At 40.4% G+C, this 144179-nt stretch overlaps 5 protein-coding genes and 1 pseudogene across 7 annotated transcripts in view; 5 read left to right on the forward strand and 1 right to left on the reverse strand.

Moving 5' to 3' along the window:
* Window positions 1–7779, forward strand: part of LOC139447244 (paternally-expressed gene 3 protein-like) — a 39288-nt gene extending 31509 nt beyond the window's left edge. Inside the window, exons 21-23 of the mRNA XM_071228509.1 lie at window positions 5905–5928; window positions 7302–7511; window positions 7754–7779. Of these exons, the coding sequence (XP_071084610.1) occupies window positions 5905–5928; window positions 7302–7511; window positions 7754–7779 (260 nt within the window). The remainder of the gene's footprint in view (window positions 1–5904; window positions 5929–7301; window positions 7512–7753) is intronic.
* Window positions 7780–14265: 6486 nt separating this feature from the next.
* LOC139448918 (excitatory amino acid transporter 2-like) lies at window positions 14266–20516 on the forward strand. The gene is made up of 5 exons (XM_071230432.1): window positions 14266–14288; window positions 14462–14611; window positions 17338–17445; window positions 19167–19301; window positions 20375–20516. Exons 1-5 carry the CDS (start codon window positions 14266–14268, stop codon window positions 20514–20516), a joined length of 558 nt encoding a protein of 185 aa, XP_071086533.1.
* A 7602-nt stretch (window positions 20517–28118) lies between these two features.
* Window positions 28119–76948, forward strand: LOC139447245 (paternally-expressed gene 3 protein-like). Of its 2 annotated transcripts, XM_071228511.1 has the most exons (18): window positions 28119–28189; window positions 30510–30621; window positions 30800–30842; window positions 51228–51417; window positions 56394–56411; window positions 57463–57569; window positions 64068–64135; window positions 65060–65274; window positions 66291–68894; window positions 69085–69417; window positions 69583–69747; window positions 71032–71235; window positions 71481–71525; window positions 71944–71967; window positions 72551–72766; window positions 72984–73028; window positions 74875–75084; window positions 75320–76948. In XM_071228511.1, the coding sequence occupies exons 2-18, from the start codon at window positions 30566–30568 to the stop codon at window positions 75343–75345; spliced, it is 4569 nt and encodes a 1522-aa protein (XP_071084612.1). In that variant the 5' UTR covers window positions 28119–28189; window positions 30510–30565; the 3' UTR covers window positions 75346–76948. The 2 variants fall into 2 exon arrangements, with proteins under 2 accessions (XP_071084612.1, XP_071084611.1); XM_071228510.1 differs by lacking the exon at window positions 28119–28189 and having other exon boundaries at window positions 30443–30621.
* A 7467-nt stretch (window positions 76949–84415) lies between these two features.
* LOC139448177 (uncharacterized) lies at window positions 84416–92158 on the forward strand (annotated as a pseudogene).
* An 8894-nt stretch (window positions 92159–101052) lies between these two features.
* LOC139448176 (location of vulva defective 1-like) lies at window positions 101053–113140 on the forward strand. The gene is made up of 6 exons (XM_071229697.1): window positions 101053–101259; window positions 105626–105830; window positions 106472–107170; window positions 107695–108024; window positions 111108–111308; window positions 112516–113140. The coding sequence occupies exons 1-6, from the start codon at window positions 101068–101070 to the stop codon at window positions 112551–112553; spliced, it is 1665 nt and encodes a 554-aa protein (XP_071085798.1). The 5' UTR covers window positions 101053–101067; the 3' UTR covers window positions 112554–113140.
* Window positions 113141–116042: 2902 nt separating this feature from the next.
* Window positions 116043–144179, reverse strand: part of LOC139448446 (uncharacterized) — a 34010-nt gene continuing 5873 nt past the window's right edge. Inside the window, exons 2-9 of one of the 2 annotated variants that reach the window (XM_071229996.1) lie at window positions 127955–128156; window positions 127346–127527; window positions 126842–126973; window positions 126545–126630; window positions 126206–126326; window positions 124318–124398; window positions 122590–122711; window positions 116043–119990 (exon numbers count right to left, since the gene is read on the reverse strand). In XM_071229996.1, coding sequence (XP_071086097.1) covers window positions 119598–119990; window positions 122590–122711; window positions 124318–124398; window positions 126206–126326; window positions 126545–126630; window positions 126842–126973; window positions 127346–127527; window positions 127955–128156 — 1319 coding nt within the window. In that variant the 3' untranslated portion in view covers window positions 116043–119597. Of the gene's footprint in view, window positions 119991–122589; window positions 122712–124317; window positions 124399–125396; window positions 125478–126205; window positions 126327–126544; window positions 126631–126841; window positions 126974–127345; window positions 127528–127954; window positions 128157–144179 lie in introns of both variants that reach the window. The other variant, XM_071229995.1, reaches the window with a different exon arrangement.

The raw sequence follows: 144179 nt of genomic DNA on the forward strand, positions 1-144179 counted from the left end.
AATTGTGTAACACCCAATCATGTGCATGTTAATGAGTTCCATGTGGTGTAAACAGACGCATAAATCCATACATTTCACAACAACACCAGACAACAACTCAAAAGAATTCAGATTGATTGTAATTAGCGTTTGTGCACTTTTCTTATTATCAAATCATGGAAAACAACTTTAAGATGTGTTATGTGTTGTTTCATTGTCCAGTATTCCAAACTCCATATCCATGTTACCTTGATGTTTGCTGTAATCTGATCATAGTATACGTTTATAATAACCACAGTTATTGATCCATTCTTGATCCATTATGTTTGTCATTGAAATACATTCAATAGTAATTGTTTGCTGCAAGTTCCACTGATGCAAGAACTTAAACCGTAGTGGAGGATTGAGCGAGTTGCGTTTAACGCCGTTTTGAACCGTTTCCAGTCACATACTCGGTAGAGGACTTACTTACTTAAATTAGGAATTTAACGTGCGCTTTCCGACGTAATTCCAAAAAGGTGAGACATCCTAGGTGGGTTTTTTTAGGGTTGCTTACTTAGTTTGGAGAACAAATTTGGAGTTTTGAAATATGCTACTAGAAGCATTAAATCCACGAGTAGTTAAATCGAGAAGATCCGTTTGTATAAATGGTATGTATTTTGTATGGATCTTCAAACAGACATTCTGCGACATTTCACAACAATATTTATTTGAATATTAGACTCTGTGGAATCTGCTGCCATACTGAAGTAAAAGTAAAGGATTTGTGGCTGACATATAAAGGTGATCGATGTATACAGCAAGTCACTACATAGATGTAACTCTTTCACCAAGGTTCATTCTCCTGTGAAGGCAGAGCGACTGGCGACAACATACCTCGTGAATACACTTACCCAAGCCACTGCAAGGAATATTATTGGTGTGTAAACGGAGCTCCCACGAACAGAACATGTCAGGGAAGTTCCTATTTCATCGGGAATGCCACACCCACTTTGGACTGTACCGAGGATTACGCACTTTCATATTGCGCTCTGACAGGTAACCCTAATCCTTGAATTCTGGGTATGTATATCGTGTATTCTGCTCTATACCTTCTCATCATCACGATTTAGGTTTAATTTTATCTATGAATATTTGGTTTTAGTCGGATTATCTCTGAAACATTGTTTTGAATATATTCTGGTATTTCAGCTCTAAGTGAATGTGCCGTATTTTCAATAATCAAGACTGTACAAGGTCTATACCCTAAATGTGTCATACCCAACCTAAATTTGACTTTTCAGCTGCGAATGAAACTGTGAATGGAAATGAGACAGGAACGACCGTGGGTAAGAACCATGTTTCTTTTGATTTTGTTATTCCTCTAAACTTTATAATCCTATATTGCCGAAACGCCCAACACGTACAAGTTATTGTCTTCTTGACCTGATTATATTCAGTTTATTTTTCTTAGCAATGTTTTGGATGAGGTTGGAGGGGCAATGTGTATTCCTGGTTTACTCTTGTTTGTAATGTCGGTGTTGCAAAGTAATGTCTGACAGAATGAGTAAGACATTGCGTTACTGTATTTCTGTCCATATAGATATCAAAGATACGATCAGAATTTAATATGTTTTATTTTGCCAAAACATGTTTAACACGACGTTTACTTTGTTTGAATTAGCGCCAGCTGAAACCACTACGACAGGTAATATAAATGAAATCACATATTTGTTTAAATACAACAAATCTGAGAATGATTCAAGTTATTTCGATTATTTTTCTTAACATATGTATTCATTACTCTATTAATATTAGAGGTGGATTTCTAAGTCATGTCAAAACTAATCTGATCTCCTAATATGTGTCTATGCTTAAGAAATTAGCTACTACTAGGCACTATGAATCACAAACCCATGACGTCATCAACCTTGAGATTTACATATGTTTGTCAGTAAGGTGTCGTCAACTTGTTTCTGTTTTATATTTGTTGCAACCAAATCGATGCCATGTCTTCATGCGCCTCAACAAATATTATAGATATGAGAAACGTTATAAAATATAAGCATAGAAATGATACACAACGTCAATCACTCATTTGTGAACTGAAGGATATGTAAACTATATCGGACAGCAACAACATTGGCAATAGTGACAGTGTAGAATGTCATACAAATGAACCAATGTGTCAGTATCACGATTCACAGTCGTTTTGTTAACTAGGTAGATGTACCATGTCCTTGTTTGTTCCAGATCCCTTTTCCTGCCAAAGCAGAGCAACTGGCGACAACATACCTCGTGAATACACTCACCCAAGCCACTGCAAGGAGTATTATTGGTGTGTAAACGGAGCTCCCATTAACAGAACATGCCAGGGAAGTTCCCTTTTCATCGCTAATGCCACACCATCTTTGGCCTGTACCAGTAATTATGCCCTTTCATTTTGTGAACAGAAAAGAACCCCATCCTGTGAGTATGACTTTTATCATCGCGAAGTCTTGCACTTTTTGAGATCTCTTAATAACTCGAATTTGAGTGGTAAACGTACAATAAATATGTTTCATGCTTGTTTCCTGTTCGATTGCTGTTTCCAGAAAACAACGTACGCGTTTATCCTTTATATCTTTATATACACTACTCATAAACTACCGTTTGTATCTGTCCTTTCAGCTGGTGATGGTAATACAACTGGAAATGCAACAGCCACTACCAGGGGTAAGAATGACGTAGATATTTGTCTCAGATTCATTGAGGACGAAACTTGTTCAAGAACTGTGACACACAAGTCGGTAGCAATCTAGTGATATTGGCTGAACTATCCAAATATAAAATAGAATTAGAAAAAATTAATGAAGAAGTAACAAGAGGAATAAATATTAGAAATAGGATAAAATGGTATGATGAAGGTGAAAAACCAACAAGCTACTTTTGTACTTTGGAATCTAGAAATTATACAAGTAAACTCATAAACACTTTGATTGATAATAAAGGGGAAGAAATTACTGACGGGGACTTAATAATAAATGAACAAAGAAAATTTTATGAGAAGCTTTACTCATTACCAATAGAAAATGATAGTGAAAATGCTGAGACACTCAAAAATGTAAAAACACCTAGTCTAAATGAAGACTTAAGGGTTAATTTAGAAGAAAAAATCACTTTAGATGAAATATCAAAGGCAGTAAAACAAATGAAAAATAACAAAAGCCCAGGAGTAGATGGCTTTCCAATAGAATTCTTTAAGTTTTTTTGGAAAGACTTAAAAATATGGGTTTTTAGATACATAAACGAAACTTTTGAAAATAAGGAAATGACATATACAATGAAAAGGGGAGTCATTACGTGTATACCCAAGGGAAACAAAGACAGAAGATTTCTAAAAAACTGGCGTCCAATATCATTGCTGAATGCACTTTATAAAATAATTAGTACATGTATTGCAAATAGAATGAAAACAACTTTAGATCACCTAATTCATGATAATCAAACTGGCTTTATTCCTGGAAGATGTATTAGCGAAAACACAAGACTTTTGTATGACATTATGTTTGAATGTAAAAGACTAAATAGACCAGGAATGTTGCTGCTGATTGATTTTGAGAAAGCGTTTGACACAATATCAAGACAGTTTATTTCCAGGGCATTAGAAAAGTATGGTTTTGGGCCTTATATGATAAAATGGATACACCTACTAACTAATAATGCATCCTCTTGTGTAATACAAAACGGTCATATGTCTTCTTTCTTTATTAATGAAAGAGGTTGCAGACAAGGAGACCCAATATCACCATATCTTTTTCTTTTTGCTGTGGAAATCTTGGGCTGTATGATAAGAGACAATAAAAACATTATAGGAATTGTATTGAATGAGAAAGAGTACAAATTAGGTCAGTATGCAGACGACACACAATTATTCTTAAACGGAGAGGCTGACAGCCTGTATGCAGCAATAAATATACTTGATTGTTTCTTTAAAATGTCTGGACTTAAAATAAATATTGATAAAACAAAAGCCATATGGATCGGGTCGAAAGCAGGGAGCTCAACAAATATTTGTGAAGACTTAAAGTTAGACTGGCATGTAGGCAATTTTGAAGTGTTGGGAATTATTCTCAACCCCCATTTGCAAGATCTATGGGTTATCAATACCCGAAAAAGACTTGAAACAATAAATAGGTTATTGGCAAACTGGAGAAGAAGAAACTTGACTCTTATAGGTAAAATTACTGTTATCAAGTCATTGGCTCTCTCAACTCTTGTCCATATCTTTATGGCACTGCCAAACCCCCCAGAAGATTTTATTACAAATTTAAATAAAATTTTGTTTAGTTTTTTATGGAATAATAAACCAGATAAAATTAAAAGGCAAAATCTGAAAAAAAATTATGCTGATGGTGGGCTTAGAATGGTGGACATTAAAATATTTATAGAATCACTAAAATTATCTACTTTAAGAAAGTATTTAAAAAAGAGTACATGCGATAATCCCTCAGTTTTTTCTTTCACTGATATGATAAATTTAGGAGTCAGTGCTGATAAATATTTATGTGTGAAAAACCCTTTTTGGAGAGATGTTTTAAATGTTTGGGGAAATTACGGCAGAAAGTTTACAACAAATTCAGAAAGGATCTCCGAAATTCTATCTCAGCCCCTATGGCTAAATCACCAATTTAAAAATGAAAACTATATAATTAAAAATTGGTTTAAAAAGGGTATAGTGACAATTAAGGACTTATGTAATGAGAATGGATTTTTGCCATTTGAAATATTAAAAGTACGTTATGATATACAGGGTACAATATTAGATTATAATAAGGTTAAACTTAGTATACCTAAAGAATGGAGAGACACTGTCAACCATTATATTAAAATACCAATATATGACTTAAATTTTAGTCCACAATTGAGGGATATATTTATACCCGTTCAAGGATCTAGGTACTTTTATGATAGACTAATTACAATAACAAAACCACCCTTAGTAAATGGAAAATGGCAATCTCTTTTTGATAATGATATTCAATGGAAAGAAGTTTATTCAAATTTCAGAAAATGTACTAAAGATACTAAATTGATTGACTTTCAGTTTAAGTTTATCCACAGAATAATTTACACCAAAAAGGAATTATTAAGAATGAAACTAGTTGATAATGATATTTGCTCCTTTTGTGACTTAAATGGCGAAAACCTTATGCATGTATATTGGGAATGTGAATATGTTAAACACTTTTGGAGCAAACTGGAAACCTTTTTAAACCTTGACACAAATACTAGGATCTCACTTACCAAATACTCAGTTATTTTTGGATTCGACAAAAATAAACTTTTACTTAATCATATTATAATATCCAGTAAAAGATATATATATATATCAAGTATAAAGGGTGAGAAACCAATTTTTGATAATTTTAGAAAAATACTAAAAGAGACAGCGATGATTGAAAAATTCATTGCCACCAAAAACAATGGTCTATTACAATTTGAACGAAAATGGGGAAAAATCCTACACAAATTAATATAATAATCATGCCCTGTACAATAAGGCTATAGATCAGTTACGCCTCAAATATCAATACTACCATAATTGTTTTAGTTATATCTGACTATCGACACAACTTTTCATGCTCTACTTGAGGCATATCGTGTGTGTGTGTGTGGGTGTGTGTGTGCGTGTGCGTGTGCGTGTTTCAATTATGCATGCTATATTTATATCACAACAAATGTACATCTATGTAACGTATTATCACTACAATTGACTAAACCTACTGTGTAACCTCTGAACCTGATGTACAACTCTTCGAAAGGAATAAAAAATGTCAAAAAAAAAAAAAAAAAAAATCTAGTGATATGAAATGATAATATTCAGTTTTGACAAGTGTACACGTTGACATTGTTTTAGAAACACAGCAAACGTCGTTCAACATTGTTTTGTCTTTCGTTAAATAGATCCAGCAGACTTCACCACGTCAGGTATAGCATACCTTAAATAAGCTGTGCATTAATGTTTTAACACAATCGTAAATGAACATGTGTGTAATAATAATGTTTATTTTCTCATTGTGATGTGTATTGTTTAATACTAACATGTGCTCTGACGACACGTAGAAAATATTGTATGTATAAATGCATTGACTACTTAAAATTTATTTTCGAAATGTGACATATCATTAACGGTGCTAACCTCTTTATTAACTTTTTGTATGCGAGTAATTTGTAACAGTGTACGTGCAGTTTAAACTTATGCAAGTAATAACAAAATAGAAATAATTACCTCTAACAAGACCAGGCTGAGGAAAGGAGATGGCACCGCCACCCTCCAGCAAACTATGTTCATGATATTAATTGATGTAACTAAACCTGCATATAACTTTGGTTACATAACAACTTCTTAACGTTTTGAGGTTCGTCATTGAACGTTTTTATTATTAAACCTCTAAATATATATTACACCATGTGAACTACGTCATCATAATTATGCGTGTGTGTGTGTGTGTGAGAGAGAGAGAGAGAGACACAGAGAGACACAGAGAGAGACACAGAGAGAGTATTTCAAGGAAAACGGTGCATCCAACTGGAATGTCAAGATGAAACACACACCATAACTATTTTTGACCCGTGAAGATTCCGGGGTAGAATAGGTCTTCAGCAACCCTTGCATGCCGTAAAAGGCGACTATGCTTGTCGTAAAAGGCGACTAACGGGATCGGGTAGTCAGGCTCGCTGACTTGGTTGATGCATGTCATCCATCCCAAATGCGTTGGTCGATGCTCATGATATTAAACACTGGATTGTCTGGTCCAGACTCGATTATTTTACAGACCACCGTCATACAGCTGGAATATTGCTGAGTGCGGCGTTAAACAACAAACAAACAAACAAACATAACTATTTCTACGATTGTTTCGTATTGTATATAAAGTAGAAATAAATCTTTGCAGCTTGGACAAATGAATGTACATATATTTCTACAAAAGTATACACATTTGCCTGAAAGCGTATGGTACCTTGTATAGAAGGGGACCATGTAGACTAACATCTAGTCTCTGAAATGAACATATCGTACAGAAAAAAAACAGTTGTTCAATTATCTTAATAAAAATGTAATAAAAAGGAGCCAAGAGACTCTCTATGTTACTGCAATAATCTAGACTTGCCAAATCTTATAGACTGGCATGGGCTGTATTTGATATATTTGTATCAGGGTCTGTGAGGCAGACTAGGGACCATGGACTCTTTCCGAGTGGGCATCCTACGTCCATCCATAGTGAAGGTAGGGAAAAAGATGTGGTAAAATGGTGCAGAGCAACTGTTCCGTCATAGCAGCTTTCCTGGTGATTTTACAGCTCCTCCTTCCAAGTGTGACTGCAGCACTTACGCCTACATCGCCAGAGAGAGCACCTACCCTGGCAACTGCACTCAGTACTACTGGTGTGTAAATGGTGTGAAGACCCCTAGGGATTGTGGCAGTGGACAGCAGGTGTATTTCAACATTTCACAGGCCATCTTACCTTGCACAAACATACCCACAGACTACTACTGCAAACATGTAGAAGGTAAGCTGAACTAGCTACTGTCTGTTTCATAGTGATATCAACAGTGTCCATATTGCTGAATAGAGTGTAACGCGCTGTTTCTGTTCAACGAAAGACTCACGAGTTTTCGCATTTACGTAGTGAATAGCTGGACGATAGCTGAGGCATGGTCAAAATATTCACTCACAAGGTGTCATTTTTACCTGAACCCCTCAGCTGATCATATGTCAAAACAACTACCATTTATGTATGATATATTTCAGATGGTACACTCGAACCTTGCTCATGAAGACACATGCTCACAGATATGCGCGCTTGACGCAGGATGCACAGAGTGATGGCACTGATGGATGTTTAATGGACAGTGGACGGACATCAACACTCATCGGGACTTTTCTGCTTTCGTCTTAAGAGGCCCGATACATGGATAATGCAGGCATTTCCATTACCATAATGCGTAGGCACTGGTTCAACGCATTGGTGGGCGTGTTAGGACAAATGTACTTCTATAACTGTTATTACTAGGAACTACTACAGAAGTTGCTTTTATGTTTCCGGAAATTTGTATAGGTGTAATATTCATATTTGATGCACATGTTAACACCTACCTTATCATAATGCCATATCAGCACACCAAAGTATACGTCATCTGCTACCAGGAAGGTTCACTAGGGTATCCGTAAGCTATGTTCAATACATTTCGGGACTATCTCACAGTGACATGCTGCCCGCTTTACTGTCGTAATAATGAGTGATGCATGCATTTTATTTCGATCTTTGTCGTTTGACTTTTAAAGGTGTATGTGCAAGCAATGGGTCGATACGTTTGGGTCGATATGAGTAGAGTGGTAAGTGAAAAACAGTTTCTCTCACAAGAAGTTAGCGAAGAGAATTTCATGTTTCCAAAGAAATACCGTATATTTTACGTCTCGATAGAAAATAACAGAGCCATCTCTAAATGTACAAAATGCATTGCTCTATAGCGGCAGTGTAACTGTTGAAATAGCTGTATAAAGTGTCATGTTTAAATGTCATCTCACAAAAGACTACTGTGCAAATAAATTATCTTTTTATGTATTAATGACATGTTTTATTGTCGGAAATTATGTTTGGACAGAAATGATGATGATTAATATTAAACATACGTTTAACCTTGATAGAGTCTGATAACATTGTGTATGAGTTTAATCACGACGAGAGATTTCTAAAATATATATAAAAGGGTGGTTAAAAAACACGGAGGAATAAAATCACCACGTTATGGTAAGGAAGGAACTTATACAGTATAGGGGAAAATTGTCACGTTCTTGGCAGCTTAACGTCTATTTATATTGTTCCTGTTTTATTATTGTAATATGTATATTATTAATGTATGTGTATCTCATATTTATTCCGATATATGTTGTGTTTAAGTATGCAGTGATTACTCATCTAATGAACTGAAAAATAACGATAAAGGAGTATATAAATTAGGGTATTAAGACGGTAATGTGTTTCCAGAATACTGCGGTGCTAAAATGGTTCCATATAATTGAACACAGCTTGGTATACTCCCATAAGCTGGTGTTCTTTTACTGAGTAAAACAAAACCACACTGGTTGAGTTTACTCACCATTCTATACAACTAAAACGACCAGTGTGTATATATTTTATGAGCTATTGCTGCTAATGCTGACCTAATGTGCATGTTCAGTTTTAAAGAGTAATTGTTTATATCAAAGATGACTTTTTCAGTAATGTGTATATACATGTCATTACATTTTACTTATGATATAGATGACTGATGGATACAACGCACACTACATGGTGTTTATCTTCAAAGTAGATACAGAAGATGACTTATTTAAAAGCTTTTGTACTGGTACCAACTTATCACAAATCCATCCATACAGTAAATACACTTATAAAAACCTGAACGTACTTCTACCTTATTTGTGAAGAAACGTGGCCGAGTGCACGACAAATATGTAAATTAATGCCCTTGTCAAAGTGGATTGTGAAAACTTCACTTACCCATGCATATGCACACGCCCTTTTGCCCAGCTTTGGTATCGAACATTTGCTACATGATAACATTTTTTACCCCACAATTCCGATGCTAACTTTGACATTTTAACAAGAATGAAAATATAATGAAAAAGACCAATCTGGATACGAATCTTGTTTAAAGTTCCTACAGAGTGAAAATGGCAAAAGGCAAATCGAAGATATTATACAAAATGTACTTAATATTTTGCTTCACAGTTTGTTTCATTTCGTCACGGAAATATGTCGGTTCACAGTTAGAACCATCTGAAGAGCATTAGGGCAGGCCTCGAACATTATCTCAAACGTTACGAGTACACGGATTAACGTGCGAATGATCAAACTGAGGGACGTATTGTATTTCAATCCAACCACAAATCGTTCACAAAAGTAAAGTAAAGGTATCCTACGACAGTGGGCAGATTGAATTCTCTGAATCTGTACATAATACATGCAAACTGTTAAGGCGTACTATACCTCCTTCATAGTTAGGCTCAGAGGTTTTCAACAACCTAACCCTTCATTTACCGTGTTATTTATATACAATTCCAAGTTCTTAAGTAGACTGTTCGTTCTTTATATATGACGTCTTTTCTTTGGGGGTTATTCAATGGTATTTGTTTTGTATTTTGAGTTGAAACATTATTGCAGAAACACATTGTCACTGTCGTCTTGTCTTCACAAATCAAATAAAGTAAAGAGTGAACAAAGACCAAAGGCCGACTATACTCTCCCTCTGTATGCACGTGCGCGCGTGCGTGTGTGTGCGTGCGTGCGTGAGTCTGTGTGCATAAAAATATCACGGCGAGCAATGTATGTGAACGTTATTGATTCAATTATTTATCCGCATAGAGAGATAGGTGCTCTCAATTCGGATAAATCGATGGTTCTGATATCAAGCAAACAACAGACATAGCTGGGACTCGTCTCTATGGCTCCCTACGCCTTCAACTGGAAGATAACACGACTCGTCTTTCTGGCTCCCCACGCCTTAAACTGAAACATAAGACGACTCGTCTTTCTGGCTCCCCACGCCTTAAACTGAAACATGAAACCCCCATCATGGAGCATACCCACATCATGGCAGGTGACGATGGCCACCAGCTTCATCATCTTCTCCATGTCTATTCTAGTTGATGTGGCGCCAGACACCAGTTTCATCTTCATCTATGTCTGCTGCAGATGATAGGTGCTGTAGGCCACAGACACTGGTTTTATCACAGTCACTATATCTGCTGTTGTCAGTGTGTCCCTAAACACCAGTTTCGTCAGTGCCACTATGTCTTCTGCTGATTATATGTGCTGTAGGCCATAGACACTTGTTTCATCATGTCTCTAAACAAGTCTTGTATCATATTGAAGGATCTCACTGTTATAAGAAATATGCATAGCAATCGGAACAATCAAAGTATTACGCGGCTCTTTGACTGTCCTACCGGCACAAGGATGTTTATATCACCTTACATTAAATTACTAGCTTCTGATAGGTGAGGGAGTGGGCAATTATTTTCCATGTTGCCCGATCATGTATCCCGCTTTGAAATTAATCAGAACACACCTTAGGTAACTTGCTTATCTCAACCACGGATGTGTAGATCTAAGTCGCTGGATCAAAACAATTTTAGGTCGACAGACGAAGCAAACAGTTGTATAAATCTGAAAAACATCCTTGGTCACTAACTTAAAGAATATATTATTCCGACATGGTTCAGGATACTGTTAAATTTCCCAAAATGATAGAATTTTACTAGAAGTCCAAAGGATTGTTATCAATAGGAATGGCACAGAGACGTGTGTAGTTCACTAAAGTAACCAATTTATTGTCAATGTCATTAGTAAATACAGAACAACTATTCGTCTCGCTTTAAGTGTTAAGTTATAGTGTGGTAATTGAAAAATGGCACGGACGAAAAAACAGAGAAACAATTCAAGGTTGTGAAAATTTCTGAAAATATAGATAAAAGCGACCAAAATTGGTTCCTTGCTCATACGAATTCTCTGCTAAAAGCAGTGTCCATTGTATAATGAATCACTATCAAATAGGGATGGTGTTAAAAAAATATATCCATCATAGACACATGCACAGGCAAATTATTATTCGACTAATTTACACAAATACTTTTGTATTACAATTAAGAAGGCATACACGTATGGGCATGTTGCCTGTCCTAAAAAAATAAACAACTAAGTATTAAGATGCTTAAAAGGCGTGCCCCTCCAGCATGAAATGCCATGCTCATTATAACAATTAAGCTGGCACATTAATCAAATCGTCCCTTTATGAACTAACTTAAAGTCAAATTGTTGTCAACTGAAGCACAGGGGGAATATGTCGTTGAGACTGGAAAAGTTTATGCAGAGGCAACATAGCTAGTTGCTTGATTATTTAGTAATATCGAGACAAATGATTAAAATGAAATGCAATTCATATATTATAACAAAAATTCAATTTATTCTTCGTTGTCTTACATCGTTTAAGTTCCTTAACCAACAGACAAGGGCTTCGTGATGTGTTCACCATATCGACTGTTACCGCATGTTTGTGTTTGGGGACCTCGCAAACATATGAATATTTGATGTTCAAATAGTACTTTGATGCTGGATAAATATTTGAATTCACAATAGTATAAACCTATCACAAACAGTAATGACTTCAGTTCACTTGTATTAAGAGATCTCATTGATCTGTATATACAGTCATACAGTACACCTATCACACATGATAAACAACTTAAACAATAAGTCATAAAAGATTTTTTGCACCCAATGAGCAACAAATTTACACATTATTACTCATACAGCCATTTACAAACTTGTTAAATGAATTCTTTGTGTATGTAAATTGAAACCACGTGCAATGATGCTAACTGATCCAGTCATAAAAATTGCAAAGTAAACGATTCGCAAGATGATAAACAGATGCAGTCTTGGCAGGAGGCCAAAGGGCTTATGATCCCATGTTTATGTCTATGTGGAGTCAGTGAAAGTTTGCTGTAAACAGCTTTGGAAAAGATCTTCTTTTATGAAATGTATGTGATCCTACGTTACAATGTATGTGATGTTTAAGACATTACAGAAGTTGGCCGCCTTGTACACCATGGTACATTGGTGAAACATTTCCCAGTTGATTAAACATGGGACCTGGCAATGTATACACCACGATACATTGGTCAAACTTACCCCAAGTGATTCAAACATGGCAATGTCTGTCTAGGTCCGATTATTCCTTAGCCATCGTGATTGCTGGCTGTGGCATAAACAGCATTCGCACACTGATATTTGCACTTCCTTTATAACACCGAACGCACCCGCACATGTATCTTGACAGGCATTGTATGCAGGTCGTCACGGCACCTTCTTGGGGTAACTGTATCATGCCATCCCTCGAATATAACAAAACAGCTGTTGTAACTTCTATCATGGCCGATACACAGCGTATCCGTCGTCAGCTCAATCTGAAGTTCAATCTCCACTGTATGTGAAAAATAAGAAAATTTTCAAGAATGTATTAAGTTGCTTGTGCAGAACTGTAAAGTGCATGTGAAAATTGCTTATGAATTGACATATTGTCATTTCTGACTATTGTCCGACCTTCTGTTGCAGGAATATTGTGCCGGACAATTTGGTGAAAGCAACATTCAGACAGGTGTGCTGCCTTTCCAATAATCATACATTACTCCACTAACAGATAAGGCTTTAATATGGTAAGAAAACAACACGAACGTAAACTTGGCAAACGGATGTATCCGTCGCGAAAACGTGGATGTATTTCCAGGGAATATTAAAACGAATATTGTATTCAGCAATGTCAACCACGGATAACAACTGGCATAAGTTATGACTCATTCGAAATCACATGCACAAATGAATCAGTCAGTTATATAATATATATTCTCCACCGTTGTATTTTCCCGTTGGCAGTGACTATCAATCGGTGGATCTTTAACGGGTGTTATCATCAACCCTCCTGTGTTAAATGAACAAGCCTCGCTCTTTTTGTATGTATGTAAGAGTAAATACATAACAACTTTTGTTCTTTGACAGACTAAACTGAAATCGGTTGCAAAATCTGGCTGCGCATGAATATTGATATATGCCCAAATATGCGCATTGTTGACATTCCTATGCATACACATTACCAACATGTGCCTGCAGTTGTGTTTGCAAACATAACAGCACCGACCCTCAAGATCCTTTTGAAGAACTTCTTCGACTTATGAGAATACAAGTAAGTACGCAGGGCGCCTATAAGAAAATTTGAAAAGTCATTAGCGCCGCGCTTTCAATATCGGACCAACAGTCGGTCACAGTCGGTCACCAACAGTCAAAATGGTTCGGTTTCCTTGATCTATCAGCTGTATTTATATCATGTCCGTACAATTTTGGAAGAGGGAAATCAGAGTGTTCGCCAAAGACATTCATGTTTGCTGAACCACCCTTTACTGAAGACGTGAAAATCAACACGCTCAAGTCTGCTTGCATGTCAGTGACAGCTTCGAACGAAGAGCAAGGTCACCACCGGAATAAGAAAAGACGACAGTGATCTACTCAGCGTTTTACGCTAGAGACAGGGAATGTAATTGTTCACCTTTGGGATATTTTGGGCCACATAATCAGAAAAAAGGCACACTTCTACGGAGTTTTCAAATGATTTGTATCGGAAATGTTCACTTTGAGTGATCTGGCTGTGCAGTCGTAAACAAACAACTCCCGAAACAGTGCCGCAAAATACGCTTCAAAGAGAACATTGATGGCAAAGCCGGATGATCCCAAGTAAGTCTAGACATCTGTCCAGATAGTATAAACTGGCTTCATTTCAACACGCTTATCCTTTTACGTTTAATCAAATTGGAAGTTGCGAAAGGAGTCGGGTGCGTCACGCTCATTGGGACCCTCGATCTAATGAACGATGCCACCGTATTTATAGACGCTCTCCCTCTGTTCAGGGTAGCACCTCTGGGTATCGGGAGCCTCATCGCAGTGTCGGTGGCTGGGGTGAGCAACATCACGGGGACCTTCTCACAGCTGGGGATGTTTGTCGTCGCTGCTACAGTTGGCATTCTGTTTCATCCCTTCATCGTCATGCCCGCCATCTTGTTTGCACTGTCTCATCGGCTTCGCCTCCACGAGCACGTGTGTGTCGGTATGAGTTAAACACCCAGCGGGGATGCGGGGAGGCTGAGGTCCCTAGCATCCCACGCATGTAACGGTCATCTGTACAGGATTGGATGGCTAGACTTAGTGAGCTAGCTGTTGGCGTGTTGTTATGCTCCATTGATCGGTGCTCATATTTTAGTCAATAGTTGGACTGGACCAGGCTAGTTTAATTACAGTCCGCCGTGGTACACCTAGACTATCAACTATCGTTGACTGCTGCGTTCAACAACAACTTATTCACTCATGTCAAAATATATTATTGACAGTCATCTTCAGGTTTGAGGTTTTTCACACATGAGAATAAGGAGTTCCGCCTGAAAAGGGACAATGGGGTAGCCTAGAGGTTTAAGCGTTCGCTCGTCACGCCGAAGACCCGGGTTCGATTCCCGACATGGGTACAATGCGTAAACCCCATTTCTGGTGTCCCCCGACGGGTTATTGCTTGATTTTTGCTAAAAGCGGCCTAAAACCATACTTACTCACTCACTCAACCTGAAAAGAAACATATTTTCTGTAACTTAACTTACACTTCTGTCTGAACGGTAAACATCTAGCGTGTGACTATAACCATCATGCGGCAGCCTAGACCATGACATGGCCGTCCAAACAGTCTCCATGCTGTAACAAGTTGATCCAGAAACGTGAGAAGCCATCACGAGTAGCCTCCCTTACACTCTGTGGGGTTGCACCTCAGTCCCCGAACGCAACCATCTCGCTCATTGTTACTTGTGAGTTATACACGAACATCTTACATTCCATCAATAGCCAATCATCGCAAATCTATTGGGCTATTGGTCTTCACGTGCTGTTTTTCACCAAAGATTGTGTGCAGGTGTACCATGTATTCCTTTGCTTCCCGTGCACAGAGCAAGGGCCCGGGGACGTTACTTTTACTTGCATGTAGATAAGCTATATCCAAATATGTATCATAATGTGGGTCAACGAACACATGGACTTTAAGTTCACAATTAATGAACTGGCTACATCGGCAAGTCGAGCTTTTGGTGTTTTATGTACAAAAATAATTTGATGCTGGTGGTTTTACTTTTGCAATTTATACTAAATTGTACGAATCCTTGGTTCAGCCTATTATGCAATATGGTGCTTCCATCTGGGGGTTGTATGAACATAAAAAGTTAAACACTCTGCAAAACAAAGCAGGTCAATTTTTCCTCGGCCTCAGACGTAATGCCTCAAATTTCGCCGCCAAGGGAGACATGGTTTGGAAATCATGTGTCACAAAGCAGCGCATAGAAGTATTTCGTTTATTCTTCCGCCTTAACAGTATGGAAATTACAAGATTGCCCCGTGTCATTAATGTGAAAAGGAGGTTTACAAGCTAGCTAGAAACTTAAACGTCGTCGACTTGATCGATGTCCATTCGATGACACGTGGTCAGTTCACTCTCATTAGGCAAAAATATTTTCAATTGGATGAAACCGCTTGGTTTTCAGAGCTGTGGAATGATGCTAATAACCCTAATGGTAAGCTGAGGTCCTATAGATTGCTTGAGAAGGATCTAGTGGTTGAGCCTTATGTCTTATCAAATTATATCCATAGAAACACCAGAAAATATTTGACACTTTTACGCAGTGGCAGACTCCCCATTAATATTGAAAAAATGAGGTATAGTCGTCCCACTGGCCCCCTTCAGGATAGAACTTGCCCTTTTTGTTTTAATTCAAAAGGTCCACTTCTTAATTGATTGTAACATGTATGATGATTTATGGTATGATGTAATGAACGCTATGTGTGAATGTATGCCAAATTTCATAAACTTATCTTCAACCGAGAAATTTATAACATTACTCAGATGTGAACACGGGTGTTATACTCTTTGTGAGTTAATTGATCGAATCTTCCAAAGACGCTTGTCACTCATTTAATTCTGTGTGCGCTTTTCTGCATGTATGGTATTGTGCTTGCGAATAGTTATAATCTACTTATGATCAATGTTATACTTGTAATGTTTATGTTGAGTGTCGGTGAGGATAAATGCACCTCTGTGTTGGGTGTGTTGGGTGTGTGTGTGGGGGGGGGGGGGGGGGCGGGGGGGGGAGGTATAATGTACGTATGGTGTATGTGTGTGTGCGTGAGTGCGCGTGTGTGTGGAGTAATGTACGTATTGGTGTGTGTGTGCGTGCGAGTGTTTTTCTGTGCGTGTATTTGTGTGTGTGCGTGTGTGTGGTATGGTGTGTGGTGGGGACGCGTGTGTGTGTGGGTGTCTACGTGTTTGTGTATGATTGCGTGCGTGACTTTGTAAGTAAGTTGGCGTGGGTGTGTGCGTGTGAGCCTGTTCATAACCCAATCTTTAATTTAAACACTGTAATAAACAACCACAATTGCACCACTTCCCAACTTCTGTCTCCCTTACAAACTGTTATCTTTCATAAAACTTTCTACCAGTCTCTTGCTGTACACATACACATGTTATGTACAGGCGCTGAGTGATATATTCGGAAATATTTATAAGCTACGTTAATGTGTGTATGTGGGTCAAATTGTGAATGCTAGACCGTCATTGTTGGACGTCTTATACATGAAACCAGGTCTATGTATGCCTGCTGTTCTTCTTCTAGTGCGGTGTCTATTCCTGAGATGCTAGAATCCTGTGAAGTTGAAAACGGTTTGATTCTCGAGTAAGTCGCTTCGTGATTCCATTTAGCGTAACGCTGAACGCCGATGGCAGCGCCCTCTACATCACGTCAGCAGCGTTATTCATAGCCAAGCTTGATGGCGTGGAGGTCACAACAGGCGTCGTGGCTATTATAGGGTGAGTAAGTCTGTGCATGTCGTAGACAACATTCAAATGTTTTCTTGGAACTTCGATAATGAATACTAGGGAATTCATTTCAACCTGTACCCCACCTTAGTTTCTGAAGGAATACACTACTGTGTACCCGATGGCATTTCAATTAACATGTCTTCAGTAACCTCACTTTGAGTGTGATTTTGGAAATATTAGGAGTCATGCCTTGTGTTTTATGAAAGTGCTTTGCGGAACCTATTTGTTAGAAGCACCCAACAAACTCACAAACTAATTTAACCCTAAGCCCCTTTCCCCACTCCGGAGTTCTCTTCTATGTTTTAGTGTGATAACGTCTGTATTAGTCCCTCCCCAATGGATCAGTATGATAACGGCTGTATCAGTCCCTCTTCCATGTTTTAGTGTGATAACTGCTGTATTAGTCACTCCCCAATGGATTAGTATGATAACGGCTGTATCTGCCCCTCATCCATATGACAGTGTGACAACGGCTGTATCAGCCCTTCTCCAATGTTTCAGTGTGAAAACGGCTGTATCTGCCCCTCTTCAATGTTCGAGTGTGATACCGGTTGTGTCAGCTCCTCCTCTATGTGTCAATGTGATAAGTGCTATATCAGCCCCTCTCCCATGTTTCAAGGTGATAACTGCTGTATCAGTCCCTTTTCCATGTTTCAGTGCGATAACGGCGGTATCAGTCCCTCCTCCATGTTTCAGTGTGATAACTGCTGTATTGATCCCTCCTCCATGTTTCAATATGATAACGAATGTAGAAATCCCTTTCCCATTTTTCAGTGTCATAACTGCTGTATCAGTCCCTCTCCCATGTTTCAGTGTGATAAGTGCTGTATCAGTCCATTTTCAATGTTTCAGTGCGATAACTGCTGTATCAGTCCTTCCTCCATGTTTCAGTGTGATTACAAATGTATCAATCCCTCGTCCATGTTTCGGTGTAATACAGCTGTATCAGTCCCTCTCCCATGTTTCAGTGTGATAAGTGCTGTATCAGTCCCTCCCCCATGTTTCAGTGTGATATATGCAGCATCAGTCCTTCCTCCATGTTTCAGTGTGATAACGACTGTATCAATCCTTCTTCGATGTGTCAGTCTGATAAGTGCTGTATCAGTCCCTTTTCCATGTTTCAGTGTGATAACTGCTGTATCAGGTCCTCCTCCATGTTTCAGTATGATAACGACTGTATCAGTCCCTCCTCCACGTTTCAGTGTGATGACGGCTGTATCAATACCTCGTCCGTGTTTCAGTGTGATAAGTGCTGTATCAGTCCCTTTTCCATGTTTTAGTGCGATAACTGCTGTATCAGTCCCTCCTCCATGTTTCAGTGTGATAACTTCAGTATTGATCCCTCCTCCATGTTTCATCATGATAACGACTGTATCAATCCCTCTCCCATTTTTCAGTGTCATAACTGATGTATCAGTCCTTCCTCCATGTTTCAGTGTGATAACAAATGTATCAATCCCTCTTCCATGTTTCAGTGCGATAACTGCTGTATCAGTTCCTCCTCCATGTTTCAGTATGATAACGACTGTATCAGTCCCTCCTCCACGTTTCAGTGTGATGACGGCTGTATCAGTCCCTCCTCCACGTTTCAGCGTGATGGCGGCTGTATCAGTCCCTTTTCCGTGTGTCAGTATGATAACGGCTGTATCAGTCCCTCGCCCATGTTTCAGTGTGATAACGACTGTATCAGTCCCTCCTCCATATTTCAGAGTGTTAACGGCTGTAGCAGCAATGGCAATTCCATCCGTCCCTAGTTCCAGCATCGTCACATTGGTCATCATACTGACGTCCGCCAACATACCTGTTGACCACATCGCCCTTTTGTTTGCAGTCGAGTGGTTCTTGTATGTGTAACACTTTCGGGAACAAAACGAAACTATGCATCTCAAATTCCCAGTAACTGAAACAATCTAATAAAATGCAAGTACACAAATTATATACACAGTACATAAAAACGATGAGTGGACTGAATGGTAATACCATTCTGTTGACTGAAGACATCCGTCATCCGAGTTTAGACATTTTTATTTAGAGGGTTTCTTTTCTTCTTTTTCTCCGTTTGTTTTGGTTCCCTTGTTAATGGACGTAGTACATACCGTGTTCCGCGTAGTAGGATACTCACGAGTGTGTGAGCAGTTACTCAAGTACTGGTGTCTGTTTAGAACATTCACACGGCCAAACTGTGAAGGAGCGCTGTAATTCCCGACTGTACATGTCAGCTTAGCATCACAAACAGCTAATTGCCAAGCAATGGGTACCGTGACTGAGGTATCACGCTGCTAGGAACAGTATATCAGCTACATCAGGGTGTGACAGGATACAGCACGTGTCTGTGTTTCGCCAGTTTAGTTTTTCTTGCACATACAGTCAGAAGAAGTAGATGTCCGACTTTTCAGGTGATCACACCATAACATGAATCAAAGTGGATTGAGGTTAACGACACATTGAATATGAGTTTAATTATATCGCGGGGTATCAACTGTAGGACGCATGAACTTCATTGATTGTGGGCCTTTACAACTTAGGATAAAACCTCGGGCGCAGGTACAGTGCTGGCAAACATTGGGTCAGAAACCTGGTCATAATTTTTATGTAAACCAATAACATACAGATCCTGGAACACATAAGGGACGAAACTCCGCACATTTTTAGACTACTGGATCCCCAGTTCCCCCATTTAGCGACGTGCAGATCAGTTGTGTTGTGAATACCTGCTGTCATGTCATAGCTAATACCCGTAAGAAGGTATATGACTGTAAGTAATCCCCCTATTAGACGATGCAAACAAGGCGTTATCTAGTATGTGTATCATCCACCCCATTATGTATACATCATCCGATTACAACATCACACAATAGGTGTACATCTTAGGGACGCTGCGCTTGGATTCCGACATTTCTAAAGTTGTATTTTCTAGGGACCGCATTCGTACACCAACCAACATTGTTAGCCATACTTTCAACGCGGCTGTGACGTACCTGTTCTGTAAAGCCGACCTCCGAGCTCTGGATGAAGCGAGAACAAAAGAAGAGGAAGCAGAAATGACGTCCCCTGCCTGATGGAGTCACGGTGATAGGTTGCGCCGTGGTGGACAGGAGGCGTTGTTTTTCCAGACTTGTTAATACATTAACTCATTTCTGGAACTCATTCGCACCCAGATCTGGTTCAATGGGCGAACATAATGTTACTTCCTAGCCTGTTTGTGCACTGGCTTGGGTGGGCATAACATCAAGAGACCCTTGAAGATCCGGTTAAAATGGGTCTTCAGCAATCAATACTTGTCTTAAGAGGCGACTAACGGGATCGGATGGTCAGGCATACTGACTTGGCTGAGTATGTCATCGTGTCCCAGTTGTGTAGATCGATGCTCACTATGTCAATCATTGGATTGTCTGGTCCAGATCCGATTATTTACATACTGTCGTCATATAGCTGGAATATTGCTGATTGCGGGATTAAACAACAAACAAACTGCATGAATCAAGGTAAACAAAACTGTTGTATTTTATATCATTACACGCACTGAAGTCCGTTAGGGTCCAAAGCCCCATCACTGGAAAAAGTTGTTTAAGAAACTATGATGTTGTTTTGTGTACATGTTGACATCGATATCTTGAACGCAGGGGTGCACAACGGTAGGAGGAAAACCTTTGATGATACAACATATCAACCCTACTGGGGTCAGATCGCAGTGGTAACCGGGAAGTCGTAAGACGGCATGACCTTGACATTTGATGTAATTGTCAAGCATATATATACAGGGGCTCAGGTTTGTTAGATTTGATGATTTCATAGAGTTGTGTTTTTGTAGCTCTTTGGGGCTATTAGACGTCGGCGCCTTGCTCTCTGAATCCTGCATACTGTGATACGGTGCATTGTCCATGATAATAAGGGACCACATTAATTTTCGCACACTCCAGAAATACCCTGCCTTTCATTTCTGTGTGGTAGTCCCTGTCCTTGGCCTTGGCTCGAAAGACAAGGTCACAGCCTGTGAGAAAACCCTGACTAGCACAGCCAGCATGGAGAACGATAAGTATTTCACCTTTTCCCATTGGTAACCTTCTAACAGACTCCTTACAGTCCCCACTGGGTACCCACTGACTGCTGTCAGTGTTAGAGGCATTTGCCCTCGTCTCATCTAGGAAAACAGGCTCATGTCCTTTCCTCACGTTTCTGCTTGATGGTTCGATGATAATGAGACGAATGATGTCAGATCGTTCACATAACACAGCCCTATTTTCATCTGTATCCAAATCTGTATTCAAATGTATGCAAAAGTTGCCAGAGCTTGTATTTTGTAACAATTAAATCATGTTCAGGTTTCAGTGCTTTAGAAGCTCGTTTCAAGTATTTATTATGGCATAACATGTTTTTCCTCTTTCTGCTTTACAGTAAAAGCAACCATGCACCTTAAAAATCAACTGTTTCACCTCACCTGAGGAGCCAATCCTGTCAGTCAACAACGACGTATACTATGTACCACGTACAGCGCGTGTTTGGCTGTTCCTCCTACGGTTTTGTCGTGATAGTTTCTTAAAGAACTGTTTCCATTGATGGTAATTAAAATAACAAACAGCAGATATTGTTGGGTACAGGCTATTCATTGCCGTGTACTGTATTGACATTTGAAAGACTATTCCCGATTTTGCAATTCATTGTTCTCATTTGGAGCCAAACGGAGTGTAACTATTGTAGCCTTGGGATATGTTATAACTACTGACCTAGTGACCTAGATAGCTCCCTTCTTTGAACCACCCTAAGTTTACAATGTTTCGGTGATTGTTTTCTGCCTATTAACTTGTAAAAAGGTTTGTAATGTTTTGGTCACATCCAATTTCCAGTGTTTAGTTTCTGTTGCCCGTCAGTTTACTCAGTAGTCATGTCACTCGAATTGTGTGTCTCGTATTCTGGTGGCGTCGATGTCAAATGATAGCAAGTTACAATAGCGAATTAAACTTTCACCAAAATGAAAGAATGATTGGGTCTATATGTGTTTCATTGTTAACTAGATCATCATCACAAACGGAAACAGGCAGTGTTTGTGGTGACGGTATGACGAGGAATTACATGTCATTGTAAACCTGGTTCCCGCATTGGTGTTTGAGGGCGGCGGTTGTGTCGAACTATGTCCCCTGTCAAATCTAGTTCGACACAGCAATGGTCAGCTGTACATGATTACGTCATGTTGAACGGTAATGTGTTTTGTGTTATTTTATTTATTAGTTTGTATTCAGGTTCACCATTTAGTAATCCACACAAATCTTTGTACTAATCCAATCCATTTCAATTCATGAGTTTTTGTTTTAACGTCGCGACCAAGATTATAGCACTTATATAGCCACGTGCGTGTGGCTGCTTGTACTAGTCCGGATATAATGCTGATTTTATAACCCATTTAGATACCACGCAGCAGTATAACATGAATACCTTACTCAGACACAGTATACTGACTCCGAACCGAATAGTCCTTGTTTAAGCCCCTTAATGCCGAGGGCCAGGCAGGGTAAAAACAAATACCATATTTTAATGAGTTTTGGTTTGACGCGAACCCATGTCGAACCCATAACCTGCATCAACCATGTCAGCGAGCCTGACCATCCGATCCCGGTTGTCGCTTCTTACGACAAGCATAGTCGCCTTTTACAGCAAGCGTGAGTTGCTAAGGCCTATTCTACCCCGGATCTTCACGGGTGGCACTGCCTGGTAAATACATGTTATTAATACTATACTTAGTCAAGGTTGTTTTAAATCTATGCATTAACAGCACGCACTACCTATTGACACTGATATCTGTGTGTGTATCTATCCGTACCAGTGTATGTTTATAGTTTGCATATTCAAATGGAACATTGTGAGCTGAAGTGGTTGGACGTGTCAGGCGGCTTATATCGATCGAAACTGGGGCGATTGCTGGGACTATGGTCAACACACATATACATAACAGAAGATGTACTCGTAATTCACGACCAGCTCATAATATCTATGACATATGAAGCAGAACTTCCTCGTTCTCGTCTACACCAACAGTAATACTCCCTGTTCATGTTCAATAGAGTGTTCCCATTCCTCAGTGCGAAGGGTTAAACTGCTATAAATAATTTGTGTGTACATGGTCATGTTGTATATATATAATATATATATATATATACCCGATTATGATTTTTGGTTTCTCAGCACGATACCCGTGCTCCTTTGTTTCACCGCAGTGGAACAAGTCTAAGACCTCCATCGCTTCTGGCTTTGCTTCCACATCAATCTTTCAGTAAGAGAACAAGTATATTCATCTTGCATAATATCGGCACAGAATTATTTATATATGCATGTCATAATTATTGAGTCATCGCTTATTTCTATTAAAATGCATACCCATGTTTGTGTTCAGACGAGTGTGTTTAATGTGTGATATGGCTCATTGCTCCCCCACAACAGAAGGCTATGCTGTGATCTCAGTAATCACTTCGTTAGACACTGGGGGCTCTTATGTTATCTCTGAACCAGCTTGTCCTTTTCCCCCCGATACACGTACATTTCCCGGATACACGTACAGACGGTTGGATGTGGAAAGTAAACTGCTGTCCAAAACAAACGTTCCTCGGTGTGAAACTGTCTACCTATTCCATACACTGAAACATGTAACAGCACATTCGGAAGTCTGAAGTAGGGTTTCATCCCTTATCAGTCTCATTCTCTGCTTCTCTCTCCTTGTAAGGATCTACCGGCGGAAACCATATTCAAGATACTCAGTGGACTCGTTCACTCAGTCATCTATTCCACCACAAGGCTTTCTTTACCCTGCCAATATGATCAATATGTTACCTTTCAAGGAATTAAGACACAGTATGATAACATTAACATTAAATACGCACTGCATATTTCACCATATATAATTGTCTAAAACAGGTATCTTGTTATGTACAACATGAAATAACATTCAAATTACTGAACTACAATTTATTGCTTTAAGGAAATGCTTTCAATGTTCATATTTATGAAATGATGAAATGAGAAGTTGTAACATAATCAGTTATATATGTTCATAATGTATTAAACGAAAGCTGAATTTTGTGTGAGAGCCTGAAGATTAGCAACACTGTGTTGAACAACGGTTTTGAATGGGCTAAACCATACCTCAGGGTCAGTGGAGTGGAACTGGCCTCTGGCTGAGGACAAGAGATCTTACACGGACATTTTTTAACTCACAGAGATTTTAAAGTAATGAAATATGTTTCCCAGATACAAAACAGTAATTATGTATCAAGTAGCACAGAGTGTTCAAGTGAGTAATCACTTGAAATTAACACTCAGATCAAATAAGAGCATGAACACATTATTTTCACGCCATATAAATGTATTTAGTACTTACTCACAATGTTTCTTAAAAGTTTAGTTCACCGCGTACACTTTTTATCGCTGACGAAATGCAGATGAAGTTTTTAGACACCTGCTTTCCAGCGAGTCAAATGTCATGTTTAGCAGAAGAGAGCTGTCAACACGATAGGCTAACATTTCTACCCGTAAGGTATCGTATTTAAAGTTAAAAAGCATATGGGCGCGCTTTTATTTTCAAAGTAAGATGAAACTGTACACAAACAGGTACGATTGAGTAAATTGATATCTACGTGTTAAGAAAATACCTGTTATAAAATATGTTAAAAACAATGAATAAAGAACAATGAGCACATTTGGAAGTCGCGATGTGGGATGTATTTCATCCAACATGTACTCCGTCCGACACATCAATAGACGTTCTGGATGTATACACAATACAGGTATAAAATCATCAAAAAACTGCCTTCTACGGGAGATATCGCTTGGATTAGATCAAACAATATCTCATAGGAGATAACGCTGTAATTAAACTGCTTTGCAGACAATGGTGATATCATCGATTACCACGGACGCCACAATCAAATGACATCACTCACCTGTCTGCCACTGAAGCTGGTTAGCTTACTTTGTATGCTGGAGACTCTGGTTATTATTGTTTACAAACTGACAAAAGTTGGAAGAAAGATGTTGGATGACATGTAGAATCGCTATTTATATTCTTTATCCACTTATGCACCAACACCACCATCAAAAGAAACTGATTCTGGATACACAGGTGCTGGTGGTATGCACCCTAATCCTAAACCAGCAACAGCTTTGCTGTAAGAATGTGGCATGTGGCATATGTCAATATAGCCTGAGCAAATAAGGCGTATTTGATAGTTGACAACACTATTCACATAACAGGAACACCTCTGAAGTTACAATATAAGAGGGGTGGCAGAAAAGTTTGAGCCTAACTACATATTACTCAAACTCATACATTTAAATGTAATATGTCACATTGTGAGAATCTGTTGAAATAGCAAAAGTAAAAAATGGATGAAGGGCTATTTAATGAACAAAAGACCGTTGTAAATGTGCCTTACAATGCCAACAAACAAAATGTGACCGATGGTCAGTAAGATCACCTGTCAAAATGAGAGTATCTGACCAAAATTAAAACCTAAACACATCACGAAAACAAATTCACTGTTCAAAACAACCCCAGCACCGTGCATGGCACTGTCGTCTCATACTCCCAGTAAGTGTCTGGATGGTCGCCAAGGGAAAATGGTTCCATTCTTCAGAAATTGCCGAGTTCCTGTAGAGTTGCCGGAAGGACAGGGCGTTCGATAGGGTTGAGGGTCTTGTGACCAGTGAGTGAGTGTGGATTTACGCCGCTTTTAACAATATTCAAGCAATATCAAAGCGAGGGACAACATAAATGGGCTTCACACATTGTACCCATGTGGTCTGCAGCGTGACGAGCGAACGCTTTAATCACTAGGCTACCCCAACGCCCCTTGGCTAACGCCAAAGACGTTTTCAACTGACATTGTGGTGACCCAGTTTCAAGTATTGCCATGAATCTGCCTGTCTTTGACGCTACTTTGACGTCAATCCTCAGTAGCAAGGGTTGTAGTGCTCTCTGATAATGATGTGCAACGATTATGTCGAGACACATCCTAACACTGGTTTTCAAGCATCCCGTGCACATCCTGCAATGGCTGCATGCCTCTGTCCGTTCATCATGAAATTGAGGTTCTATAGGGGTTACCCAATCATTGTGTATCTTTATTTTTATATTAATATATAATCAAAACTTGATCCTTAGCACACTTTGAGTAGCATATGATGGACTGCATTTGATGGCGCTATTTTCAACATAATCCCCTCCAAGGTGCTCACACTTCTGGCAACGTTGCTGCACTGCTTGGGTCCCACTGGCGGAGAAGGCGTTCTTCCTCGTGTTTTAATACTCTTCCACAGCAGAAATGGCGCCATCATCATTTGCATTATTCTAACCAGAAGTTCAGGTTAGCAAGAGATGGAAATCTGACGGAGCCAAATCTGGTTAATATGGAGGCTTTGTAATGTGTTCAAAGCAACAGTCATGCCTTGCATAAATGGCGAATAACAGTTTTGTCCTGGTGGAACAACACACCTTTATTAACAATATTGACAATTAGTGGAAGGACTTTGCCTTTTCGTCACAAGACTGCTTTGACTGATGTTTTGTCTCTGGTGAACCCAACACTCAACAAAATCAGCTGGTCTGTCTGATTATTCTGACGAGAGATGATGAACCTGGAGCGTTTCTGATCAGTTGTCAGCTTGCTGAAACCTTTATCATGCCCAGTTCATTCCTCAGAATGTTCTCAGCTCTCTCATGAGAGATACCCACTGTATTGTTTATGTGACGTGTGGTAAGTCGTCGATCATCAATATTCATATCATGTATTTGACCCACATTTCTCTCCCTGATCTTGGATCTACTTCCACTCTTCCTCTTTCACAATGACAAATGAAGGAGCATCATCCCCTAATGTTGTCGGCATGGCTGGGTGTTGGGGGTTGAGCTCCCTCAGTTGAAGATATTTGATGACAGCGCGGTGGTCACCTTTGTTTGTTTTCATCAACAACCATCTTGACACTGTTATGGATGCAGAAATATGCTGCCTGATTGTGTAACTGGTTCAAATGGAGACCGTAAGCATGAAAAGAATTGTACTTAATACAGGCGAAGTGCTAAGGGTATACTTTATAGCCTTGTAGTGAGGCTCAGAGCTTTAGACTTTTTATCCTCCTTTCATATGTTTAAGTATAAACTCAACTGTTGCATGTCCTCCAGACGTTAGACACGTACACTTCTATATTGGAACAAGGTCAGAGAAACCGTCACAAGTACCAGAATCATATATACCTTATTGTAATTAACCAATAAATTAGGTTGATGATATTATATTGTAATTAACGAATAAATTACTTTGATTGTACATAAACTGTGAGTTAAATCCGTCCCTTTATCAAAGACAAATATCATTATACACTCAATTGACGAGCATACCAAAATCCACTTCGTGAGAGTGACCGACTAATACATATAATATATGCATGTTGATATTCATGTTTGTATTCATGTGTGCATTTAATTCAGACAGGCTAGACATTAAAGTTAGGCATCTACAGAATAGTAGAGTTACGCTATACATAGGAACTCTCCTAATCACCAGTCAGAGCTTATAACAGTAGCAAAACAGCATAGCGTTCCAGTTGATCGAACAGCCTGCAGAAAGAGAACTTTGTAGATTACTGACAGATAGAGCGTCCCCGTCGAGAGGCGTAGTCAACTACTATATGCATACACAACAAGACTAGTTATACAGACATGACAAGGGACAATACGTCACTGAAACAGGTACGTGTCTTTGTATATCCATGGAAACATGTCTTGTCATATACTGTCATAATTTCTAAAGGAGAATGATCTAGTATATTTGGCCACCAAAAGTCGTGAAGAACCCGCTTACAACAAGTAATACAGAACATTCCTCATTCACGTCATTGTGTTGCCCTGTACGCTGTGTACGATTCTGACATACCCACAGACAGAAATGATGAATTACCAATTTTCTTGTACCAGTTTTACATTAATATATCTACTCATCGTTATTTAGACATAGACACAAACTGTTTCATATGGCCACAATCTTGGGTAATCTAGACATAGGCAAAGCGGGTCTAAAACAACATAGTTCTAACTTATGAAACCCAATTTATACCATCCTGATCATCATGTGTTTGAAGCATAGTGTATCAAGCATGGGGATACCGTTTTGGGTGCATACGAATATTCCACATCAATAGCGTATACATTTAGCAAAATAGTGCGCACACAAATAATGCCTGCCAACATCTATCTCCCAGAACTACATTTGTGGATCAATATCTATTTCTTTTAAGAAATCTTTTTAAATATATACTTTGAACCTTTTCAATAGATTTTCTATAAGTGAATCTCCAAACTTCAAGACCGTAATACAAAACCGGTGTAATTCTCACAGGATATATTATCTAACTCTGCCATATGTTTTGAACAGATGGTGAAATTTCCTGTTTGAATGTTATCTATATGACGAAGTTTGAGTTAAATCTTCAAAAAGTATTTCAACAACAATTCAATCTGGGTGACGGTATCATGTTCGAATCGCATGTAACGTGATTGACTAATCAATTAAACGTACCCAAGAGACAACAATTCTACTCTCAAGAACTTTACAAGGGGAGGGGTGTTGGCTATCTCAGTTAGCCGCTGTCACTTCTACAAGGTTGAGTTCATGTACCCCCTTCCCTTGAAACATATTCTTCAGTCTGTACCCCCTTCCCTGGAAACACATTCTTCAGTTTGTACCCCCTTCACTGGAAACATATTCTTCAATTTGTACCCCCTTCCCTAGAAACATATTCTTCAGTCTGTACCCCTTTCCCTGGAAACAATTTCTTCAGTTTGTACCCCCTTCACTGGAAACATATTCTTCAGTTTGTACCCCTTTCCCTGGAAACACATTCTTCAGTCTGTACCCCCCTCCTTAGAAACATATTCTTCAGTTTTGTACCCCCTTCCCTGGAAACATATTCTTCAGTCTGTACCCCTTCCCTGGAAACATATTCTTCAGTTTGTACCCCCTTCTCTGGAAACATATTCTTCAGTATATACCCCCTCCCCTGGAAACATATTCTTCAGTATATATCCCCTCCCCCTGGAAACATATTCTTCAGCATATACCGCCTTCCCTGGAAACATATTCTTCAGCATATACCCCCTTCCCTGTAAACATATTCTTCAGCATATACCCCCTCCCTTGGAAACATATTCTTCAGCATATACCCCCTTCCCTGGGAACATATTCTTCAGTATATACCCCTCCCCTGGAAACATATTCTTCAGCATATACCCCCTCCCCAGAAACATATTCTTCTGCATATGACCCCTTCCCTGGAAACATATTGTTCAGTATATACCCCCTCCCCTGGAAACATATTGTTCAGTATATACCACCTCCCCTGGAAACATATTCTTCAGCATATATCCATCCCCTGGAAATATAATCTTCAGCATATACCCCATCCCCTGGAAACATATTCTTCAGCATATGACCCCTTCACTTCCCTAAATTTATGGGAGATGGCCTTCTCAGTTAAGATAACTTGCCCATTTATTTTTTTGAGACAACTATATATTTAAACTAAAACATACATACTCATTGGAGCCGAAGATATAACTTGGGTGTCATGTTTGCAGATTGCTCAGGGCAATCATTGATTTTTGTTCAAGCATATCATGTATATCAACGAGCATGGTTAGTCACAACGCCATGCGTGATTCATGTCAAAATCTTAGGCGCATCAGGGGCTCTGCCAATTTGAAAGAGTGTGCATGCAGCCTGTTAAGCAGGAAGTCACCTCGCCACCACACCCGATCCGCATGGCTTTACATACGTCAGTGGAAGATACCATGGTTCATACCATAAAGTGTCTCATGAGACATACTTTGCAGCTTGAACGCTTTATAAAGAGAAAAAATATATTCGCATGAATGATATTGCACAATAATTTGAATGGTTTAAAGAGCCTGTGTGTAACTGTTAGACGCTCAATGTCTCCTGTATGGAATATCTCCATTTCAGCATTAGCCAACTTCCTGGTCCGAGAGCACATTTCACGCCCATTGCTTGTAGAGTTACAGCGGCCGCCTAACCCACCACAAGACACTTGTTGACTGAATACCTTCACTATGGATGGACGTAGGAAGCCCACTCGGAAAGATTCCATGGACGCCTACTATACAAGGTACGTTAAACTTTCAGCTTTGTTCAATTTGAAGAAAAATATGAAAATTCATTTGTAAAAATTGTAAAGATCTATTTCTACTTTTTATACATTTCTGGTTGAATATCTTGATATTGTATTGTGCAATACGATACAATCCTGAAATAGTCACAATATGTGCTTCATCTTTGCATTTCAGTTGGCAGCACCGGTTTCCTTCTACCGATTATGTGTTTAATGGGGTAAGTCAATGACGTCTCTCATATTTCTTATGTATATAGGCCCATCCCCTGGAACATGTTTCTAATGTATATGTTACAGGGAATATGTATAATCAGGGAATATATATAATCCCTGAAATTTTCAGGGAATATATCTAATGTCTGATTCACTCAGGGAATATACATAATCCCTAAACTTTTCAGGTATTTTACATATTCCCTGATTTAACATCAAGTTTTTTAGACATATTCCCTGAAATTACTTTCGAGGATCTTAAATGGTCAAACTTGATACAAAAAAAAACAAAATTATTTACGGGAAGACAAATTTATTTGACATGATAACAAATACCTTTCAAAACAATGGATAGACGTACCAAACAAGAACAATTTAGTTTTATACCCTTCATCTGGAACATGTTTCTAATGTATATACCCCTCCATCTGGAACATGTTTCTAATGTATATACCCCTTCATCTGGAACATGTTTCTAATGTATATACCCCTTCATCTGGAACATGTTTCTAATGTATATACCCCTTCATCTGGAACATGTTTCTAATGTATATACCCTTTCATCTGGAAGATGTTTCTAATGTATATACCCCTTCATCTGGAACATGTTTCTAATGTATATCCCCTTCATCTGGAAGATGTTTCTAATGTATATACCCCTTCATCTGGAAGATGTTTCTAATGTATATACCCCTTCATCTGGAACATGTTTCTAATGTATATACCCCTTCATCTGGAAGATGTTTCTAATGTATATACCCCTTCATCTGGAACATGTTTCTAATGTATATACCCCTCCATCTGGAACATGTTTCTAATGTATATACCCCTTCATCTGGAACATGTTTCTAATGTATATACCCCTCCATCTGGAACATGTTTCTAATGTATATACCCCTCCATCTGGAACATGTTTCTAATGTATATACCCCTTCATCTGGAACATGTTTCTAATGTATATACCCCTCCATCTGGAACATGTTTCTAATGTATATACCCCTCCATCTGGAACATGTTTCTAATGTATATACCCCTCCATCTGGAACATGTTTCTAATGTATATACCCCTCCATCTGGAACATGTTTCTAATGTATATACCCCTTCATCTGGAACATGTTTCTAATGTATATACCCCTTCATCTGGAAGATGTTTCTAATGTATATACCCCTTCATCTGGAAGATGTTTCTAATGTATATACCCCTTCATCTGGAAGATGTTTCTAATGTATATACCCCTTCATCTGGAAGATGTTTCTAATGTATATACCCCTTCATCTGGAACATGTTTCTAACGTATATACCCCTCCATCTGGAAGATGTTTCTAATGTATATACCCCTCCATCTGGAACATGTTTCTAATGTATATACCCTTCCATCTGGAACATGTTTCTAATGTATATACCCCTTCATCTGGAACATATGTGTTGTTATATTCACAATAGGCAGACATGCTGTCATATAACTGGAATACCGTTCAAAGCCTCGATACACCAAACTCCTTTTACAATGGGCAGACACGATTTCATATAACTGGAATACCGTTCAAACCTGCGATATACCGAACCTCCTTTCACAATAGGCAAACACGATGTCAAATAACTGGAATACCGTTCAAATCCGCGATATACCGAACCTTCTTTCACAATAGGCAGATACGATGTCATATAACTGGAATACCGAACAAAGCCGCGATACACCGAACGCCTTTCACAATAGGCAATCACAATGTCATATAACTTGAATACCGTTCAAATCCGCGATATACCGAACCTTCTTTCACAATAGGCAAACACGATTCCATATAACTGGAATACCGTTCAAATTCGCGATATACCGAACTCCTTTCACAATAGGCAATCACGATGTCATATAATTGGAATATCGTTCAAATCCGCGATATACCGAACCTTCTTTCACAATAGGCAAACACGATTTCATATAACTGGAATACTTCAAATCCGCGATATACCGAACCTTCTTTCACAATAGGCCAAAAAGGTTGTCATATAACTGGAATACCGTTCAAATCCGCGATATACCGAACCTTCTTTCACAATAGGCAAACACGATGTCATATAACTGGAATATCGTTCAAATCCGCGATATACCGAACTCCTTTCACAATAGGCAAACACGATGTCATATAACTGGAATACCGTTCAAACCCGCGATATACCGAACCTTCTTTCACAATAGGCAAACAAGATGTCATATAACTGGAATACCGTTCAAATCCGCGATATACCGAACCTTCTTTCACAATAGGCAGACATGCTGTCATGTAACTGGAATATCGTTCAAAGCCGCGATATACCGAACTCCTTTCACAATAGGCAGACATGCTGTCATGTAACTGGAATATCGTTCAAATCCGCGATATGACGAACTCTTTTCACAATAGGCAATCACGATGTCATATAACTGGAATACCGTTTTAATGCCGCGGTACTCCGAACGCCTTTCACAATAGGCAAAAATGCTGTCATTTAATTGGAATGCCGTTCAAACCCGCGATACCCCAACACCTTTCACAATAGGCAAACACGATGTCATATAACTGGAATACCGTTTTAATGCCGCGGTACTCCGAACGCCTTTCACAATAGGCAAAAATGCTGTCATTTAATTGGAATGCCGTTCAAACCCGCGATACCCCAACACCTTTCACAATAGGCAAACACGATGTCATATAACTGGAATACCGTTTTAATGCCGCGGTACTCCGAACGCCTTTCACAATAGGCAAAAATGCTGTCATTTAATTGGAATGCCGTTCAAAGCCGCGATACCCCAACACCTTTCACAATAGGCAAACACGATGTCATATAACTGGAATACCGTTCAAATCCGCGATATACCGAACCTTCTTTCACAATAGGCAAACACGATGTCATATAATTGGAATATCGTTCAAACCCGCGATATACCGAACTCCTTTCACGATAGGCAAATACGATGTCATATAACTGGAATATCGTTCAAAGCCGCGATATACCGAACTCCTTTCACAATAGGCAGACATGCTGTCATGTAACTGGAATATCGTTCAAAGCCGCGATATGACGAACTCTTTTCACAATAGGCAATCACGATGTCATATAACTGGAATACCGTTTTAATGCCGCGGTACTCCGAACGCCTTTCACAATAGGCAAAAATGCTGTCATTTAATTGGAATGCCGTTCAAACCCGCGATACCCCAACACCTTTCACAATAGGCAAACACGATGTCATATAACTGGAATACCGTTTTAATGCCGCGGTACTCCGAACGCCTTTCACAATAGGCAAAAATGCTGTCATTTAATTGGAATGCCGTTCAAACCCGCGATACCCCAACACCTTTCACAATAGGCAAACACGATGTCATATAACTGGAATACCGTTTTAATGCCGCGGTACTCCGAACGCCTTTCACAATAGGCAAAAATGCTGTCATTTAATTGGAATGCCGTTCAAACCCGCGATACCCCAACACCTTTCACAATAGGCAAACACGATGTCATATAACTGGAATATCGTTCAAATCCGCGATATACCGAACCTTCTTTCACAATAGGCAAACACGATGTCATATAACTGGAATACCGTTCAAATCCGCGATATACCGAACTCCTTTCACAATAGGCAGACACGATGTCATAGAACTGGAATACTTCAAACCTGCAATATACCGAACCTTCTTTCACAATAGGCTAAAAAGGTTGTCATATAACTTGAATACCGTTCAAATCCGCGATATACCGAACCTTCTTTCACAATAGGCAGATACGATGTCATACAACAGGAATACCGCTCAAAGCCGCGATACACCGAACGCCTTTCACAATAGGCAAACACGATGTCATATAACTTGAATACCGTTCAAATCCGCGATATAACGATCCTTCTTTCACAATAGGCAAACACGATGTCATATAACTGGAATACCGTTCAAATCTGCGATATACCGAACTCCTTTCACAATAGGCAGACACGATGTCATATAACTCGAATACCGTTCAAATCCGCGATATACCGAACTCCTTTCACAATAGGCAAACACGATGTCATGTAATTGGAATACCGTTCAAATCCGCGATATACCGAACTCCTTTCACAATAGGCAAACACGATGTCATGTAATTGGAATACCGTTCAAATCCGCGATATACCGAACTCCTTTCACAATAGGCAAACACGATTTCATATAACTGGAATACCGTTCAAATCTGCGATATACCTAACCTTCTTTCACAATAGGCAGACACGATTTCAAATAACTGGAATACCGTTCAAATCTGCGATATACCGAACCTTCTTTCACAATAGGCAAACACGATGTCATATAACTGGAATACCGTTCAAATCCGCGATATACCGAACCTTCTTTCACAATAGGCAAACGCGATGTCATATAATTGGAATATCGTTCAAACCCGCGATATACCGAACTCCTTTCACAATAGGCAGACATGCTGTCATGTAACTGGAATATCGTTCAAAGCCGCGATATGACGAACTCTTTTCACAATAGGCAATCACGATGTCATATAACTGGAATACCGTTTTAATGCCGCGGTACTCCGAACGCCTTTCACAATAGGCAAAAAAGCTGTCATTTAATTGGAATGCCGTTCAAACCCGCGATACCCCAACACCTTTCACAATAGGCAAACACGATGTCATATAACTGGAATACCGTTTTAATGCCGCGGTACTCCGAACGCCTTTCACAATAGGCAAAAATGCTGTCATTTAATTGGAATGCCGTTCAAAGCCGCGATACCCCAACACCTTTCACAATAGGCAAACACGATGTCATATAACTGGAATACCGTTTTAATGCCGCGGTACTCCGAACGCCTTTCACAATAGGCAAAAATGCTGTCATTTAATTGGAATGCCGTTCAAACCCGCGATACCCCAACACCTTTCACAATAGGCAAACACGATGTCATATAACTGGAATACCGTTTTAATGCCGCGGTACTCCGAACGCCTTTCACAATAGGCAAAAATGCTGTCATTTAATTGGAATGCCGTTCAAAGCCGCGATACCCCAACACCTTTCACAATAGGCAAACACGATGTCATATAACTGGAATACTTCAAATCCGCGATATACCGAACCTTCTTTCACAATAGGCAAACACGATTTCATATAACTGGAATACCGTTCAAATCTGCGATATACCGAACTTTCTTTCACAATAGGCAAACACGATGTCATATAACTGGAATACCGTTCAAATCCGCGATGTACCGAACTCCTTTCACAGTAGGCAGACACGATGTCATATAACTCGAATACCGTTCAAATCCGCGATATACCGAACTCCTTTCACAATAGGCAAACACGATGTCATGTAATTGGAATACCGTTCAAATCTGCGATATACCGAACTCCTTTCACAATAGGCAAACACGATGTCATATAACTGGAATACCGTTCAAATCTGCGATATACCTAACCTTCTTTCACAATAGGCAGACACGATTTCATATAACTGGAATACCGTTCAAATCTGCGATATACCGAACCTTCTTTCACAATAGGCAAACACGACGTCATATAACTTGAATACCGTTCAAATCCGCGATATACCGAACCTACTTTCACAATAGGCAGAAACGATTTCATATAACTGGAATATCGTTCAAATCCGCGATATACCGAACTTCACAATAGGCAAACACGATTTAATATAACTGGAATACCGTTCAAATCTGCGATATACCGAACCTACTTTCACAATAGGCAGACACGATTTCATATAACTGGAATACCGTTTTAATGCCGCGGTACTCCGAACGCCTTTCACAATAGGCAAAAATGCTGTCATTTAATTGGAATGCCGTTCAAACCCGCGATACCCCAACACCTTTCACAATAGGCAAACACGATGTCATATAACTGGAATACCGTTTTAATGCCGCGGTACTCCGAACGCCTTTCACAATAGGCAAAAATGCTGTCATTTAATTGGAATGCCGTTCAAACCCGCGATACCCCAACACCTTTCACAATAGGCAAACACGATGTCATATAACTGGAATACCGTTCAAATCCGCGATATACCGAACCTTCTTTCACAATAGGCAAACACGATGTCATATAATTGGAATATCGTTCAAACCTGCGATATACCGAACTCCTTTCACAATAGGCAGACATGCTGTCATGTAACTGGAATATCGTTCAAAGCCGCGATATGACGAACTCTTTTCACAATAGGCAATCACGATGTCATATAACTGGAATACCGTTTTAATGCCGCGGTACTCCGAACGCCTTTCACAATAGGCAAAAATGCTGTCATTTAATTGGAATGCCGTTCAAACCCGCGATACCCCAACACCTTTCACAATAGGCAAACACGATGTCATATAACTGGAATACCGTTTTAATGCCGCGGTACTCCGAACGCCTTTCACAATAGGCAAAGATGCTGTCATTTAATTGGAATGCCGTTCAAAGCCGCGATACCCCAACACCTTTCACAATAGGCAAACACGATGTCATATAACTGGAATACCGTTTTAATGCCGCGGTACTCCGAACGCCTTTCACAATAGGCAAAAATGCTGTCATTTAATTGGAATGCCGTTCAAACCCGCGATACCCCAACACCTTTCACAATAGGCAAACACGATGTCATATAACTGGAATACCGTTTTAATGCCGCGGTACTCCGAACGCCTTTCACAATAGGCAAAAATGCTGTCATTTAATTGGAATGCCGTTCAAACCCGCGATACCCCAACACCTTTCACAATAGGCAAACACGATGTCATATAACTGGAATACCGTTTTAATGCCGCGGTACTCCGAACGCCTTTCACAATAGGCAAAAATGCTGTCATTTAATTGGAATGCCGTTCAAAGCCGCGATACCCCAACACCTTTCACAATAGGCAAACACGATGTCATATAACTGGAATACCGTTTTAATGCCGCGGTACTCCGAACGCCTTTCACAATAGGCAAAAATGCTGTCATTTAATTGGAATGCCGTTCAAAGCCGCGATACCCCAACACCTTTCACAATAGGCAAACACGATGTCATATAACTGGAATACTTCAAATCCGCGATATACCGAACCTTCTTTCACAATAGGCAAACACGATTTCATATAACTGGAATACCGTTCAAATCTGCGATATACCGAACTTTCTTTCACAATAGGCAAACACGATGTCATATAACTGGAATACCGTTCAAATCCGCGATGTACCGAACTCCTTTCACAGTAGGCAGACACGATGTCATATAACTCGAATACCGTTCAAATCCGCGATATACCGAACTCCTTTCACAATAGGCAAACACGATGTCATGTAATTGGAATACCGTTCAAATCCGCGATATACCGAACTCCTTTCACAATAGGCAAACACGATTTCATATAACTGGAATACCGTTCAAATCTGCGATATACCTAACCTTCTTTCACAATAGGCAGACACGATTTCATATAACTGGAATACCGTTCAAATCTGCGATATACCGAACCTTCTTTCACAATAGGCAAACACGACGTCATATAACTTGAATACCGTTCAAATCCGCGATATACCGAACCTACTTTCACAATAGGCAGAAACGATTTCATATAACTGGAATATCGTTCAAATCCGCGATATACCGAACTTCACAATAGGCAAACACGATTTAATATAACTGGAATACCGTTCAAATCTGCGATATACCGAACCTACTTTCACAATAGGCAGACACGATTTCATATAACTGGAATACCGTTTTAATGCCGCGGTACTCCGAACGCCTTTCACAATAGGCAAAAATGCTGTCATTTAATTGGAATGCCGTTCAAACCCGCGATACCCCAACACCTTTCACAATAGGCAAACACGATGTCATATAACTGGAATACCGTTTTAATGCCGCGGTACTCCGAACGCCTTTCACAATAGGCAAAAATGCTGTCATTTAATTGGAATGCCGTTCAAACCCGCGATACCCCAACACCTTTCACAATAGGCAAACACGATGTCATATAACTGGAATACCGTTCAAATCCGCGATATACCGAACCTTCTTTCACAATAGGCAAACACGATGTCATATAATTGGAATATCGTTCAAACCTGCGATATACCGAACTCCTTTCACAATAGGCAGACATGCTGTCATGTAACTGGAATATCGTTCAAAGCCGCGATATGACGAACTCTTTTCACAATAGGCAATCACGATGTCATATAACTGGAATACCGTTTTAATGCCGCGGTACTCCGAACGCCTTTCACAATAGGCAAAAATGCTGTCATTTAATTGGAATGCCGTTCAAACCCGCGATACCCCAACACCTTTCACAATAGGCAAACACGATGTCATATAACTGGAATACCGTTTTAATGCCGCGGTACTCCGAACGCCTTTCACAATAGGCAAAGATGCTGTCATTTAATTGGAATGCCGTTCAAAGCCGCGATACCCCAACACCTTTCACAATAGGCAAACACGATGTCATATAACTGGAATACCGTTTTAATGCCGCGGTACTCCGAACGCCTTTCACAATAGGCAAAAATGCTGTCATTTAATTGGAATGCCGTTCAAACCCGCGATACCCCAACACCTTTCACAATAGGCAAACACGATGTCATATAACTGGAATACCGTTTTAATGCCGCGGTACTCCGAACGCCTTTCACAATAGGCAAAAATGCTGTCATTTAATTGGAATGCCGTTCAAACCCGCGATACCCCAACGCCTTTCACAATAGGCAAACACGATGTCATATAACTTGAATACCGTTCAAATCCGCGATATACCGAACCTTCTTTCACAATAGGCAAACACGATGTCATATAACTGGAATACCGTTCAAATCTGCGATATACCGAACTTTCTTTCACAATAGGCAAACACGATGTCATATAACTGGAATACCGTCCAAATCCGCGATATACCGAATTCCTTTCACAATAGGCAGACACAATGTCATATAACTCGAATACCGTTCAAATCCGCGATATACCGAACTCCTTTCACAATAGGCAAACACGATGTCATGTAATTGGAATACCGTTCAAATCCGCGATATACCGAACTCCTTTCACAATAGGCAGACACGATTTCATATAACTGGAATACCGTTTTAATGCCGCGGTACTCCGAACGCCTTTCACAATAGGCAAAAATGCTGTCATTTAATTGGAATGCCGTTCAAAGCCGCGATACCCCAACACCTTTCACAATAGGCAAACACGATGTCATATAACTGGAATACCGTTTTAATGCCGCGGTACTCCGAACGCCTTTCACAATAGGCAAAAATGCTGTCATTTAATTGGAATGCCGTTCAAACCCGCGATACCCCAACACCTTTCACAATAGGCAAACACGATGTCATATAACTGGAATACCGTTCAAATCCGCGATATACCGAACCTTCTTTCACAATAGGCAAACACGATGTCATATAATTGGAATATCGTTCAAACCTGCGATATACCGAACTCCTTTCACAATAGTCAAAAATGCTGTCATGTAACTGGAATATCGTTCAAAGCCGCGATATGACGAACTCTTTTCACAATAGGCAATCACGATGTCATATAACTGGAATACCGTTTTAATGCCGCGGTACTCCGAACGCCTTTCACAATAGGCAAAAATGCTGTCATTTAATTGGAATGCCGTTCAAACCCGCGATACCCCAACACCTTTCACAATAGGCAAACACGATGTCATATAACTGGAATACCGTTTTAATGCCGCGGTACTCCGAACGCCTTTCACAATAGGCAAACACGATGTCATATAACTTGAATACCGTTCAAATCCGCGATATACCGAACCTTCTTTCACAATAGGCAAACACGATTTCATATAACTGGAATACCGTTCAAATCTGCGATATACCGAACTTTCTTTCACAATAGGCAAACACGATGTCATATAACTGGAATACCGTTCAAATCCGCGATATACCGAACTCCTTTCACAATAGGCAGACACGATGTCATATAACTCGAATACCGTTCAAATCCGCGATATACCGAACTCCTTTCACAATAGGCAAACACGATGTCATGTAATTGGAATACCGTTCAAATCCGCGATATACCGAACTCCTTTCACAATAGGCAAACACGATTTCATATAACTGGAATACCGTTCAAATCTGCGATATACCGAACCTTCTTTCACAATAGGCAAACACGATGTCATATAACTGGAATACCGTTCAAATCCGCGATATACCGAACCTACTTTCACAATAGGCAGAAACGATTTCATATAACTGGAATATCGTTCAAATCCGCGATATACCGAACTTCACAATAGGCAAACACGATTTAATATAACTGGAATACCGTTCAAATCTGCGATACACCGAACCTACTTTCACAATAGGCAGACACGATTTCATATAACTGGAATACCGTTTTAATGCCGCGGTACTCCGAACGCCTTTCACAATAGGCAAAAATGCTGTCATTTAATTGGAATGCCGTTCAAAGCCGCGATACCCCAACACCTTTCACAATAGGCAAACACGATGTCATATAACTAGAATACCGTTTTAATGCCGCGGTACTCCGAACGCCTTTCACAATAGGCAAAAATGCTGTCATTTAATTGGAATGCCGTTCAAACCCGCGATACCCCAACACCTTTCACAATAGGCAAACACGATGTCATATAACTGGAATACCGTTTTAATGCCGCGGTACTCCGAACGCCTTTCACAATAGGCAAAAATGCTGTCATTTAATTGGAATGCCGTTCAAACCCGCGATACCCCAACACCTTTCACAATAGGCAAACACGATGTCATATAACTGGAATACCGTTCAAATCCGCGATATACCGAACCTTCTTTCACAATAGGCAAACACGATGTCATATAATTGGAATATCGTTCAAACCCGCGATATACCGAACTCCTTTCACAATAGGCAGACATGCTGTCATGTAACTGGAATATCGTTCAAAGCCGCGATATGACGAACTCTTTTCACAATAGGCAATCACGATGTCATATAACTGGAATACCGTTTTAATGCCGCGGTACTCCGAACGCCTTTCACAATAGGCAAAAAAGCTGTCATTTAATTGGAATGCCGTTCAAACCCGCGATACCCCAACACCTTTCACAATAGGCAAACACGATGTCATATAACTGGAATACCGTTTTAATGCCGCGGTACTCCGAACGCCTTTCACAATAGGCAAAAATGCTGTCATTTAATTGGAATGCCGTTCAAAGCCGCGATACCCCAACACCTTTCACAATAGGCAAACACGATGTCATATAACTGGAATACCGTTTTAATGCCGCGGTACTCCGAACGCCTTTCACAATAGGCAAAAATGCTGTCATTTAATTGGAATGCCGTTCAAACCCGCGATACCCCAACGCCTTTCACAATAGGCAATCACGATGTCATATAACTGGAATACCGTTTTAATGCCGCGGTACTCCGAACGCCTTTCACAATAGGCAAAAATGCTGTCATTTAATTGGAATGCCGTTCAAACCCGCGATACCCCAACACCTTTCACAATAGGCAAACACGATGTCATATAACTGGAATACCGTTTTAATGCCGCGGTACTCCGAACGCCTTTCACAATAGGCAAACACGATGTCATATAACTTGAATACCGTTCAAATCCGCGATATACCGAACCTTCTTTCACAATAGGCAAACACGATTTCATATAACTGGAATACCGTTCAAATCTGCGATATACCGAACTTTCTTTCACAATAGGCAAACACGATGTCATATAACTGGAATACCGTTCAAATCCGCGATATACCGAACTCCTTTCACAATAGGCAGACACGATGTCATATAACTCGAATACCGTTCAAATCCGCGATATACCGAACTCCTTTCACAATAGGCAAACACGATGTCATGTAATTGGAATACCGTTCAAATCCGCGATATACCGAACTCCTTTCACAATAGGCAAACACGATTTCATATAACTGGAATACCGTTCAAATCTGCGATATACCGAACCTTCTTTCACAATAGGCAAACACGATGTCATATAACTGGAATACCGTTCAAATCCGCGATATACCGAACCTACTTTCACAATAGGCAGAAACGATTTCATATAACTGGAATATCGTTCAAATCCGCGATATACCGAACTTCACAATAGGCAAACACGATTTAATATAACTGGAATACCGTTCAAATCTGCGATACACCGAACCTACTTTCACAATAGGCAGACACGATTTCATATAACTGGAATACCGTTTTAATGCCGCGGTACTCCGAACGCCTTTCACAATAGGCAAAAATGCTGTCATTTAATTGGAATGCCGTTCAAAGCCGCGATACCCCAACACCTTTCACAATAGGCAAACACGATGTCATATAACTAGAATACCGTTTTAATGCCGCGGTACTCCGAACGCCTTTCACAATAGGCAAAAATGCTGTCATTTAATTGGAATGCCGTTCAAACCCGCGATACCCCAACACCTTTCACAATAGGCAAACACGATGTCATATAACTGGAATACCGTTTTAATGCCGCGGTACTCCGAACGCCTTTCACAATAGGCAAAAATGCTGTCATTTAATTGGAATGCCGTTCAAACCCGCGATACCCCAACACCTTTCACAATAGGCAAACACGATGTCATATAACTGGAATACCGTTCAAATCCGCGATATACCGAACCTTCTTTCACAATAGGCAAACACGATGTCATATAATTGGAATATCGTTCAAACCCGCGATATACCGAACTCCTTTCACAATAGGCAGACATGCTGTCATGTAACTGGAATATCGTTCAAAGCCGCGATATGACGAACTCTTTTCACAATAGGCAATCACGATGTCATATAACTGGAATACCGTTTTAATGCCGCGGTACTCCGAACGCCTTTCACAATAGGCAAAAAAGCTGTCATTTAATTGGAATGCCGTTCAAACCCGCGATACCCCAACACCTTTCACAATAGGCAAACACGATGTCATATAACTGGAATACCGTTTTAATGCCGCGGTACTCCGAACGCCTTTCACAATAGGCAAAAATGCTGTCATTTAATTGGAATGCCGTTCAAAGCCGCGATACCCCAACACCTTTCACAATAGGCAAACACGATGTCATATAACTGGAATACCGTTCAAATTCGCGATATACCGAACCTTCTTTCACAATAGGCAAACACGATGTCATATAATTGGAATATCGTTCAAAGCCGCAATATACCGATCATCTTTAACAACAGACAGACACGATGCCATATGACTTGAATACAGGTTAAAGCGTTGATAAATCGAACTCTTTTCGCATACAACAGACCGTAACGATAAATATGAGTGACTGGAATACTGTTAAACAAACCCATTAAATGCCACTTTCAACAGTATTCCAGTTTTCTTACACAGATGTGCTAAATCACAATTCACGGCGTTGTTTACTGTGTGTTTAGAAATCTAAATGTCGGATATTTACTCGAAAAATTAAAGTAGAAAAATAGTATATCAGTTATGACGGGTATAAAATCACTAATGATAATTCTGAAACGTCGCTGCTAGGCCTAGAATCGTTTAGAATGTTCTGGAAAATACGCACACATGAACGCTGACGTGTACGTTCCGCCATATTGGATTGTGTTTACAAAATGCCGGTTATGAGACGCCTATTCGATCAGGTATATTTCAAACTCAGCTGCTATACATGCATCCCTGAATTCCTCATACATTTTAGAAACAAATGAAAAATGGTGTTTGTCACCAATGCAAATTATCTAGATGAAATCATGCGAAATAGATTAGGTATGGAAACGAAAACTGTGCTCGGAAAACTGTACTTGCTGAAATGTAAACAAAGCAAAATTCAGATTTTACACTGTGTAAAAGGCACTTTCGTCTAATTGTTGCATACATTGGCTCGATCACGCGTTTGAGAATATATACCGTTCCTAATAATGGAATGCCACATATATACATTACAATGATGTGGTAAATTCCGAAGCCGTAAAAGTTTCCGTCCTGTGTGACGCCATGACTGACGCTAAAATCACGCACAACGACGACGGTAGTTATCTGCATTTCTGACTAATTCCCTTGGTTACATAGGAAACAAATAACAGTTCACAGATTGTCAGAATGTCTCTTATTACTTACGCGACACATTTATGTATCTACGTTCCCTCAATCAACGAAAAGCCACCTCTGGAAATCGCGCGTACTGTTGTCAGTGAACACGTACATATTTGTACATATTTGGTAATTTCTTTGAGGCGTAAACTTTTAACTCGGCACCCAGCGTGTTCTTTGTTTTTGTCTAGTTTGCATTATCATCATCGCCTTGATAATCCACATATATGGCGGAAACCTTTTTGTGTAGAGTCACATTATCTATGAGTAGTAAGCAGTACATAGAATGACGTCACTTATGACAGTGGTGTTATGTATTAATTCGCAACTACAATCATGAGAATAGACAAAATGCCTCGGTTCGATGCTAAAAAGGTGCGATTTTAGGGTGTGTAAGAAACAGATTACTGTACTCGTGCCTGTCAGATACCATTGATCTTACAACTCGTTGTTACAAAGCGTATCTAACTCGCTTTCGCTCGTTAGATACGTTTTGAAACAACTCGTTGTAAGATCAATGGTATCTGACAGACACTCATGTAGTAATCTGTATGCATGAAATACCGACGTATAATACCCAGCACAGACTGATAACCTGGATATTGTGTCACTGCATGATGTGTCCCATGATGGTGGTGGCAGGGGACCACCTGGGCTTTAACATCTCCTTGTATAAACCAGAACATTGTATTAACCAGAACATTGTATTAACCAGAACATTGTATAAACCAGAACAATGTATTAACCAGAACATTGTATTAACCAGAACATTCATCACGAACATGGATAAACACTCAATAAAACTTAACCTTGCATACATGTAAGAAACTCAGATTTTATTGGCGAGATGAATAGCTAGTGAAGCAACAGGCAAAACATACACACATACATTTAATCTACATACAGCGAGGAAAACAGTGAACTAAGTTTTGCGATTTAATAAGATAGTTGCTTGAACAGGTTTCATATAATCTTCATATGAATACAAATTGTGTTTATGCTTATAAATGTGTTTAAAGCCGTCATGACATTAAAGCACAAAATAACAGGTTCATTGTTGAAGCAATATGATATGGTGAAAGTCATTTCTATTAACATGTCATTAACACATCACTTCATACACGCAGATCCAACAATAGTATTAGCGGTGAGGGGCTTTGGCGCATACTTAGCATTCCTTGGCCTCACGAAACGAGGGGGCACGGGTGGCCCAGTCGTCTAAGGCGCCGCGATTCGCCGTGCAGAGTTGCGTCCCTTGGGCACGCCAGAAACCTATGATTGTGGGTTCGAATCCCGTTTCGCCACGATTATGTTTCTTGGTTTGTTGGCACCATACCCATGCACATGGGTTTCACCAAATTGGTAAACGTCTGAGACCTGCATCACTTCGGCCTTTCCTCGCCGCGATATATTGGAGACTGTTAAAAGCGGCGTTAAACCAAACTCACCCACTCACTCTTGAAACGTTATCGTGCCAGTAAAACAGCCTCGCGCTCCAATGACTATTTGCGTTGCGGTTCATGGCACGAGTCAAAAACAAATTCAAATCTCTAAAAGAAAGAAGATGTTGATTCAAATTGAAAACCTTTAATAAAATAAATACCGGTATTGCACCTTATAGGCGGCGATCCACGGTGATCTACGCGATCTGAAGGAGCGCCATAGATCGCCATATAATGAGGCGATATAGGGGTACTTGTGATCCGATTTCGATCAGATAGCGATCCAATGGCGATCCAATTGCAATCTATGTGATCCGATAGCGACTTGATGGCGCTTGATCGCTACCCAACCACCCCAAAATGTGGCGATCTTGCACGATCAGTTCCCGCTCCATTCGCGATCCGATGTGATCGGGATGCGCTCCAATGGCGCTCTATTGGCGATCCGATGGCGATCATTGTGATCTATGGCGCTCTTCTCTGATCCGATAGCGATCGAGTGCGATATATGAAGATCCATTAGAGCTCAAGTAGCGCTCTAGGCGATCCGATTGCGACCTGATCGACGCAAAGGGGCCCGATCCTATAAAAACCTGTGGCGTTCAGCCGCGTTCTTCAGTTCTGTGCTTTGCAGCAGACGGGTATCACCATGAACCACAGAGATGCTACCATATGACAAGTGATTTACAATCTCGTAAGACCCTGGAGACCCACAGGATGGCGCTCTAAATCGTGAACCAAACAGTGAAGCACAATCAGAGCGCCATCGGAGCGCAATCGGAGCGCCAATGCATCTCCGAGGAGCGCCATCAGATCGCCATGGAGCGCCGAAGATCGGTAGGCCAGCTTTTGTGGCGATCGGCGGCGCTCTATGGTGATCCGATAGCGCACCGATTGCGACCTTGGCGATAGAGTAGCGCTCCGATGGCGATTTAGGCGATCAATTAGCGATCTGATGGTGCTTTCGGCGGAGCGCCACGGATCTTTGGGCAGGGGAGTCAACCGGCGGCGACCTTGCCGATCATGGAGATCAGTAAGCGATCTGTTAGCGATCCGATAGCGCTTTTGGCGATCTTGGCGCTCTATATGGCGTTCTATGGCGCCCCCACGGAGCGCCGTGGATCGCCGCCCAGTGGAATGGGGGTTTTAATATCAGTTCAAGATTTATAAACAATCAAATGAAGGTCCCAAAGGTATGCAAACTCGTGTCTTCGAAATACGATTAAACTGTGGGACGCTCTTCCAGTGGACAATACTAACGCCTGCCCATTAAGAGATTTTAACTCTTTAATCAGCACTTCAAATAGAAATATGAGCTTTGGTCTGGATTCTGTCAAATTTTCCATTGTCACCCCATGCTCGGCTGCAGCGAATGAAAGGCTCATCAGTTCAATCGACATGTATCCAACAGTTCAGACAGCAAAAGTGGTTATCGTGCTTTACAGCTTCTATTTACATGCAGAAACTCTGCAAATATTAGAAACAATAAGGATTTATTTTTACACCCATGGATATAACCTGAAAACGGTTTTATACAACTCTCAATTTAGTGACTCAGTCAACATGGAAATTGTTAAATCAGTCCACGTTTCTATTGTTAAAAGCAACAGATTCGAATAACTGTAATAATATAAATCAATTTTTGGGGCTGCTTTTACTAGTCCGGACTGATGCATTTTTGTACAGTGCTAGCCCACTAAGATACCATGCCGCAGTTTAACATGAATAACCCACTCAGACACAGTATGGTGACCCTGAGCCTACCAGTCCTTGTTTTACTCCCTCAATGCCGAGCGCCAGGCAGGGTAAGACGCGGTCGGGGATCGAACCAGGGACCTTTCGCTCTCCGGGCGGACGCTCTACCACTAGACCACGGAGGCGGACACAAATTCATTGAGATACTGAAGGTTGTGCAGTTGGATGTTAATCGTCTGTTACATGTTTGCGAGATAACACGCGAAAAAGTAAAAAACACGTGCACCACGGACAACTGCAAATGCACGTGCGGGTAAGGGTATAAAACGATTGCAACGGCAAGTCAGACATCCACAGTGATAAAAAAACCACAAAAGAAATGCCACGACGTGAACAACATGAACGAGCCTTTGGTATGGTACAGACGGGAGCCACCCACGCCCATATTGCACGAACCTTCGGTTGCTCCTGTGTTGCCGTTACCAACTTGATGCAACGTTACAGACAGACAGGGCGTACCGCTGACAGGCAGGCCCATGATGACCGGTACTTGCGTACCTTGCACCTCCGAAATCGCTTCCTGACAGTGACGTCATCGGCGACAAATGCCTTAGGTCAGAGGGTTAGTCGACAAACAGTGGCCAGGAGACTCAGGGCTCATGGAATCAGGGCTTTTAGACGTCTAACATACAGAGGACAGCTATTGACAGCGCAACATCGTCGTCTACGATTGAGATGGGCCCAGACTGTACGACGTTGGCAACGACGTGACTGGCAAAGGGTTGTCTTCACTGACGAAAGTCGATTCTGTATGTTTAGGGCTGATGGAAGACAACGTGTTTACTGCCGATGGGGTGAACGAACGGCGGCGTGTGCGTGCAGGTTGTCGCACCATATGGTGGAGGGAATGTCATGGTGTGGGGAGGGATCTGTGGGCAGGAGAAGACACCGCTGGTCATAGTTGACGGAAACTTGACAGCTCAGCGTTACATGGATAACATTCTTCGTCCAGGTGTCCTACCATTTCTCCAACAGCAGCCACGTGGTGTCTTTAATCAGCATGACAACGCTAGAGCCCATACAGCCAGAATTGTCACTAACTTCCTCGCAGCCAACAACGTCAACGCCCTGCCGTGGCCTGCACGCTCACCCGACATGTCCCCTATAGAACACCTCTGGGACTTGATGGATCGTCGTGTTCGACAACGACCACACTCTCCAGCCAACCGACAAGAACTGATCTTGGCCCTCCAAGAAGAATGGCGTCAAATCCCATGTGACCTCATCAGACGACTGACTTATTCGGTTCGTCGAAGAGTTTTTGCGTGTATGGAGGCATTTGGTGGTCACACACGCTACTAATGACTTCTTATTGAATGTGAGCGATTGTTTATGTACTCTGCCTATTGTCTATGATTCTGAAAGCTCGAGTTTTGTACCACACCCAACTTTGGAGGGCTCTGACGTCATTCTCGGTCGTGGTATGATTGTCACTGATTGTTTCAGTGTTGATTATGTTGATATATTGATCTTCTCAATACACTTTACTTCATGCATGATTGTTTTGTTGTTTTTGAGCAAGAGTGATTTCAAACTCTGGTAAAGTTTCTTTTGGACGTCAGTTTATATACAAATAACATAAGAACACAAGTAACCCAGCACTCAATAAAGTACCATCGGCCATACAAGTACAGCTGACCATCATCAAGTTATTCCCCTTACCCACATTTGGACTGAACGGTTTCCACAGAGACAAGTATCAAATCGAAGCACAATGTGCTAATTTATAGAGAATATCTCGTATAAAGATTTTACTGGAAGCGATATCATTCCGCCATTGCCGTTTCACTAGAAACAATACTATTGCCTCACTTCAACAGGAGAGAAAATATGTTTACTTGCACAACGTTGCGACGTTTCGCTTAAAACGTTTACTTGGTTGCAGTTAATTTGCAAGCAGTGACGGGTGTCTAATTCTCATACAGACTTCTGTGACTGCTTTTAATTTCACTCGGACGGATACCCATAGTCCTACCGACTCCAGCTACCCCCTATGTTCCATCACGACCACCAATTGGAGGCTTTATAAGGGTGCCACGCGTGTCAAGTATGCGATAAAAATTTCAAGGGTTGCATGAGTGTTTCCACACAAGTTGGTTGGATGATGTTTATCATTCTGACACTGATGCAGCGGAGAAGAATAAACCCTTTACACACTTCCTGGTTCTACGCCCAGATATATGACTGCCGGGGTCAAGGTTATTGGTGGAATAATTTCATGCTGAGTACTGTTTTCAAAATCTATGAAGAGTGAAGAGCTGAAAGAGGCGTCTGTAGTCACGGATCGTCAGTGAGCTGACGGGTGATATTTCTTAAGAATAAGCTGGCGAATTTTGCTTGTTTATATCTCTTTAGACCGAAAAATGATTTATGCTCTGAACCATGTCATTGATTTCGTACTGTTCTCTACAGTGTCTTTGTGGTAATGAGCAGTCTAGGAAGTTATTATTGCTGATGTACTTATTGATAGAATTGACCTCAATATGTGTTTGCGTTTACGGAGGTATTTATAACATAAAAATCGGTGTGGACTTAGCGGTGTGAAAATAAAAGCGGCAAAACCCCTTCCATATTTAGAAAAACATATCTACTAAAAGTAGCGAGGCGCAGCACACAGTGTGTTGAAGTAGCTTCTTAAACAAAAATATGTACAGAGCAGTTTAAGAGTGAGAATGCTGTTTAAGCCGCTGTCTAGGTATACTGAATATTTGCACCTCTTTCACAGATGTCTTTATCTGATAATAGGCCAGGTAAATTAACGATTGACAGCCTGAGCAACGATCCATGTCATGAAGCTATTGATTGATCTTGTAGGAGTTGCATTGATATGACAAGGGTGTCTTCACTAACCTGTGTCCCAGGGTCCATCATATACATATTGCGTGTAAAGTAAATGAATAAAGCAGCAATCCTACACTGCCTCTAGGGAGATATGTGTGTGTTTATATTCTGGTATGTAGTCTTTTCTCGTGAAAATACCTTCGTGCAATTGCACCATGTTTAATGTTTTTTTTCCTTAACATTCTAATCAACCATGTGACCTCGAAATGTCGGCGGAAAAACAGATCATCTGTCTAATTTCAGCATGCAACCCGCTACACGTCCAAGGACATCGACCTTGACCCCAGCATGCAGGGGTCATACAGTGAGGCCACGTCAGAAGCACCGTCACGCTCTACACCTCGCACTGTCTACATTGTAATCTTCATCTTGGTCATCCTTCTTGTCGCTGGCGTCGTCGCTGCCATCGTCACCGCTGTCCTCTTGACCAATGGTAACGCATGCTTATTGTTGTCTATATTCCTATATGATAACTGCCACTATCTTTAGCCCGGTTCACATTTTGCTTCGAGGTCATATTTGAAGCCCGGTTGATAATACATGTACATTTATTTCAGGAGATTCTACATACTTTAGAAAGAAATAGCTGTGTTGAATGAAAACAAAAGGACTTATCAGTAAAACAAAAATTGACAAAAAAGGAGCCATTTACATAGATAATTCAGTTATATGTATATATTTATACTTCTCAATGATATACCTAGATTTGTGAGATCGACATCACCATACATGTAAGTATTATAACAATAAGCGATTTACATTGATATCGTGTGAATTGTTTCCTCATTATTTTGGCTTTCCTACATTTTAGGTGATATTTTCGAACATACGCGACATATAGCACAACATTAAGAGTATTGAAGAAGTAGGCAATTCCTATAAGTGATCAGTTTATTTATTCCAATGGTAGACAACGTACATGAACACAGACTACTTTGAGGATCATGTTAAATCTGGTAATTGAACCTATAGCAACATGTCAGTCCAACAAATTGACTGACAGATCAGAAAATTCTAGGTGAGAATCGTCCGTTTTATTTGAAACTATCAAACGAGTCTGATTGTTATCAAGGTGATAGATATTTTTAGGTCAACTTTCAGGACAGTGTTGTTTTTATTATATCTTTATATGGCGCAATTACCATCACATATAAATCTAAACATTTCAAGCGTGTATGTCAATACATGAAGGATAGAAGAAATTTTAACTGACTGGGTTAAAACATGTATCAAGAACTATGGATACACACACATGCAGGCAAACCACATTCGATATCGTCACTCGTGTGGAAAACACAAATATTTCGGTGAATGTAACGTGTCATTCCATTAGCAGTGTACAGGTTAAACACGTCAGAAGCTATTTCTAGCATGAAGATAAGGTCGTGGGTATCTCCTCTCTGGTGACAGGTGAATTGTAATGTAGTTTTAAAGGCGACGGTATGATAGGCACTAATACATAAAGTGCCCAAATAGCCCATGAAATAAATCTTGTCTGACAACATGGAAGCTACGTACGTATGGAAATGCATATGGGTGGGATAGATCCCCATATGGGACAGACCCAAGGTTGTAGTTGAAAATTGATCCCTGAAGAAGATTTTGCTATCGCCAGCTCATACTGGAAATGTCTCACGCAACCTGGGATTCAGTGATACAGAACACGACCAAGATCAATGCGACATGTACACGCGAATCTATTTGCAGAACCACTTCAGATTGAAGTTTTTTAACGGGACCAGTTGGACTTGCGCAATCCAACAGCAGTGTCTGTGCAGCTTAAATGAAAAGCGTTAAGATTATAAATACATGATGTAGATGCATTAGAAACCTTACATATACATTCTGCGTCACGAACATCTAGATTTCGTCACAAAAACACATACCTGTGATAAATGTAACACTGGTATATTAACATAATATATCAATCTACATATATATGCAGACTAATGTGAAAAGAATTTTAGATTATTCAAAGGTAATCTGTGTCGATCAAATGAGAATAACAACAGGGCAATGTCACAAACGTTCATGCATCGTGAAAAGAATTTACAGAATATATGAGTCCCTTCAAATCCCTGTCCCACGGCAACCATTGTGTTCAAGTGAACATGGCCACAAAGGACATACGTACATACCGATTTACATATCTCATGCTTTAGAGATAAACACAGCAGGGGTATTCACCACGACTATGAAACGTTACAGACGGCGGTGTGCATTGGGCCATCACGACATTACAGCTGTATTGTCCTGTAGGGAGGTGGCATGCTACTTTGTGCCGAAAGCCAGACAATATATATCTCATGTACTTGATGATTGTTAAATGGGGATGTTTACTTATATGTGGAAATGTGCTGCATACATGTATGTGGATTTCTATAACTTTAAAATGAATAAAAGGGAGTTGAAATACACACAATATTGAGCATTGATAGTGTCGCATTGTGACGTTGTCCTTCTCCATTAGTGGCGTTGTAACTGAATTATTCTACGCATGCGCAGACATGGTTATACTCCATATCAAATTCCAGTGGTTATATTTAGTTCCTTGATACTGAAGCAAAAATACGTATCCTCAGAAATTATTTCATGCATCTTTGTAGTCGGGGTCGTGTTTATAAAGTTAAGTGTTTTCACGGTGAAAAACAAACTCTTTGTACATTTACTTTTTATTTACATCCGGGATAGAATAGGTCTTCAGCAACCCATGCTTGCTGTAAAGGGCAACTATGCTTGTCGTAAAAGGCGACTTACGGTATCAGATGGTCAGGCTAGCTGACTTGGTTGGTGCATGTCATCGTATCTCAAATGCGTAGATCGATGCTCATGGTGTCAATCACTGGATTGTCTGGCCCAGGCTCGATCATTTACAGACCGCCGTTTTATAGCTGGAAAATGGTGTTAAACGACAAACAAACAGACAAATCATTTGTTTCCAGTTTCCAACAACTTTTCAATTCGCTGAGGGGGCACGGTTCACTCAGGCGTCTTAGGGGGCGCAGTTCGCTGTGTATAGTTGTGTTGCATGGGTGTGACAGAAACCTACCATCGCTGGTTCGAATCCCCGATTCGTCCTGACTATGCTACTAGGTTTATCGGCACCATTCTTGTGTTTGTGTGTTTCACCAAGTTAAGTTAAGTCTCAGATCTGCCTTATTTCGGACTTTCCGCAAACATTGACATTGTAACAATGCGACATATGATGAAATGTCGCATTGCCTCTCTTTGTTAAAGTACTGTAAGTGTGCAGTACCCAATATAAGCAGGACAATAAGACAATACTGGGGGAATGAAGGACAACATCAGCATCACTGTGCCGAAACGTCTAACATTACAAAGTTAAAACTCAACGATGAGCGGAGTTTCATGCTCAGCCATTGATGGGGAGGGGTGCTCCACCTCAATCTCCGGGCGTTTCTGGCGAACAGACTACAACTGACACGATCCTATATTACTATATGTATACAGTAGAAATGAATAAGGGCGTAGCGGATATTTTAAGGAAAATCTGTGTGTGTCACACTGTAACACTTTGTTAAAATACTGAAACATGCAGGAATTAATAGAAGCACCATATGGACACAATGTCCCATTTTGATGTCGTTGTGGAGTTTTGTAAACATTTGAAAAATGGTGAAATTGATACAAGTACGACAACGTGACGACAGGCAATTAAAGTAGTTTCTCTTGAATATGGTGCAAATATGATAGACAGGAGGTGACGTGGATTTATTCTCTTCTGGACTGAACAGTTTCTGGTTACACTTTTCCAAAAAATATCAATGCAGTTTTCATTAGATGTAGTCTTTTACCTTTTTGGGATGGGGCCAAGATTTGGGTCGAAATAAGTCAGGTTCAAGGACCCGCCATTCAAGAGTTTGTGCAGGAAGCCTACATCATTGTCATCGTCACACCCATAGTTACCTTAACAGGCATGCCGTTTAATATGTACATGTATCTTATACATCCTACCACCCCAAGGTCATCTTCGGGGTAATTGCGAAACATTGTTCTGTCATTTATTGCTTGTTACTGTTACTTACAGACACCGGAACTCCAAGAGTACATTCTCATCACATGCTCACGCTGTTCCTCCCACCTTTGTGCCCCCTCCGTTCAAGATGGCAACTTGTACATATAACAACTTGATAGTTTCTTAAACAACTTTTTCCAGTGATGGGAATAAAAACAAAAAAAATCAAATATTGTTAAGGTATTCTTTGTTGTGAACCATTTGACATTTTAAAGACTATCCCCGATTTTCAGTTATTTTGAAAATTCATTGATTTCATTCTGAGCTAAACCGCTTGTTATGTGTAGATTTATCAAATGGCACAGTCAGCATTAAAGCAATCACGAAACGCTCACGAAAGTAATCGCTATTGGAACTGTTTGTTATAATTTTCCAAGGTTTGGGGTGCATTTATACCGTATAACAGTATGTTTAAATGCAAGTATCATGGTTATATGCAACTTTGCATATATAGATCGTAACGTTGGTACTGCAAATATCGTATTCAAAACATCGAAAGCGGCACGTAAATAAGGTCTGTTTCTATTTTAGTTGACGGATATATAATGGTGGAGGTAATTCTCATCCCAAATTACACGCTTGATCGCTCAACAAGCCCCACCTGGCATTCATAACAAGTACTGATACCGTTCCAAAATAATCAATGACGATGTTTCTTTGTGTTGCATCGCTTAATCTCACACGGAACAAAGGCCTGAGTGAGCAATTATGTGATGACGTTTAGTTGTTTTCTCTGAATAAACTGGAATTATGAACAGGAAACGCAGATGCCATTTTTGATACGGCGACAATACGAGTATCGCTCATTAAATCGCCATTTTTGATACGGCGGCAATGCGACAACGAGACACATTTTGACTTTGAAAAACGTCTCCCCTTTTTCTCAAAACTCTAAAATGCGGCAATAAGTTAAAAAAAATTCGTTTTCGCACTTAGGGTAATTTTGACACATTTCGCTTGTTTTCATAAGGCCAACAACGTAACAGAGTCCCTTCCAGGGTTTCATAGTTATGCAACAGCAACACATAGTTAGCATGCATAAATACCCATCCTCCAAACATCACATAAACCTAGTCTAGCGCTTGTACATTCGTAAGGGTTTCAGTTATATATTTCTTGTTTTGCTCCTGACAGCACTATCCAGCAATATCACGACTCCATGTTAATAATCTCGTCCATAGTATGGTCAAACCATTATGGAGAACGTATGGATACGATGACCCGCAATCAGCCAAAAAGTCGCCTCTTACAAGAAGCAAAAAATCTGCAAGGAGCGTATTCTAACACGGGACACTGGTACATGTTATGAAAAGGTGCACGTTGGAAACTTTCTCTTGAATACTTATTAAGAAATTATTTGGTCAATATTTCAGGTGCCAAGTATCAGTACAGTAAGTAAATATTTCATGATAATAGTTTATATCAACGTTCTATCATAACATTCATTGAACTTGTCGATGAAATGCCTCGTCTATCATAACGCTCTATCCCGTGTATATGTTAATAAAATGCCCGATCTATTACAACGTTCACTGTACATGGAAATAACACACTATACATTCTCTATTCAGTGTACATGTGAAGAAAAATGCCTGGTCTATCATAACGCTATATCCCGTGTATATGTTAATGAAATACCTGGTCTCTCATAACGCTCTATCCCGTGTATATGTTAATAAAAATGCCTGGTCTATCATAACGCTCTATCCCGTGTATATGTTAATAAAATGCCTGGTCTATCATAACGCTCTATCCCGTGTATATGTTAATAAAAATGCCTGGTCTATCATAACGCTCTATCCCGTGTATATGTTAATAAAATGCCTGGTCTATCATAACGTTCACTGTACATGGAAATAATATACTATTGTTCACTATACAGTGTACATGTAAAGAAAAATGCCTTGTCTATCATAACGCTCTATCCCGTGTATATGTTAATAAAATGCCTCGTCTATCATAACGCTCTATCCCGTGTATATGTTAAGAACCTGCCTAGTCTATCATAACGCTCTATCCCGTGTATATGTTAAGAACCTGCCTAGTCTATCATAACGCTATATCCCGTGTCTATGTTAATAAAATGCCTGGTCTATCATAACTCTATATCCCATGCATATGTTAATAAAATGACTGGTCTATCATAACGCTATATCCCGTGTCTATGTTAATAAAATGCCTGATCTATCATAACGGTCACTGTACATGGAAATGATATACTATAGTTCACTATACAGTGTACATGTGAAGAAAAATGCCTGATCTGCCATAATGTTCTGTGCACACATAAATAATATACCAGGTCCATCACAACGAATAGTCCACACGTAAATACCTGGTCATTACAAACACGTGACTGTGAGGACAGAAGGATCTCAGGACTGTATATTCAGATACATAACATGCAGTGGTGATACATGTACATTTCTTCTATGATTGCAGCAAGAGCGGAGGTAAAGCTTCGCGTATTAAATGTCAACTACACCGAGGGACTGTCGGATCAAACGTCTCTCGAATTTACAGCACTTCAAAATAACTTCTGTTCAAATGTATGTGATATATAAGACAATTCAATAACTGTACTTGCTTTGAAAACAGAATAACACTAAGTGCAAATGTAATGATTTTGTAAGATTGTCTGAATAAAATGTTTATTCTCACCAATGTACAGTTTCCCATTCAATATTCTAATAAGCATGTTATCATAAACAAGACACTGTGGTAGTATGCCGTGACGGTAAAACAGGGCCTGTGTACGTTTAGAAGTGATGGACTTGACATGTCTTGTGAGAATGTAGTTGAGGAGTACCCATGGAGCTGACAAAGGTATGCGTGTAGCTGACAGGAGAGTGAATGTAGCTGACAGGAGTATGCATGAAGCTCAAAGAAGTATGCGTGTAGCTGACAGGAGTAGGCGTGTAACTGACAGAAGTATGTATGTAGCTGACAGGAGTATGCGTGTAGCTGACAGAAGTATGTATGTAGTTGACAGAAGTATGCATGTAGCTGACAGAAGTATGCATGTAGCTGACAAGAGTATGAATGTAGCTGACAGAACTCTGCATGTAGCTGACAGGAGCATGCATGAAGCTCAAAGAAGTATGCGTGTAGCTGACAGGAGTAGGCGTGTAACTGACAGAAGTATGTATGTAGCTGACAGGAGTATGCGTGTAGCTGACAGAAGTATGTATGTAGTTGACAGAAGTATGCATGTAGCTGACAGAAGTATGCATGTAGCTGACAGATGTCTGCATGTACCTGACAGAAGTACGCATGTGACTGGAAGGAGTGTGCATAAATCTGTCAGGGGTATGCATATACCTGACAGGATCATGCGTGTCATGAATAATGTAGAGCATACAGAAGTATGCCTGTTGCTGACAAAAGTATGCATGTAGCTAACAGGGCTATGCGTGTAGCTAACAGGGGTATGCATGTCACTGACACGAGTGTTCATGTAGCTGACAGAAGTATGAATGTAGCTGACAGGCGATTGCGTGTAGCTGACAGGAGTAGACGTTTAGCTGACATGGGTATGCATGTAGCTGACGTGGAGAATGCTTTCAGCTCACAAGCATGTGAGTGTAGCTTACATGGCTATACATGTAGCTTAACATATATGTATGCATGTAGCCTCCATGGCTATGCGTGTAGCTAACATGAGTTTGCGTGTAGTTAAGAGACGTATGAGTGTAGCTAACAGGGGTATGCATGAAGCTGAGAGGACTATGCGTGTAACTGACAGGAGTATGTGTGTAGCTGACAAAGGTATTTGCATACCTAACAGAAGTATGCATGTAGGAGACGGGAGTATGCACGTAGGTAACAGGGGTATGCATGTAGCTGACAGGAATGTGTGTTGCTGACAGAAGTATGCATTGTAGCTGACAGGAGTATGCGTGTAGCTGACAGAAGTATGCATGCAGCTAACAGGCGTGTGGGTGAAGTTGTCAGGGGTATGCATGAAGGTTAAAGGAGTATGCGTGTATCTGACAGGAGTAAACATGTAGCTGACATAAATATGTAGCTAACAGCGGTATTCGTCTAGCTGACAGGCATATGCATGTAGCTAATAGGAGAGTGCGTGTAGCTGAGAAGGTGTATCCGTGTAGCTGATGAGTAAGTATGTATGTAGCTGACAGAAGTATGAGTTAAACTAACAGGAGTGTGCATGTATCTAAAAGAAGTATGTATGTAGCTGAAAGGAGAATGCTTGTAGCTGATAGACAGGAGTATGAGTGTAGCTAATAAATGTAGGCGTATGCATATAGCTCAGGGGCATATGCATGTAGATTACAGAAGTACGATTGTAGATGAAAGGAGTATGCGCGTAGCTATATAAGTATTCGTGCAGCTGACAGGAGTATGCGTTTGGCTGACAGGAGTATGCATGTAGCTGACAGGAGCATCTGTGTAGGGGATAGGATCACGCGTGTAGCTGACAGAAGTATTCGTGAAGCTGACAGAAGTATGCGTGTTACTGATAGAAATATTTCTGTAGGTGACAGGAGTATGCGTTTAGCTTAAAGGAGTATGCATGTAGCTGACGGGAGCATGTGTGTAACTGATAGAAGTATTTCTGTAGGTGACAGGAGTATGCAAGTAGCCGACAGAGGTATACATGTTGCCGACAGGAGTACGTATGTAACGGGTAGGAGTATGCATGTAGCTGATATGAGTATGCGTTTAGCTAAAAGGAGAATACATGTAGCTGACAGAAGTATGTGTGTAGGTGACAGGATCATGCGTGTAACTGATAGAAGTATTTCTGTAGCTGACAGGAGTACGCAAGTAGCTGACAGAGGTATCTATGTAGCTGACAGGAGTATGCGTTTAGCTAAAAGGAGAATGCATGTAGCTGACAGGAGCATGTGTGTAGGTGATAGGATCATGCGTGTAACTGATAGAAGTATTTGTGTAGCTGACAGGGGTATGCAAGTAGCTGACAGGGGTATGCAAGTAGCTGACGTGAGTATGTATGCAACTGACAGGAGTACGCAAGTAGCTGACAGAGGTATCTATGTAGCTGACAGGGTGGGTGAGTTGGGTTTAACGCCGCTTTTAACAGTATTCCAGTTATATCACGGCGTGTCAGCTTAATGTGGGAGGAAAGCCCGAAGTGATGCAGGTCTCCGACGTTTACCACTTCGGTGAAACCCACGAGCACTGGTATGGTGCTGACGAACCTAGAAACATAATCGGGGCGAACCGGGATTCGATGTAGCTGACAGGAGTATGCGTTTAGCTAAAAGGAGAATGCATGTAGCTGACAGGAGCATGTGTGTAGGTGATAGGATCATGCATGTAGCTGACAGGAGTATGCATGTAGCTGACAGGGGTTTGCGTGTAGCTGACGGGAGTATGCATGACGGTTTAATTTTTGTACCTGACAGGAGGATGCATGTAACTGACAGGGGTAATCGTGTAGCTGACAGAAGTATGCATGTACCCGACAGGAGTATCCGTGTAGCTAATAAATAAACTAGTGTAGCTTACATGTAGCTGACGAGTGGAGTACGAGTGTAGCTCACACGTGTATGCATGTTACTGACAGAAGTATGCGTGTAGCTGAAAAAAGTATGCATGACAGTATGCATCTAGCTGACAGAAGTATGCAAGTAGCTGACAGAAGCATTTGTGTAGCTGAGAGGCATGTGAGTGTAGCTGACATTATTATGCATGTAGCTGACAGGAGTATGCATGTAGCTCAGAGTTATATGCATGTAGATGACAGAAGTATGTGTGTAGCTGACAGGAGGATGCATGTTGCGGATAGGGGTATGAATGTAGCTAACAGAAGTTTCCTTGTAGCTAACAGTAGTATGAATGTCGCACAAAGGAGAATGCCTGTAGCTGACAGATTTATGTATATAGCTGACAGAGATATGCATGTAGCTGACAGAAGTATGCATGTAGCTGACAGGAGTATGCATTTAGACAGGTGTATGCATGTAGCTGACAGAGGTATGCGTGCAGCTGACAGGAGTATGCGTGTAGCTGACAGAAGTAAACTTGTATCTAACAGGCGTGTGAGTGTAGCTGACAGGAATATACTTGTAACTGGCAGAAGTATTTTGAGTAGATAAGAGCCGTGTGAGTGAGTGAGTATGGTTTTACGCCGCTTTTAGCAATATCCCAGCAATATCACGGCGGGGGACACCAGAAATGAGCTTCACACAATGTAACCATGTCGGGAATCGAACCCGGGTCTTCGGCGTGACAAGCGAACGCTTTAACCACTAGGCTATCCGACCGCCCCTAAGAGCCGTGTGAGTATAGGTGACCGATGTATGTAGCTGACAGGGGCATGCATGTAGCTGACAGGAGTATGCGCGTAGCTGACAGGAGTATGTATGTAGCACAAAGGTATATGCGTGTAGCTGACAGAAGTATGCGTGCTGCAAAAGGAGTTTGCATGCAGCTGACAGGAGGATGCATGCAGCTGACAGGAGGAAGCATGTAGCTGGCAGGAGAATGCATGTAGCTGACAGGAGGAAGCAAGTAGCTGGTAGGAGTATGCAAGTAGCTGGCAGGATAATGCTTGTAGCTGACAGGAGAATGCTTGTAGCTGGCAGGAGTATGCATGTAGATGACAGAAATGTGCTTGTAGATGAAAGAAGTCTGCCTGAAGCTGAGAGGAGTTAGCTTATACCTGACAGGAGTATTCATCTTACTAACAAGAGTATGCGTGTTGCTGAGAGGCGTATGTGTGTATTTGACAGGATCATGCATGTAGCTGACAGAAGTAAGCAAGTAGATGACAGGAGTATGCAGGTAGCTGACAGGAGTATGAGTGCAGGTGACAGGAGAATGCTTGTAGCTGACAGTAGTATGCATGTAGCTGACAGAAGCATTTGTGTCACTGAGAGGCATGTGAGTGTAGCTGACAGGTGCATGCATGTAGCTGACAGAGGTATGCATCTAGCTTACAGGAGTATGCATGCAGCTGACAGGTGTATGCATGTAGCTGACAAGAGTATGCGTGTAGCTGACAGAAGTATGCATGTAACTGATAGGAGTAAGCGTGTAGCTGAGAGGATTATGTATGCAGTAAAGAGGGGTAGGTGTGAAGCTGACAGGAGTATGCGTGTAACTATAGAAGCATTCGTGCAGCTGAGAGGAGTATGTGTTTGGCTGACAGGAGTATGCATGTAGCTGACAGGAGTTTTCGTGTAGTATAGAAGTATTCGTGCAGCTGATAGGAGTATACGTTTGGCTGACAGCAGTATGCATGTAGCTTCAAGAATATGCATGAAGCTGACAGGATAATGCATGCATGCACAGCTGACAGAAATGTGCCTGAAGCTGACAGGAGTATGCTTATAGCTGACAAGGGTATGCATCTAGCTAAACGGAGTAATCGTGTGGTTGGCAGGAGTATGCATGTAGCACAAAGGAGTATAAGTGTAGCTGACAGAAGTATGCATTTAGACAGAAGTATCCGTGCAGCAAAAAGGAGTATGCATGCAGCTGACAGGAGTATGCAAGTAGCTGACATAGTATGCATCTAGCTGACAGAAGTATGCAAGTAGCTGACAGAAACATTTGTGTAGTTGTGAGGCATGTGAGTGTAGCTGACAGGTGTATGCATGTATGCGACAAGAGTATGCATGTAGCTGACAGGAGTATGCGTGTGGCTGACAGGGGTATACATGTGACTGACAGGAGTATGCGTGTGACTGACAGGAGTATGCAAGTAGCTGACAGGAGTATGCATGTAGCTGACAGGAGTATGCGTGTAGCTGGCGGAATTATTTGTGTAGCTAAGAGCCATGTGAGTAAAGGTGACCTATGTATGCATGTAGCTGACAGGGGAGTGCATGTAGCTGACAGGAGTATGCGCGTAGCTAGCAGGAGTGTGCATTTAGGCAGGAGTATGCATGTACCTGCCATAAGTATGCGTGCAGCAAAAGGGTGTAAGCATGCAGCTGACAGGAGTATGCATGTAGCTGACAGGAGTATGCGTGTAGCTGGCGGAATTATTTGTGTAGCTAAGAGCCATGTGAGTATAGGTGACCTATGTATGCATGTAGCTGACAGGGGAGTGCATGTAGCTGACAGGAGTATGCGCGTAGCTAGCAGGAGTATGCATTTAGGCAGGAGTATGCATGTACCTGCCATAAGTATGCGTGCAGCAAAAGGGTGTAAGCATGCAGCTGGCAGGAGTATGCATGTAGCTGACAGGAGTATGAGTGCAGGTGACAGGAGAATGCTTGTAGATGACAGGAGTATGCGTGTAACTATAGAAGTATTCGTGCAGCTGACAGGAGTATACGTTTGGCTGACAGGTGTATGCATGTAGCAATATGCATGAAGCTGACAGGATAATTCATGTACCTTACAGAAATGTGCCCGAAGCTGACAGGAGTATGCTTACAGCTGACAAGGGTATGCATCTAGCTAAAAGGAGTAATCGTGTAGTTGACAGGAGTATGTGTGTAGCTGACAGGAGTATGCATGTAGCACAAAGGAGTATAAGTGTAGCTGACAGAAGTATGCATTTAGACAGAAGTATGCGTGCACCAAAAAGGAGTATGCATGCAGTTGACAGAATTATGCAAGTAGATGACAGAGTATGCATCTAGCTGACAGAAGTATGCAAGTAGCTGACAGAAGCATTATTTAGCTTAAAGGCATGTGAGTGTAGCTGACAGGTGTATGCATGTAGCTGACAGAAGTATGCATGTAGCTGACAGGCGTATGCATGTAGCTGACAGGGGTATGAATGTGACTGACAGGAATATGCGTGTAGCTGACAGGAGTATGCAAGTAGCTGACAGGAGTATGCAAGTAGCTTACAGGAGTATGCGTGTAGCTGGCGGAAGTATTTGTGTAGCTATGAGCCGTGTGAGTATAGGTGACCGGTGTATGTATGTAGCTGACAGGGGCATGCATGTAGCTGACAGGAGTATGCGCGTTGATGATAGGAGTATGCACGTAGCTGACAGGAGTATGCATGTACCTGCCAGAAGTATGCGTGCAGCAAAAGGGTGTATGCATGCAGCTGACAGGAGTATGCGTATAGCTGATTTTTATTTGTTTTATAGGTGGGCAACGTTGTGGATAAAGACGAAACTACAACCGGGTACCAGGGATGTACAGTTAAAAGTGCCAGGTATCTGCTTGGTTGAATCTCTTGGTAACCTAAGTTTTACAGAAAGAACATCAAACGGAGGGAACAGGAGTAGTAGTAGTAGTAGTAGTAGTACTAGTAGTAGTAGTAGTAGTAGTAGTAGTAGTAGTAGTAGTATTTGTAGTAGTAGTGGTAGTAGTTGCTGTTGTTGTAGTAGCAGGGTTAGTAGTATTAGCAGGAGAGTAGTTGTAGCAGTAGTAGTAGTAGTAGTAGTAGTAGTACTAGAAATAGTAGTAGTAGTAGTAGTAGTAGTAGTAGTAGTAGTAGTAGTAGTAGTAGTAGTAGTAGGAGGAAGTAGTTGATTACGTTTACTGGAACGATCTGAGTAAACCTGGTCTAAGAGATGACTAAACTAATGTGTAATAATGGTAGAAGAAAACTCGATCACATTTGCTTATGATGATATATATTTTTCTTTTCATACTTCAATAAAAGTGTATTATTAGAACCAGATCATGGCAATTAACACCTATTCAAACTTCATGTGACCATATTTAACAATTCGGCTAATTTAAGAGATTAAGAAGAGAGACCAAGCATAAGAAAGAAACTATAGTGTGCCCAAATAAGACGGTAAACAAACATATATTCATTATAACTGTTATACAATTGTGACACTCCTAGTTGCTTCCCTTTGATTACATGATGTAATTACCAGTATTGAGTCTGTTCTTGTCCATTTGGCGTTACATGTGTCCGCTGCTAAGCGCTTATCCACAACGGTATATGACACAATAACGGTAAAGACCGGTACCATACCGAAACCAAACAACATATTTTTACAAATAGATTTCGTGCAAATGTTCTCTGGTAACAGGAAACATACAACACATGAATATCTCGGCATTGTTCAAAATGCGTGCTGTTGTACATACTGCCTTCACACTGACTTAATATGTATTGCAGAAACGGCTCTGTCGTCATCGTGGCTCTTTTCTACTTCACTGCCCAAAACTCAGCTCCTGTGCAGGTTGCAGTGACAAACATCTTCAAACCCCCCTCATCCACATCCTCATCCTCAACTACGAGAGTATCTATCTACGTCATCGCTTCAGAGTCTGTGACAGTTGTTGTTGCCACTGTAGACGAGACGAGTCAGGAAAACCCCGCAGTAAAGCTCGGTAAGACAGGTTGATGACAAAGCGTTCCCCTGACATGAATGCATAGAGAAGAAAGTTGACCCAAGCCTAGTGCTTAACAAGTTTTGATTTGTAAAAACTATTAATAATAATGATAATATATTCAGCTAAAATCGAATTTGGTCTCCTGGGGTCTGAGGTGAAATGGAGTTTAACATCGCTTTCAAGATTATTCCGCTTAAATAGCCACGTGCATTGACGTCTGTGTATCTGTTACATTGTAACAGTCCAAACTTATATCGGTTTTATAGTGCTCTTGCACTGTTATATCAAGCTGCAGTTTAACATGGATATCCCTCTCAGACATGCTATATACTGACTCCGAGCTGATCAGTTCTTACGCTATATCTTAATGCCGAGCGCCAGGCATAGTACAAGTACAAGTACAAATATTTAAAAGTATTTTAGAATGAAGAAGCCAGTTGATCGAACCACCGATCCGGGCAGACGCTTTGTAGATGATGTAGTATATGATGTTTCGAGAGACCTTAACTTCACTAATTTAGGATATCTTACGCTTACTAGTTTACACTTGGAGTATGACGTCTTAGTTTAAATCTGAATTAAATATAGTTTCGATAATGAAATCAGCATTGTCGTCACGGTGAGTCAAAATTATAATAGCGGGGCTATAAGTCAACTTAACCTATCTTTATATTACTGTGAATGCTACTGGACATTTACGCTTGGCAAATACTGTGATCCAGCAGGAATAGTACACTGTAGAATGTGCCAGGAGCACATGCAACCTATGTGGGAATACTGCTTCTGGCACATTCTACAGTGTACTGTTTACAGCAATTATCTTATCATCATCTGAACTATCATAACTGAAAAGGAGTTCAAAGCATATTAAGTTCAACTCAGTGTTCCGCAATTCTGCAAATGATCCTATTTATACTAGTCTTATTTTTTATACATGTTATATAAATCCAGAAGACCATTTCAACATTTGGTCGAACTCACATTAAGCACTGTTCAAATACGTTAATTTACAGTGGCCGAAAATACTCAAACTTCAAGCCCGGATTTAGAAGTCCAAACATCAAGCCCGGATCAAGAAATCAAAACATCAAGCCCGGATGTAGTTGTCCAAACATCAAGCCGGGATGTTGAAGTCCAAACATCAAACCCGGATGCAGTTCTCCAAACATCAAGCCCAGATGTAGTTGTCCAAACATCAAGCCCGGATGTAGTTCTCAAAACATCAAGCCCGGATTTTGAAGTCCAAACATCAAGCCCGGATGTAGTTGCCCAAACATCAAGCCCGGATGTTGAAGTCCAAACATCAAGCGAAGATGTAGTTTTCCAAACATCAAGCCCGGATGTAGTTGTCCAAACTTCAAGCCCGGATGTAGTTGTCCAAACATCAAGCCCGGATGTAGAAATCCAAACATCAAGCCCGGATGTAGTTGTACAAACATCAAGCCCGGATGTAGTTGTCCAAACATCAAGTCCGGATGTAGAAATTCAAACATCAAGCCCGGATGTAGTTGTCCAAGCATCAAGTCCGGATGTAGTTCTCCAAACATCAAGCCCGGATGTAGTTCTCCAAACTTCAAGCCCGGATGTAGAAATCCAAACATCAAGCCCAGATTTAGTTGTTCAAACATCAAGCCCGGATGTAGTTGTCCAAACATCAAGCCCGGATGTAGTTGTCCAAACATCAAGCCCGGATGTAGTTGTCCAAACATCAAGCCCGGATGTAGTTGTCCAAACATCAAGCCCGGATGTTGCTGTCCAAACATCAAGCCCGGATGTTGCTGTCCAAACATCAAGCCCGGATGTAGTTGTCCAAACATCAAGTCCGGATGTAGTTGTCCAAACATCAAGCCCGGATGTAGTTGTCCAAACATCAAGCCCGGATGAAGTTGTCCAAACATCAAGCCCGGATGTAGTTGTCCAAACATCAAGCCCAGGTGTAGTTGTCCAAACATCAAGCCCAGATGTAGTTCATGAAACATCAAGCCCAGATGTAGTTCTCCAAACATCAAGCCCGGATACAGTTGTCCAAACATCAAGCCCGGATGTAGTTGTCCAAACATCAAGCCCGGATGTAGTTGTCCAAACATCAAGCCCGGATGTTGCTGTCCAAACATCAAGCCCGGATGTAGTTGTCGAAACATCAAGTCCGGATGTACTTGTCCAAACATCAAGCCCGGATATAGTTGTCCAAACATCAAGCCTGGATGAAGTTGTCCAAACATCAAGCCCGAATGTAGTTGTCCAAACATCAAGCCCGGATGTAGTTGTCCAAACATCAAGCCCGGATGAAGTTGTCCAAACATCAAGCCCGGATGTAGTTGTCCAAACATCAAGCCCGGATGTAGTTGTCGAAACATCAAGCCCGGATGTAGTTGTCCAAACATCAAGCCCAGATGTAGTTGTCCAAACATCAAGCCCGGATGTAGTTGTCCAAACATCAAGCCCAGATGTAGTTCATGAAACATCAAGCCCAGATGTAGTTGTCCAAACATCAAGCCCGGATACAGTTGTCCAAACATCAAGCCCGGATGTAGTTGTCCAAACATCAAGCCCGGATGTAGTTGTCCAAACATCAAGCCCGGATGTTACTGTCCAAACATCAAGTCCAGATGTAGTTGTCCAAACATCAAGTCCAGATGTACTTGTCCAAACATCAAGCCCGGATGAAGTTGTCCAAACATCAAGCCCAGGTGTAGTTGTCCAAACATCAAGCCCGGATGTAGTTCCCCTAACATCAAGCCCGGATGTAGTTGTCCAAACATCAAGCCCGGATGTAGTTGTCCAAACATCAAGCCCGGATGTAGTTGTCCAAACATCAAGCCGGGATGTAGTTGTCCAAACATCAAGCCCGGATGTAGTTCATCAAACATCAAGCCCGGATGTAGTTCTCAAAACATCAAGCCCGGATGTAGTTGTCCAAACATCAAGCCCGGATGTAGTTTTCCAAACATCAAGCCCGGATGTACTTGTCCTAACATCAAGCCCGGATGTAGGAATCCAAACATCAAGCCCGGATGTAGTTGTCCAAACATCAAGCCCGGATGTAGTTGTCCAAACATCAAGCCCGGATATAGTTATCCAAACATCAAGCCCGGATGTAGTTGTCCAAACATCAAGTCCAGATGTAGTTCTCCAAACATCAAGCCCGGATATTGTTGTCCAAACATCAAGTTCTGTGGTCATTAGCACTGGTTCAGCTGTCGAATCAGCAAGCCTTGATGCATCAAACACAGATTTAAGTTTCATGACAAGTCCTGTTATGTCCGACTACACATCTGCGTCGATATATCCTTCCCCAACATCATACGACGCCTCATCCACCGTCCTTCCAACAACATCACTTCCTCCACCGACGTTGACCATGGACGATGTCAGTGTCCACCAAGAAGGCGGGGACGTGGTTCTGCTTTGTCATATGGATAGGAACTACACATTCAGCAGTGTGCACTTCCTCAAGAATAACGCTCTCCTGGGTCAGTCTCCAGACATCAGCGAGGACAGGACTGAGTTCACGTACATGATAAGTGACCCACGTTGCACAGACTCTGGGGAATATGAATGTCGTGTAGTGGGTGAAGAGGGGAATCTCACAACGCCGGCTAATTTAACAGTTCTTGGTAAGTAGTCAAAACTTGTCAGTTTTACCTCAATTACAGCAGTATGCAATAAACATATATTGGATATTAAAGAAGATGCCACTAAAACTCGATATATGTAACAGCAGTTATTATATAATTCTATTGTATGTACACACATGTTAAGTTGGTAGTGGCTCAATGAAACAACTTATGGCTTCTTTTATAAAAGTTCATTCAGGGAAGCCGACCTTGACCTTGCCGTTTGAGATCGTTGAGGCCAGATGGAAGGAGACGTCACTGTTTGTGTGCTCCTACAGACAGGGTATCCCTCCAGCTGACGTGTACTGGAGTGCTACACTGGCCAATGGTACGACACTAGACAGACTGAACTTCTTCACAGAGGAGTCTGTGGCCGAGAACCAGACTGACGTGTGTGCCCTGGAAGCAACCTCCCAGTTTTACTATGGCTTCAGCATGGCGTGGAATGCCTCCAGCGTCTGCTGTAACGTCAAAGAAGAAGCAAATGCTACAACAGCCTGTGGGGATGTTTATGTTATTCCATGTAAGTTGTTGAAAATTAATATTGACCAATTTAACATACTCGAATACATTATATAGACACTGTATTTCAATATTTATCTGCAACATTGCAATCATATTCTCAACTGTCAAAACGATTATGTGTGTTGTAAGTATAAATTATGTATTTATGAATTCGATTTTTCAGCGGACACGTGCGTGAACAAGACTGGAAAGTTTGAGCATCCCTACACTTGTCAACTCTGGATTGAATGTGTCTCTAATGTAGTGTACATCGGGAGATGCCCCAAGGGCCATTGCATTGATCTGCAGAACGATGTGTGTGTGTCAGGACCTAGTGAGGGCCCAACAGGTATAGAAGTCTTCACAACAGAACGTTATGACTCGCGAGTAAACAAAACATACCCGTTATACAAAAAAAACAAGGCACATAAGGTACAGAAGCTCATCTTTTTCAATGATATAAAACTTGAGAGATGAAGATATACTCATCTATTTACTTATCCTAAAAGCAATACTACTAAACACTTTATGGGGTATACAATGGGGATTCATTTTTAATTTTTCAAATTATCTGAATGCCACACCAACTTTGGACTGTACCGATGACTGTGCTCTGTGATACTGTGCACTAATAGGTAACACCAGTTCTGGAAAATAATGTTGATAAAGTCCAAGGTCATATTTCCATGATATGAATGATTAATAAAATCGTTAGCCACATTATGATTGTGTAACACTCATACATATGTATGTTAATGAGTTCCATGTGATGTGAACAGGCGCATTCCAATAGGTTATTGTAATAGCTATACCTCATATGTAACCTGTTTCATCAACGATATTCCAGAGTACTGACACTATATACATATTTCGAAACTGCATTATTTTATACTTTTCAAGACAACACCAGACAACAACTGAAAAGAATTCAGATCGATTGTTATGAACGTTTGTGCACACATATTCCATTATCAAATCATTGGAAACAACTTTAAAATGTGTTGTGTGTTGTTTCATTGTCCAGTATTCCAAACTCCATATCCCTGTTACCTTGAGGTTGCTGAAATCTGATCATAGTATACGTTTATGATAACCACACTTCATTCTTGATCGATTACGTTTCTTATTTAAATACATTCAATAGTAATTATTTGCTACGGGTTCCACTGAAGCAAGAACTTAAACCGTAGTGGAGGATTGAGCGAGTTGCGTTTAACGCCGTTTTGAACGCCGTTATATTAGGCGCCTATATTCGTGCTCTTGGGTGTAAACCCGACAAGTGGAACAATGTTGATTTCTATACAGAGGCACCGGTTCTGAGAGAAACAGGCTCTGGTATCAAGGATCGACGCTGACTGGCAATGAAAGTGTTAGTGTAATGGCTGTGTGTAATGACATGAATGTACTAGACGCAAACGATTAGTTACAACGGGAAGATCCGTTTGTATAAATTGTATGTAATTTTGTATCTTCAAAAATACATTCTGCGACATTTCACAACAATATTTATTTGCATATTAGACTCTGTGAAATCTGCTGCCATACCAAGTAAAAGTAAAAGATTTGTGGCTGACATATAAAGGTGATCGATGTATACAGCAAGTCACTACATAGATGTAACTCTTTCACCAAGGTTCATTCTCCTGTGAAGGCAGAGCAACTGGCGACAACATACCTCGTGAATACACTTACCCAATCCACTGCAAGGAGTATTATTGGTGTGTAAACGGAGCTCCCACGAACAGAACATGTCAGGGAAGTTCCTATTTCATCGGGAATGCCACACCCACTTTGGACTGTACCGAGGATTACGCACTTTCATATTGTGCTCTGAAAGGTAACCCTAATCCTTGAATTCTGGGTATGTATATCGTGTATTCTGCTCTATACCTTCTCATCATCACGATTTAGGTTTAATTTTATCTATGAATATTTGGTTTTAGTCGGATTATCTCTGAAACATTGTTTTGAATATATTCTGGTATTTCAGCTCTCAGTGAATGTGCCGTATTTTCAATAATCAAGACTGTACAAGGTCTATACCCTAAATGTGTCATACCCAACCTAAATTTGACTTTTCAGCTGCGAATGAAACTGTGAATGGAAATGAGACAGGAACGACAGTGGGTAAGAACCAGGTTTCTTTTGATTTTGTTATTCCTCTAAACTGTATAATCCAATATTCACCAAACGACCAACATGCACAAGCAATTGTCTTCTTAACCTGATTATATTCAGTTTACTTTTCTTAGCAATGTTTTGGATGACGTTGGAGGGGCGATGTGTTTTCCTGGTTCACTCTTGTTTGTAATGTCGGTGTTGCCAAGTAATGTCTGACACAGTGACCAAGACGTTATGTGTATACAATGTACTATAACGTCCGGCGATTAAAACTATAAAAGAGTAGAGCACTCAATCATCGAATACTTGTATACATTTTGTTAATGTAACTTTGTCCATATAGTTATCAAAGATACGATAAGAATTTAGTATGTTTTCTTTTGTCAAAACATGCTTATCACGACGTTTTCTTTGTTTGGATTAGCGCCAGCTGAAACCACTACGACAGGTAATATAAATGAAAACACATATTTGTTTCAATACAACCAATATAAGAATGATTCATGTTATTTCAATTATTTCTGTTAACATTTTTATTCATTACTCTATCAAATGTCTATCAAAGGTGGATTTCTTAGTCATGTCAAAACCTAATCTGATCTCCTAATATGTGTCTATGCTTAAGAAATTAGCTACTACTAGGCACTATGAATCACAACGCATCACAAAACATCACAAAGCCATGACGTCATCAACCTTGTGATTTTCATATGTTTGTCAGTAAGGTGTCGTCAACTTGTTTCTGTTTGAGTTTTTTTGCAACCAAATCGATTTAATGTTTTCATGCGCCTCAACAAATATTACAGATATGAGGAACGTTATAACATATATGCATAGACATGATACACAACGCCAATCACTCATTTGTGAACTGAGGGGTATGTAAACTATATCGGACAGCATCCACATTGGCAAAAGTGACAGTGTAGAATGTCATACAAATTAAACCAAATTTGTAAGTAGCATATTGAGCATGTTTCACGGTCGTTTTGTTAACTAGGTAGATGTACCATGTCAGTTGTTTGCTCCAGATCCATTCTCCTGCAACAGCAGAGCAACTGGCGACAACATACCTCGTGAATACACTCACCCAAGCCACTGCAAGGATTATTATTGGTGCGTAAACGGAGCTCCCATTAACAGAACATGTCCAGGAAGTTCCTATTTCATCGCTAATGCGACACAAGCTATGGCCTGTACCAGTGATTATGCCCTTTCATTTTGTGAACAGAAAAGAACCCCATCCTGTGAGTATGACTTTTATCATCCCGAAGTCTTGCATTTCTTAAAATATCTTAATAACTCGAATTTGAGTGGTAAACGTACAATAAATATCTTTCATGCTTGTTTCCTGTTCGATCGCGGGTTTCAGAACACAATGCTTTTTGCGTTGTCTTTATATACACTACTTATAAACTGCCGTTTAAATCACACCAATAATTTGGATTGTATCTGTCCTTTCAGCTGGTGATGGTAATACAACTGGAAATGCAACAGTCACTACCAGGGGTAAGAATGATGTTTATTTGTCTCAGTTTCATTGCGAAGAACTGTGACATACAAGTCAGTGGCAGTCTAGTGATCTGAAATGATAATATTCAGTTCTGATAAAACAAATATACATATATATATTAATTTAGAAACGCAGCTAACGTCGGTCAACATTGTTTTGTCTTTTCTTAAATAGATCCAGCAGAGTTCACCACGTCAGGTATAGCATGCCTTAATTGTGCTGTGCATTAATGTTTTAACACAAACCATCCGCGAACAAGTCATAAATGAACATATGTGTAATTGTGATGTATTTTTTCTCATTGCAACGTGTATTGTTACATACTAACATGTAATTTGACGACAGTTAGAAACTATTGTATGTATAAATGCAGTGACTAATTTAAGTTTCTTTTTCGAAATGTGACATACAATCGACGGTGCTAACCTGTCTCTATTAACTTTTTGTATGCGAGTAATTTGTTATAGAGTACGTGCAGTTTAAACTAAAATGCAAATGCAACAGTCACTACAAGGGGTAAGAATGACGTTTAGTTGTCTCAGTTTCATTGAAGTTGAAACTTGTTCAAGACCTGTGACACACATTCGGTAGCAATCTAGTGATATGAAATCATAATATTCAGTTCTCATAATACAAGTGTACACGTTAATATTGTTTAAGAACACAGCAAACGTCGTTCAACATAGAATTGTCTTTCGTTAAATAGATCCAGCAGACGTCACGACGTCAGGTATAGCTGTGCATTTATGTTTTAATACAAACCATCTGAAAATAAGTAAATGGACAAGTGTGCGATAATATTGTTTATTTTCTCATTTCTATGTGTATTGTTTAATACTAACATGTGCTTTGACGACACGTAGAAAATATTGTATGCAGTGACTAATTAAAATTTCTCTTTCGAAATGTGACATATCATTAACGGTGCTAACCTCTCTATATTATCATTTTGTATGCGAATAATTATGTACGTGCAGTTTAAACTAACACAAGTCATTACAAAGTGGAAATAATTACAACTAACAAGACCAGGCTGAGGAAAGGAGATGACACCGCTACCCTCCAACAAACTATGTTCATGTATTTAATTGATGTAGCTAAAACTGCATATATCTTTGGTTACATAACAACTCCTTAAAGTTTTGAGGAAAGTAGGTATAAATATGTGTCATGCTTGTTTCCTGTTCGATCGCGGGTTTCAGAACACAGCGTTTTTTGCGTTGTCTTTATATACACTTCTCAGAAACTGCCGTTTAAATCACACCAATAATTTTGATTGTATCTGTCATATTTTTCTTCAAAGTATACACGGGGCGGTCGGGTAGCTTAGTGGTTAAAGAGTTCGCTCGTCACGCCGAAGACCCGGGTTCGATTCCCGACATGGGTACAATGTGTGAAGCCCATTTCCGGTGTCCCCCGCCGTGATATTGCTGGAATATTGCTAAAAGCGGCGTACAACCATACTCACTCACTCACTCAAAGTATACACATTTGCCTGAAAGCGTATGGTACCTTGTATAGTAGGGGACCATGCAGACTAACATCTTGTCTCTGAAATGAACATATCGTACAGAAAAAACAGTTATTCAATTATCTTAATAAAAAATATAATAAAAAGAAACTCTCTATGATACTTCAGTAATCTAGGCTTGCCAAATTTTATAGACTTGCATCGGCTGTATTTGATATATTTGTATCAGGGTCTGTACGACAGGCTAGGGACCATGGAATCTTTCCGATTTGGCTTCCTACGTCCATCCATAGTGAAGGTAGGGAAATAGATGTGGTAAAAGGGTGTAGAGCAACTGTTCCGTCATGGCAGCTTTCCTGGTGATTTTACAGCTCCTCCTTCCAAGTGTGACTGCAGCACTTACGCCTACATCGCCAGAGAGAGCACCTACCCTGGCAACTGCACTCAGTACTACTGGTGTGTAAATGGTGTGAAGACCCCTGGTGATTGTGGCAGTGGACAGCAGGTGTATTTCAACATTTCACAGGCCATCTTACCTTGCACAAACATACCATCAGACTACTACTGCAAACATGTAGAAGGTAAGCTGCACTAGCTACTGTCTGTTTCATAGTGATATCAACAGTGTCCATATTGGTGACTAAAGTGTAACGCCCTGTTTTTGTTCAACGAAAGACTCACGAATTTTTGTATCTATGTAGTGAATAGCTGCACGATAGCTGAGGCATCGTCAACCTATTCACTCACTAGGTTTCATTTTTACTTGAACCCCGCAGCTGATCATATGTCATACCATTTATGTATGATATATTTCAGATGGTACAGTGGAACCTTGCTTATGAAGACACATGCTCACAGACATGCGCGCTTGACGCAGGATGCACAGACTGATGACAATGATGGATGTTTAATGGACAGTGGACGGACATCAACACGCATCGGGACTTTTCTGCTTTCGTCTTAAGAGGCCTGATACATGGATAATGCAGGCATTTCCATTACCATAACGCATAGGCACTGGTTCAACACATTGGTGGACGTGTCAGGACAAATGTACTTCTATAACTGTTATTATTAGGAACTACTACTGAAGTTGCTTTTATATTTCCGGAATTTTGTATAGGTGTAATATACATATTTCATGCACATGTTAACACCTCCCTTATCATAATGCCATATCAGCACACCAAAGTATACGTCATCTGCTATCATGAAGGTTCACTGGAGTATCCGTAAGCTATATCCAATACCTTTCGGAACTATCTCACAGTGACATGCTGCCCGCTTTACTGCCGTAATAATGAGTGATGCATACATTTCATATCGATCTTTGTCGTTTGACTTTTAAATGTGTATGTGCAAGCAATGGGTTGATACGTTTGGGTCGATATGGGCAGAATCGTAAGTGAAAAACAACATCTCTCACAAGAAGTTAGCGAAGAGAATTTCATGTTTCGAAAGAATTACCGTATATTTTACGTCTCGATAGAAAATAGCAGAGCCCTCTCTAAATGTACAAAATGCAGGGCGCTATAGCGGCAGTGTAGCTGTTGAAATAGGCCAAAGCTGTATAAAGTGTCATGTATAAATGTCATCTCACTAAAGACTACTGTGCAAATAAATTATCTTTTTATGTATTAATGACATGTTTCATTGTCGGAAATTATGTTTGGACAAAAATGATATGATAAATATTAAACCTACGTTTAACCTTGATAGAGACTGTTAGTATTGTGTATGAGTTTAATCACGACGAGAGATTTCTATAAAAGGGTGGTTAAAAAACACGGAGGAATAAAATCGCCACGTTATGGTAAGGAAGGAACTTATACAGTATAGGGGAAAATTGTCACGTTCTTGGCAGCTTTACGTCTATTTATATTGTTCCTGTTTTATGATTGTAATATGTATATTATTAATGTATGTGTATCTCATATTTATTCCGATATATGCTGTGTTTAAGTATGCAGTGATTACTCATCTAATGAACTGAAAAAATAACAATAAAGGAGTATATAAATTAGGGTATTAAGACGGTAATGTGTTTCCAGAATACTGCGGTGCTAAAATGGTTCCATATAATTGAACACAGCTTGGTATACTCCCATAAACTGGTGTTCTTTTACTGAGTTAAAAAAAAACCCAACGCAGATTGAGTTTACTCACCATTCTATACAACTAAAACGACCAGTGTGTATATATTTTATGAGCTATTGCTGCCAATGCTGACCTAATGTGCATGTTCAGTTTTAAAGAGTAATTGTTTATATCAAAGATGCCTTTTTCAGTAATGTGTATATACATATCATTACCTTTTACTTATGATATAGATTAAAGATTGACTGATTAATACAACGCACACTACATGGTGTTTATCTTCAAAGTAGATCCAGAAGATGACATATTAAATTTAAAAGCTTTTGTACTGGTACCGACATATCACCATTCAAGACATCCAGTAAATAAAGTTATAAAAACAAACTGAACGTATGTCTACCTTGTTTGTGAAGAAACATGGTTGAGTACACGACAAATATGCAAGCTAGTGCTCTTGGCAAAGTGGATGGTGAAAACTGCACTTACTCACGAATAATGATATGAATCTTTTTACAAGTTCCTACAGAGTGAAAATGGCAAAAGGCAAATTAAGTGCGTGAATGAGTTGGGTTTAACGCCGCTTTTAACATTATTCCAGTTATATCGCGGCGTGTCAGCTTAATGTGGGAGGAAAGCCCGGAGTGATGCAGGTCTCAGACGTTTACCACTTCGGTGAAACCCACGAGCACCGGTATGGTGCTGACAAACCTAGAAACATAATTGGGGCGAACCGGGATTCGAACCCACAATCATAGGTTTCTGGCGTGCCCAAGGGACGCAACTCTGCACAGCGAATCGCGGCGCCTCAGCTGACTTGGCCACTCGTGCCCCCAAAGGCAAATTGAAGAAATTATACAAAATGAACTAAATAATTTGCTTTACAGTTTGTTTCATTTCGTCACGTAAATGTCACAGTTCACAGTACGAACCATCTGAAGGGCATTAGGGCAGGCCTCGAACATTTTCTCAAACGTCACGAGTACACGGATTTACGTGCGAGTTGATCAAACCGAGGGAAGTATTGTACAACCTCAAATCGTTCACAAAAGTAAAGTAAGGGTATCCTACGACAGTGAACAGATCGAGTCCTCGGAATCTGTACATAATACACGCAAACTGTAAAGGCGTACTATACATCCTTTATAGTTAGGCTCAGGGGTTTTAAGCAACCGCTGGAAATTCATAAGGATCACGTAACCTTTCCTTGACCATGTTACTTATGTACAAATCTAAGTTCTTAAGTACACTGTTCGTTATTTACATAGGACGACTTTTCTTTGGCTATTTGTTTTGTATTTTGAGTTCATTGTTCGTGTGTAAATAAGTAACATTTGACTCTTATTGCCAACTTCTGTCCTTTATGTCAAGTTTGTATTTTTCAACAGAATGGCCGCCCATAGACAGCCTCAGTTTTCTGGAATCCCAAATGAATCCTACTCGTGAACTGCCCCCCGAAAGGTCAGACCATTAATGACCAATGTTATGCTGATCAGCTGCGTGAGAATATTAACGCTAAATGTCATGAAAAACTGACAAAAGGCACCTGCGCTGTTGCCATGGCTGTATTGCTTGACTTTGGCTTTGCTCTCATTGAAACCCCTACGTTTTCACCAGATTTGGCACAGTATTTGTTGAAACATTATACCCAAGCAAGGCCACCACGTCCATCATAGTTAAAGTTAGAACTTTTCAGCCACGCCTAACATTGTAAGGTGAAACATTATAGCAGAAACACATTACCAGTGTCGTCGGGTCTTCAAAAATCAAATGATGTGCAGTGTGAACATCGATCAAGACCAAAGGCTGACTATACTGTACCTCTGTGTGCACGTGCGTGTATGCGTGTGTGTATGCGTGTGTGTGTGTGTGTGTGTGTGTGTGTGTGTGTGTGTGTGTGTGTGTGTGTGTGTGTGTGTGTGTGTGTGTGTGTGTGCGCGCGTGTGCGTACGAATGTGTGTGCATAAGCAATGTATGTGAACGGTATTGATTCAATTATGTATCCTCATGAAGAGAAATGTGCTCTCTATTCGGATAAATCGATGGTTCTGATATCAAGCACACAACAGACATGGCTGGGAAAGACACCTTCCCAAACAATACTCAGAAGGAGGCTTTGTTACACACACAATCACCTACGTGTCCAACTGATCCTACCCCCACGCCTTCAACTGAAACACAACACGACTCGTCTCCCTGGCTCCCAACACCTTTAACTGAAACAAAACACCACTCGTCTCCCTGTCTCCCCACGCCTACAACTGAAACATAACACGACTCGTCTCTCTGGCTCCCCACGCTTACAACTCAAACATAACATGACTAGTCTTTTTGGCTCCCCACGCCTACAGCTGAAACATAACACGACTCGTCTCCCGTCTCCCCACGCCTACAACTGAAACATAACACCACTCGTCTCTCTGGCTCCCCACGCCTACAACTCAAACATAACACCACTCGTCTCTCTGGCTCCCCACGCCTACATCTGAAACATAACACGACTCGTCTTTCTGGCTCCCCACGGCTACAACTGAAACATAACACGACTCGTCTCTCTGGCTCCCCACGCCTACAACTCAAACATAACATGACTAGTTTATTTGGCTCCCCACACCTACAGCTGAAACATAACACGACTCGTCTCTCTGGCTCCCCACGCCTACAACTGAAGCATAACACGATTAGTCTACCTGGCACCCCACGCCTACAACTCAAACATAACATGGCTAGTCTATTTGGTTTCCCACGCCTACAACTCAAACATAACATGACTAGTCTATCTGGCTCCCCACACCTACTTTGTCTACTGTTGTCAGTGTGACCCTAAACACCAGTTTCGTCAGTGTCACTTTGTCTGTTGTAGTCAATGAGGCCCTTAACACCAGTTTCGTCAGTGTCACTTTGTCTGATGTTTTCAATGTGACCCTAAACACCAGTTTCTTCAGTGTCACTTTGTCTGTTGTTTTCAATGTGACCCTAAACACCAGTTTCGTCAGTGTCACTTTGTCTGCTGTTTTCAATGTGACCCTAAACACCAGTTTCGTCGTGTAACTTTGTCTGTTGTAGTCAATGTAGTCAATGTGACCCTAAACACAAGTAGATGATATGTGCTGTAGGCCATAGACACTAATTTCATCACCGTCTCTACAATCAGTTTATTCACATATAACTGTAAGGCCACAGGCCCATAGTACAGAATACATGGCAATGTGGAAGAGGTTAGGAATGTTACAAGGATTCATTTCTTAATAACATGGCATGATATATAAAGGGAGAGAGATTTTGTATAGCCGTTTTGCTCACATGTGAAATTAAAGAGATAAACTTGTATTTATTTGGATGTACATAGTATATTTTTTCCTTAAATTACCATATTTACAACATACAAGTAGAAAATGAAATTCATCTTCGACAACATTTAAAGAACATTGTTTACATAATCTTAAACATTTGGGTATTTTGTTGTGCCTGCCAACTTCAACCATTAACCTGTGTGAGCTGCATCTAAATTGCGTTAATGATATTCTGCATTTTCTTATATTTACATCAGTTAAATATTTTTCTGCGCATATTTGCATTTTAAAATATCTATAATATTCGCATTTGCCAGAAACATCTACAGTAGATCTCCATGTTTGAAAGTACATGTCAAAAAGCGTCTGCCTTATTTTCGATATGAACATGGCCTGATTCTCTAAGAAACATTGGTTTTCCCAGATGTAACCATACCCACATTTATACAGTAGACATTTAACATTGTACGCCCAATTTTGATCTCCATTCTTTTCATACAATAGCATCATATTATAACATTTTTTTGGCAATCTACTTACTGGCATTTTTAGTAATTTTAACCAGTATCTTATGATTTTTAAGTAGTGATATATATACAAGGGCATACGACCACATTCACCATAAACCATTACGTTAGACGTACTATGTTTAACACCAAGAAATCTTTTGCATGCGTATAAATGTACGGATTCAATTTCTTTAGCCTCTGCAAAACCCCATATTTCTGAACCATAGGAAAGAATAGGAGCTATTTTTGTGTCAAAGATTTTGAAGAAAGATTTATAAGCACACTCGCTAAAATGTTCAAACGTTTGTAAAATGCCGAATAGCATCTTTTTAGCTTGGATTGCTGCATTACATATATGTCGGTTCCATTATGATTTATTTGAAAATATTACACCAAGATATTTATATGAGGTTTCAGTTTGGAGTAATTGTCCCCGAAGGTACCACTTTTCGTTTTTTGACAGCGTATTTCCTTTGCTAAATAAAACAATGTTTGTCTTATCTAGATTAACATTAAGTTTCCACGTATCACAGTACAATTCTAGCTGTTTTGTCAAAGTTTGTAAACCTTTTACAGTACTCGAGAACATGATTATTTCATCTGCAAATAGTATCATAAAATATTTTTATAAGTTCAGGGTGTAATTGTATACCATCATCATAATTTCTTTTGATTTGGGCTGCAAGCTCATTAATAAAAAAAAACAGAACTAAAAAGGGCTTAATACATATCCTTGGCGTACACCAGTATGACATATAAAAGAATCTGAATACATGCCGTTTTGTTTAACACATGATTTAACTTCCTTATAAATACCAGATAACAATTTACCCATTTTATTACTGACACCATGTGAATTAAATAGATACCATAACTTATCTCTACAGACTGAATCGAATGCTTTCGAAAAATCTACAAATATAGCATACAATTTTCCACGTTTACGTTGAATATACCTATCTATAAGAGCGTGGAGAATAAACATATTATCAGTGGTTGATAATATATATATATTTTTTGTGAATTGGAACGATAGTTCCAAGTGTCCAACCTTTTGGAAAGTAAGAGGTTTCCATTATTGTATTGAATAATATTTCCAAATACGACAGGGTATTATCAAGAGAGTATTTAAAGAATTCTGTTATAAGTTTATCAAATCCCGGGCTTTTCAAGTTTTTCAGATTTTGAATAACAGATTTAATTTCTTCTTTTGAGATTGGGAAATCTAATATTTCCGTTGCAAAATTGGTTTCATCATTATCAAAAGAGTTCAACTGGAAGTTATTTGTGGAATCATCACCGCTGAAAAGATTTTTGAAGTAATTAAACCACTCATGCATTTCTATGTTACTTTTAGTTTCCTTCTTTTTGCTGATGTTTTTCGAGGTCGTCCGAAACTGTTTTGATGAGCTGATGCTTTCTTCTAGTTTTTCTCTGCTTCTATCCATGAAATTTTGTTTCTTTTTTCTGCAAATAGCTTTATACTTATTTTTCGAATCAGTGTACTTAGCAAGTGAGTCTTTATCCTTTAATTTTCTGAAATGGTTTAAAAGAGTGCATCTTTCCTTCTTTAACAAGTCTCTTCTTTTTCCGTCTCCAAACAAGTCTTGCATTATATTGAAGGATCTCACTATAATAAGAGATATATGCACAGGAATCGTCACAATCAAAGTATTACGCGGCTCTTTGACTGTCCTACTGGTACAAGGATGTTTATATCACCTTACATAAAAATACTAGCTCCTGATAGGTGTGGGAGTGGGCAATTATTTTCCATGTAGCCCGATCATGTATCCCGCTGAGAAATCAATCAGTTTCTGGATCAAAACAATCACTGACTTAAGGAATATTTTCTTCCAACATGGTTCAAGGTACTGTTAAATGTCACTAGATGTAGGTACTTAAGATATTTTTCATGATAGAATTTTACTAGAAGCCCAAAGGATCGTTATCAATAGGAATGGTATAGAGACATGAGTAGTTCACTAAAGTTACCAATCTATTGTCAGTGTCATTAGTGAATATAGAACAAATATTCATCTCGCTTTAAATGTTGAAGTCATAGTGTGGTAATTGAAAAATCCACGGACGAACATAGAGAAAAAAGGTTGTTTAACAACTTCGCAAAATCTATCAATCTTTCCTTTTAGGAAATGAGTTATTGTTTTACTCATTTATACAAATGCTTTTGTATTACAATTTAGAAAACATACAGGTATAGGCATGTTGCCTGTCTTCCTTAAATATACAAAAGCATGGTATGCCCTAACTTCTAAGTATTCAAATACTTAAATGCGTGTCCTTCCAGCATGAAATGTAATGCTCATTATAATAATTACGCAGGCACATTAATCAAATCGTCCCTTTATGAACTAGCTTAAAGTCAAATTGTTGTCAACTGAAGCACAGGGAGGGAATATGTCACTGAGACTGGAACAGTTTATGCAGAGGACTTATTAAAATCCTGTTAAAGGCAACATAGCTAGTTCTTGATTATTTAGTAATATTGTGACAAATGATGAAAATGAAATGCAATTCATATATTATACACGTTTTATAACAAATATTCAATCTATTCTTCGTTGTCTCTAACGTCCCTTAAGTTCCTTAACTAACAAACAAGGGCTTCGTGATGTGTTCACCATATCGACTGTTACCGCATATTTGTGTTTGGGGACCTCTCAAACATATCAATATTTGATTTCAAATAGTACATTGAAACTGGACAAATATTTGAATTGATAAATTCACAACAGTATAACCTATCACAAACAGTAATGACTTCAGTTCACTTGTATTAAGAGATCTCACAGATATGTATATACAGTCATACAATACAGCTATCACACATGATAGATAATTTATCAAAAAGTCATAAAAGAGTTTTTGCACCCAATGAGCAACGAACCCACACTTTATTACTCATACAGCCATTTACAAACTTGTTAAATGAATTCTTTGTGTTTGTAAATTGAAACCACGTGCAATGATGTTCACTGAGTAATAAAAATTGTAAAGTAAACGATTCGAAAGATAATAAACTGATGCACTCTTGGCAGGGGGCCAAAGTGCTTATTATCCTATGTTGATGTTTATGTGGAGTCAGTGAAAGTCTGCAGTAAATAGCTTTGGAAAAGATCTTTATTTATCCATGCGTTACAATGTAAGTGATGTGATGCGATTAAATTTACATATTACAGCGCTAATATAATAATAATCATCATCTAGAATATTCCATATTACGCTGTAATATTTAAATTTACAGTTTGTTGATCCCCTTGACATGGCAATTGACTTCTCTCTTGTTCTGCGCATGCCCAGTTTGCAACGTTGAGGTCTGTATCTGCGGCCCTTTCCATGTTTTCGGCAGCGTGGTCTCCGATTTACGATGCTCAGTCTTTGTTTGTTGTTACGTTCTCATTGTTTTCTGTTGGCGATTCCCTGTGTATTGCAGACATATGACATTTAGTGTTGCATCTGTCAGTTTTCATCGGTAGGTCGGTTCTCGAACCATTTAATTGTATTACAAGATATCTTATTACTGCAAAACCCACTCCTTTTATCTACGGTTCCAGCGCCTTACAATAGTGATGCTCGAAATAGAATGCTTACGTCAGCGGTTTACTAAACATTCTTCAGTTAATCATCGGACGAATAGGATTTAGACTAATTGTAGTTTCATTGTTCTCTTGTCTAGCCAATGGCATAGTAATACGTACTGCAAGCTCTATACGTTTTAGTACATTCTTGTCAAGACAAGTGCGTCGTATCCACCTACACGAGTACTTGCAGTAAACATCGACTAGTGACTTATATCATATATACAGAACGGATTATCTAACATGTAAAGTGTTGGTGATGATCTTCTGATGTTCCTTATGTTCTTGACAAATCGACAGCGAGCGGGAATTTTTTTGTGATTCAGGTTTCTTGAAATGTGTCAAATTATATTTCTCCCTCTGGAAAGCTACAAGAAAGCTACAAGAACGCCGTGAGCATACCGGAAACACTGTCGCCACAGGGAACACCTATACACATCCGTGAAAATGTCTTTCTTAAGGTATGAGTACATTTGAACATGTTACACACCAATTGATTGATTGCAACAACGCACACAAGTTAACTGAGTACTATGTATTTCATTTCGGCAAAACAGAGATTCGTGGAAGTGATCAAATGCTATACTACGATAAGACGGTTAAATGTTGCCCATGATGACTGACTAATCTAGGGCATAATGTGACTCAAATAAATATTATATCTTCACTAACTCGCGTAATAATTTCTTATGTAATGATATATTTGTTGAACACAAAATTGAAAGAAACAGGTAGGAATGTCAAGATGTGATTTTAAACAGTGGAGAGTTTACCTCATGGTCCTATTTCATAGAAATGTATGCAAATCTAGTTTTCCTTCCAGAAGGCTGCAAGAAGGTAGCGCAATTACGCACCAACACGCTGAACCCGCTTGCACACCAGTGGACATGCCAGTTTTTAGGTTTGGATTCATTTTAAATAGGTCTGCTCAATCACAACTAAAATAGCGGTACATGTTCAAAATATACGCGTAAAAAAGGACAATGTCCCTTCTAGGATTACAAAAATAGGAGATTCGTAACAGTGGTAAAAATAGCCGTCAGTTGATGAGTTACGATAGGATTGTTGCATTCTGCTGACTGGGAATATGATTACTCGACATAGTTGGATCGTAATATATATTGTGGAAAAGCCCATTTTGTGTTCCCCGCCGTGTTATTCCTCGAGTGTTGCTAAAAGCGGCATAAATCTTACAGACTCACTGGAAATAGCTTTTCTTGTTTATTTACCAATAACATGGTCATATGACGTTTTGAGGCACTGACTTCCCAATACGTTAAACCAAATCGTGCTTTGGAATTGGTTCTCCAACAGACAAATATAACCGTTAAAACAGTGTATCCTAAATATAGCGTTGCATTGACTATGGTTGACAGAGGTTGCCTAATCCTGATCAGTAAATGTGTAGTGGATCTGTTCCTGACTAACACAAAAACAGCAACTGTTACGTCTGAATAATGGACAAAGTATATAGTACAAGGACGATGCTGATATTTATTAAAATACAAACTTATAAACACATCAAAACAATAATCCCTAGTAGCTCGCTGCATATTAACTATTGTATGTTCATAAGTACACCAGCGGCAGTCAGTGAGTAGAGAACACCTTGAACATCCAGCCATGTCCTTGTGAAGCACACCCATCTATACATGCTCAGTCAGGGGATTGATTACATGAACAATGTGTCTAGTTACCCGGGACGCCTTCTGAAACACCCAAGTTACCAGTTACCATGAGTAATGAAGATAAATAAACAAACGAATCGAAAGAGAGTCAGTACGTAACACTCAAGTTTTCAAAACAGTAGTCAACATCTGTTTCTTCTCCAGAGGGTAAGACAACTGGAGGCACGTCGAATATGCGTGGTACGTACCATGTCGAGGAGCCTCCATACACAACAGTCGGAGTGCCCCTCTTTAGCTATGAATAAAAGTGAATGACGTACACACATAAAGGGTGACTAGACTCTTGGAAATTGGTTTTTCTAGCAAATTCGATTCGAGTCACCCAAAACCCTCCTTGTTTGTCTGTAAACTCATATTTATAAAGTATATAAACCAGATAGTGATTGCCCTGATTACTCTGTGTCTCAGTCTGACTCTTGTATATTGCACGATCTTGACCAGACCAGATCTTAATGGTTACCCATCTCAAACAGGCTGTAAAGTGTTATATGTTAGAAATGTGCAAATTCAGAAATTTGTAAAAGTGCCCCAAAAGTCATGGCAGGCATTATCCATAATCCTGTTTTGTAAAAGGAGCATGAGTAAGTCTATATAATCACATCTCGGTTCGACCCATGAAAATAGTTAAAGTCCATAGACAAACACGTTATGTAAATACGTAAATATACAAAGTCAGTGCAAGTCAACAACCAGAAAACATTCAATCTTCAATCTATTGGTTATGTTTTTGTTTTTTTCTGGTTAAGTCCAATCTTTGCGGTGTGTTCAACCATACTGAAAGTCAGGTAAAATGCCAGATAAATGCCAGAACAGTTAACAATCAAATGGACTGCTTATATAGAGTTTGCACAATACTGAGTGGCATTGGCTATTCGATTCAATGACACATTCATAATTAGCGCCACCAAGAGCCTGCAACACGAACTAGTTTGGATTTATAATTAGTTAAAGTATCGTGTAAAAGTGCAAAACATGCACTCGTGTTACTTAGTCTCAGTATGGCCAGAAGTCCATATGTCATGGCTTCAGTTTCATTTATTCCTACAGAGAGCTACGAGAAGGCAGGGATGCAAGTGACACCGGACCTAGACGGTGAGTTCAACACAGAATGACTTCTAAACACTAACTTACTTCAGCTTGTTTTTCGAATAAAGAATACTATCGCGAGAAAGGAATTCGCCTTTCTTTGTCTTGACATCCATACATGACTCCATATGTTTTAATGGGTTCATGTTTTCCTCTAGAGAGCTGCAGGGAGGCAGGGAAGCAAGTGACACCGGACCTAGACGGTGAGTTCAACACAGGATGACTAGTTTTGAGTTTTATGTTTTGACATGACATGTGCGACAAAGATACCAAATAGTGTAAACTTTTCGGCATAATAAATTCGTTATGGTGTCTTTAGTTGCCATATACGGTGTCATTTTAGGTTAGCAGAAAAATATTGGGCTCAGCTGACGCCTTTCCCAATATTTTTTTCTGCTAACCCTGACGTCTTTCCCAATATTTTTCTGCTAACCTGAGATGACACCGTATACGGCAACTAGAGACGCCATAATTAATAGTATATGTTTTAGTGGGTTCATGTTTTCCTCTAGAGAGCTACAGGAAGGCAGGGATGCAAGTGACACCGGACCTAGACGGTGAGTTCAACACAGGATGACTTCTAAACACTAACTTACTTTAGCTTGCTTATCGAAAAATACAATACTATCGCGAGAAAGGAATTCGCCTTTCTTTGTCTTGATATCCATACATGACTGTATATGTTTTAATGAGATCATGTTTTCCTCTAGAGAGCTACAGGAAGGCAGGGATGCAAGTGACACCGGACCTAGACGGTGAGTTCAACACAGGACGACTTCTAAACACTAACTTACTTCAGCTTGCTTATCGAAAAAAACAATACTATCGCGAGAAAGAAATTCGCCTTTCTTTGTCTTGATATCCATACATGACTGTATATGTTTTGACGAGATCATGTTTTCCTCTAGAGAGCTACAGGAAGGCAGGGATGCAAGTGACACCAGACCTAGACGGTGAGTTAACACAGGACGACTTCTAAATACTAACTTACCTTAGCTTGCTGATCGAAAAAAACAATACTATCGCGAGAAAGAAATTCGCCTTTCTTTGTCTTGACATCCGTACAGCCATCTTGGATTTTCCAACACAGACCTCACATATTTTACATGAAAATTTTGGTACAGAAATTCGTTATTCGACACTGTTTTGTGTTTTGATATAATTAATTTGGATGTGCAAGGACGTTCATGTTTTTTTGATCTCGTTCGTGACTTTAATAGGATTATATAAAGTTAAAATTATCAACAAGGTTTCGCCTCTGAGGTTTGAAGAGTAGTCTCCCTTTGACCCCTATCGTATTAGGTTGTAAGTGTTTAGTTTTGAGTTTTATGTTTATGTTTTCCTCTAGAGAGCTGCAGGAAGGCAGGGATGCAAGTGACACCGGACCTAGACGGTGAGTTCAACACAGGATGACTTCTAAACACTAACTTACTTTAGCTTGCTTATCGAAAAAAAACAATATTATTGTAAGAAAGGAATTCGCCTTTCTTTGTCTTGATATCCATTTATGACTGTATATGTTTTAATGGGATCAATGGGATGCTCTAGAACGCTACAGGAAGGCAGGGATGCAAGTGACACTATACCTAGGCGATGAGTTCCATTCAGAGCGCCCTTTAATAACTAACTTACTTCAGCTTGTTCTTCGAAAAAAATGACATTTTTGGCTTCATATTCATCGGCGTTATACAACGGCTGGAACGTTGCATTTGATAATGCTTGTGATACTTATTACATACAAACTTAGTTGTTAATAAATGGCAGTATTCATTTCATACCCAATACCCCGGGCTGCTATCGATCGTCCATTGAAAATGCATTGACAAGCCATATCAGACCAGCAGGAGGTGTAATACAGGTCTAGTTATTACACCTCCCGTGACATGACCGTCTCCATGTTGGCTCTATTGCACATGCGTAATGCCTGTTGGAGTGTTGGAGACTAGATATGTTTTTGTAATTAAAGCTATGAGCTATAATTTGAAAAAAAGAATAATCTGTGTTTGTTCTCTTAGGGAGCAGCAAGCACGTGATGAGGCTTCTGACAGAACAGCAAGGCGGTGAGTGGTACTGGGAGATAGACATAGTCGCGAAGCCTCAGTGGCATCCTTCTTCAGCTTTCCTAAAGAAAAGAATATTATATCTCAGGAAAGTTTAAAGGACTGTAGATTACGTGATTGCTATCTGTGGCTTCATATCCATCAATCATGTGTCCAACTGTATTTCTTACTCTAGAATGTTTGAAGAACGAAGGAAGATTGCCGAAAGCAAAGCCAGGAGGCGATTACGCACACAGCGGACGTCACGGGAAATAACTCCCCTTCTTTTGAAACACAAACGTGTCATTGTTGGTACTGCCGTTGCAGTCGGTGCTGTTGTTGCACTGGCTGCCGTCGTAGGTATTCTAGCCAGTAGAAACACTGAACCGTTAATAGCAACAACGACAACGACACCAACAACGACAACGTTTCTGCTTCCATCTCTGTCAATGCAAAATGTGACCTTCTTTGAGGGAGAAGAGGATCTGTATCTCCTGTGCACGATATCTGGTGACGAAGAAATATCCGAGGTCTTATTTTTTAAAGATGACGCTCAGCTGAAGGATGGGTATAGTATTGACGTCAATGGGAGGCAATATGCCCTGACAAAGAAAGGAGCCACGTGCTCGGACTCGGGAAAGTATATGTGTCGGGCGACTGGGGAGTTTGGAACCATCTACACAGCATCCACGGTAAATATATCTGGTAAGCACGCATTGGACAAGCCCGGGATTACGATCTTTTACTGTCTTGAAGTTGAATGCTCATTAAATTAAGGCAATTAATTAAATATCATGTGCAACATATTATGCATACGATTGAAGTACTATACACCACAGGCCATTCGGTTTCCTTTCATTTCCTGAATTAGATATTAGAATTAAAAATCAATTTAATGGCGTTATCTCCTGACGCTTGCCGATCAAGTTTCCTATTCAGATATATGTCAACTCCAAAATGTTCTAGCAAAAAAATATTGCTCATGTTCTCTGCATCAATGGTGGGCATGTTACATTTATGAAAAAAAAAAAAAAAAAATATTGTTGGTCGCTATTAGTCTCTATTTTTTTATGTAATAAATGTGGCCTTAAATATTTCTAATGCCTGTCCTAGTCATTGGTCATACGAATAGCATCAAACAAGTTCATTTAAATGCTTCTCTTACAGCAAAGCCATGTAAGCCTACGCTAAAAGATGCATGGCAGATCATTTTGAACAACATTTCAAGTAATCCAAACAGTATGAATCAACAGAGATTTGAGGTGCCACAAGCGTGTAATGGAACTTTGATCGACGCTGAGAGATGCTGTTACCTCATAGACAATGGGGGGATAACTCTGCATCTGAAAGGATGTGAGAACTTCACCTTCACGGCAGGTAAATATTGCAGAGTACAGAGACTGACCACAATTCAAAACACCAGTAGATGCGCAAAACAGTGAGGTTTACGTTTAAGTTTTTGTTTGTTTGTGTGTTTGTTGTTTAACGCCGCACGCTAAGTCCTCAACTGCAATGATATCACAGCCACCTCGAAGTATAAACAGGACGTAGTCCAAACTTGATCACTGAAGGCCGCCGTCAAGTTATGATGACGCAGAGAATCAGCCATTACTCTTACACTGAAGCCTGTATAGTCACCCAATCTTCTCGCCTCTTACAACCAGCATGTAGTCACTGGAACGAGTTCCAGTCTTTGATTACCAAATAAATAAACGTCCGGGAAAATTATTGTGGCCTGGAACGTCTAAGGTACCTGCAATTGTGTAGTCTGACAAAATCCGTCACGTCCTACAACCGTACTTGATTTTTTATAACTTTTAACAAGTGTTTTCTCAACCATTATTCAGTGGGGGAGGTGGGGTAAAGAAGGTTAAAGCGTTCGCTCGTCACGCCGAGCTCTATTCCCGGATACATTGTGCGAAGACCATTTCTGGTGTCCCTCGACGTGATATCGGCGTGCTGGAATATTGCTAAAAGCGACGTAAAACCATAGTCATTCACTCACTCAATCTTTATTCAGTGAGCATATTATTCGTACCCACATATATGTATTTACCCCACACTTCGCTGTTTTGCTTGTTTAACAGTACATTTAGCAATAATCCAGCTATATGACGGCGGTTTGTAAATTATCTATCTGGACCCAACAATCCAGTGATTGATATCATGAGCATTGGGATACGATAACACGCATGAACTAAGTCAGAGACTTGGTTACGACAATAACAGTCGCTTTCACGGATAGCATGGGTCCCTGAAGACCTATTCTACCCCGGATACTTACGGGTACTTACTTGGTAATGTCAGTACAACACTTAACATAACAGTATCGTAACAATATCTATTGATGCACTTTTAAATGGTAATATATTCGTATTCTGAATCTTGTCAATAACCTTTCATGAAATATTCACTTTGTTATAGCTGTTGACTAATGTTTTGGGGTAAGTATCGACGGCACCAGTTAAAAAATAGTTATATTTGTGTATACGACAAGATAAATTAACAAAGCCCTGCTGGTTGTAATAATTACAGACGTGTCTCCCTGTGACTGTACGGCTGACCGTGTGGCAGTCCCCAGACCCACCACATACCCCGACAACTGTAACCTGTACTACACGTGCAGTGGAGGTGTCAAACAGGACGCCACGTGTACCGGAAGTGACTTCACTGCCGACCCCAGCAAGCAGGCGTGTACCGCCAATCCAGATGACAGCTATTGTGCCAAGGTCAAAGGTGTGCAAAGCTTTAAACGTTATCACATAATAAGGATATCATAAATAATACCACCGAGTCATCATCATTATATATTTTATAAGTGGTGTATTGATGAAAACGAATTACAACAAGGATCAATGATAAAAAGTAATTCTCAAATGTGAAAGAGTGAGTGAGTGAGTGAATATGGTTTTATGCCGCTTTTAGCAATATTCCAGGAATATCACGGCGGGGGACACCAGAAATGGAAGTGACTACTTCAGTGCCGACCCCAACAAGCAGGCGTGTACCGCCAATCCATATGACTCCTATAGTGTCAAGGTCCAAGGTGTGCAGAGGTTTAACGACATCATACTCTAACGTTATCGTATATACTCAGAGTTCCTGTTATTATTGAATTAGATTTATTGATTAACAATGAATTACAATCGGGTCAATACATCATAGAGAACAGAAACAATGGTTGAAAGCCAGCGATTCAAGGTTTGTATGTAGATATTTGTTACAACCTGCGAAAATACTGATGAGATAATACTTTTGTTTCACAGCAGGTGAAATCAAGGCATGCTCATCGCCCGCAGGATAACACAGAGTGAGACAGAGTGAGACAGAGTGAGACAGAGTGAGACAGGTTAACACAGAGTGACACAGGTTAACACAGACTGACACAGAGTGAGACAGGTAACAGAGTGACACAGAGTGAGACAGGGTAACACAGACTGACACAGGTTAACACAGACTGACACAGGTTAACACAGACTGACACAGGGTAACACAAACTGACACAGGGTAACACAGACTGACACAGGGTAACACAGAGTGACACAGAGTGAGACGTCCAACTAGCGCCAGATCAGATGTGAACACACCTATAGCATTAACATGGTAGACATCCAAGCACACACACGTGACAACACTCATACGCAATGTTTACAGGTGGCAAATTTATTATCATGTCGTGTTGTTGGTTTACAAAACTAATATCACATTATGATGGAGATGATGATGATGTTGATAATAATAACAATAATAATAACAATCAAATGTGATTTTGCATCAAAATGTAAATATGAAGTGTATATTATGCAAAGTAGAATAGCAATTGGTACTGTTGTCAATAAACGGTTTCACAATGTGCATATTGTTGGTTTTGTATTGCAACCCGGATACTGCGCGTTATCCACAGGACACTAAAAGTGAAATGAACAGCAGAATGCAAGTCCCATGAATCCCACCAACTCCCGTGCTACACACACCCGTCTGTTGATAACAGTGCAAGGGTCTCGATATATTTCATCACATACCCAAAAAACAAAAGTCATGCTCAACGAAGCAATGCCATTTGGCCATAGCGGACTATCGACTCTCTTGTCAGGCAAGGCTACTGAACAGAGCACCAGAGGACAACCTTGGCACCGTTATTAGAGGGACTGTGTGGGGTCTGCGATATTATTTTTCGTTTCATAAAAGGAGGCTGAGATATTTTTATATCACATTTCCAATTCAACCTGTGGAAAGAATGTTCACTAAAGCATTACAGAAATGGGTGATTTTAAAATAAAATAATGAAAACACCAAACAACAGGGATGAGAATAAATCGCCTAAAATAATCAATAACCAAAACAATTTGCTCAGTTATGCACATTACAAACAAAATATTTAAAACAAGAAGAAAAAGGTTCAGTTGAACTTGCATTTGAAGCTACACTTACAGTATGGCAACCAACAAAACTATGGGTATAAAAGGAACAGTGTACTGTTGATTCACACCCAAACCCCTGAACAGTGACTAGATCATGCTGAGATTAACACTACAACAAAGAGAACAAGATGTTGCTATGATACATCAAGGAACAACGCATTCGAACCGTTTTTAGGCTTGCAGCATTTGTAGCCCTGTCAATGCGGAATCATTAGTCCTGTAAATGTGGCTCTTACTCAGGAAGAAGAACGATCATTGTGCACGTACCAAAAAACACAGCAGACCATTCGGCTACACGTAATTCAAGTCATAAAACCAACGTAACGTTGTTTTTCTTAAATGACACTGCCCACCCACACTCACGATTCCCAACTGATTTCCTAGCACACACAACTATAAGAACACCCACAACGTCGGCCCTGACACCACAGACACAAAGACACGGACCCATCTTTGTCAATGCCAGATATTCTTTCAAAATTGAAAAGACATTGATATACTGGACTGGACCTTTTGAAACGATAGGGTAAATGCTTCTAAACATTATCACCTGTTAGATGGATTAATATCGAAATTTAGTATACATTCTTTCGGCTAAAACGTCCTGTCCAAGACCTTCATCAGGTGTATGGATTCAAACTGTTTTGTTTCAGTGTAAGTATTACAGCAACGCCAAGTACACCTATAGTGGAAATCAGGAAAGAAAACTTATTGATGATGAATTGCATTAAATATTGTCTGGTGATAGGAAAGTAGTCAATTCTTACATTGGAGTGTCTTGTTCAAGACTGCAGAGAGCAGGGAAAATATTGTCAAGACTCAATCTGTTCCTCCCCAGTGAATTTCGAAGTACCGCAGGTTTTTTATCCAACTTGGGAAGATGCTGAGATGTTTTAGTACCTGAAAGTGTGAGGGGGGCCTGGCCGTGCAAGGATGAGAGATATTCACCTTCAAAGTAGGTATGTACTAGTATAGTGCCCGGATACTGAACATGAAATTATCTGAATTGTGATTCAGCCTATTTACACGAATATGGCACTGGACGTCCGCTTACCCAGGTCATCGCTAGTTTTGGTGATTTGCCGGCGTGTTGCTGTGTAACCTGCTCTTTTGGTGATTTGATGGTGTGTTGCTCTGTAACCTGCTCTGTTGGTGATTTGATGGTGTGTTGACGTGTACTCGCTCTGTTGGTGATTTGATGGCGTGTTTCTGGGTAACCTGCCCTGTTGGTGATTTCTTGACGTGTTGATGTGTAACCTGCTCTGTTGGTGATTTGATGGCGTGCTGCTGTGTAACCTGCTCTGTTGGTGATTTTATGACGTGTTGATGTGTGACTTGCTCTCTTGGTGATTCGATGGCATGTTGCTGTGTGACCTGCTATATTGGTGATTGGATGGTGTGTTGCTCTGTAACGTGCTCTATTTGGTGATTTGATGGTGTGTTTCTGGGTAACCTGCTCTGTTCAAGATTTGATGGCGTGTTGCTGTGTAACCTGCTCTGTTCAAGATTTAATGGCGTGTTGCTGTGTAACCAGATCTATTGGTGCTTGGATGGTGAGATGCTGTGTAACCAGATCCATTGGTGATTTGATGGCGTGTTGCTGTGTAACCAGATCTATTGGTGATTGGATGGTGAGATGCTGTGCTATCTTTTCTGCTGTGTCATCTGTTCTGTTGATGATCTCTTTTCTATGTGCATAGGATATCTTTGAGCAGATTACGCCAATGACGTGTTTAAAAAGTAATTGTCAACATTCAAAATAAAGAAGATTTATCACACCGTTATATGTGACATCTCTAGAGGAAACATTTTTGTTTCACAAACACTTGTGTATCAATGTATCAGTTAATTTACGCTTTACAAGTTCTTTGAGGGATTATTTACTTTCCATTGATTGGTTGTCACAAAAGTAATGCAGACCAGTTTAATATATGTATGAATTATAGTATCGTTATGTAAGTGTTACTCCGACGATTTAGAACTGACCCTACTATCATGTCATGGGGTGATTTAATTCACGCACATGGAAGTTGTAAGATGGCATAATAAGAAACGGGCACGCGGACGAAGTAGATATTTTCGATGATCATAGCTTAGCTGATAGATGTAATGAAGGTTCTGTTATTATCCAGATTAGTCGAGCTTTGTCAGCCTTAGAATATGTCAGTATTGAATTAGCATTACAGTATTCCATTCTGGTGGATTTACTTCTTTTCTGAGACTGGTACCTGTACCATAGGATACTGCATTGCTTCTGAGGAACAATTAGATTTTTTTTTTAGATATTATTATTTCAATTCAGTGGGATATATGTAACATTGGTACATGAGGTATATACATGTAGCAATTCATTGAATCTTAAAACATGATCCGATATGGGTAAGTACATCTATTGATTGACTGAGAAATTATGATAAGTAGGCTGATAATTCCTTCCATTTTCTGTCGAATCTCTTAATAGTACTATTTTTTATTGCGATAAATTTTCTATTTTACTTAAAGAACAATTAAAAATTATATCAGAGCTCGAGCTTGGTAACAAAAGGAGTATAAGAACCTGCCATTAACATTTTCTACAAGGAGTCAGGAGTGCAACACAGCTCAATATATAGAGTCAGATACATTTGTTTGGGGCGATTTAAAAAGAGATTTATATATTAGCAACCTTGCTTGTATCACTGCTCAGAAACCTCAACAAGATGTTACAAATATGCTTAGTGTGGATGTTAACAAATCTGTGTGTATATTTAACTCTGTTTTATATAAATCCAATGCATGTTTAGTTAAGAATCTAAAACATATATCTGGTATGATAAAGAATGTCGGATGTTGAAAAGGGAGAGTAGCAGAATGCTTAGACACCATATGCATAGGCACTGTAAAGCCAGGCTCGGTTTTAGCAAATATACAGTTAGTTTGAATAAATATATATCTACTTTTAGAAAGAAAAGGGAGTTTTTTTAATAAAGGAGAAGTAGATTATTTTTATTTAATGGCACAGGACTCTATAAACAGTTTGGTCTTATTGAAAACGCATGCGTCGCCGGAAGTGGTCTGTTAGGTAATTGGGTTACTAGGTCAAATGAAAGTAATTAAGCCTCTGGTGAGAATCGCGATTTCCACGCACAACATGATTGTGATATTGTGACTGGACATGATGATCAGGTATTGGCTATTGTGGAGATGTTATCTGTATTTGATCTTGTTGTCTCAAGGTGTTGTCCCAAGCCAGTGCTTCACAGGTATTATTGTACCGCTTAATAAAAGTGGGGCAATCGACAAGTATAGGGTTATTACTTTATTGTCGATATTTAGTCAAATATATATTGGTATTTTGTACAAGAGAATCACGAAGTGGGCTAGCGTCAATAAGAGGATTACTGAGGCACAGGCGGGATTTAGGACTAGATATGCAACAACTGATAATGTATTCACACTACATGCAGTTATTAAAAAATATAATTCTAAGAAAATAGGTACATTATATGTTACTTTTGTTCGACTCCGAGGACAGGACCAAACTTTAATATCTTCTTCAAAATATATATTTGCGATGATGTTACGGATTATTAAGACTATGGTCAGTATTAAAATCTTTTGTTCAGACAAATGAAGGATTTACAGATTTATTGGAATGTCCAATTCTATTTTCTCTATTTATAAATGAATTGGTTTCAGAAGGAGTTGGTACAGTGATAGGGGTGTTCAGTTATTACCAGATTTATTGGAGTTATTTCTATCACTCTTTGCCGACGATGTGGTTCTTATTTCTTAAGTTGTGAACCAATATAATTATCTTGTTATTATGATAGTACACACAAGTCAGTTAGTCTTTCTCAAAGTTGTAAATACGTTGCAATAAATGCCAAGAAAGCATTAATTGATGTGCTGAGGACACTGTACTGTTCTGACCAATTTTCATACAACGTTTACTTTAAGAGTTTTGATTCTCAAATAATGCCACTTTTACATTACTGTTCGGAAATGTAGGGATACCTAAGACAGGAATGCACAGAGAGGGTGCATTATGTTGCTTGTGAACGTTTTCTGAATAAACGTGAGACTACTCCAAATGCTATGGTTTTGGGAGAATGTGGATGATACCCTATACATAATAATTCTCTACCGAGGTGCATTAAGTAGTTTCGGATAAGGTTTATGCATATTGCCTAGCAATAGACTTGTAAGGTTTATAAAATGATTTATATCTTTGACTAATCGTTAAACGAGGCTACTTCTATCTAGAATGTGTTGTTTCGATTCGGTTTTGGCTTTGCGTGGATCTTCCAGGAAGTGGGCAGTGTTCAAATATTTCTGATGGACTTTAAACAAAGAATTAGAGACATGGTAACTCAATGTAAGTTTGAGTTAGAACCTAAGTTGTAGATTATAGTTCCTTCATTTGCTTTATAGAGTCGCGAGTTGACAAAATTCTGTACAGGTATTATCCGTGGAACAATGGCGATATGCCGGTTAATGCAGAGTCAGCGCATATGTGTCCTGTGTGAGCCTGGTTTTCATCTTCTTATGATTTGTCCAGTTTACAGAGTCTTAGAGAACAGTATCACCCTGTAAAGTATATCGCCAAACGTTCGTTACAGTCCTTTGTAACTCCTATGTCTTCACAAAGACGTCTATAACTGAAAAGTTACAGTTATGTGTCCATAATGCCCGAAATGTGAAGCGTCAACACCAGTCTAAACTGGATATTTGAACAGTTAATGTTATTAAATGCAACATGCTTTCTTATGTGAATGCAATTAGTACATGAGGAGTACCAATACATGTACCAATCGGATCTCTCATTTCAAGATTTATATTCAGCATTTAAGTTTAAGTAAGGACCTGATGGTATATGACAGATCTTTTATTTGTTTTGTATCGTAGTGAGTTGCCACATTTCGGGCATGTATGTCCAAGTTAGCTGTGGAACAAGGACAATATACCGGTGGAATAAAGTCTGCACTCATGTGCCCTATGTGACTTACATTTGCTAAAGGATGTGTTTCATTCTTATGATTTTGTCTAGTTGATAGAAGTCTTGAAACATTATATCCCTGTAAACTATATCGAACATTGTTTGTTTTTTATAATCCTTAGTAATCTTAGTTCTTCTCAAAAGAAGTGTTTTATTTACAAGTTCCAGTTATTTGTCCGTAAATCCTAAATGTGAGGCAACAACACATGTCTAAACAGGATAGAACATGCCTTTCTCTGCGAAAAGCAATAAGTATAAGGATTATTAATATCTTACACGTGCACCAACCTGATCTCTCATTGTTATTTTATCATATTATTCTTGTATATGGGCCACTAGCCTTAAGTACAGACATAAATTGAATTGAATGTAAGTGTATGAAAAACAACAAATAAACCAATTACAAAAAACTATGCAGTATGTTCAATGATTAACCACTTCAATTGAAGTCCACGAAAACGTAGCGGCTTCTTTGAAACCACATGCTGTGTTAAGGCTATAATTGAAACCCACCAAGTAGGAAGTAGGTTCAGGGTGAGTGAACCACAGCTTCATAGGGCAGAATACAAAGCAAATAGAATTCTCAAGTGTGGGGCATACACAAGTGAATTCACAAAACGCATGAATGGATAACTAGCTATTTGTGAGTCGCTGTGTTACTACTATGTATATCGCCATCAAATGTACTTCCCAGGTAAATCAAATGTATGTTTATAGACTATTAAATTGAACAAGATCACGGTGCTCCATGCGTTCCATTGTATTGGAGCAGCGTATACACGAATGTGTCAGTGAGTGATGAGAGATGCATCACACACGTTTGTACTTGTGTTTTACAGTTTTAGAATGACCATCAAAGTAAAAAGTATTTAATGTTTTTCATTGGAGATCTATATCATATAAGATATGTGTTTCCTAACCATGTCAAATAGAGTACAAACTGTCTTACCAACCATATTTTGCGAAGATCAAAATTCAGGAGAAATAGATGTATAGAGGCATTCACCAGACAAATATTACGATTGAATACACAGAAGGTATGGAAATTCCAGGCTTATTATTATTATTATTGATAGAAAAATAGTTTTGACTGAGATGATTGTAATTTATATATTTCTACTTTTGAGCATCAATAACACGCTGGATCGAAATATCTAATACAGACATTAGTGCAAGTGTTCTAGTAAATGAGATGTATTATAATAAAAAGTTGAATTGGATAAGAAAACAATTTCACAAAACATTTTATTAAAGTGCGAGTGGAAATACTGTCATTTATGGTTACAAAAGTTTACGGTGGATCGCTGTCAAATATTGTTTTTATTTACTTGTCAGTGATGAATCTATGAACCATTGTGGTTTTGTATCGAAATAGGATTTTAAATCGAGTTGTCATGAAATCAATATGCAGCAGGATACATGAACAACAACTGAGGAAAAACATCATCTCCTTAGAGATTATGTTGATCTTGAAAATGAATATTGTACCAAGTGTAAGGTCTTACTAAAACAATCTTACTCTCACTATGTATTTCGAGATATAATGTGTGAACTATTTGTGTGGTAAGTGTATATGTGCGTGCTGATTCCGCAAGGAAATTGCCTCATTCCCGGGAACAGCGACCCTCCTTGCGTAATCCGCGATTTGGGCAGGAGTCAGTGCATAATCCCATGGCATGAGTAACGACTTACTTTGATAATCAAACATTGTTCTATTTCAATAGTTCAGGGCATCTGTTTACATGAAAGTGTAACACAAGTCAAACTTCTAAAATACCATACATTCATAGATTGGATAATACGCCGATTAATATGACAATAACTCAGTAAATGTCAATATAAAATGTATCACATCAACTTAAGAGAATAAACAGTCTCGATTTTCAACCGAAAACAGATTCCATTGGACGTAAACGACAACTGTTTAAAAGTACGTCAATAAAATACGTTATTGTGGCAATATAAACGAATAAAAGATTCACCTGTCATATCATGTTGTGATGGGTGGCAGTGACTGGAACAGGTTTCCAGACTTTCATCTATTGGGAAGAGAATTATGGATGGCAACTTCTTGCATCTACTGAGCATTGACCAATACAGTAACATTTGCCGTAGCCCTGACCGCTACCAGTACTGTCAAATTTGTTAGCTGATCTTACCGATATGGCAGAATCAGGCTGCCACAATCTGTTGCCAGGTTCAAACTGCTTCCTTCAAAATGTATCATTCAATGTAAATGTGAAACGTTGTTGTTGCTTTAGGAGTTTAAGAGGTCCACCTTCTGCCTCAGATATTTCGGTTGACCTGTCCCTCTTTGAGACTCGTGTGTGTGAGTGGGGTACACATATCTATTGTGAGTTTGGTATTCACAGAATTTCTGTTTTTGTATTTATATGATTTCTATTTTCGTATATTGAGATAATTTCATTTTTATCTTTGGCTGCTCTGTTTTATATACGTTCGAGTAGCCGTCCATCTATCAGAAATAGAGTTAGTTTGGCCTTCGCTATTGCATCTCGTGGCTTAAGGAGATCTATGACAGATAGCGGATCTAATTGCAATTCTTGTTTTAACGGAGTTCGGCTGGGGCATGGTCTTGACATTCCAGTATCAAGTAAGCAATGGATTCAGGTTTATCGCAAGATGAATGTGAAATGTGAAACGCTCTAATAAATTACCATATAAATCAATAAGCTGTGATGGTAAGCAGTGGATTACGCAGATTACTTAGTTGCCCAAACCAGGGAATGAGCAACACTCACTGCGTAATGACTGGGCCTGGCAAAACGCCACACAAATGCAGTGACTGTGACTGATACGGCAGCACACCGGGTATGTTGTTGCGACATACACGTTCATGACTGAGTCTACATTCCCCATTGTGAGGGCAGTGGACCAAGACTCCCGGTTCACTGTGCTGGAAAACAGATGTATCCGGGGTAGACGTACTCGTACTGGGAGCATGGAGCCGAGGCAGGATGATGCCAATCCCATCATAAATGAAGCGCTGGCATCCTCTGGGAAAGGGGAGAAGTATCTATGGACAAAGGTAGGTGAACGTAGTCTCATGCTAGCGTCAGGTTGACATGCGCGAGATCTCAGGTAATGTAGAGAAGGCTCGTGCTGAACACGGAAATATAAATCAGCTGGTAATTCGAGTGTCGCCATTTTGAAGATTTCTAAAATGTGTCGGTTATATGTTATGTTGTATTTTGTTGTGATGGTGATGGTGATGGTGCCATGTGGTCATGGTGATATGTGGTGAATGCGAAAAGCGGTCACAGTGATAGTTACGTGTGATGATTGTGACATGTGGTGATGTGATTGTGAAAGGTGGGGATGCTGACACGTGGTGACGGTCATTGTGACATATGAGGTGATGGTCATGTGGACACGTGGTGATGGTCATGTGACGTGATGATGGTCATGGGGACATGTGATCATGGTCATGGTGACATGTCATGGTCATGGTGACATGTGGTGATGGTCATAGGGACATGTGGTGATGGTCATGGGAACATGTGGTGATATAGCATGGGGACATGTGTTGATAGTCATGATGACATGTGTTGATGGTCATGGAGACATGTGGAGATGGTCATGGTGACATGCTGATGGTCACGGTCACATATGCTGATAGTCACTGTGATGGTGACGTGTGGTGATGGTTATGGTGACATGTGGTGATGGTCATGGGGACATGTGGTGATGGTCATGTGACGTGGTAATGGTCATGGGACATGTTGTCATGGTCATGGTGATATGTGGTGATGTGGGTTGTGGTGATGGTCATGTGACGTGGTAATGGTCATGTGATATGTGGTGATGGTCATGGTGACATAAGGCATGTGGTGATGTCCATGGTGACATGTGGTGATGTCATGGGGACACGTTGTGATCTTATGGGGACATAATATGATGGTCATGGGGACATAAGGTGATGGTCATATTGATATGTGGTTATGGTCATGTGGCGTGGTAATGGTCATGTGGACATGAGGCATATGGTGATGGTCATGGTAACTTGTGGTCATGGTGACATGTTGTGATTATTCATTTTATTCATTTGTTGTGATGGCAATGGTGAAATGTGGTGATGGTCATGGTGATATGTGGTGATGGTCATTGTCATATGTGGCCATGGTCATGGTGATATGTGGTGGTGTGGGTTGTGGTGATGGTCATGTGACATGTGGTCATGGTCATGGTGATATGTGGTGATGTTGGTTGTGGTGATGGTTTTGGTGATGTGTAGTGATGGTCATGTAACGTGGTGATGGTCATTGGAACATGTAGGATGGTAATGTTGATGTGTGGTGATGGTCATTGGGACATGTGATGATGGTCATGTGACTTGTGGTGATGTGGCGTGTTGTTATGGTCATGGTGATGTGTGGTGATGGTCATTTGACGTGGTAATGGTCATGTGACATGTGGTGATGGTCATGGGGACATGTGGTGATGGTCATGTGACATGTGGTGATGGTCATGGTGACATGTCATGGTCATGGTGACATGTGGTGATGTCATAGGGACATGTGGTGATGGTCATGGGAACATGTGGTGATGGTCATGTGACATGTGGTCATGGTTATGGTGATATGTGGTGATGTGGGTTGTGGTGATGGTCTTGGTGATGTGTAGTGATGGTCCTGTAACGTAGTGGTGGTCATAGAAACATGTAGTGATGGTCATAGGGACATGTGGTGATGTTCTTGGGGACATGTGGTGATGGTCATGGGGACATGTGATGATGATCATGTGACTTATGTTGTTCTGGCATGTTGTTATGGTCATGGTGATATGTGGTGATGTCATGGTGACATGTGGCGATGGTCATTGTGACATGTGGCGATGGTTATGGTGACATGTGGCGATGGTCATGGTGACATGTGGCGATGGTCATGTGACATGTGGCGATGGTCATGTGACTTGTGTTGTTCTGGCATGTTGTTATGGTCATGGTGATATGTGGTGATGTCATGGTGACATGTGGTGATGCGGTATGTGGTGGTAGTCATGGTGATGTGTGGTGATGAAAATGGGGACATGTGATGGTCATGGAGACACGTGGTGATGGTCATGGGGACATGTGGTGATGGTCATGGAGACATGTGGTGATGTTCATGGAGACCTGTGGTGATAGTCATGGGGACATGTGGTGATGGTCATGGTGACATGTGGTGATGTTGCATATGGTGATGGTCATGGAGACACGTGGTGATGGTCATGGGGACATGTGGTGATGGTCATGGAGACCTGTGGTGATAGTCATGGGGACATGTGGTGATGGTCATGGTGACATGTGGTGATGTTGCATATGGTGATGGTCATGGAGACACGTGGTGATGGTCATGGGGACATGTGGTGATGGTCATGGGGACATGTGATGATGATCATGTGACTTATGTTGTTCTGGCATGTTGTTATGGTCATGGTGATATGTGGTGATGTCATGGTGACATGTGGCGATGGTCATTGTGACATGTGGCGATGGTTATGGTGACATGTGGCGATGGTCATGGTGACATGTGGCGATGGTCATGTGACATGTGGCGATGGTCATGGTGATATGTGGCGATGGTCATGTGACTTGTGTTGTTCTGGCATGTGGTTATGGTCATGGTGATATGTGGTCATGTCATGGTGACATGTGGCGATGGTCATGGTGACATGTGGTGATGGTCATGGTGACATGTGGCGATGGTCATGGTGACATGTGGCGATTGTCATGGTGATATGTGGCGATGGTCATGTGACTTGTGTTGTTCTGGCATGTTGTTATGGTCATGGTGATATGTGGTGATGTCATGGTGACATGTGGTGATGCGGCATGTGGTGGTAGTCATGGTGATGTGTGGTGATGAAAATGGGGACATGTGATGGTCATGGAGACACGTGGTGATGGTCATGGGGACATGTGGTGATGGTCATGGAGACATGTGGTGATGGTCATGGTGACATGTGGTGATGTTGCATATGGTGATGGTCATGGAGACACGTGGTGATGGTCATGGGGACATGTGGTGATGGTCATGGTGACATGTGGTGATGTTGCATATGGTGATGGTCATGGAGACACGTGGTGATGGTCATGGGGACATGTGGTGATGGTCATGGAGACATGTGGTGATGGTCATGGAGACCTGTGGTGATAGTCATGGGGATATGTGGTGATGGTCATGATGACATGTGGTGATGTTGCATATGGTGATGGTCATGGTGATATGTGGTGATGGTCATGGTGACATGTGGTGATGTTGCATATGGTGATGGTCATGGCGATATGTGGTGATGGTCATGGTGACATGTGGTGATGTTGGATATGGTGATGGTCATGGTGATATGTGGTGATGGTGTGGCATGTGGTGATAGTCATGGTGATGTGTGGTGATGGTGTGGCATTTGGTGATGGTATATATATATATATACACATGGTGATATTAGGGTAGCTCTGTTTTCTATGGCATTGTGATTTGGAGAAGTGCGATGTCCGCCACTAATGGTATAATAATGGGATAATAATGCCCTGAAAATGCGTTACCGTTGTTATGGCGAAAACAGACGTCAATGTGTCAATGTGACCTTGTCCAGAAACACGTCACGTACGCGAGGCGTCATTTGACCTGGACCTTCGATTCCACCAACGCTGGAGAAGGTCATTTGCATGCTGTTAGAACGTCATATGCTGTCTCTTTTCCTAGTACATATATACACTATATAAGCATGTCGTTAGAGCTGCACCCATACAGTAATGTACGTCATTATTCTTTAAATCCACATGGCAACATGACTGATAATGTCCCATCGCTGACCCAAACATGGAATTTTCAAATTACAGCGAACTTTACGATAATCATATCCATTTTAGCAAGAAAGAAGCACATACTAACAATCGGTGAAAACATCCAAGCAATGGCTCGTTCTCACAGTAAGAAAGTTATCTCTCCAAATTCATACACTGGAGTGATACAGAGCTTGAAGAAGTGTCTTGAACGCAGCCTGGAGAAATTAATAGACTATTCTAAAGGTGAGCGTTATCCTACAACATCGGTGGCACCCGTCACACACACATACACAGGCAGGTCAGTTGTTCGCCTGAAATAAACACGTAAACAAGCCCAAAACAGGCCATTACATCGGACATTATTGGGTCACTGATGCGACAAATTTTGTAATGTGTCTACATGTCTACCATAAACACGTTTTGAAAGCTTTACTGAGGCCTTGAATGTTGTAGCCTTGATCAAACAACTTTTGAGCAAGAGGTATGTGAAGGAAGGGGTTTAGTCATGTCGTTCCAGTGTTCTTGTAGGATAACGGTTTTATAGACACAGGTATCTAGGCCGGAATACATGACCTCTTCTGGAAGTTTTTTTTTAATGCTGTGGAAGTGTGTCCATGTGTATCTCCAGAGAGCTACAAGACTCAAGCCGGAATACAAAAACTACACGAGGGGAAGTGCCTACGAAACAGAAACCACTCGCGCCTCCACCCGTCCACTGAAACATCCCTTTCTTCTGGAACATAAACGACTCCTGGTTGTTGCAGTAGTTGTCATCGTCATCGTTGTCGTTGGAGCGGCAGTTGTAGGTGGTGTCCTAGCCAGCAACAAGACAGGTACGCATTTTTCTATTTGATTCGTTCATATCTGTAATGGAGACATCGGGTGCACGGGTGGCCCAGTCGTCATAGTTGCGTCCTTTAGGCACGCCAGAAATTTATGATTGAGGGTTCGAATCCCGGTTCGCCCCGATTTTGTTTCTGGGTTTGTCAGCACCATACCAGTGCTCGTGGGTTTCACGGACGTGGTAAACGTATGAGACCTGCATCACTTTGGGCTTTCCTCACACATTAAGCTGATACGTCGCGATATGAGTGGAATACTGTTAAAAGCGGCGTAATACAAAACTCACTCACATTCACTAATGTGGAAATCATAAGAATCTGTTGATTCCGGCAGTATAATCATCTAGCTCTGACTTAAATCTAACTTAAATGGTTGATGTATGCTTTCTCTATAATGTTATAGATTGGATGAATTTGTACATAATGCACACTCGGAATGTCCAAAATCAACTGCAACAACAATAGCTTGACGTCTTCAAAATAATTTAAAGATAGATCTGTGCATGGCTGGCTCTTATTGAGAAATGTGAAGACACACTTTGTATATAATTAAAACAACATCATTCCATTTTTCTGGTTCCTGTATACAGACATGTGTAATGAATACAGACTATTGTTTGTGGTAATTTCAGCGCCACAAGCTTCATCAACCAGACCAGCAACACATCCAGAAACATCCAGTAAATCTGGTATACCAACTGATTTAACATCGAAAACACAACCATCGTCAACAACATTCATTTCAACAGAACCATCAACTTCATCTTTGTCGCAAACAAGAACTTCTCCATCGGTACCATCGTCATCTTCATCGCCAACAACAGTGTCCACTACTACAACAACATCACCATCTACAGTTTCGTCTTCACCACAATCAACGATTTCTCGATCAACATCAACAACTTCCTCACAAACAACAACTTCACCTGCTTCATCAACAACGTTTCCATCATCAACATCGACTTCAACACCGTCAACGTCAACAAGCCAGTCAACTACCACAGCAACCCTTCCGGAAACGACGATAACCACGTCGACGGTGACGACTACAACTACGTCCCTTCCATATTTGACAATGCCAGATATAACCTTTAATGAGGGCGAGGATGACTTGTATCTCCTTTGTACAATATCTGATGACTCCAAAATTATTTATGTCCTATTTTTCAAAGATGGGGTTCAACTTAAAGACGACATCAGCATTGACGTCAATGGGAGAGAATGCTCCCTCACAAAGAAAGGAGCCACGTGTTCGGACTCGGGACAATATGAGTGTCGAGTAACTGGTGAGTTTGGAACTGTCAAGACTACATCCACGGTTAAAGTACTTGGTAAGTACGTGTGATAGACTATTCTTTGAATGACATTTTCAACATTCATAAATCTACGCCAGGGAAGCTACTAATGATGCTGTTTAGGATACTACATCAATCAAATGTGGTTAGAAATCGGTCTTCCTACAGTATTCAATTATTGGAATTCTTGTGAAAACATGATAAATCTCAAGGTATCCAACATCCAGCCTTAAAACTATATTTCCGAATCACATATCAAGTGTAACCCTGTGTTTTCGATGAGCACAGGTTTGGATAAACGCTGACTCTTTCTAAAAATATTCACTCAAATTCAAACAAATCGTGACCTCATTTTAGTATCACATATTGCCAATTCGACTCCTTTCAATGGAACCAATGTAAATAGAACAAATGGACATTCAGTCCTCAACTTAGTTTCACCAGTTTCTTTTGACACAACCCTGGTAATGTGTACAAGTCTCTGAACTTCTTATGGCTTCTTCTTACAGGAAACATTAACTATCCCCACAGATTTCTAGATTCCAATGGTTTTCTTACAGTTCAACCCAGTAAGCCAACTCTAAAAATTACAAAAGAAAAACTGATCGAGGACGCGTGGCAGGCAACTTTGTCCTGTGAGAGAACACTTGGGCACCCCGCGACCTCCCTCCGCTGGAGAGTGCTGTTCAACACTGGCGTGATCAGGGAAAACACTTTCAGCGATCAGTCAAACATCACGACTCAAGAGGGATGTTCATCGTCTGTGATATCCGAAGTCACACAACGTTTTCCGCGGCTTTGGGATGGTGCCGAGATATGCTGTTACTTGACAGATGCCGGAGGGATGACACTGAACCTGGAAGGCTGCGCTGTATTTACCTTCAAAACAGGTGTGTACAATCGTTCATTGTAAAGCACCTGACTGGAATGTTCATGTACACACAAGGTAGGTACGTCGTGCATTGTAAATCACTTATCTAGAATGTTCATGTACACACAAGGTAGGTACGTCGTGCATTGTATATCACGTATCTAGAATGTTCATGTACACACAAGGTAGGTACGACGTGCATTGTATATCACGTATCTAGAATGTTCATGTACACACAAGGTAGGTACGACGTGCATTGTATATCACTTATCTAGAATGTTCATCTACACACAAGGTAGGTACGACGTGCATTGTATATCACGTATCTAGAATGTTCATGTACACACAAGGTAGGTACGACGTGCATTGTATATCACTTATCTAGAATGTTCATCTACACACAAGGTAGGTACGACGTGTATATCACTTATCTAGAATGTTCATGTACACACAAGGTAGGTACGACGTGCATTGTATATCACTTATCTAGAATGTTCATGTACACACAAGGTAGGTACGACGTGCATTGTATATCACGTATCTAGAATGTTCATCTACACACAAGGTAGGTACGACGTGCATTGTATATCACTTATCTAGAATGTTCATGTACACACAAGGTAGGTACGACGTGCATTGTATATCACGTATCTAGAATGTTCATGTACACACAAGGTAGGTACGACGTGCATTGTATATCACTTATCTAGAATGTTCATATACACACAAGGTAGGTACGACGTGCATTGTATATCACTTATCTAGAATGTTCATGTACACACAAGGTAGGTACGACGTGCATTGTATATCACGTATCTAGAATGTTCATGTACACACAAGGTAGGTACGACGTGCATTGTATATCACTTATCTAGAATGTTCATCTACACATAAGGTAGGTACGACGAGTATATCACTTATCGAGAATGTTCATGTACACACAAGGTAGGTACGACGTGCATTGTATATCACTTATCTAGAATGTTCATGTACACACAAGGTAGGTACGACGTGCATTGTATATCACGTATCTAGAATGTTCATGTACACACAAGGTAGGTACGACGTGCATTGTATATCACTTATCTAGAATGTTCATCTACACATAAGGTAGGTACGACGAGTATATCACTTATCGAGAATGTTCATGTACACACAAGGTAGGTACGACGTGCATTGTATATCACTTATCTAGAATGTTCATCTACACACAAGGTAGGTATGACGTGCATTGTATATCACGTATCTAGAATGTTCATGTACACACAAGGTAGGTACGACGTGCATTGTATATCACTTATCTAGAATGTTCATGTACACACAAGGTAGGTACGACGTGCATTGTATATCACTTATCTAGAATGTTCATGTACACACAAGGTAGGTACGACGTGCATTGTATATCACTTATCTAGAATGTTCATGTACACACAAGGTAGGTACGACGTGCATTGTATATCACTTATCTAGAATGTTCATCTACACACAAGGTAGGTACGACGTGTATATCACTTATCTAGAATGTTCATGTACACACAAGGTAGGTACGACGTGCATTGTATATCACTTATCTAGAATGTTCATGTACACACAAGGTAGGTACGACGTGCATTGTATATCACGTATCTAGAATGTTCATCTACACACAAGGTAGGTACGACGTGCATTGTATATCACTTATCTAGAATGTTCATGTACACACAAGGTAGGTACGACGTGCATTGTATATCACGTATCTAGAATGTTCATGTACACACAAGGTAGGTACGACGTGCATTGTATATCACTTATCTAGAATGTTCATATACACACAAGGTAGGTACGACGTGCATTGTATATCACTTATCTAGAATGTTCATGTACACACAAGGTAGGTACGACGTGCATTGTATATCACGTATCTAGAATGTTCATGTACACACAAGGTAGGTACGACGTGCATTGTATATCACTTATCTAGAATGTTCATCTACACATAAGGTAGGTACGACGAGTATATCACTTATCGAGAATGTTCATGTACACACAAGGTAGGTACGACGTGCATTGTATATCACGTATCTAGAATGTTCATCTACACACAAGGTAGGTATGACGTGCATTGTATATCACGTATCTAGAATGTTCATGTACACACAAGGTAGGTACGACGTGCATTGTATATCACTTATCTAGAATGTTCATGTACACACAAGGTAGGTACGACGTGCATTGTATATCACTTATCTAGAATGTTCATGTACACACAAGGTAGGTACGACGTGCATTGTATATCACTTATCTAGAATGTTCATGTACACACAAGGTAGGTACGACGTGCATTGTATATCACTTATCTAGAATGTTCATCTACACACAAGGTAGGTACGACGTGCATTGTATATCACTTATCTAGAATGTTCATGTACACACAAGGTAGGTACGACGTGCATTGTATATCACTTATCTAGAATGTTCATGTACACACAAGGTAGGTACGACGTGCATTGTATATCACGTATCTAGAATGTTCATGTACACACAAGGTAGGTACGACGTGCATTGTATATCACGTATCTAGAATGTTCATCTACACATAAGGTAGGTACGACGTGTATATCACTTATCTAGAATGTTCATGTACACACAAGGTAGGTACGACGTGCATTGTGTATCACTTATCTAGAATGTTCATCTACACACAAGGTAGGTATGACGTGCATTGTATATCACGTATCTAGAATGTTCATGTACACACAAGGTAGGTACGACGTGCATTGTATATCACTTATCTAGAATGTTCATGTACACACAAGGTAGGTACGACGTGCATTGTGTATCACTTATCTAGAATGTTCATCTACACACAAGGTAGGTACGACGTGCATTGTATATCACGTATCTAGAATGTTCATGTACACACAAGGTAGGTACGACGTGCATTGTATATCACTTATCTAGAATGTTCATGTACACACAAGGTAGGTACGACGTGCATTGTAAATCACTTGACTGGACTGTATCCCTCATTGATGCCGATTTCTTTCCTTCCAGAGCTGGCTATTTATATTGTGTATACGACAAGATATGTTAACAAAGCCCTGCTGGTTGTAATAATTACAGACGTGTCTCCCTGTGACTGTACGGCTGACCGTGTGGCAGTCCCCAGACCCACCACATACCCCGACAACTGTAACCTGTACTACACGTGTAGTGGAAGTGTCAAACAGGACGCCACGTGTACCGGAAGTGACTTCACTGCCGACCCCAGCAAGCAGGCGTGTACCGCCGATCCAGATGACAGCTATTGTGCCAAGGTCAAAGGTGTGCAAAGTTTTAAACGTTATCACATAATAAGGATATCATAAATAATACCACCGAGTCATTATCATTATTTATTATATAAGTGGTGTGTTGATGAAAACGAATTACAACAAGGATCAATGCAACAGTGATAAAAAGTAATTCCTAAAGGTGAAAGAGTGAGTGAGTGAATATGGTTTTACGCCGCTTTTAGCACTATTCCAGGAATATCACGGTGGCTTCAGACATTGGGCCCATGTGGGGAATCGAACCCTGGACTTCGGCGTGACGAGCGAACGCTTTAACCATTAGGCTATCCAACAGCTCCCAAATGTGAAATAAATAGTGAAATAAAAAGAGTGCAAATATGGCCATTGACCTAGATCCAGGGTTACAACATATACAAAATGATATGCTTATCGCAAGCCGACAATTGCGTCTGAAATTGATACTTTTTAATCACATATACCACTTAAAACAAGAAACGCATACCTGAATTCTTCAACGACATTTTAAGGTAAAGAGCTGTTCATATGGTTACAAAGATACAACAACGTTTTTAATATTGTCAGTGTCAGAAGAATTCACAAATATACACACGAGTTCGCATGAAACGATAAGTTCTACAATGTCTGGGGCTCAGAATTACGGCGTCATAAACACCCATCAAGTTCGCCCCACAAATGTTCAGCTGAGGTCAGGTCTGAGGATATCTGTGGGCGCTAAAGAACAGGGGTGTTGTTCTGTGCTTGGAATGAGCTGTGAGTCGAGCTGAGGGTGGGTGGGCATTGTCATGTTGAAAAACAACCTTATGTTGGTCCATGCATGGAAAGACGTGTGAGACCCCCCACTTGTATTGATACTAGTTTGCGTGTAGCAAACGTTTTGTAAGATCCGTGGGACCTAGACTTTTCTTCAGTTTCTTTGAAATTTAAATTTGTTCGCCTTTTGCTTCAAATATGGTGATGAAAACCAAACAATGTGCACGTTGTGAAACCATTTATCGCTAATGATACCCAATTCTGAATGACTTTAATACTTTTCAGACTATGCGTTTCTTTTCCTGCGTGGCATACTTCTTTTTAAATATAACAACAATAACAATATTTTAACGCTTTCTGGTTTTAAATGCAATAGAAAATAATTACATAATCAATAATCAATACATATTAAGCTTATTTTGTGATACCACTCAATATGATTTATAATACCATTTGTTTTTTCACAGCAAATGAAATCAAAGTGTGCACGACAACGGGCAAGTGACGTGGATAATTTACTCTCCAGTTTAGTCAGCCTTGGCTGTTAAGATATCTGTGATGTAAACAGTGTACAGATCTCCATGCCTCGTCATGGGCCCCACACAAGCAGAATGTGCGGGGTGGGGTGAGGGATGTATCATGAATGAGCTGTGTTGTTCGCCGTTGTGAGCGGTATGTCCGTTATGTCACCGCTTCGAGTGTGAGGAAAACCCGAACTAATGCAACGGTTGGACATTTATCGCCAAGAAACATCATCAGGGCGAAACTGGGATTCCAACTCATTATCAGGCGATTCTGGCACAACTAAGAGACATGTTAATATTATATGTTCATTTGAAGTATATTTTCTTTGTTTTTTCTACAATGACATGTATTATGTCGGGTAAACATGTCTCAGAAAATCTTGTCTTATTTGTGATAATGATATGTATTGTGATGTTGTGATATCAATCATTATTGAAGCCAAGAGTTTAACTGATCAGCCAACTCATCTTTAAGCCATGTTGTTGCGTTGTTACGACTCTCTAATGTGTGGAATTCCAGTTGTTATGTTATTGCTTTATATTAACTTAAACTTGAGATATATTGTCATTGGGTCTTGTTATGTTTTTTGTCTCTTCGTTGGGATTTCGGTGTAGAATATGTTCTGAGTAGCCGACACGTAGATTTGGTGTAAGAGCCAACAAATGAAGATCAGGCAGTAAGGCGTGGTGGCGTAGCTGATTACCCGTCGCCTCACCGATGAGGTAGATCGTTACTTGATTCAGCTAAAAACAATGTGCAAAATGCTGTTAGCCTATACTCATGTTAAGAGGTAGTGGCTAGTGGTAGAGCGCCCGCCCAGAGAGCGAAGGTACTTGTTGTTACTCTGCCTGGCGCTCGGCATTAAGGGGCTAAAACAAGGACGGGTCTGCTCGGAGTCAGTATACTGTGTCTGAGTGGGGTATTCATGTTAAACTGCGGCATTGTATCTCAGTCGGCTAGCACTATATATTTGCATCAGTCCGTTTTAGTACAAGCAGCCACACACACACGTGCATGCACGTCGCTATATAAGTGCAATAATCTTGGACGCGACGTTAAACTTTCACCTTACTTACATCCATCCAGTTATTAAAACTAAACATGTTTTTTTCTATATTTAGTACTGTCATTTTCAACATGATGGCTTATTCTGAATGTGACCACAGAAATCTTCTAGTAGATGACATTTGGTGCGGAACTGGGGGGTGGTGTGTTCAGCTACCTGTACTCGGAAAAGGAGCTGGCTGAGCTCGTCATTTACTTTGATTTTATTGCTGCTCTAAGGCCAAACTGTGCACACACGTACAGGTAATAGCTGTTGAATTCTTATTTAAATATTTTTTTAGATATAACGTTACTATAGAAGTCTATGGGAAAATATTTCGTTGTGTGTCACCTAAGAACTCAGTATAAGAATGATAAAAGGGAAGCAACTCTGGCTAGTTTCTCGAGAAGTGTAGGAAGACCGCTTCTGGCTGTCGGCGTGGTCGAAAGTGTGTTGTCAGTCGCTTCCTATTTGTCTGATCTGCTTTAACTCAGGGATGAGTTCTTCTTTTTTTCAGAAAAGAAATAGTGATTACTTGCGGTTATAAAATCTAAAATGTATCATGAAGCAGATTGGTTAATCATCTCATTTGATGTTTTGGGCGCAAATAGACCTTTCATGATCATAGTCGCCCCAAAACACAAATACCATACCATGCAATGGAGAAGCGAACAGAAGACACTTCATCTATCACAAGAAACACCACGATTTACATGTGTGAGAAAATCACCTATAATCACACGCCCAACCGGACACCCTGATAGAGGAGTAATGTGATAACTGTGTCCATCACCACCAACTGGACACCTTGATACATCCGGGATAGAATAGGTCTTCAGGAACCCACGCTTGCCGTAAAAGGCGACTATGCTTGTCGTAAGAGGCGACTAACGGGATCGGGTGGTCAGGCTCGCTGACTTGGTTGAAGCATGTCATCGATCCCAATTGCGTGGATCGATGCTTTAGACATCAATCACTGGGTTGTCTGGTCCAGACTCTATTATTTACAGACCGCCGTCATATAGCTGGAATATTGCTGAGTTCGGGGTAAAACAACAAACAAACAAACAAACCTTGATACAGAGAATGAAGTCAGGTGAAAATTGTGTCAATCACCACCAACTGGACACCCTGATACAGTGTGGAGTAAGGTGACAGCAGTGTGCATCACCGCCATATCTGAACATATTGTACAGACCCTGGGGTGATTCGTACCAGGAGTGTACAAGTGAAGAGGTGGGTTTTTTAAAAGTATACTACTCAAAAGAAGTTAAGGATCACCTGATTCTTTCATATTACTATAGTTAACTTTACCATTATGAAAGAATCGGGTGATCCTTAACCCCTTTTGAGTAGTATATATGTTGCCACAATGAGGTTGGTAAATTATTCTTTATATTTCCTGAGGAACCCATTCATAGTTAACATTCGGAAATGTATAATTTCAGGGGTGCTTGCTACTGTTGAATTTAATTGGCTGATCTGCTCCCAAGATACACACCAGTATGTGTCACATGTCAGACTAGATGTTAGTCTGTGTCAGTGAATCAAGGTAGTAATCTTCGTACATAGGGCTTAGTCAGTGAACCACTCGGCTACAGACGCTGAGCAACGACAAGGATTTTAAGAATATCTTTTTCAAGTACACACAGGCCAGCAAGAGATATTTTACGTCCGTTTCCTGCGATTCATGGAGAATGTGTTTCAAACCACAAGTCTATTGACTTGCGCTGTCAGGATTTAGGCAGTGTCACACAATGCGCATCACCTTTCAACCCCTCACAACAAAGTATCATCTGTTTCATGCTTTTCATAGCTGAGTCAAGTTTTTACAAAGTTGACAATATATTTATGAGTAAAAGTTACTTTTCATAGACACTTGGATGCCTTAGGCCAGGGTCCAATTAGTAAGATGTATTTTAATATTCTTCTAAAATCATTGCCTTTCTTTAAGTAATCACAAGAAAAAGCCAAAAATCTATATATTTTCATTGCCAACAGATCTTTAGTCTTACGTTTCATAAATCCATACTTTAGTCATATCAGTGTTGCAGGACCTGCATGGAGAAGGTCATATAGCCACTCCCTGTATGGCTGTCTGCCTCAGCTGTCCGCCACTACTTTACTAGAAGTAGTCTTCCTAAGTCAATCTACTCCTAATGGCAATATTACACCAAAGCAACAGGAATGATGCCTAACAAAAGATATGAAATACATAATGTGCAAAATTCAATGTATTTGCTATTTATAGAAAAAGAAATAATGTCACAATCCATCACATATATTTTTATATATATATATATATTTTGAAACTACTATCCTATAGAAAGAATTGAGAATTCCAATAATCCTTGAGTTCAACATACACCTAGATGCAACACTGCACCCTGAATAGCTCCAACTGTACAGAAAAAAGGACAATGATTTCCAAATCAGAAATTTTTATTTCACAAATATGCACATTTGATTGAGCAGTAGAGAAAGTTGCTGAAAGCCGACACAGTGGAAGCAAGAGGCCAGTCAAATAAGGCATTTTGGCAGTGCAAGATACATCACCCTGAACCAGGTGTGTGGACACCCTGCATGCCCCCCTCCAACCCAGGTGGAACCACTGTTACCTCAACCTAACCCTCAACAGCTGGGCACAAGCCAGGCATTATGCTAAATAACAGAGGACTATAGGTACACACAAAAGGTGTTCTCTGTCCTGGTTTGGAGATCAGGCTACTGACCATTCTTATTTTATACAAAAGAAGAATTCTCAAACATGATTCTAAATGTTAATTCTGTAAACTCTCAGGAGTATTGTGTGAATGTTCCACCCCCTATATACACCGTCTGTATACTAACAGGTCTACTCCTGGTGGTTCGCTGGCTTATGCCAGGGATCCACCTGGGCGAGGGACATGAGAATACCTACTGGTGCCTGATTTGGAATGTAATGCAATTTATACAAAATACCAAAATGCTTCAAACGATGATATACATGTATAAAAAGATAGCACATTGATATTTTGATGACATCATAAAAATATGCTTAAAATTATCAAAATGTATTGGCAAGTCCAAAATCTCTTTAGAAGTAGAGGTATATGCAAAGTTGATAAAATAAATAGCAAAATAATGGCATGGATACAAAACTGACCAGAAGTGGGTTATATGGGTGAATATCACTAACTAAAGCTACAATAATATCAACATAGGAGTACAATACTGTCAACTGTTCTGAGCACTACAACATGGCAGGAAGACAGTCATCAGGTCCCGCCTACAGCAGGTGAGATACATGGGTAGGCCACATTATGCCACAACCAAATGTTAAGGCTGTCAATGGTACATGAAACTGCAATATTCAGGTTCATGCTTGACTGAAGATGAGACCTGATGACATGTCAGTCAATGGCACCTCTATAAGTAGTTGAGGGCCGAGCTCTACAACGCAATTGTTTGGCATGATATTAGTTGTGGCGGACTACTAGCAACAGCACTTACTAAACCATGTAGTCACTACCGTAACAGCACTGTACATATGTTATAGCTAAGCACCTTCTGGGCACGTATCTCTCACCCCACCATCACGTAACAGTCATGGAACCACGATTGTCTCTCCAACGCCATCTCCGACATATGGAAAAGGCCACTTGTAATGTGAAAAAAGCAAGGAGTGGATGTAACTAGTTACACTAACTTGATATAGCCATTCTACATGTCCCCAGGTTACACATCTACTGAGATGTTATAGATGAAAGATATTCAGATAAAATATGCTTTCTTTGAGCAAATGTAAAGCCAGAAGGATTTTTAGACTCTTTCCATTATGGTTTTAAGAACCTTTAATTGCAATAATGAATCAGGGACCTTTAAGTAGAAAATGGTATTGTCCAGAATTATGACACTCTTGACGTTTGGTGTACAAATTCTGGCAACATTGAGCCCAAAAGATAGCAAAATAAAAAAAATATATATATCAACATCATTACAGGTGAAAGAGAAAAAGTGTCATGTTGTAAAGAAACATGAGAATATATATTGTACAAAATACCGCATGAAAATATGTAAAACAAAAAATAAGCTAAGTAGAATAGGGATGCATGTAGAGCTTATGCACCTCCAGTGAAAATGCTTGATTGCTAGTTAGGCCTGCTATGAACTACCTAACACCCTATCTTGGTCCCTGCCTGCTCCATAGAGTCACGTCAGTGGCTACACAAGCTTCTCAAGATGCACAATAGGAAAAACAGCACAAACAGATGTAGATTCAGCTTGATGATGGAGCTTTCATTATCCCCACCACAGTTCAAAGCATTATATGCCAACAGACAGGATTACCACAAGGACAGTTACTGCATGATCTGATGAACAATTGCGAAACATCTTGAGAAAGCTCCTCTGAGTCGTGCAGGTGGGTGGCTCCAGGGAGTAGAACACCTACACACAGAAAACCTTCTATTGAGGAAGTTCCTGCTCCAGTAAGTCAGATCCAGGAGTAAGTCACTGTTGTCTAAAAATACTAGGGGTCACATGACATGGTCAATTTGTTCATTAGGGAATGCAACCCATGAGAAACCCTTCCACTGACAGTGAGCATGTTGACATCACCAAGGTAACCTGCAGGCCAGGGAAAGCGTTTCTGTCTAAGGTGATCTGACTCAACAGAACAGGCCTTCCACACAAGCTTTGGGCAGTCCCACATGAAACTGGACACTCTAGAGGTGATCACCCCGAATCATAAGCTACCCTTCTCCTTATCCATTAAAGACTACCTTGCCAGACTGCTGTCTGTGCCTGCCCACCTATGTTTCACCATCAAAGAAAAATGAACACAGGAGGACAGCAATGGAAGGTTTTCTGCAGTACAGCTATGTCTATACAATGCACTGGTTTATCATAATGCTGCCAACATTGCAAAAGGTGAACCCAAAATGATCCCTAAATTGTGATAACTTGAAATGAACATAACACTGGATTTCAGACCACTGCATGATGTAGATCTAGTACACACTGTCTTACTGGCTACTACTACTACTACCTTCAAGCACAATCAGCTGGAACACCCATATCGTAATACCGTTCAAGACATCAATGGCACAATTTCATATCACTTTGGACACAAGCATCATAAGTAATATTAAACACTAACATAGACATGTTAGTGACTTGTTGAAAGACACAACCCAAGCACAGTGGTGTAGAAGACCTGACATTAGCCAGAGGTTAGTGGATAACCACACCTTAATACAAATGTTAGGGAGTTGTTAACGTCAACATACTTGATTAGCAACAGTATTGCACTGACACGTAGTGGCAATAACTAGAATCCACTCATTGTAATGGTTGTAAATCTGTACCATTGGTAGATTGAGCAGGTACATCAAACCTGATGTTGTCCATGCTGCTGGGTTTTAGAATTGAGCTCAACAACCTTTGTTATGAAACAAAAACAGAATAAGCATCAAAACCGACATATTAAGCAATATCAGCAATTATCATCAGCAGAGCTAGACATATGTAATACAGGATGATGTACATGAATATTATTCAAGAATACTGGAGGCACGAAACAGCTGGTACAGTGGTGTCACCGCAGTCAAGAACGACCGCCTGTGAAGTTGTGATAGCAGCTACGGTCACAGTAGTCAAATATGCTTCATTAATTATATGAAGAGATGGATTGAATTAAAAGTCACACTAACCAAAGCTGCACAAAAATATGGCCACATTGTGATAACTTCCTCCCTCCTTTCTAGTCCAGTAAATGCTTCAATGGAACAATGTTGCAGCCAGGCCACAGCAGAAACTTCCCTACAGAAATCACAAGCAGCTAGTGTAGATGCTGACTTCCAAGCATGTGGTGTGTTGATGACCATCCCTCTTCCCTGGAAAGACAGATGATTCTTATGTGATGAAATAGATTGGTTGCTCATAAACCTGGCTGCAGCACTGAAGGTAGAGATGACACAGAATTCCTGACAAAGCCATTTATTTGTTCTCTGCTGGAGCTTCTTCAGTCTTTTCTTCCTTTTTCTCCTCAGTATTTTCTTCTTTCTTTTCCTCAGTCTTCTCCTCCTCCTTGATCTCATCTCCCTTCTTCTCCTCCTCCTTGTTCTCCTCCTCCTTCTCTCCATCTTCCTTCTTGAGATCATCATCTCCCTTGTCTTCCTTGATCTCTCCATTCTCCTTCGGCTTCTCTTCATCTCCCTCCTTCTCCTCCTCCTTCTTCTCGTCCTCCTTGTTTGCTTCCTCATCTCCTCCAGCGTTGGGGCCCTTATACTTCTTCGACTTCTTGATGAATCCTCCCTCTATCATGCTGTAGGCCATATCAGTCAACGTCTCCTTTGTCTCTCGTGGGGTGATGCCCAGGACATCCTTCATCTGCAACACACGAGGAGGTACACTTACTTCAGAAACCATCATCTTACCCAAATGGAGTTTTCCTTCTTCCTTGTTTTATGTTGCTGTCAGCAACATTCCAGCTATATCCCAGGTGCTTGTACATAACCAGGTCTGGTCTTACAGAGAGCATTAATACCGCATGAATTGCCTGGCATGTAAAGTGAACACATAGTATAGAAGAGTTTACACTCGCAGTATTCAGATACTTTATAGGTGGCTGCTATGGCAGCCATTTAGTATCATCAGTCTGTTTTTCAAACTAAAACTGAGAGCTTTAGTGCTCATTTTAAAATTTAAAAAGTGAAAAACATATACCTTTTTGCAGCCAGATATTGATTTTTCAATGTTTATTTGCCCTGAACTCTTACAGAAGAGTAGTTTCAGTAGAATGTATACAGACAGATGGAATTTAGTTTCAGAAGAATGTAGACAGACAGACAGATTGGGAGAGTAGTTTCAGTGGAATGCAAACAGACAGATTGGGAGAGTAGTTTCAGTGGAATGCAGACAGATTGGGAGAGTAGTTTCAGTGGAATGCAGACAGACAGATTGGGAGAGTAGTTTTAGTGGAATGCAGACAGACAGATTGGGAGAGTAGTTTTAATAGAATGCTTACAGACAGATTGGGAGAGTAGTTTCAGTGGAATGCTTACAGACAGATTGGGAGAGTAGTTTCAGTGGAATGCAGACAGACAGATTGGGAGAGTAGTTTTAGTGGAATGCAGACAAACAGATTGGGAGAGTAGTTTCAGTGGAATGCAGACAGACAGATTGGGAGAGTAGTTTTAGTGGAATGCAGACAGATTGGGAGAGTAGTTTCAGTGGAATGCAGACAGACAGATTGGGAGAGTAGTTTTAGTGGAATGCAGACAGACAGATTGGGAGAGTAGTTTCAGTGGAATGCAGACAGACAGATTGGGAGAGTAGTTTTAGTGGAATGCAGACAGACAGATTGGGAGAGTAGTTTCAGTGGAATGCAGACAGACAGATTGGGAGAGTAGTTTTAGTGGAATGCAGACAGACAGATTGGGAGAGTAGTTTCAGTGGAATGCAGCCAGACAGATTGGGAGAGTAGTTTTAGTGGAATGCAGACTGACAGATTGGGGGAGTAGTTTCAGTGGAATGCAGACAGACAGATTGGGAGAGTAGTTTTAGTGGAATGCAGCCAGACAGATTGGGAGAGTAGTTTTAGTGGAATGCAGCCAGACAGATTGGGAGAGTAGTTTTAGCGGAATGCAGACAGACAGATTGGGAGAGTAGTTTTAGTGGAATGCAGCCAGACAGATTGGGAGAGTAGTTTTAGTGGAATGCAGCCAGACAGATTGGGAGAGTAGTTTTAGCGGAATGCAGACAGACAGATTGGGAGAGTAGTTTTAGTGGAATGCAGACAGACCGATTGGGAGAGTAGTTTTAGTGGAATGCAGACAGACAGATTGGGAGAGTAGTTTCAGTGGAATGCAGACAGACAGATTGGGAGAGTAGTTTTAGTGGAATGCAGACAGACAGATTGGGAGAGTAGTTTTAGTGGAATGCAGACAGACAGATTGGGAGAGTAGTTTTAGTGGAATGCAGACAAGACAGATTGGGAGAGTAGTTTTAGTGGAATGCAGACAGACAGATTGGGAGAGTAGTTTTAGTGGAATGCAGACAGACAGATTGGGAGAGTAGTTTCAGTGGAATGCAGACAGACAGATTGGGAGAGTAGTTTTAGTGGAATGCAGCCAGACAGATTGGGAGAGTAGTTTTAGTGGAATGCAGCCAGACAGATTGGGAGAGTAGTTTTAGTGGAATGCAGCCAGACAGATTGGGAGAGTAGTTTTAGTGGAATGAAGACAGACAGATTGGGAGAGTAATTTCAGTGGAATGCAGACAGACAGATTGGGAGAGTAGTTTTAGTGGAATGCAGACAGACAGATTGGGAGAGTAGTTTTAGTGGAATGCAGACAGACAGATTGGGAGAGTAGTTTTAGTGGAATGCTTACAGACAGATTAGGAGAGTAGTTTCAGTGGAATGCAGACAGACAGATTGGGAGAGTATCTTTTGTGTAATGCTTACAGACAGATTGGGAGAGTAGTTTTAGTGGAATGCAGACAGACAGATTGGGAGAGTAGTTTCAGTGGAATGCAGACAGACAGATTGGGAGAGTAGTTTTAGTGGAATGCAGACAGACAGATTGGGAGAGTAGTTTTAGTGGAATGCAGACAGACAGATTGGGAGAGTAGTTTTAGTGGAATGCAGCCAGACAGATTAGGAGAGTAGTTTCAGTGGAATGCAGACAGACAGATTGGGAGAGTATCTTTTGTGTTATGCTTACAGACAGATTGGGAGAGTAGTTTTAGTGGAATGCAGACAGACAGATTGGGAGAGTAGTTTTAGTGGAATGAAGACAGACAGATTGGAAGAGTAGTTTCAGTGGAATGCAAACAGACAGATTGGGAGAGTAGTTTCAGTGGAATGCATACAGACAGACAGATGGGCACATGAACAGATGAAAATGCCAAGGCTCACTTCGATTTGTTGTCTTAATGTTGCGTGGCCAGAAATGCCAGAAGGTTTTTCTATGAAAACAGAGCTTACCCTTGTATTGTCAAACTTGTAGACCTTGTTGACATTGGGTAGAATCATCTTGATGGTCTTGTCAAACAGGCTAGTCATCCACAGTGCAAAATAGGGGCAGTTCATGGTGGGAACGTTGTAACCTGTACACACAATCCACACGTTACAAACACTGCCAGAGTCACACAACATCACCACCCTACCAACTTCCACAGAAAATACTACCATGCTTTAGGGATACACTATAATGCTTCATATCACTCTGAGTACACTAACTGAACGCACAGCTATGCAGGATGACAGTTACATTACTTCATTATGAAGCTGGCATAAACTTGTTCCTTGGTGAAGTTATGATGCTTACAGTAGGAACTACAAATTACAAAGAGAAGGACTGAGCTTGAAGATATGTGTTTGTTTACTCCTTGGTGCTGATACTCTAACAGTGTACATGCATACCATTTCCTGCCAAGTCAGTTACAAAACAACTATCATACAACAACAAAGATAAAACAAATAAGCAGTTTTGAGTGCCGTGATAAACATAACATTCACTTCAGACATGCAGACATGGATCATGCAAACTTTAAATGATTTCAAGCAGACATTACACACTCTAAACTAATATAAAGACATATCAACAATAACTGTTTCACAATCACCTGCACTGTGACAGTCAATCTTTGTAACTTGGATGTTTCACTTATTGTTAGTCCTCTAACAACCTGTTTATCTCTGATACTGTGAGGGACTGAGGTCAGGGCATCCTTCACTATGCTAATGGTGATTGTATGGCCTACGAGTTCTTGCGGTGACAAAATGTTTTGCACTGACTTATTTCAGCAACATAATGAGTGAGTATGGTTTTACGCCGCTTTTAGCAATATTCCAGCAATATCATGGCGGGGGAAACCAGAAATGAGCTACACACATTGTGCCCATGTCTGGAATATTTCAGCAATATAACAGTGGGAACATGAAGTATTTCAACTTTGATTCCATGATCAGAATCAATACTCTTTGATACAAGGGGGCGCTTTAATCATTGCATCATACTTAAGAAATATACGAAGGGTAGGAATTGTTTATTGTATAATAAAACATTGCAAGGAGAATAAACTTCGACCACAATTCATTTATTTCTTATATGAGATATCAATATTATGTACAGCCTCTTTGAGGATGTGAATAAAACGTACAAGCTTTAAATAATACTAGTATTTAAATAATGATGACTCCCTCAATAGAATCCGACCTCGGAAATGTCGAACAAGTCCATATTATGAACAGGGGAGAGGGGGGGGATAAATTTGGTGTTTCCCAGATATTCTTACAATATGTATGTCGTTTTTCTGCACCTTTTCTCCCAAAACCAATTGTCATATCTCTCCAACTTTTGGATGCAATTGTTCGACCATTGCATTTATCTTACATTGCCCAGCTACGTCTAAGAGGAACAACTCACTAGACACCTCCCTCTCAAAAATAATGTTCAATTTCATCAAGTTGCAAGCGCATGTTTAAATCTCAATAAATGATGTTTTAATTGTGAAATAAACCATGCTCCATTCTTCATTATTCTTTGCGATTTATCCCATAGCTATCTTATATATATATATAGGTTTGTTCATTTGCACTCAGCAATATTCCAGCTGTTTGAAGGCGGTCTATAAATAATCTGGTCTGGACAAGACAATCCAGTGATTGATATAATGATTACTTATCTGTGGTAATCCTGCACAAACTCACCTTGGCTATCAAATTTGTTGGACAAAATTAGAGCCATTTCTTTAAACCACATGTTCTGAGCATAACAAATGTGCCGTCCACCTGCACAAAACATGCAAGCAAACATACAAATAATCATGCAAGTCAATACAAAGCAGAAAGCAACAAGTAACTGTTATTGAAACCACTAGCATTGTCCAAGCCCCTTGCGGACAAGGTGGCCTGGCCAGTTCTGTATCAGACTTGCAAACAGCTGCACAGAATACACTGCTTGAAACCAGCAAAACTTACTCAAGGTGGAAACGTGATAAAGAGCATCCTATTAGTATTAATACTGTCATGTCATTACTTGTTTATTATGCTCCTTCATGGAAACTGTTTGCAAATCTTAAATACAATAAAATACAATACAATACAACACAATACAACACAACACGATTAAACACAAACAAGGCTGGAAAAACATCTGTAAAGGACAAAAGAAAAATCAGTCTTGCTTTATGTGCCTACCAGCTGTAACTGTGAATATGGTGAACAGACATTAAACAATTCACCCAAATTATCAGTGCTTTGTAAATTATCAGAAAGAATCCTACAATTTCTTCCTGAAGATGTACCACAAGGTTTTACATGAAGCAGAAATGTGCATCCAGTAAGCACAAACGTATAGAATGGACATAGAAAAATAATATATAGTGCATCCTCAGGGACACTTAAGTAATATTCATTGTACCAAATTCTTGACAAGAAATATAAAGGTGCTGTAATTGAAGTAATTATCAAACACCAGTTTATTACCAAACAGGACCCACCTATTTCCTGTAAGGGCCTTGCAATTACTTACTGTAGGTTCCCTGGTGCCCTAGCTATGTGGGGCAAGTAAAACCCTGTGTACAGTCAATGTTGTGGTAAGTGACAGTGAGTAGCTTCAAGTGAGTTGTGGTGGTTATTTGTTAAAAGTAGTAAACTGAAAAAACTGCAATCTAAATACAAATGACAAACATTTGACACATACATGCAGCACACAAGACATCATCATGAGCACATGCTTGACACAGTGACATGCTGCCAGTGTTCAGTCCAGTCTGCGGAAACATCACCTTGAGGTTTGAACTCTTTAGCAAGAGCCTGCGCCATTTCTTTCATCCACATGTTAACATTAACAGCAAGGTGACGATGTCCTACAAAGAATCATTATGTGTTAACAGAATCAGTATGTTGACTGCCAATAACTGTAACAGCTGAGATGTCCTGAAGTCAAAATCACAGATCAGTCTTACATGTTTACACTGCTATAGGGAACATAATGAGCTGGAAACAATGAAGGGCCTTGCAGACAGACCATCATCTGGAAATTGGAGTTTTGCTTAAAATTCAGCTTCTGAAAAATAGCCTAAAAAAGGAAACATCATATAATAAATAGCAGTTTCAATTATGGTATGTATCTCAATAAACCAATGTTACCTCATTACAAAGTCATTCACTGACAGGGAAACATGATCCTTATCTTAAGTCAGTATTTCCATCCAATTTTACATTCCAATTCCCTTTGCAATCTATTTTCTCAAGGTTAATCATACAGTTTATCACAATGAGCAAATATAATTGGTTCACATTATCTGCCCAAGTCATTCCAAGCTTCACCTCTTTTCGAGCGAGTTCGGTTTAATACCAGTTGTCAGCAATATTCCAGCAACAGATCATGACAGAGCACCCTTTAATGAATCGAACCCAGGCCTTTGGCGAAACAAGCTAATGCTATAACCACTTGGCTACCCTACCGCACCCAGTTCTCAAAGAACCATCCTTATTAGCAAATGTGACCTATAACATTTTTAAGTAGTTTCTTTTTGCACATGACTTTGCAATGATAATCACACCCCGACTTGGTGGTCATACTGGCACTCACCTGCAGCCTCAGGGGTGACCATGGCCTTGATGTGGGCGGTAGCAACATCCCGCACATCCACCACTGGGAAGTTCAGCTTGGGAACAACGGGCATGGCACGCTCCATTAGGCGCTTGACAACCTGCAAATACCAGTTACATTCCTTGATTAGACAGAGGAATACGGTAGACCTGACATCACACACGTACAAGCAGAATGTATGATCCTATGGCCTTATTGTTGCTACACTGTCACCAAGTAGGCGATAGCCTGAAAGCTTCTGTAACCTTCTACAGATTAGTCTTCTGCCAAGACTTACCTTTGTAATGAGCATCACAACCATCCATGTAAAACACCTACCTCCATACTGGTGCACTGTGATCCATGAAGAACTGGGCCCATTACATAGGCAGGGTTCACAACTGCTAGTTCAATCTTGTCCGAGTCTGCAAACAGGAGACGGAAAGCGTCATTTCAACATATTCATGACAGCCTGAAAGCTCCTATAGTCTGTTCTATAATAGTGCTCATCACTTGCTTGATAAAGGTGTTAGGATCTACACCGAAACGTCGCACTAATTGTAATAAAGAAGTTGTTCATCCATAGAACAGTCTTACTTCATCATTAGGGGAGATAATCTGTGAAATCTCACAAACCTGGTAGCTCCTTTACAAAGTCCCAGGCAGCTTTCTCTGCCAGCGTCTTGCTCTTGGCATAGGCATCCAGTTTCTCCAGGTCACTCCAGTCCTCTTCTGTGCATACCTTGTCAGCATTGGCTGATGGTCCCCCTGGAAGCACAGAATGTATAGAGTTGTCAGAAGCCTTACTCATGACAGATGTGTCTTGGAATTCAGCCTTAGTTATTAGGTTTGTTTTTTTAAAAGACTTGTCCAGAAGACTAGTGTAAACCTTATTCTACTCGTCCTCAGTGTTTGAAGATAATCCTGCTTGAACAAGACAAAAATATTTAATATTTTATTCAGTTTCAATTTGTATCAAAATTAAGGTATTATAGCCCTCAAATGCTACTAGCTTATGCTTGTACAGGAACTGAGACTGACAAAATGCTTTGTTGCTGAAAAATAAAATTACCTAAACAATTCTTATCATTTTTGGAAATGAGAACAAAATATGCGATGGTACTGTGATGATTGTCTTACAGGAAATAGCAGCACATGAGCTGGTGAGGACCACCCTCTTGACTGTCTTGGTGGAGACACAAGCCTTCAGCACACTCTGTGTGCCATCAACTGCTGGCTGGATAACTTCGTTCTCATCCTTGGGGCTCTGGGCAGGGAAAGGGCTTGCCACATGAATCACAAACTCTGCATCCTTCACAGCCCTAGTGACATGAGCACATTTTTCAATTTCAGCACATACACACAACCATTCAACAACATATTCTGCACATACATTTATTTAACATCCCACACCATTAATCTTTTTCTGTGAACAGAGGTCGTCAGGCAGTGGAAAGTTCACAGAATCGGGCTCACGTATGATGCTGCTTTAACAGACAGCTCTGCAAGACTGAAGACTTTCATCTGATTCAGATGACAAGCTGCAAACATATAGTTTCTCTCTTGCCCTTGATTACTTTTGTTGCCCATCATTTTGATTTGGTTCACAATATATGTTTGAAATCATTTTCACATACATTCTAAAACCTAGACAAAACCCAGTCTATCATAAAATGACTTCATCATTATAGTTTGGAGATGGCTAAGCACTGAGGTACTGTTAAATCACAAAGTTTCAAACCAACTTACGCCTCCCATGATTCTGGTTTGGTGAGGTCGGCCTCCACAAGTTCCAGTTTGTGTGCAGCATCTGGACACAGGTCCTGAAGGTGCTTCACCTTGTTCTCATCCTGCAGGCTCCGCACAGTGCCCCTTACTCGGTACCCGCCTTCTTGCAGCTGCTTCACCACATGCGTTGCAATGTAGCCTGAGGCGCCAGTGACCACCACCACTGTAAGGAGAATGTATCAGTGAATTAGTAAGACAGCCTTAACCAGATCTACTCAAACAAGAGGGTGTGCAAACAAACGGTTAATCACAGGGAGTGGTGCCAAGGATCATTAAAATCATTTACCCAAGGTCGAATGGTTAATTTGTTTTATTTTGAACCACAAACTATCCTTGAACATGTTGTATGTTACCGAATTTTCATTCAAATAAGCCTACAAAAAAATACAATACAATATAATAAACAGTGTAAACTGAAGTGACCATGATGACCCTCTTAGACTTAACCTGTTTACCTTGAGATGCCATTGCAGAGCAGTCTGCATATCTCTGGTGAAAATGACTATTACCTATATAAAACTGCAGCTCTGCGGCTATTCTCATGATTCTTGTTGCATGGCTACCAGAAAATCAATACTCTAATAGATCTTGTGTCTGTGTTTCAAACAGCTGTGATGCTTCTGCCTGAAAGTACTGACAGTGACATCTCTAGCTAGGGAAGCAGTAGCTTTACGACACTGCAGTATGTGTGACACCAACATAGCCGTCATACATCTGATCTTCACTGCAGTATGTGTGACACTGACATAGCCGTCATACATCTGATCTACACTGCAGTATGTGTAACACCGACAAAGCTGTCATACATCTGATCTACAATGCAGTATGTGTGACACCGACCTAGCTGTCATACATCTGATCTTCACTGCAGTGTGTGTGACACCGACCTAGCTGTCATCCATCTGATCTTCACTGCAGTGTGTGTGACACCGACATAGCTGTCATACATCTGATCTACACTGCAGTATGTGTGACACCAACATAGCTGTCATCCATCTGATCTTCACTGCAGTGTGTGTGACACCAACATAGCTGTCATACATCTGATCTTCACTGCAGTATGTGTGACACCGATATAGCTGTCATACATCCAGTTCTTCACTGCAGGGATCAGTAATTAACATTTTCAATTTAACACAAAACAAACACAGAATTCAGGACAACCTTGACCTGTTTTCAACAACTCTACTTATTGATTGAGAAAATCTAAAAGCATCTCTTCTGGTTGCTACGGATTATGTCTACACAGCCACCACTTTTTCAACTGTATTCCCCTGCTAAATCTGATCACCTGAGTCAGACACTTTGGAAATAGATACATGAAAGTACATGCTGCTGTTGGCCCCTGCTGCTACCTACATGCTGCTGTTGGACCCCTGCTGCTACCTACATGCTGTTGTTGGACCCCTGCTGCTACCTACATGCTGCTGTTGGCCCCTTCTGCTACCTACATGCTGTTGTTGGACCCCTGCTGCTACCTACATGCTGTTGTTGGACCCCTGCTGCTACCTACATGCTGCTGTTGGCCCTGCTGCTACCTACATGCTGTTGTTGGCCCCTGCTGCTACCTACATGCTGCTGTTGGACCCCTGCTGCTACCTACATGCTGTTGTTGGACCCCTGCAGCTACCTACATGCTGCTGTTGGCCCTGCTGCTACCTACATGCTGTTGTTGGCCCCTGCTGCTACCTACATGCTGTTGTTGGACCCCTGCTGCTACCTACATGCTGTTGTTGGACCCCTGCTGCTACCTACATGCTGCTGTTGGCCCCTGCTGCTACCTACATGCTGCTGTTGGCCCCTGCTGCTACCTACATGCTGCTGTTGGCCCTGCTGCTACCTACATGCTGCTGTTGGCCCCTGCTGCTACCTACATGCTGCTGTTGGCCCCTGCTGCTACCTACATGCTGTTGTTGGACCCCTGCTGCTACCTACATGCTGTTGTTGGACCCCTGCTGCTACCTACATGCTGTTGTTGGACCCCTGCTGCTACCTACATGCTGTTGCTGGACCCCTGCTGCTACCTACATGCTGCTGTTGGACCCCTGCTGCTACCTACATGCTGTTGTTGGCCCTGCTGCTACCTACATGCTGCTGTTGGCCCCTGCTGCTACCTACATGCTGCTGTTGGCCCCTGCTGCTACCTACATGCTGCTGTTGGCCCTGCTGCTACCTACATGCTGCTGTTGGACCCCTGCTGCTACCTACATGCTGCTGTTGGCCCCTGCTGCTACCTACATGCTGCTGTTGGCCCCTGCTGCTACCTACATGCTGTTGTTGGACCCCTGCTGCTACCTACATGCTGTTGTTGGACCCCTGCTGCTACCTACATGCTGTTGTTGGACCCCTGCTGCTACCTACATGCTGCTGTTGGACCCCTGTTGCTACCTACATGCTGTTGTTGGCCCTGCTGCTACCTACATGCTGTTGTTGGACCCCTGCTGCTACCTACATGCTGTTGTTGGACCCCTGCTGCTACCTACATGCTGTTGTTGGACCCCTGCTGCTACCTACATGCTGCTGTTGGCCCTGCTGCTACCTACATGCTGCTGTTGGCCCCTGCTGCTACCTACATGCTGTTGTTGGACCCCTGCAGCTACCTACATGCTGCTGTTGGACCCCTGCTGCTACCTACATGCTGCTGTTGGACCCCTGCTGCTACCTACATGCTGTTGTTGGCCCTGCAGCTACCTACATGCTGCTGTTGGCCCCTGCTGCTACCTACATGCTGTTGTTGGACCCCTGCTGCTACCTACATGCTGCTGTTGGCCCTGCTGCTACCTACATGCTGCTGTTGGCCCTGCTGCTACCTACATGCTGCTGTTGGCCCCTGCTGCTACCTACATGCTGTTGTTGGACCCCTGCAGCTACCTACATGCTGCTGTTGGCCCTGCTGCTACCTACATGCTGCTGTTGGCCCCTGCTGCTACCTACATGCTGTTGTTGGACCCCTGCTGCTACCTACATGCTGTTGTTGGACCCCTGCTGCTACCTACATGCTGCTGTTGGCCCCTGCTGCTACCTACATGCTGCTGTTGGCCCCTGCTGCTACCTACATGCTGTTGTTGGACCCCTGCTGCTACCTACATGCTGCTGTTGGCCCCTGCTGCTACCTACATGCTGTTGTTGGACCCCTGCTGCTACCTACATGCTGTTGTTGGACCCCTGCTGCTACCTACATGCTGTTGTTGGACCCCTGCTGCTACCTACATGCTGCTGTTGGCCCTGCTGCTACCTACATGCTGCTGTTGGCCCCTGCTGCTACCTACATGCTGTTGTTGGACCCCTGCAGCTACCTACATGCTGCTGTTGGCCCTGCTGCTACCTACATGCTGCTGTTGGCCCCTGCTGCTACCTACATGCTGTTGTTGGACCCCTGCTGCTACCTACATGCTGTTGTTGGACCCCTGCTGCTACCTACATGCTGTTGTTGGACCCCTGCTGCTACCTACATGCTGTTGTTGGACCCCTGCTGCTACCTACATGCTGTTGTTGGACCCCTGCTGCTACCTACATGCTTTTGTTGGACCCCTGCTGCTACCTACACGCTGCTGTTGGCCCTGCTGCTACCTACATGCTGTTGTTGGACCCCTGCTGCTACCTACATGCTGTTGTTGGACCCCTGCTGCTACCTACATGCTTTTGTTGGACCCCTGCTGCTACCTACATGCTGTTGTTGGCCCTGCTGCTTTAACCTTCAAAAACTTCACAGTATGGAGTACATTATTTAGCAGTTAGGGAAAAAACTCAGGAGAAAAATTGTGTAATTTGCAAGATATTGCATAAAATAACTCTAAAAACACTATTCAAGAAAAAGAGCATCGTAATGAGTGACTGAGCGGGTTTGGTTTTACGCTGCTATTACCAATTACCAATATTCCAGTAATATCACTACACGGGACACCAGAAATAGACTTTCAATTGAAGGACTCAAGAATATTATTTTCGTACAGGGCCAGTGGTCCCCAAAGTAAATCAGCACATCACAGTCCAGAATACATGACATCATTGCTCTACATATCTGTTCTAAATTTTCTTTGTAAACTATACTGATCATGTCGATCATGGATATAACAAGATTTCTGAGGTTAAGTTCTAAAAACTGAAACCACAATCAATGAAATACTGTTTTACTTGATATAACAGTGTGAGTAAAATAGTTTAATGTGCCTATGACCCAGTGAGCTAATAATATATCATATTAAGAATACCAACATGATAGAGAAATACTGCATTCTGTTATTGAAGTTCAGATGTCTTAGTATAATACCACAATTAGCTGTATCAGTGTACTCAAAACACAAATGCTACCGTGTGCATTTTTTAGCAAAGAAAAATAACATCCAATACACACAGACCAGAGAAACTTTGAAAGGTTGCAATGATTAAATCCCCAGATTTACGGGATGGACTGAGCATACAAATGCAAAGCAATCTCTTTATTCAAAAATCTGTATTTCCATTACATTACAATATCTTAACATTACTTTGATGTTGTACATTTCTTTCCAAGCCCTACTTCCTCCATGGGGCCTGAGATTATTGATGGAACACAAGCTGCCTGATGTTGGTTGCATCAGTGAGCTGATGAACCCGGTGACACAAGCGGCCTGAAGCATGTCACCACGTCCTCCTTAACACCTGCACACCCAAGGACCAGGCTGCACATGCTCAGACAGACCATATCGCCAATAGATCAATCAATACCAGCCAGCTAAGGCCCATCTCTCTGACATCAGCATCACATGAGGAGGGAGGAGTGCAGGCACCACGACTCAAACATGGACTCACACTACTCACTCACCATCCACATCCATACCAGGCCATGAAAGCAATAATTAAACATATTAAAAATATGCATTACCTCTGGCAAAATTACTATACACAAAGCAAAAGGCCCATCAGAAGTAATCAGAAATATCTTTATTAATGAACTTCACTTCCAGAGCATGAACAGCAAAGACCTCTGCAATCCACCCTAGTTTAATAGAATGTTACAGGTTTCCCCATAACCATCATGAGCCATTAATGATGTACCTGACAGCAATAATGATCAATATATGTTACATTATCAATGACATTATGGTAAGACATGGTCATCACATCAGCTTTTAGAGCTGATGCACCTTAATCCACAACCAAGATAAAAGACACAGCTTGTGTTGGTCTTTCACGTGGGCAGAGGTCTGCAGTACAATATGCATGAAGCTGCTTTGCCAGCCCAACGTACAAAATGCCCATGGGGGAAAATACGCACTCAATTTGGAAAGGTAGTCACACCAGAAAAGCCGTGATTTGTTGCCAAGGGGATGTTATCCAGAGGAAATCAATGGCGTTACAGCAATTTTGGAGAGCTTTTACATGTCGTAATGTGATTTGCACTCAATCTATGTCCAGGACAGGGCATGCCAGTCAGGATGCCAACATACCTGCATTATAAGATACGTTGTCATGGTAATCTACTATATGTTTTATCCAAGCCTTGAGATCAAAATTCATTTTCTACACAATGCACCCAGGATTTCTGGAACAGCTAATGTACCAGAAACAACCTTATCCGTGTCGGAGCATATTTTGACACCACCCCTGACCCCCCCTGCCGGTAACGCATCATCTGTTTTGGAGCATATTGTGACCATGCCAGTAGAGCACTGCCCATATTGTGACCTTGCCGGTAGAGTGTCACCTGTGTGGGAGGATATTGTGACCATGCCAGTAGAGCTTCACCCATATTGTTACCCTGCTGATAAGTGGTGAGGTGGAATGGGGTTTAACGTCGCATCCAAGCATATTGTGACCCCGTCAGTAGAGAGTCAGCTGTGTGGGAGCATATTGTGACCCTGTCAGTAGAGAGTCAGCTGTGTGGGAGCATATTGTGACCCTGTCAGTAGAGAGTCAGCTGTGTGGGAGCATATTGTGACCCTGTCAGTAGAGAGTCACCTGTGTGGGAGCATATTGTGACCCTGTCAGTAGAGAGTCAGCTGTGTGGGAGCATATTGTGACCCTGTCAGTAGAGAGTCACCTGTGTGGGAGCATATTGTGACCCTGTCAGTAGAGAGTCACCTGTGTGGGAGCATATTGTGACCCTGTCAGTAGAGATCAGCTGTGTGGGAGCATATTGTGACCCTGTCAGTAGAGAGTCAGCTGTGTGGGAGCATATTGTGACCCTGTCAGTAGAGAGTCACCTGTGTGGGAGCATATTGTGACCCTGTCAGTAGAGATCAGCTGTGTGGGAGCATATTGTGACCCTGTCAGTAGAGAGTCAGCTGTGTGGGAGCATATTGTGACCCTGTCAGTAGAGAGTCAGCTGTGTGGGAGAAGTTGTCGACCTGCGGGAAAGTGTCACCTGTGTCTGAAGATATGTGAACGGGCGTGTGAGTTGGTTGAAAGCATATATTGTTAGGTTCAGGCTTATTCAAAAGACATAACATCCAATTAATTTTGACAGACTGAAAGCGTCAACTGAAGCTATGCAATAGTTGTGCAGATTAGCATTAAGACGGTGACACTGGTTGCAAACAGACCTTAGTTCACAACAGGATCAGAAGTAGTACAGAGCTATCGATGTTCCTCATTTAAGTTGGTTTCAAACTCTACACACTAATACATGATAGATGAAGGGCAGCCCAGCGTACATGGACTGGACTGTGAACTTCACACCACTGACTACAAACCAATGTATTGTCACTCTCACAGCATGTTGCCACGAATGCTACTTTGATGCTGGAACAGACTAGACTAAAGTATATGAACTGTGTAATGTGAGCTAATTATTCAACTACTTGACTTCACCATGTTTATCTTGAGGCATCAAATGAAAAACAAGCTGACACTTTTATCACAAGGGGCTGTCAGAGCCTAGTATTGTGTGCAAGGTTTATCTTCCTTATTAGACACTGTTAGATGCAAGTGTTTTCTTTCCTGTGCAGGATTGGCCCCGACTGTGAAGGAACTAGCTACTTATACTTATTGTCTAATGCCAATTATTAACTGGCCGAAAAAAGTTTTTAAAAACTATTGCTCAATTACTTTGCCATACAATCATAAATTTGACAGCAATACATCTGTAAAGGATGCTGGGTAAAACCATACAATCATGTAGTTTCCCTTGGACAAGTCTTTAAAAATAGCATGGTTCCATTAACCTGACCGACCCTGCCAGTCTGACGCAGACCATCATAATTTCATTGACCTTTAGGAATTCTAGACATGAGAAATGTTACATCTTACTTACCATACTAACCCATTAATTACAAGATCTAGAAAATCTACAGCACAGAAAATGATGTTTACTTTGCAAACAAATAATTATCAAGACAAATGACTACCAACAAATGACTACTCCAAACAGATCCAAATTTGATTAATGTTCTAACCAGGTGATGTTTTCCCTTCCAACACCAGTGAACAGTGATTAATTGCACATAACTATTTTGTCTCTTCTGCGCCATGTTTACAATCATGACAATAGGTGAGGTGAAATTGGTTTTAACGTCGCGTCCAAGATTATTGCACTTATATAGCGACGTGCAAGCATGTGTATGTGTGTGTGTGTGTGTGTGCGTGTGGCTGCTTGTACCAGTCCGGACTGATGCCGATTTATAGTGCTAGCTCACTGAGATACCATGCCGCAGTTTAACATGAATACCCCACTCAGACACAGTACACAGACTCCGAGCCGACCAGTCCTTGTTTTAGCCCCTTAATGCTGAGCGCCAGACAGGGTAACAACAAGTACCATCTTTTAACGTCTTTTGGTATGATGCGACCGGGGATCGAACCCCGGACCTTCCGCTCTCCGGGCGGACACTCTACCACTGGACCACGGAGGCAGTCCATGTTTACAATAAGCTTGACCTATTATCAATCCTCTACTGCAAACAGTATCATAGCATGGATTTATCTCGACTTGCTCAGATGCCAAATATGTCCTGAAGTTTGAAGCAAATATCAGTAACAATTTCGAAATTTGAATAAAAAATTGCCAAGTGAAATTATTGAGGTACTAACTAATGTTATTATTTAAGACTGCATTTTTCAATGAAAGGTTGCATTTGTGCATTTTTTATATAGCTCAATCAAGCCCTGATTTCTGACAGGTACAAAGCGAGGCATGAAGATCCAGGGTAGAATAGCTCTTCAGCAACCCATGCTTGCCGAAAGGCGACTATGCTTGTCGTAAGAAGCGACTAACGGAATCGGGTGGTCAGGCTCGCTGTCATCGATCCCAATTGCGTGGATCGATGCTCACGATGTCAATCACTGGATTGTCTGGTCCAGACTCGATTATTTACAGACTGACGTCATACAGCTGGAATATTGCTAAGTGGGGCATAAAACAACCAACCAACCAACCAACATACCAGTATAATGCACCACAAAAACCAAATTCAATGACATATTTCCATTCACCGCTGACTCAAATCACAAGACAGTACACTTAACATGGGCAGAAAGTGGACATCTCTGTCAGATCAGATTAAAATGACTGATATGAAAGTTACTTGAAGAGATCTGATAGCTCATACCTTTCATCAACAGGTAGGTAATTAAGTAAATAAACAAAAGAAATACTCGCTTAACTTTATGATAAACTTCTGTGCACAGTAAATGTTTTTCAATAGTTAATTGAGGAATCAATATCTACAATGAGCTTTATCAAGGACCAGATATACTGCATCAGGTAAGACATTCATAACATTACTTAGAAAAGGAATGTGTTCATTAACATAAGAATGTCACAGGTGAGGTCCATCTTGGAACGTTGCTACATTCCACACCCTGGTATCACTTGTCTGCTGTTAGCCTCAACACTCACACTGACAACAACCCGTACTTTAAACAGTCCATAAATACAGCCAAACAATACACAACATATGGAGAGGTCTGCATGTTATCTTATGAATGACATGTCTGTACAACTTTGTTTGTATGCCAGGCACAGCAACAGAAGTAATATAATGACTGCTTGAATTGCTGCCTGAAACACACAGATGCTTATAGTTTGTGTGGAATGCCATCGGCATCTGAGTACTGATGTGTGGGTCCACAAGTGACAGACTACGTGTACTGCAGGCACCAACAATGCAGTGATATCACTGGGGTATATAAAGAAATTATATTACTGTGGCATATGCATACAATATAAGTTGTAGTATCCCTCGTGATCCTGCTACATTGTAAAAGAATTCAACTAAGTTCACAATTGATAATAAACAGCTGTTTGAATGAGCTGAGGGAAGCATGCACTATGTCATGTGACTTCCATTGACTCAGAAAAAGCGTGCAGCTTTTTGCTTTGCAGACGGGTATTTTTTCTGCCTCTCAGAAATCTGTGTGCAGCTTGACTTGCTCTGTGGCGGGTATAAGAGATTTATTTTCCCGCTGAGAACTTTATTCACCTCTAAGGCAGGATACACACTTTTTTATCAAGTTCACATGGACCAATCAGATCTCATCATTCTGACATTGAGGTATGATAGTGTAGCATTTTCTGTGGCATACAATTCAGTGATATCACTGGGGCATATCAATGTTGACAATTGTTGTGAATCTGTGACATTAGTTTGGGAGTAATGATCTTGTTCATGCTACGATTGCTCCACGGATGGTGTCGCACAGGGTGTACTGGCAAGCATCACATTACAGTGTTACACTGTATTAACCTATTACCTACTACTGTCACAGGCATGGCAGGTGTGACAAACAGTAATTCGATCTCAAAATGTTCCAGCCTAATCAATTGTCAATATAATCAGGAAACATGATCTAGTGACATTGATATGGCAATGAGCAACTGGCAACATATGTAACTAAGTACACTTAAAACAAAGCAGAAATATTTTCTCAAAAAAACAGGATTCTAAACACAAAACCTTCACTATCATCCTTATCATCAAATAATTAAATTTTCGTTGTGTTTATTGAAGTTCCTGTATTCTGATTAGCTGAATTGGTCACGTGTTATTGCATTCGTTTCCCAATGAATGTAAAAAATTAAGCAACGCCCACCGAGGCGCACTACTTTTATTACTGTGGAATGTCGTTGAATCCCAATATTACAGTCGAGGGAATTCCCTTTCTGCTCACGTGTATCGTCATGCACAGGACATTTAGCGACTTTCATGCATATTCATTGTCCAAATTACCCTTTGAAACCAAAGGCCGAGAATGAATGAAACAGCAAACTCAAATCACAAGACAGCTCCCCTGTTTTTTTCCTGCTCGCCTCAGTTCGACTTTCTTCATGTCTTTGGGTTTCATTTCTGAATAGCATTATTCCTACTGTGTTTTACCGTAATCAGGGAAGTAATGTTTGAATCTGGTGGTAACTGACCATGTTATTTGAAACAGCCGCCTTCTCCAGGACAAATTTCTTCCAATTCGTTACAGTCTGACTGTTGCAGTTCTTTTCGCCTCTTGCCTTAATTGACTGGTCCATTGTTTTGATCCTACTCTCAGGGCGCGTCAAGTTTATGCATAAATTAAACGATCACCTGATTCATGTCACGCCACAGTTTGTATTCCTACACCTGGAAGGTTTATCAATCTCGCCATTTTTGTCTGTTTTGATATATACAACTGTTTTTGGATAAACTATTGTAGATAAAACATGTTTTACATTGTCGAATTTAATTATAAGCATTGACTGTGTATATTCTTCGGTTCATTGAGATATGAATCGAAAAGCCGTTGTGCAAACTTTGGTAAGAATCCGCTACGCTGATTCATACAGTTTGCACATCGGTTTTTCGATTCATACCTCAATGAACCAAAGAAATACACAGTCAATCCTAAACACATTCCAAAGATACTCAGCAGGATTTATAACTTCAGAGGATCACATACCTACTCCAAACTACTCTCCCACATCAGCAAACAATGATTAACATGACCGGTAAAGGTGAGTGAGTGAGTGAGTGAGTGAGTGAGTGCCGCTTTTAGCAATATTCCAGCAATATCACACCAGAAATGGCCTTCACACAATGTACCCCTGTGGGGAATTGAACCTGGGCCTTTGGCTTGTCGAGCAAATGCTTTTACCACTAGGCTACCCCACTGCCCCTACCTCTTTCTGAACACTTCTACTGTATCACTATCACCAACAGATAGGACATGTTTTGTTTGTTGTTAACAACATATTCAAAAATATTCCAGCTATATGACGTCAGTCAGTAAATAATCGAGTCTGGACCAGACCATCAAGTGATTGACATCATGAACATCGATCCAAGCAATTGGGATCGATGACATGCATCAACCAAGTCAGGGAGCGTGACACCTGATCCCGTTAGTCGCCTCTTACGACAATCATAGTCGCCTTCTGAGGCAAGCATGGGTTGCTGAACACATATTCTACCCTGGATCTTCAAGGGTCGATAGGACATGCAGGAGCGGCAAAAATACTGCACCAAGTGTAGATGTACTGTATCTATAGGACAACAGCATGTTGCACATATACATTACGCTCGCACACAAGCTGAAGGTCATGTGTCAGTTGATGGCACCCAGGCCAGATTAAGGTGGACACTTGGCACAGGAAGTCCATCATCACTGGAAACATGGCCCAAATGATGAACTATCTGACGCCTCTGAAGCTGCAATGAACTGCAGGCTCGAATCATTTACTGGTAGAAGGAGTGGCAATGAAAAAAAATGTATGTCAATGTTGTGCATAGTTAACACAGTCATATAGCTTCAAGTTCCAGGCAAACAGGGGAAGCGTTCTATGGTTCACAATGGAAATGCTCTAAAGTTCAGAGGTATTTCATGATGAATTGTTAACAACTTAAATACAAGTCACCTTAGGCTAAACATAATAGCCAGAAGCAATAGGAATCATAGTAACAGGAATTAGGAATTTTAACATTTTAGTTCAGGCATAAATGACAGGAATAAATGATGAAGTGTATATGTGTATATGCATAAAACAAATCCTTTTGACATGTTTGTGTCATATTGAAATACATTGTTTCTGGCAAAATATATTGCAATCACTAATACATTGTCACATCCCTGTTATTTTCAGAAACTGAAATGAATGGCATCAAAGAATGTCATGGCATTATTGAAGCTATTAAGTGTATCCCATTAATATTCTCAGCAGTAGGATACCTGATATGCCCAAGATCTAACTTTTGAATTTTATTATCTGCATTCAATAACAACCTGCTACATATAAATGTGAGCATCCACAAATTGGTAGCATTCCACATGTTGGGTTTATAATATGTGACCAAGTACAGTAAACTACAGTTATAATGAACCAAAAGGGACCACTAATTTTACTTCATTAAAACCGTGGAAATAAACATGACCAAACATAACCAGCAAATAAACATGAGCTAAAAACAGTTTGTTATATTCGTCAGTTTGTTATAAGCGTGTTCGTACTAAATGTAGTGTACTGTACTGATGTTCTCCTGGCTGACACATGACCAAAGACAGCAACAGATATTGGCACCACCTCCTTGTCAAACTGCCCAAGTGTTAAGGTGTCAAAAATAGACATTTGCCTTTATTGAGGGTTTTGTTATATGTTATATCATCACTGCCCAGTGTCAAAAGCTTCACTGGCCAAACCTGGGATAAGGCGGTCATAGTGTGGATGGTGTTGATTATGTCACAACACCATGATAACATGGACTATTGTTCATACTATCAATTTTCACACTAGACTTATTGGCCACAATGAAATTGCTGACATTTTTAGTGTTTGTGGTGTAACACAAATCACTTGATATAAATTTCCCATCTCAAATATTCTTCGTTACTTGGGTTCCTGTGAAATAGTATGGTATCATTAACAAGGTTTTGTGATAAAGAGTATTGATGTAATAAATGTTTTAACAATTCAGAATATTATATGAAGAGGGAAAAAGTCTTATCAAAAATATAAATGATGAAATGACAGGATAAATGAAACACAAAACATATTGTAGTAATATGGGGCAGACTACTGGTAAAAGGATCCCGTGGTCGATCACCGTTTAGGAGGAATCAGCTAAAATAAAATATATGTGAAAAAATGCATGATTTTTTTTGTATGCTATTCGAGTGGGAAATTGGACTTAATTGTTATGTATGGACTGTATTAATTATGAAATCTGTCCATTAAAGCCTTTAAGATTGAAATTGTTTAGGGATAAAAAGGTACCACAGAACACGCAGGGAAAGCAAAATTTTATGTTCACTTTATCAGGCACCTTTAATCCTTCCTCACAGCATAACAGGGATCGCGATCTGTTTCTTACTGCCCCACATAAGATCTGGCCAAGCTTCCGGTGAAGCCTCATGGGACGCCACATGTGAATATGAATAATACACTAGAAAACAGTATTTTTGTGTTTGTATGTTGAGAAAGGGAATGTATGACAACTCAATTATTGTCCAAAATAATGACAGTTATGCTTTATTTTATAATAAACGTTCTAAATATCATGAACTGCCCCCTTTAAATTTGTCTCTGGCATCCTTGTCTGTATAAAAAAATACAATTTTGTTGTATAGATAGTTCCTCTTCAATAATCATTCAAAAAATCACAATTTTTATACCAGATACCTGTGGTTTCTGTCAATGATACATGTTTGGCGAAAAAAGTTTATTGTCATGATTATTGAGTTATCTCTTAAACGATCAAGTCATGTACCTGGTATCATTAAAAAACATTAAATAAATATCTGCTTTTGTAAGAAACATTAATGTTTAGCGATTACAATACTGAGGATGAGAGTTTACCGGTATGTGGTTTTCAAGACTGACGATGGATAATCTTGACATCAGCTTGATAAAACAAAATAATATGTTTGTCCTTTTAATTGCATACTCCTATTAAATGCTATTATTATTGACAGTTGATTACGTTTAATACAAACAAACAAGATAGCAGATGAGCATGCGGTAACTTCCTCAAAATTATTGTCATACAGTAAAAAGAAAACACACAACAATGTCAGCACACGTTTTCTCCATTAAACAGATTTCTCAAATTCTAATCATACCATTCTTTGACAAGGCACTACACCTTCAGTTTTAAAGACATTCAGATTTTTTTATTTTGAAGGGATGACATTGTAGATTATTAATCCACTCTTTACTCAAAACCGCCCATGTGGTCCCTTTATCGGTAGCCTTCCCCATATGTAAATGCAGCAATATAGCAGCAATGTGACAGGCAACTACAAGTGACACAAGAAGAAGCAAGCCAAACACTATGGATCACTCCTTCACAATGAATCACATGGCTGCCTGAACTAATACATCCCAAAATATAATCCTCTGTACCATCTGGCCCAAGTGTTAGTCTGGATGTTTAAAATATTTAACAATGGAATAAGCTCACACAGTTTCCATCTCAGACATCAATAATTCATAAAGGCCAGCAATATCAGGCCTCCCTTACCACTACGTCCTCCATCAGCTGTCATTGGATTAAACTGTACCCAGAGTATTACTATTAACAGGCCAGTCCTCAAGGGCTATCCCAGATCAGAACAGTTATCTTTATGCACATTCACTCAATCAATACACATAATTAGGATGTCTGAATAACAACATTGTATTACACATTGAAAGATTGTATCTTAATAGAATACTTGTTTCCAATGAATGATAAACTTGTCTCTTTGATGTATGTGATGTATGTGATTTATGTGATGTATGTGATTTTCTCAACATATGAACTGTGGCAACATAAACCTACAACACTCTATACTGGAGGTCAGTAACAATTTAGCCCTGGAACAGATATAAATTACGTGGTCACTCTTTAAAATAAAAATACTAGCGTGGAATTAAATCTAAGGTTCCGTCAGTTCCCATACATCCTCCCAAGACGAGTGGTTTTAGGTGCCTCGCTATTCCCCAGTAACCAGACTAATATCTTGTCAATTTCTTATTCTTATTTCTTGTCTGTCTATTCCACCCATCTTTCCCAAAGGCAAATGAATCTTTCCAAAAACAACTCTACGAAGGAAAAATGGAAGGTCCTTGATAGGCATTTTTTATTCCTATCCACACTGTATTCCTATACACACCATATTCCTCTGCACACTACATTCCTATATTCTTTTACACACCATATTCCTCTACACAGTCCCTATCCACACTGTATTCATATACACACCATATTCCTTTACACACTGTCTCTATCCACAATGTATTTATATACACACCATATTCCTCTACACACTGTCCCTATCCACACTGTATTCATATACACACCATATTCCTCTACACACTGTTCCTATCCACACTGTATTCATATACACATCATATTCCTCTACACACTGTTCCTATCCAGACAGTATTCATATACACACCATATTCCTCTACACACTGTTCCTATCCACACTGTATTCATATACACATCATATTCCTCTACACTGTCCCTATCCACAATGTATTCATATACACATCATATTCCTCTACACACTGTCCCTATCCACAATGTATTCATATACACACCATATTCCTCTACACACTGTCCCTATCCACACTGTATTCATATACACACCATATTCCTCTACACACTGTCCCTATCCACAATGTATTCATATACACACCATATTCCTCTACACTGTCCCTATTCTCACTGTATTCATATACACACCATATTCCTCTACACACTGTTCCTATCCACACTGTGTTCATATACACACCATATTGCTCTACGCACTGTCCCTATCCACACTGTATTCATATACACACCATATTCCTCTACACACCATATTCCTCTACACACTGTCCCTATCCTCACTGTTTTCATATACACACCATATTCCTCTACACACTGTTCCTATCCACACTGTATTCATATACACACCATCCTCCTCAACACACTGTTCCTATCCACACTGTATTCATATACACACCATATTCCTCTACACACTGTTCCTATCCACACTGTATTCCTTTACACACCATATTCCTCTACACACTGTTCCTATCCACACTGTATTCCTTTACACACCATATTCCTCTACACTGTCTTATCCACACTGTATTCCTTTACACACCATATTCCTCTACACAATGTTCCTATCCACACTGTATTCATATACACACCATATTCCTCTACACACTGTTCCTTTCCACACTGTATTCAATATTCATATATACACCATATTCCTCTACACTGTCCCTATCCACACTGTATTCATATACACACCATATTCCTCTACACAC

The sequence above is a fragment of the Haliotis cracherodii genome, unplaced genomic scaffold (assembly GCF_022045235.1).
Source record: "Haliotis cracherodii isolate W230 unplaced genomic scaffold, xgHalCrac1.p SCAF_7, whole genome shotgun sequence".
NCBI classification, from domain to species: Eukaryota; Metazoa; Mollusca; class Gastropoda; order Lepetellida; family Haliotidae; genus Haliotis; species Haliotis cracherodii.

What these genes read in the sequence shown, in the direction of transcription:
- LOC139448918 (XM_071230432.1), top strand. Translation starts at nt 14,266, where the DNA reads ATGGCAAAGCCGGATGATCCCAA. An exon ending in GCAAAGCCGGATGATCCCAA is followed by an intron (nt 14,289 to 14,461) that starts GTAAGTCTAGAC and finishes CCCTCTGTTCAG; the next exon opens with GGTAGCACCTCTGGGTATCG. An exon ending in GGCGTCGTGGCTATTATAGG is followed by an intron (nt 17,446 to 19,166) that starts GTGAGTAAGTCT and finishes TCCATATTTCAG; the next exon opens with AGTGTTAACGGCTGTAGCAG.
- LOC139447245 (XM_071228511.1), top strand. Translation starts at nt 30,566, where the DNA reads ATGGATGGACGTAGGAAGCCCACTCGGAAAGATTCCATGGACGCCTAC. An exon ending in ACCTAGTGAGGGCCCAACAG is followed by an intron (nt 69,748 to 71,031) that starts GTATAGAAGTCT and finishes TCTTTCACCAAG; the next exon opens with GTTCATTCTCCTGTGAAGGC. An exon ending in TGCAACAGTCACTACCAGGG is followed by an intron (nt 73,029 to 74,874) that starts GTAAGAATGATG and finishes GTGATTTTACAG; the next exon opens with CTCCTCCTTCCAAGTGTGAC.
- LOC139448176 (XM_071229697.1), top strand. Translation starts at nt 101,068, where the DNA reads ATGACTGAGTCTACATTCCCCATTGTGAGGGCAGTGGACCAAGACTCC. An exon ending in CCTAGCCAGCAACAAGACAG is followed by an intron (nt 105,831 to 106,471) that starts GTACGCATTTTT and finishes TGGTAATTTCAG; the next exon opens with CGCCACAAGCTTCATCAACC. An exon ending in TGTATTTACCTTCAAAACAG is followed by an intron (nt 108,025 to 111,107) that starts GTGTGTACAATC and finishes TAATAATTACAG; the next exon opens with ACGTGTCTCCCTGTGACTGT.